The sequence below is a fragment of the Bidens hawaiensis genome, unplaced genomic scaffold, assembly GCF_021521415.1.
Source record: "Bidens hawaiensis isolate Kalapana, Puna unplaced genomic scaffold, B.hawaiensis_p1.1 tig00006634_1, whole genome shotgun sequence".
In the NCBI taxonomy this organism is placed as follows: domain Eukaryota; kingdom Viridiplantae; phylum Streptophyta; class Magnoliopsida; order Asterales; family Asteraceae; genus Bidens; species Bidens hawaiensis.
The window spans coordinates 428,473-572,651 of record NW_027491448.1 but is presented as its reverse complement, the minus strand read 5'-3'; the positions used below and the strand labels follow the sequence as shown (position 1 = coordinate 572,651).

The 144,179-nt window shown below is 37.8% G+C and overlaps 9 protein-coding genes across 10 annotated transcripts in view; 7 read left to right on the top strand and 2 right to left on the bottom strand.

Moving 5' to 3' along the window:
• Positions 1-959, top strand: part of LOC143633184 (ACT domain-containing protein ACR2-like) — a 2,918-nt gene extending 1,959 nt beyond the window's left edge. Inside the window, exons 6-7 of the mRNA XM_077101531.1 lie at positions 317-421; positions 537-959. Coding sequence (XP_076957646.1) covers positions 317-421; positions 537-878 — 447 coding nt within the window. The 3' untranslated portion in view covers positions 879-959. The remainder of the gene's footprint in view (positions 1-316; positions 422-536) is intronic.
• A 48,083-nt stretch (positions 960-49,042) lies between these two features.
• Positions 49,043-54,294, top strand: LOC143633202 (B3 domain-containing protein REM5-like). The gene is made up of 9 exons (XM_077101552.1): positions 49,043-49,109; positions 49,449-49,535; positions 49,818-49,882; positions 50,077-50,389; positions 51,020-51,150; positions 53,024-53,258; positions 53,342-53,454; positions 53,542-53,776; positions 53,921-54,294. Exons 1-9 carry the CDS (start codon positions 49,043-49,045, stop codon positions 54,073-54,075), a joined length of 1,401 nt encoding a protein of 466 aa, XP_076957667.1. The 3' UTR covers positions 54,076-54,294.
• Positions 54,295-54,622: 328 nt separating this feature from the next.
• On the top strand, positions 54,623-56,962 carry LOC143633201 (B3 domain-containing protein REM10-like). Its single transcript, XM_077101551.1, has 7 exons — positions 54,623-54,655; positions 54,776-55,010; positions 55,155-55,291; positions 55,389-55,623; positions 55,761-55,877; positions 56,525-56,607; positions 56,717-56,962. The coding sequence occupies exons 1-7, from the start codon at positions 54,623-54,625 to the stop codon at positions 56,960-56,962; spliced, it is 1,086 nt and encodes a 361-aa protein (XP_076957666.1).
• A 3,848-nt stretch (positions 56,963-60,810) lies between these two features.
• On the top strand, positions 60,811-64,069 carry LOC143633183 (hydroxyproline O-galactosyltransferase HPGT3-like). Its single transcript, XM_077101530.1, has 12 exons — positions 60,811-60,979; positions 61,961-62,024; positions 62,136-62,185; positions 62,278-62,468; positions 62,566-62,626; positions 62,712-62,784; positions 62,924-63,047; positions 63,124-63,211; positions 63,335-63,385; positions 63,472-63,543; positions 63,653-63,765; positions 63,889-64,069. Exons 1-12 carry the CDS (start codon positions 60,816-60,818, stop codon positions 63,909-63,911), a joined length of 1,074 nt encoding a protein of 357 aa, XP_076957645.1. The 5' UTR covers positions 60,811-60,815; the 3' UTR covers positions 63,912-64,069.
• A 7,938-nt stretch (positions 64,070-72,007) lies between these two features.
• Positions 72,008-77,132, top strand: LOC143633200 (ubiquitin-like domain-containing protein CIP73). The gene is made up of 15 exons (XM_077101550.1): positions 72,008-72,180; positions 72,423-72,540; positions 72,626-72,700; positions 72,933-73,051; positions 73,151-73,222; positions 73,322-73,483; positions 73,607-73,676; positions 74,245-74,396; positions 74,488-74,652; positions 74,731-74,802; positions 75,156-75,252; positions 75,346-75,690; positions 76,367-76,638; positions 76,710-76,800; positions 77,008-77,132. Exons 1-15 carry the CDS (start codon positions 72,049-72,051, stop codon positions 77,130-77,132), a joined length of 2,067 nt encoding a protein of 688 aa, XP_076957665.1. The 5' UTR covers positions 72,008-72,048.
• Positions 77,133-79,297: 2,165 nt separating this feature from the next.
• LOC143633199 (uncharacterized) lies at positions 79,298-88,980 on the top strand. Its single transcript, XM_077101549.1, has 21 exons — positions 79,298-79,414; positions 81,301-81,859; positions 81,940-82,028; positions 82,133-82,231; positions 82,488-82,652; positions 82,743-83,055; positions 83,152-83,829; positions 83,921-84,076; positions 84,173-84,245; positions 84,343-85,778; positions 85,910-86,021; positions 86,114-86,234; positions 86,316-86,399; positions 86,531-86,884; positions 86,973-87,068; positions 87,173-87,337; positions 87,422-87,607; positions 88,213-88,326; positions 88,395-88,577; positions 88,683-88,727; positions 88,841-88,980. Exons 1-21 carry the CDS (start codon positions 79,298-79,300, stop codon positions 88,973-88,975), a joined length of 5,280 nt encoding a protein of 1,759 aa, XP_076957664.1. The 3' UTR covers positions 88,976-88,980.
• A 2,603-nt stretch (positions 88,981-91,583) lies between these two features.
• LOC143633198 (uncharacterized) lies at positions 91,584-96,628 on the bottom strand. The gene is made up of 18 exons (XM_077101548.1): positions 96,620-96,628; positions 95,556-95,742; positions 94,493-94,655; positions 94,277-94,413; positions 94,085-94,188; positions 93,911-94,006; positions 93,716-93,809; positions 93,524-93,644; positions 93,258-93,451; positions 93,083-93,174; positions 92,944-92,999; positions 92,760-92,849; positions 92,546-92,645; positions 92,325-92,429; positions 92,155-92,227; positions 91,911-92,071; positions 91,779-91,821; positions 91,584-91,684 (listed from the first exon to the last, which is right to left on the bottom strand). Exons 1-18 carry the CDS (start codon positions 96,626-96,628, stop codon positions 91,626-91,628), a joined length of 1,884 nt encoding a protein of 627 aa, XP_076957663.1. The 3' UTR covers positions 91,584-91,625.
• Positions 96,629-100,097: 3,469 nt separating this feature from the next.
• LOC143633197 (uncharacterized) lies at positions 100,098-100,475 on the top strand. Its single transcript, XM_077101546.1, has one exon. It carries the CDS (start codon positions 100,098-100,100, stop codon positions 100,473-100,475), a length of 378 nt encoding a protein of 125 aa, XP_076957661.1.
• Positions 100,476-138,947: 38,472 nt separating this feature from the next.
• Positions 138,948-144,179, bottom strand: part of LOC143633181 (trafficking protein particle complex II-specific subunit 120 homolog) — a 6,546-nt gene continuing 1,314 nt past the window's right edge. Inside the window, exons 3-10 of one of the 2 annotated variants that reach the window (XM_077101528.1) lie at positions 143,928-144,122; positions 143,734-143,843; positions 143,589-143,648; positions 143,218-143,506; positions 142,324-142,607; positions 141,014-141,831; positions 139,985-140,791; positions 138,948-139,168 (exon numbers count right to left, since the gene is read on the bottom strand). In XM_077101528.1, coding sequence (XP_076957643.1) covers positions 138,948-139,168; positions 139,985-140,791; positions 141,014-141,831; positions 142,324-142,607; positions 143,218-143,506; positions 143,589-143,648; positions 143,734-143,843; positions 143,928-144,122 — 2,784 coding nt within the window. The remainder of the gene's footprint in view (positions 139,169-139,984; positions 140,792-141,013; positions 141,832-142,323; positions 142,608-143,217; positions 143,507-143,588; positions 143,649-143,733; positions 143,844-143,927; positions 144,123-144,179) is intronic. The other variant, XM_077101529.1, reaches the window with a different exon arrangement.

Here is a 144,179-nt window from a genome sequence, read left to right as displayed (position 1 = left end):
ATGTATTGTCTTTGTTATTGTGGAGTTCATATTGTCAAACTAGTTATTTAACATCAAAAATTGTTTCATTTGGTCATTTTGACAGAAAATAACTATATTACCATTAGTTATCTAGACTTATAACGCAAAATTGATAGGTTGGAAAGAAAGAAACCGAATATTCATCACATCTTGGTTTGACTTAAATTATTATTATTATTATTATTATTATTATTATTATTATTATTATTATTATTATTATTATTATTATTATTATTATTATTATTATTATTATTATTATCATCTTAATGGAACTATCTTTAAACCTTTTTAACAGGAGTATTTTGTAAGAAAGATCGATGGAGGCGCATTGAGCTCCGAGAGTGAGAAGCAGCATGCTATGAAATGCCTAGAGGCTGCAGTGGAGCGTCGTGTATGTGAGGTATTACATCATTCTTACAAACAAATAAGCGTACCCTGTAAAATCTAAGGCTTCAATAACTTTTTGCTCCCAACACTCATGGGATCTTATGTGTTATATTTACATGTTTGCGCAGGGAACCCGACTAGAACTATCTGCAAATAATCGGGTAGGATTGCTATCAGACATAACAAGGGTCCTTCGGGAGAAGGGGCTAGTAGTACTGAGAGCAGATTTAGCAACAAAAATGGACAAATGTACTGTGGATATTACATTCTACGTGAGGGACGTAGTCGGAAACAATGTGGACATGGAGTTGGTGAAATCCATGAAGAGAGAGATGGGTTTAATAGATCTAGCAGTGAAGAATGAGAAAGTTGTGAAGTCATCGCCTGCGGTGAAGCCCAGGTTCTCAATTGGAGATATCTTCAAGTCTCAGATTGAGAGGCTTTCACATAGTCTTTTGACTTACATGTAAACTACTTGGTTTAATAGGTTATAACATCAGTTAGGTCTTTATTCTAGATTTTTCTTTAGGTTTTGTAAAATTTGTACATAAATAAACAAGATTTGTGTTAGGATCTGTGCATACTCCACTTCCAATCTTTGATTGCACCAATGTCTCCCAATCATTTTTGCGTGCATATCATGAAAATTGCAGCATAATCATTCACATTGATATGTAAACTTAAAAAAACCTTCTTAAGATATAAACCCAATTCTAGTTATAAACAATTTGGCCAGCCTGAGTATCCAACTTATATGCGTAATGAGTTGTTTCTGTTATATGCGCTAAGTGAGATCAAAAGACAAGTCATTTTAATATTTCAAATCTTCTTCATAGAATTAATAATATGCTTTGTACTTCATACAATAATATGGCACTTTATTATGAATCTGATTACTGTATCAAACAATCAATAAAAGGATTGAGAAATGACCTGGCCACAGCTCTATTTCACTCACACGTGTTAAAGAAATGTTTACAATGAGATCTTGTATGGTTACTCCTGACTTCAATAAAACTTTTCTTGACAGTGTAGTTGATTAAAGACATATTGTTCATGTCTATCAGTCTCCGGGTGATTCCATGGAGCAAGACAGCAAAGTAATCCGAATTTGTTAAACTGATGTCAGGTACTCCTTGATTGGCTTATACATTTGTGCATGATTCGTTGTTTCCTGCTGCATGATTTCAAGAAGGACAGGATCAGTTATCTTCATAATTTGATCAGGTATAGCCATCTTCACAAACTCATGGAGACTGAGACCGAACATGTCGTGAGTTGGACGTTTGCCCATTAATCACGGGACTTGAACCCTCTACCTCCGAAGGAAGGAGGCGTGTGTTACACCATCAGATAGTATTGGGTCAAATGCCCTTTGGTGTCCCTCAACATATCTAGTATGAGGATTCCAAAACAGATGTCACCATATGTCCGTATGACCATATGCAACAAATGTTCACAAAACCCTTCTCTTGGTTCAAACTAGAGGAAGATCGTGTGATGATGGTGGTATGCCATGATTGGTAGGTTGATTGTTGAGAAGGAAGGGGGCTTTGGGGTTTTATTTCGATTTTTTGTTATTTTCTTAAGAATTGTAAACTGGTATTGTATTAATAAAAGTGTGTTTAATACATGAGATGAACCATTCTATTTATAGATCGTTAGAGAGGGGTCTTTAAGTAAATACTAATAACATAAGGGGCTTAGACTAATGACTATTTACAATTAACACTCCTTCTCAAGTTGGAATATAGATGTTATCATACCCAATTACTTGCTACATATAAAATCGATTTGAGCTTTCCAAAGAGGTTTAGTGAAAATATCTACAAGATGAAAATTTGTCTTGACATGAATCGGTTGAATGGATGGTGGATTTTTTTGAGTGCCTACGAACCGGTCTCTAATTAAATTACAATCAACCTCAATATGCTTCGTCCTCTCATGAAATACTTGATTCTTGGCTATATGTATTGCTAACTGACTATCACAATATAATCGCATTAACTCATCTGAAGTAACCCGGAGCTCTCTAAGAAGTCGACGAACCCACATCATTTCTGTTGTTTTTTACCTTTTCAAGATACAAGATTTCCTTCAACAAATATACAATACTCCATGGTAGACCTTCATGAAATCGGGCAATGCATTTGAGAATCCAGATGTCCAACTGTTTCCATCCTCTATAGAAACACCCACACGACGGTGACCTTGATCAAAATATAAGATCCCTAGTCTTAGTGTTGTCTTGAGATATCTCAAGGCACGAAGAGCAGCAACCCGGTGTCCCGTGTACGGTGTGGCCATGAATTGACTTAAAACACTAACAACAAAGGAAATACCCGGTCATGTGACTATTAAATAATTAAGCTTCCCAACCAATCATCTGTATCGCTCAGGATCCTTCATCTGACTCTCTTCCTCTAGAAGAAGCTTTTCCGTTGGAAGCATTGGGGTATCAACGGACTTGCAACCTAGTAAGACACACCCAGTTAACATATCAAGAACATACCTTTTTTGTGAGAGAAGTATTCCTTGTGGAGAACGAGATACTTCATGCCAAGGAAGTACCAAAGTCTACCTAAGTTGCTAATCTTAAACTAAGGGTGAAGAAACTGTTTGAGTTCAGTAATCCTGATCTCATTATCTCATGTAACGATGATGTCATCCACGTAAACCACAACAATAATTCTTCGGCCCTTCCGGTATACACAGTGATCATATGCACTACGAGCCATACAAAATTCTCCCATAGCGCTAGAAAAATGACCAAACCATGCCCTAGGAGACTGCTTAAGACCGTATAAGAAACGACGTAATTCGAGGCTTCCTCCTCAATAATGAACCTGGGTCTCCTCCATATACACCTCCTCCTCAAAAACATCATTAAGAAAGGCGTTCTTGTCATCACGTTGATGGAGCAGCCAATGATTAATGGCGGCAAGGGCAATACAAATGCGCACAGAAGGCATTCTGGCAACTAGGGAGAAAGTTTCATCATAGTCAATACCATATGCCTGAAAATAACCCTTAGCAACCAATCGGGCTTTCAAACGATATAACAAACCATCTTGGTGTAGTTTAACTATGAACACCCAATGACAACAAACAATACGTTTTCCATGAGGAAGCGTTTTAAGATCCACATATTTATGTTCTTCAGGAGGAGGTGTATATGGAGCAGCCACCCAGGTTCATTGTTGAGGAGAAGGCCTCGAAATTATGCAGGTTACGCCGTTCCTTAATGGTCTTAAGTAGTCTCCCAGGGCATGGTTTGGTGGTTTAACTTCCCCTGGTCAAACTCGGCACTACTAGAGAACGAAAAATATCACCAAATCCGAAATCTAATGGCAACACACTGATCGGAATATTAAACCAACAAACAGCGGGTTAAAAGGCGACCGAAGACTAAAACAAAGTTTTTAGAAAAGGAAGCAAGTGCATGTGGTTGCAGGAATCAGTTCCCGGCAAAGACATGAGGCGGAAGACAGAGGACAAAGAAATTAAGTAAACCACTGTGATCGGAATTTCAAGTTGATCACAATGGTGTCGTCAATGAAGTTGACGCGTCGAATAAGTCACGGGATCTGAGAGACTCCGTGGCACGTGGCGGTGATAAGGCGGCAAGTTACGGCGCGCCAAGAAGTGAGTCGGAATTTGCAGGTCACCTAATCGGAGGCCGGCGAGCACGATAGTGGTGGCATTGAGTTGTAAAAGTCTGTCAAAAAAGGATTTATTGAACAGCAGAACAGAGCTTCAAACAGTGACTGAAACAAGACTCGAACAAGTCTGGTATTGTGAGTTTGTAGCAGGAAAGCAGATTTGAACAGTAGTAGAAGTAGGGTCTGGAAAGAGATTATCTTTTGTAATAAACAGATTTGAAACAGATCTTGGAACGGAAGTTGGGACAAGAGAACAAGAAGAAATACTAGGACTAGGATTCAGGTTTGTACCGAGAGCCTTAGCTCTAATACCATGTAAATTGGTATTGTATTAATAAAAGTGTGTTTAATACATGAGATGATCCAACTAGTCTTGAAAGTTTTTTCATTACATATTATTAATAAACCTAATTAATCTTAGATTTTGTGGGTTCTCATCCTAAGGGGGGATCGTGAAACTAAAATTCGATAAGGCATAGGAATTATTACCATAAGCTAACTCGGTGAGAATTGAATGCACTTTAAATTAGCATACCACTCTGTTTTACGAAATTAAATAAAGAGTGGTGGCGCCCCTCCATGTCCAATCTTATACGAGCTTTAGTCTTAGTAATATATTTATAGGTTAAAGATGCCTAAGTGCACGATGAAAAAAAAATATGTTATGAAAGTTATAAGTATTCCAATAAGTTGGTCTGAAAAGCAAAAGAAAGAGAGAGAAAGTTATATAATGAAAAAAAAATGCCAAATAAACATTCTTAAAAATAGAAAAAGAGGCCAAATATGCGCATATCAAACAGTACTGAGAGTTTGCATGTTACCTGGGAGATGGTGACTCTAAGGATACACTATTGGGCTAGAGGTTTTTAGTCGATAAATATTTTCTTAGGGAATACATAGGACAAAGTCTAGCATGCTCGTACGGCCCAATTGACCTATCATTCATAATTCCATCTAGGTGTATATTCTTCTTACCATTAGGGGGTTCTCATCTTACAGTGATAGGTTGAACCAATCTGTTTATGCTTAAGATGAAGGTAAGTGGATCTGTAACTCTAAAGGTGTGAGACCAATAGGGTTTTTTATATTACTTGAACTTAAATGCTTAATGTGCATGGGGGCTTGATAGGCTAATGGTTAGGTTTAAGTGGACAACAATATTGTAAGGCTTCGATCCCGGTGCCCTACATTAGGTGTTGGATTTACTCCTAAACAGAGTTTTAAACATCAGAGTGAAATAAAAATTTTCGCGGAATCATAAAACAACAGCCAATATATTACAAATCATCGAACCTTGTCTTAACAGAAGTTAACTTGTCTTAAACACAATAAATAGTCTCAACATAAAACATAAAACACCACATGACTCTTTCTTCTTCCGACGCCAGTTGTCCCTTGAATATCCATGTGTCCCGTCTCAAGCAACCTGTCTCATCCTACTCACCTGCGTGCATACTAAAAGTCAGCTACGCCGAGTGAGTTCTAGTTTAACAAATTACAGGATTATTCTTACATATTTGCACTCGTAGGTACCGTTCTTACATTTGTCCTATACTTGTCCTCTTTCGTCTTACATACACATTGTTTTATTCTTTTATTTACATATATATATATTCTTACACGTTCTTTCATTTTCATACAAAGATTACTTTGCACTATTCTTACATTATTTTTACGCTTTGTTACACAGCATACAATAATTCTTACATTCTTGCATAGATATCATAAGGGCCTGCCACCCGACCTCTTGCACAAATATTATAAGGGTCTGCCACCCGATCTCTTGCACCGATATCGTAGAGTCGGCCACTCAATTCTTGCCCAGGTATTAGAAAAGTCTGCCACCCTGACTCTTACATTACCTTCTTACTTGACTCTTACAAACATATCTTATTAAACAAGCTAAACACATACAAGTTCTTACAACGTTCTTTCATTCTTGCGTTAGTTATTCAAATTCATCATATGTGTGTGTATGTATTTGTATATTTCTAGTCTTACAAGTATGCACACCGCCCCAAAAACATTTTGAAGAGAAATAGGGCTAGAACTCACCTGAAGTCGGTTCCTTTGTGAGTTTATGGTCACACTTATCCTCAGCTGCGCACTGCTAACTGTTTAACAAGTTACGAGTATCAATTATCTATTTCTACTACTTCATACATCTAGGTTAATGAAACCCTCAAGTAACTAAGGTCCGGGGGGCAGCGCCCCTGGGAGCGGGGTCTAGGGGAAGTAGCCCCTAGCTGGGGTCGAGCTACAAGGTCAGCTTGGAAAAATTTTATTTTCATTAATAAGCCTTTATCAAAATTTCATCAGAAAAAGGAGTCGGGTTAAGTTTTACAACAATTTGGATCACATGTAAAACCAATCGCATGGATACATTTCCATTGCATCGCATGGATGCAAACCAGTCGTATCGCATGGATTCAAACCAGTCGCATCGCATTGGTGCAAACCAGTCGCATCGCATGGGTGCAAACCACTCACATCGCATGTCGAATTCTAATTGCATTCCATGACCTTAAACAAATCGCATCGCATGAATTTGAGATATAATTCTTTTCCGTGCGATCAGAATACTCGTTTCCTTTAGTTTACCATTTTCCAGCCATTTTCTTCCGTGACCCTTCCTTGTGACCCGATTTAACCCTTTTTATGGGTTTTGGGTCGTAACAACTTTGTCTACTCATTTTTTATATAACTCGAGCATCACTCGTTCGTCCCATATGGTACCCATTAAGTCGTGGCACACCAAGTTTATGTTTTTCTTGCATCTTACAGCCCGTTCTACCATTATACCAAGTTTCATGGCAAACCGACCTCAAACACTTAACCTTTCTAACCGAAGCATACCTCACGTTTTCGGGTTTGGTTTGGATCTACGCTAACCCGCGGATCTGGACGTGCTTCTAGTTGTTTGATGATGTTAGGTCACGAAATCACCTTGGTTGCACTTGGATCTCGGATCCGATGAGGGGAGAAGAACTTGTGTGTGTGTTTGAGTGTGTGAAAAGAGGCAAGAGATGGAGAATGAAAATGCTAGGGTTTTAGGGAAAGTTTAGGGGTTTAAATACCCCAAGTTCATGGGCCTTAGGCCCGTTACCATCCCTTGGTCCATCTTTTATCCTAAGCCTGCTACTCAATCCTATTATTACTTGATAAAATTAAATAATGTCACACAGATAATAATAAAACATTCTTTTATTCATTATTCTGAAAAATATGGATGTTACAAATATTGAAAATTGCGGTCTTTGCTTTTATCTGAGCTTAAAATAACCTATATGTTTCTAAGACCGGATTTTCCGATCATGATTCCATTGCAAAGTGTTTTTCAAGGACGAAAAAGATTAAGTGTGGGGATGTTTAATATGGTTTAAAGTATACATATTGTTATATAAATATTTTCTGCACTTTAAAATACTTTTGAGTTAGTTTTTATTAAATACTACCCTTAATTGGCTCATATTCAGATTTTAATGGTTTTAAACTATAATGAGCTAAATAAAAGATGAATGAATGCTTATTGGTACAGATCAAATTTCAAAACCATGATTATGCATTTTAAGTGATAATTTAAATTTGTTTATCTATTATATTATAACAAATAAAGATCAAGTAACTTTAAGTTCATAAGGCTTGCTTCATGTAAAATCAATTAATAATTTGTGGAGTTACTTCTATTTGAATGAGTTAGGTAACCTATAAGTCAAATGCTTTGATTTTTGAATTATGTTGGATTTCATAATATTGTCCACATAACTAAAATCTCCTTTTTGCAGAATTCAATTAAAAAGTCTAATGGATTTGTTTAATTAAAGATCAAATTAAGTGAAAGGGCGTTAAGGCCTGTGAGAGTTGAAGGCTATGGTTTTTGGAAGCGGAAATCAATTACTACAAAAAAGGTAATTAAACCAAATGTTTTTATATATAAAGTAAAGAGATAGAGAACCCTTGATACGAAAAGAGAGAAAAAGGTTGTTCAAAACAGGAGAAAAAGGGTTTCGACAAAGAAAGTTGAAGAGGAGACCAGGCGGCCGCAAAGAGAGAAAGAGGAGTGAAGCAAGTTGTTGGTTCGATTAGAGAGCGTTTGGGTTCAACACCTACTCATCCAAACATCATTATTATTTGGTTTGAATTTATTGTTTTCGCCATGAATTCATTATTTGAACTTATTTCCTTTAGTTTGTTCTTGAGTGTACCTGTTGGCTAAACCTTTTAGACTGCCTAGGCTTATGATGAACATTTGTTGATATTGGATTATGGTTTGGAATTTGTTTGTCTTTATGGATTTATGATCACGTAGACAGTTTATTGTTATTTATTTGATGCATATGTGTGTGCTTAGGATTGTTTGATGAGTTTTATTATTTCACAGTTTCCTTGGTGATTGTTTCATATGATAGGATTCGATTAAGTCATCTACTATGTGTTTTTGACTAGCTTATGGTTGATTTGAAATAAAACCATAGGAATAATATTAATAAATCAAGTAGACTTAAGTGTTATACTAATCTAAATAGTTGTAAGGTGATAGATTATGTGATAGGTCTTGGTTGAAAAATTGCTATATTTCGTTCTCTGTAAGGAGTCCGTCTAGGTTTGGTTTATTTACCTTCTCTATCTTGTCGAGTGAATTCTTTAGGGTTCCATATATAGATGTCTCCTTGAGAATGGTCGAGGGTCCTGTTCGATTTCCCCTTAAGTGAATAATTTAAGATTCCGGTTCCATGACTTAGCATTTTCCTACTATTTGATAATTGATGTATTAGGGATTCTAGCCTAGGTGGTTGCTTGTCATTATCTGATTTAAATCTGAGTCCTAAGTTAAGTCGTGTCTAGTTTTATTAATTACTTTTAATTAGTTTAAAATTAGTATTTTAGTAAAACTCCCAAAATCATATAAATAAATAGTCGTGTAAGTTAGTTGAGTCTAATTAGCTAGTTTGTGTAATTTACAGAGTCTGTGGTTTCGATGTCCGAACTTACTAAACTGTACTATAGTCGACCAATACATTTCCTAGTTAGTAGTTTTAGTTAAGGTTAAGAGTCTAGAAGTATTACTTAGTGTCTAGACTAGCGTTTATTTAGTTAATAAATTTATAACTACTTTTAGCACATCAAGTTATAATAGGGTGAAGAGGTAGGTCCCAGCAGAGCCTAGTTGGACCCGCAAGACTCACCTTAAACAGGGACGTCTGCGCAGAAACCAACAGGATCCGCAGGACCAACCATGCTCAGAGACGTGACGTCCTTACGCGCAGTACGCAAGCTGTTCCCGCAGGAAATGCCTCCCATGGTGAAGGACTCCGCCTGTTCCCGCAGCCTCGGATACAAGCCATGAGGGAAGGCCACCCGCGCAGCAAGGCTACACGCACAAGGCACTTAGCTCTCAATCACTCAGTGTCACCTGAAGGAATGAGCGAAGCCGGGAACAATCCCGCACAAGGGCGGGAGGGGGAATACTCCCGCCCAAATAAGCCAGTCCGTACGATACAGGAAGATCTTCTGTACTGTACCTGACGAGGTATGGGAAAAAGATCTGACTAAAGATACGACAGCTTATGGACAACAGTATGGCGAGCAGCATGCTCCTACACTGTTTGTCACTGTTAGCCGCTGCCTACTCACCAACTCTTGTCATACCACGTGCGTAGCTGGCAGTTGGTGGAAAAGGAATAGTATACAGCAGGTCTGGTCACTATCAGCCGCTACCTACCCACCAACTACCAGCAGGACACGTGCGTAGGCTACTGTTGGTGGAACAGGAACACTGTTGCAGCCGGCCATACCTCCTTGGAAACCTACCTTCGGCTATAAATACCACAAATGGTATGACCATCTCATCTTATCATATCTTACTACATTATCATCATATTATACCTGATATCTGCTCTAGCAATCTCTTAATATACTTTTATATTTAAAGAGCAATCTAGTCTGATTCTCACGCCGGAGGGTGGTCACAAGGAGGAACCCCCCCCCCCCCTTCTCAGTGACGAGCTCACGGTGTCTGTTTTGCAGGTTATCAGAAGAACCATCTTCCAAGGGTCTAACCCCTCGTGGGAAACAGCTATCTAACCCCCAGGTTACCAGTAATCTGTCCGGGGTCCTGTTAGTGTTTCTTCATTGGCGCCATCCGTGCATAAAGCTAGAACTTTATTCTCCAGTTTTTTCAAACTTTCTACAAAAGATGGTTAGAGAAATTCCGGTAACCACAACCCCAGCTACTGGGATGAACGCCGGTAACACAGTTTTTACAAACACTACCCCGGTTACCCAAGCCGGGGCAAGTGAAGTAAATTTTACGAACACTACCCCAGTTACTCAGGCTGGGGCAAGTGCAGTAAATGATCGCCTACTGGGATCCACTGATACCCAGGTTGAGAAACGAAGACTCCCCCGCCAAACTCTCGATGAAGTCAAGACATGGGCGGAGGCACGACAAAAGGAATTCCAGGCTGAGTTGGACGAACGCTTGCGTTCCGTCCAACAGGCTGACGAATTCGAAGATTACTTGGATGACTCGGAGGAATCCGACTCCGACGCGAACCCTCGCCATAGGGCAAAAGGGAAGCGTAAGGAAATGGAATCCCAACCGAAAAGGCATTTTGGACAAGCCTTCAAACCAAAAAGCACAGGTGGAAGTCCACGAGACTTCTCCAAAACGTTCAGACCAAACATTGCAAATGCAGGAACGTCCAAGTTTGCAAGGGACATTGCGGAAGCAATCGCCCCAAAGAGTGCCAAACAAATGCCTAACATAGGCACATATGACGGTATATCCGATCCAGACGATCATTTGAACAGGTTCATAGCGGGGGCAACCGTCAGCAATTGGACGGAACCCACCTGGTGCTACATGTTCCAAATGACGCTTGTTGGGGCTGCTAGAGCTTGGTTTGATCGTCTACTGGTCAACCACATCTACGACTGGGCAGACTTCCAGCAGAAGTTTAGCCAACACTTCAGCCAGCAACGGAAGTATACCGAGGAGCAATGGACAATCCTCAAATGCATACGAGAAGATGAATCTCTGCCAAACTTCATCACTCGCTTCAACTCAAAGAAGCTAAGTTTGGGCAATATCAGCGAAGATCTTGTTCGCGCTGCCTTCATCCAGGGCGCGCACGACCCAGAGCTCATCCGCACCCTAACGGGTAAAGATGGCATGCCATCCACATGGGATGCCATCATGACAGCAGCAAAACGCTATGCGGAAACGGAGAAGCAACTGGGTAGAGATCTCCCACAGAGCACAAACCTCTACACTCAGAAGACGAGAGAAGACAACGTCCTCACCGCCCGACTAAATAAAAAGCGGAAGCAAGGCATTTGGCAGTCAAGGGTAAACTTTGACACATCCGGCTTGCAACATCGATTGGGCGGAAGGGATAATGCACACCCGCACCGGAACTCCAGATGGACGCCGCTCAGCAAAAGCGTCACTGAGATATTCGCCACTGAAGAGCTCCCGTGGCCAAAGCCTCCAATAATCCGACATCGTCACGATGCTGATCGGAGCAAATACTGTGACTTTCACAAGACAAAAGGCCACAACACTGAAGAATGCACAGACGTAAAAGACATGGTCGAAGCATTTGTCAGAGATGGGACGCTCGCGCACCTCGTGGCGCAATAAAGGCTGAGCAGGCGGATGCGTATAGAACCCCAGCTGGGGAAAACACGAAGCAAAATTCCGGCTTCAACATCGAGACTACATGCTGCGTAAAGAACGAGATCCCGAACCAGGTGCGTATCGGCTCGATGGCACTCCCATCCCAACATGATGGAAGGGAGCTCATTTACACAGTTTGCATGTAAATCAATTCCAATTTGTAAAGAAAAGGCCAAGAGCCACTTCTAATGGAAATGATTCTCTTTAAGAACATCGAAGCTGATGATTTTACATTTATACTTTTCTGAACACTAATATGCCGGTTTTCACCGCATAATTACGTGAAGTCATTGCGTGGGAAGGCGGTCCTACCCGCACGAACCCAATAACGTGATAAACCTTCACGCAGGTCAGTTGAAGAGGAAAAAGTTCAGCACCCAAAAATGAAAGTGCCGGTCTATCCGCACCAATCATAACGAGGAAACTGAATAATAACCTATCAACAACCGCGCGTCGAACGGTTAAACTATGCAACACTGGTGACGGCATTCACATTACGTGAAGTCGTTGCGTGGGAAGGCGGTCCTACCCGCACGAACCCAATAACGTGACAAACCTTCACGCAGGTCAGTTGAAGGGGAAGAGTTCAATTATCCCATTAAATGAAAGTGCCGGTCTATCCGCATGAATCATTAAAGGAAACTGAACACTAACCTATTGACAACCGCGCGTCGAACGGTTCAAAACAAAATTCTTAAAAGGATGAGGAAAACCTACACGCAGGTCAGATAAAGGTAAAGTTTTGCCATCCTACTAAGTGCAAGTGACGGTTCTACCCGCACAATCACGAAAGAGGAAGCAAAACTTCACACCTATTATCAACCACATTCAAAAGGTTAACTTATCCTCAAAAGGATGAGGAAAACCTACACGCAGGTCAGATAAGGGTAAAGTTTTGCCATCCTACTAAGTGCAAGTGACGGTTCTACCCGCACAATCACGAAAGAGGAAGCAAAACTTCACACCTATTATCAACCACGTTCAAAGGTTAACTTATCCTCAAAAGGATGAGGAAAACCTACACGCAGGTCAGATAAGGGTAAAGTTTTGCCATCCTACTAAGTGCAAGTGACGGTTCTACCCGCACAATCACGAAAGAGGAAGCAAAACTTCACACCTATTATCAACCACGTTCAAAGGTTAACTTATCCTCAGAAAAGATGAGGAAAACCTACACGCAGGTCAGATGAAGGTTAAAGTTTAGCTATCCTACCAAGTGCAAGTGACGGTTCTACCCGCACAATCACGAAAGAGGAAGCAAAACTTTAACCCATTTTCAACCACGTTCAACAGGTTAACTTATTCTAAACACTTGGAAAATTGCTAATTTAAACTAAATATGCAAGTCATAAGTTCATAAAGCAAGGAACCCAAAGAAGGAAATAACGATCTTATACGCAAAAAGATTAATATTTCACATGAATTATTACAAGAATGGCCGGGTAACTACCCGCCTACGAAAAGAAAATAAATACATCCGTACAAGACTATCCTAGCAATGGGAAGGGATCTTCGGATCAAGCCTCAGGGCCGCCTCCACTTGGACCCGCTCCATCAGAAGAACGGGGCGGTTCGAGGAAGGCTTTAAGGACGGCTAACCCATCATCAGCAGCAGCTACTTGGTTCACCTTCTCCACCACTGGATGCGGGAAGGCAGCATATTGATTAACTGCTTGGTCATATATGGCTTCAGTGTCAACATTGTACAAAGGGAAGTTGGAAGGCGGGAAGCCTTTCTCAACGAACCCTAGACCAAGCAGGAAGCCAGCCCGTTCCCCATCCTCGTGAGAAGCGTTGAGGGCTGCGCTCATAGCATCGTCGTAGGATGTCTCTGAGAAGACCCGATGCACAACCTACAAAGAAAATACAAGTGAAACACCTTTTCTATGTACGAAGGAAAGCGTGAAGACGTAAAGATAAAATACCTGAGGCAACGCTTCTCGAAGAAGCCATTCCTTGGCAACCAGGGCTTGGGTGCAGGCGCGTTCGGCTTCGCTTTTATTGAGGTTGGCAAGTTGCACTTCCTTTGCAGCAGCCTCTTCAACGCCCTTAAGCTTCCGCTCGGTGTGGTCAAGCACGCCCCTCTGGTCCAGGATCTCTTGGAGCTTCTTGGCATCTTCCATGGCCAAGGCATCATGAGCACGTTGGAGAGCCTCTAGTTGGGCCTTGAGCTCCTCGTTCTCCATGCGTAAAGGCTCAGCAACGGCTTCAGCCTTGGTAGCCCTCTCAGTCGCGTTCCTCGCAGTCTCCTTAGCCAGCCGAAGCTGTTCGTTAACAGCTTGGGCAGCCTTGGAGCGGGCCTCGAGTCACGTTTGAACTTCAACCTCGAGGGCCTTGAAAGCCTTCTCCTTCTCCGCAGCAGCTGCGGTCAATCGTTGGTTCTCCTCCCGAAGAGCACGCGCCTGAGATACGTCCTTGGCGCGAGCTGCTTTCAACTTGTCGTTTTCACGACAAAGCAGCTCGACGCGCGGCTGCATCCGGGCCTGGAGAACCCGAAGCTCATTGGTTAGCCTACCCTCCTGGTAGCTAGCCATGGCTTCCCCCAACGCACCATGAGGAGCAGCGTGGCGAGCCCAGTCCACGCACTCCACAGGGGTACGAAGGGTTGTTCCTCGGCGTATGTTCCATCGAGGAACATACACTTCATTGGAATCCGACACTGCAAAAAACAAAAAAGCAGTTAGGAAAAAGATGATAAAAAAATTAAAAGTGAAAAAGGGCCAAAGGAACCCTACGCACCTGTAGGGTCTATAACAGGCCGATAACCGCCGAACCCATCACCTGAACCCAAAGGAAACCCATCCAAAAGGTCAGGCAGATGGGAAGGTGGCAAGGACTGGCGAGTACTCCCATGCGTACCTGATGGGCCGGCCATCGGTGCCGGTGGCGGGGGCATGGTGGCAGCCGCCGCAGTCGCTGCCGCAGAATCCGCAGCAATCGTAACCGGCGGCTCGGTGAAGGACGCCGTAAAAATCGCACTCACGGCCGGTGGCGGCGTAAACTCGGCTGGAACAGTCGGCTCAAAATGAGCAACTGAACCAGCGGGACCAGGCGCAGGCGCCTGGGTCGACGCCTCAGGTAGGCTGACCAAGCCTACCGTCATCGGCGGAGAGGTACTACTCGGTACTTCACCCTGGAATGCGTCAACATCCACGCCTGCACAAGAAGATAAGTGTTTAAATAAATTTAGTGAAATCTACAAAAAATAATGTTTGTACTTACGGGTTTTCTTGAGCCTGAACGTACGGAGGGGCGGGGACAAGCCCGATGGGGCCGGTCTCTTGACGCCGGTCACCGTCGTCGTCATTGGTTCTCCGGAGGTAACAGTCGTAGCCTCCGGAGCAGTGGTCTTCTCACCACCGGGGTTCCCCGCCACCTCTTCACTATCTGACTCGGTGTCAGATAGAAGCACCGGATCAGCCGTGGAGGCCACCTTCTCCTTTCCCTTCCCTCCGGCAGCCTTCTTCTTCCGCACAAGGGGAGGACCATCTGCGGATTCCTCAGAAGAAGACAGGATGTAAGGATTTCCAGCAGCGGGTACAGCATTGAGGGGTTGAGGATAGAATATTGCCTTACCTGGCCGCCAGTGGCTCAGGATCTCTTGGCCCGGCGGATAGACCTCCACAAACCGATCCGCCGTTTGCTCCAGGATGGGCAACTCATTGTCGTCCAGAGCACGAGTGCCCACCCGCACGGGACCGTCAGCTTCCCGCGGGAACAGGAGCGACTCCAAGTCATTCCCCTCTGAAAGAAAAGAAACAGTTAGAAGACAAACTAATATCAGCAAGAAAGACAAGACATACCATAAGGAATAGAGTTCAAACCGTATTCGAGAAGGATGGGAAACCGAGACGCCTCCTTCCATACCCGGCTCATCCCCAGCATCACCATCCCGGACTCCGCAAACCGGAAAACCGGAGATTGGACCCGGGATATCTTTGCAAACCATTCCGCCTCCTGGTAGTTTGTGGCGTGGTGGCTCGGAATGGCTTGGCCATTTTTAAACTTCATGGCAATGGGGATGGCGCGGGCAGAGATGTAGAAGAACTCCCGCTTCCACGATCGGAGACTGCGCTCGGTCACGCAGATCCTCAAACCCTTAATACGGGTTGTCAGGGTGTACCACCCCTGGACGCACCTCCAAGTATAGACGGTCATCAGGCGGTCCACGTAGGGCTCAATACCCAGAATCCGGCACACCCACTCGAAGTGCCGGACCTTGGCAATCGCCATCGGATGCACCTCGGTCAGGTGCACACCGTGCCTCTCCAGGACACGGTACACAAACTTTGTCAATGGGAACCTAAGGTTCCCATAAACAAAGAATGCAGCATATACCCCGATCTTGCCACTGGGGGCATCGTACACAGTCTGGTGGGATTCAGGAAACTCAGGCTCAAGAGACTCAAGCATGAATTTCCTAACGATATACTGGTACTGATCGACAGGTAGAGCACACTGGCACTCGCCAGCAGTACTCCTATCGTCGGCTACAGCTTCAGCATCATGGGAAGACATTTTGCAGAAAGAAGAAAGTGATTTCGGGAAAATGCTTGCCTAAAAAGGGGAGTATTTGCCGGAAATCACTAAGAAGAAGAAGAAAGGTGAAAGTGTGGATTACAAAGAGGCCTCTCCCCCTTTATATACTAATCGCAATTAATGCGGTGAATTTAATGCGGAGGAGAGAGAAATCGAAGGTGCAATGAAACTATGACACGTGGCAAAAAGCAGGCTGGCAACAGCTGTTGACAAGACGTGTGCCAGTAATTTCGCGGCCACGCGCCCGAAAAATCGCGCCCACGCGCCGTAAAAAGCGTCTGGAATGACCATATAATGTCACGTCACCATAACTTCCTGCACGTCCTGACACAGTCAGAAGAAACTGTCGCACGACGTTTCAGAGGTTTGGACTGTTCCTATCTTTCCACCAACCTTTCGAATTTCAAAAATTCAAAATTTAAAAATATTAAAAAGTAAGCGGGAAAATACCCCCTTACCTTGGCGAACAAGTAACCGTAAGACGGATGCGGGTACAGTGTTAAGGCAAAACCCTTCACATACCTAGCACCCGCAGGGAATTGAAGCCAAGTACCTCGGCAACCAAGTAACTATAAGACGGGTGCGGGTACAGTGTAAAGGCAAAACCCTTCACATACCTAGCACCCACAGGGAATTGAAGCCAAGAAAACCTTGGCGAAAAGTAACCGTAAGACGGATGCGGGTACAGTGTTAAGGCAAAACCCTTCATATACCTAGCACCCGCAGGGAATTGAAGCCAAGAAAACCTTGGCGAACAAGTAACCGTAAGACGGATGCGGGTACAGTGTTAAGGCAAAACCCTTCACATACCTAGCACCCGCAGGGAATTGAAGCCAAGTACCTCGGCAGCCAAGTAACTATAAGACGGGTGCGGGTACAGTGTAAAGGCAAAACCCTTCACATACCTAGCACCCGCAGGGAATTGACGCCAGGAATACCTTGGAAGTAAAGTAACCGTAAGACGAGCGCAGGTACAGTGTTAAGGCAAAACCCTTCACATACCTAGCGCTCCGCTGGGAATTGAAACCAAGAAGGATCTTCTGGGCAATGCTTGCGGAAACGGAAATAACATCCCCGCATAGCGGGAACGTCGGGAACTACGTTGTTTGAAGCTCAAGGATGGAATTGGTGGTTTTAACATAATTGATCACTATGTTCAAAACTATCAAAACCTCATGGAGAATCCACACAAGTGGGACTCAACGCTCCTGACTTGCGAGGAGGTTACAGACCTGCCCGCATCATACCCAAAGACCAAGCAGGAAACTCGGGAATTTCTGCAAGTGGCAAGGACTTCCGCGGAAAGAATCCCCATGGAAAACCTTAAAAAACCCTTTTCAAAACCCTCTGCTTAAAGTCCAAAAGTTCACCTCACTTTATTAAACACTCATGAGAAGAACATTGGACTGGGGGGACTTGAAGAGGTAGGTCCCAGCAGAGCCTAGTTGGACCCGCAAGACTCACCTTAAACAGGGACGTCTGCGCAGAAACCAACAGGATCCGCAGGACCAACCATTCTCAGAGACGTGACGTCCTTACGCGCAGTACGCAAGCTGTTCCCGCAGGAAATGCCTCCCATGGTGAAGGACTCCGCCTGTTCCCGCAGCCTCGGATACAAGCCATGAGGGAAGGCCACCCGCGCAGCAAGGCTACACGCACAAGGCACTTAGCTCTCAATCACTCAGTGTCACCTGAAGGAATGAGCGAAGCCGGGAACAATCCCGCACAAGGGCGGGAGGGGGAATACTCCCGCCCAAATAAGCCAGTCCGTACGATACAGGAAGATCTTCTGTACTGTACCTGACGAGGTATGGGAAAAAGATCTGACTAAAGATACGACAGCTTATGGACAACAGTATGGCGAGCAGCATGCTCCTACACTGTTTGTCACTGTTAGCCGCTGCCTACTCACCAACTCTTGTCATACCACGTGCGTAGCTGGCAGTTGGTGGAAAAGGAATAGTATACAGCAGGTCTGGTCACTATCAGCCGCTACCTACCCACCAACTACCAGCAGGACACGTGCGTAGGCTACTGTTGGTGGAACAGGAACACTGTTGCAGCCGGCCATACCTCCTTGGAAACCTACCTTCGGCTATAAATACCACAAATGGTATGACCATCTCATCTTATCATATCTTACTACATTATCATCATATTATACCTGATATCTGCTCTAGCAATCTCTTAATATACTTTTATATTTAAAGAGCAATCTAGTCTGATTCTCACGCCGGAGGGTGGTCACAAGGAGGAACCCCCCCCCCCTTCTCAGTGACGAGCTCACGGTGTCTGTTTTGCAGGTTATCAGAAGAACCATCTTCCAAGGGTCTAACCCCTCGTGGGAAACAGCTATCTAACCCCCAGGTTACCAGTAATCTGTCCGGGGTCCTGTTAGTGTTTCTTCATTGGCGCCATCCGTGCATAAAGCTAGAACTTTATTCTCCAGTTTTTTCAAACTTTCTACAAAAGATGGTTAGAGAAATTCCGGTAACCACAACCCCAGCTACTGGGATGAACGCCGGTAACACAGTTTTTACAAACACTACCCCGGTTACCCAAGCCGGGGCAAGTGAAGTAAATTTTACGAACACTACCCCAGTTACTCAGGCTGGGGCAAGTGCAGTAAATGATCGCCTACTGGGATCCACTGATACCCAGGTTGAGAAACGAAGACTCCCCCGCCAAACTCTCGATGAAGTCAAGACATGGGCGGAGGCACGACAAAAGGAATTCCAGGCTGAGTTGGACGAACGCTTGCGTTCCGTCCAACAGGCTGACGAATTCGAAGATTACTTGGATGACTCGGAGGAATCCGACTCCGACGCGAACCCTCGCCATAGGGCAAAAGGGAAGCGTAAGGAAATGGAATCCCAACCGAAAAGGCATTTTGGACAAGCCTTCAAACCAAAAAGCACAGGTGGAAGTCCACGAGACTTCTCCAAAACGTTCAGACCAAACATTGCAAATGCAGGAACGTCCAAGTTTGCAAGGGACATTGCGGAAGCAATCGCCCCAAAGAGTGCCAAACAAATGCCTAACATAGGCACATATGACGGTATATCCGATCCAGACGATCATTTGAACAGGTTCATAGCGGGGGCAACCGTCAGCAATTGGACGGAACCCACCTGGTGCTACATGTTCCAAATGACGCTTGTTGGGGCTGCTAGAGCTTGGTTTGATCGTCTACTGGTCAACCACATCTACGACTGGGCAGACTTCCAGCAGAAGTTTAGCCAACACTTCAGCCAGCAACGGAAGTATACCGAGGAGCAATGGACAATCCTCAAATGCATACGAGAAGATGAATCTCTGCCAAACTTCATCACTCGCTTCAACTCAAAGAAGCTAAGTTTGGGCAATATCAGCGAAGATCTTGTTCGCGCTGCCTTCATCCAGGGCGCGCACGACCCAGAGCTCATCCGCACCCTAACGGGTAAAGATGGCATGCCATCCACATGGGATGCCATCATGACAGCAGCAAAACGCTATGCGGAAACGGAGAAGCAACTGGGTAGAGATCTCCCACAGAGCACAAACCTCTACACTCAGAAGACGAGAGAAGACAACGTCCTCACCGCCCGACTAAATAAAAAGCGGAAGCAAGGCATTTGGCAGTCAAGGGTAAACTTTGACACATCCGGCTTGCAACATCGATTGGGCGGAAGGGATAATGCACACCCGCACCGGAACTCCAGATGGACGCCGCTCAGCAAAAGCGTCACTGAGATATTCGCCACTGAAGAGCTCCCGTGGCCAAAGCCTCCAATAATCCGACATCGTCACGATGCTGATCGGAGCAAATACTGTGACTTTCACAAGACAAAAGGCCACAACACTGAAGAATGCACAGACGTAAAAGACATGGTCGAAGCATTTGTCAGAGATGGGACGCTCGCGCACCTCGTGGCGCAATAAAGGCTGAGCAGGCGGATGCGTATAGAACCCCAGCTGGGGAAAACACGAAGCAAAATTCCGGCTTCAACATCGAGACTACATGCTGCGTAAAGAACGAGATCCCGAACCAGGTGCGTATCGGCTCGATGGCACTCCCATCCCAACATGATGGAAGGGAGCTCATTTACACAGTTTGCATGTAAATCAATTCCAATTTGTAAAGAAAAGGCCAAGAGCCACTTCTAATGGAAATGATTCTCTTTAAGAACATCGAAGCTGATGATTTTACATTTATACTTTTCTGAACACTAATATGCCGGTTTTCACCGCATAATTACGTGAAGTCATTGCGTGGGAAGGCGGTCCTACCCGCACGAACCCAATAACGTGATAAACCTTCACGCAGGTCAGTTGAAGAGGAAAAAGTTCAGCACCCAAAAATGAAAGTGCCGGTCTATCCGCACCAATCATAACGAGGAAACTGAATAATAACCTATCAACAACCGCGCGTCGAACGGTTAAACTATGCAACACTGGTGACGGCATTCACATTACGTGAAGTCGTTGCGTGGGAAGGCGGTCCTACCCGCACGAACCCAATAACGTGACAAACCTTCACGCAGGTCAGTTGAAGGGGAAGAGTTCAATTATCCCATTAAATGAAAGTGCCGGTCTATCCGCATGAATCATTAAAGGAAACTGAACACTAACCTATTGACAACCGCGCGTCGAACGGTTCAAAACAAAATTCTTAAAAGGATGAGGAAAACCTACACGCAGGTCAGATAAAGGTAAAGTTTTGCCATCCTACTAAGTGCAAGTGACGGTTCTACCCGCACAATCACGAAAGAGGAAGCAAAACTTCACACCTATTATCAACCACATTCAAAAGGTTAACTTATCCTCAAAAGGATGAGGAAAACCTACACGCAGGTCAGATAAGGGTAAAGTTTTGCCATCCTACTAAGTGCAAGTGACGGTTCTACCCGCACAATCACGAAAGAGGAAGCAAAACTTCACACCTATTATCAACCACGTTCAAAGGTTAACTTATCCTCAAAAGGATGAGGAAAACCTACACGCAGGTCAGATAAGGGTAAAGTTTTGCCATCCTACTAAGTGCAAGTGACGGTTCTACCCGCACAATCACGAAAGAGGAAGCAAAACTTCACACCTATTATCAACCACGTTCAAAGGTTAACTTATCCTCAGAAAAGATGAGGAAAACCTACACGCAGGTCAGATGAAGGTTAAAGTTTAGCTATCCTACCAAGTGCAAGTGACGGTTCTACCCGCACAATCACGAAAGAGGAAGCAAAACTTTAACCCATTTTCAACCACGTTCAACAGGTTAACTTATTCTAAACACTTGGAAAATTGCTAATTTAAACTAAATATGCAAGTCATAAGTTCATAAAGCAAGGAACCCAAAGAAGGAAATAACGATCTTATACGCAAAAAGATTAATATTTCACATGAATTATTACAAGAATGGCCGGGTAACTACCCGCCTACGAAAAGAAAATAAATACATCCGTACAAGACTATCCTAGCAATGACCAGCTGATTGAGCAACGTTTTCCATTTACGGAAGGTCCTGGGTACGCCGAATAGCCGGTGGTGGTGAAAGAGGTGGTGAATCATAATTCAGGGTTCTTGCTTGCAATTGGTTCTTCACCCTTCTTTCGTATTCCTCCTTCAACCTCTGTTGCTCCTGCTGGTACCACTCGTTAGGAGTAAGTGTAGTTTTCCAGATCTGATTTGGTAACGAACTCGTGTTTCATCACCTTCAAATCTGGGGAATTCTCCGGTTCCATCTTCCAGAACTGAAGTTCAAGTGGTCTTGCGAGGCTCAACGTCTTCAAACCTCAGAAACTCTCCGGCTCTGTCTTCCAGAACCGGAGTCCGATTGTTCCGACGAGGTGTAACAACTTCGAACCTAGGGAACTCTCCGGCTCTGTCTTCCAGAACCGAAGTTCGGTTGTTCCGGTGAGGTTCTACCAACATGCATCCTCCTTTGAGGACTGGATCTTCGAGGGTTTCAACCCATCGGCCTTTCGCCGGAGTAACTGTCGGCAATTGTTGGCTCTAACTCATCTTTCAGATCACAAAAAACCTTTCAAAAACCGTAAATTCTAGCAGAAACCGGATGACGCCAATGAAGAAACACTAGAACGAACTGGATAGTCCGTATCTATATTTACCTCAAGTGTGAGTCTACTGATGGTACGTTGACGTTAGATTCCAGCCAATCACCTACAAAACAAAATACCGTGAGTCTCGTCACGGAAAGGACACAATGGGGGGTCTTCCCGTAACCACCCTCTAGCATGAGAATAAATCGGAGAGTACGAATACAAGTAATTGCTTAGAGTGTGTGGGGGTGAATGAATACCTCAAAGAGATGACTCGAGTATTTATAGCCAAAGGTGAAGGGAAGGTGATTGGTGGAGTTGTCACTATCAAGATATTCCTTTTCTACTTGAATGGACATGTGTAGAGCGCTTATAGGATGTGACAGCCTGACCACGTTTGGGGATAGTTATCAGGTGTCCAGGTGACATCTTTCCATTGGTCGATGTCGCTATCATTGAATATTGAGGAAATCTTCTAGAAGTAGTTTGTTAAAACTGCTCTTTCCATGTCACATGAGGACCTTGCGCGTGATGGGTACTTTGTGTGGCTCGCAGGTCCCTTCCGTGGATGCTCAATGGTAATCCGCGGGTTTTGCTGGAGACACGCGAGGCGTGTTTCCTTATCCGCGGGTAGTTTTAATATCCTACATCTATAGTTAGGTATTATAGTATGTTAAGTAGTTATAATTAGTTAAATAAGTGAATGAACGTTGGTACATCAAGCATATTCATGTGTTCCAAGGCATTGGACGTTATGGAGGCTTATAGGGTTGATTTACGAGCTTAGAATGAAGGCTTAGAAGTGTGGGAGTGGGATTGCACGCTTCATGAGGCAGAATAAAGAAAAGAAAAAGACTTGGCTGACATTTTTGTCCTTCACGCCGCAAAGGACTGGAGTTATGGTTCGCACTACGCGAAGCAGCCAGAATCTGAACCCGACTATTTTGTCCTTCATGCTACGCAAAGGGCAGGCCCATTACCCGTTCGCGCGACGCGAACTGCCTTAAAACGAAGAATATTAACCCCTAATCACTATTTAAACATATCTAAGCCCCCAATCGTCATTACCATTACTTCCGAAGGCAAAAGAGATACCGAAGATCGACTTCCGACCATCCCGAAGCTGCCAGTTCGTCTTGTGATCACATTTTCATCAGGATAAGTTGTTTTAGCGTAATGTCGATGCTCGGCTAAGTTCGTTCATTCTAGGCTAAGGTTTTGTGTAGTTTAGCTTATAACCAGATTCATTGTGCTTCATGACTAAGGATTTAATTAAATTTTATTAATTTGATCTTGTTCTATTATTACTTGATTGTTTAAACAATTTGTGTTTTCGATTATCGATTAGTGCATCACTTGTTTGGTTTTGTTCATCAACACTTAGGGTTAAGCTCTTGTGTCATTGAACTAATAATCATCGGCTATTGTTATTTAATTGGTTGTCATAAAACATAAATTGGTAATTGGGTAGATCGAGTTCAATTGTGTCAACAATCCGGTTAGGTTATTGTTTGTCATCACAATCAAACTAATAGGTCTAGTAATAACCACGCAATCAAGTCAGATGAATCTGTGATTAAGTTGAATGTCGCATTACCCGAACCTAGAGTGAACATCTTTTATTATTATTGTTTACAAAGTTACAAAGTAATCATTTAGTTTTAATAATTAATCTTTCAAAACCGCTTGGCATCGTTTGTCCGCTTTTAGTTAATTAAATTAGTTAAAAATCTACTTCCACTTTTCTTGAATCCCTGTGGAGACGACCTTACTTACCCGTACTAGTTATAGGTATTTAAGTTATAAAAATCAATTATTTGAGTAGACCACAACAGCCTACGTCAATAGATGCAGTAAAAAAAACATAAGTAATGTAAGTAAGATATACATGTTGCCCGTAAAATTTATAAAAGATGAAAAAGGGGGTATGTAAACTCACCTTGAATTTGGTGGGATGAAAGATTAAGATCTTGGTTAAGCATGTGAATGTCTTAACGTGTAAGCCCTAAATAAAAGTAATAAGGCTAGCTTTAGTTTATGTTTGACGAATACTTAACTAAGGATTATAATGTTATGATGATATGATAACTTGTACTTGAAATGGCAAAAGAAAAATGATAACATAATTGGGCAGCTTGCTGACCCGGAATAGATAAATTATAAAAAAAGTTATGAAAAAATTTCCAAAAATTATTAAAAAAAAACTTCAGTCAACTAAATCAATGTGCTAGAAACAACTTTCATTTAGAAAGTTTGGTCAGATTTGGACCCGAGATTGGCTAAAGCAACCATTCTTCAAAAAGGGTACAAAACTGTACCACTGATTTTAAAATAACGATTGTGAAGCCATACGAAAGAAAAAAAATATAAATAAATAGTTTTTAAACTTGTAACGCAATAAAGTTAATAATAGGCTTTGGCCTTGCATCTTTTCAGTTTTCTATGACCAAGTTATTGCTCAACCTTTGTTGAATAATTCTGATGTCAAATCTAGAACATTGTAAATAACTTGATGTTTTGTAATGGATTTTGATAAAGAAAAATTATGAACCACTTGTGGTATGATAAATACTATATGTTTGGTTATGTATCATCAAATTTCTTATGGTTCATGAATTAAAATAAATTAAACAAAAGAAAAACTTCAAGAATGTAAGAACTTATGAAGGTGTGACCACTGAAGATCATCTTCCAACCTTTAGTTCTTTTCTCCTCCACACCACACACCATGATGTATAGATTATGTGGGATCCTTAACATGATTATATTATTGTTTTAGAACTATTATAAACAAAAAGAAAAATAATAGAGAACAAAGAAAATATGATGAAAACGAAGAACATAAATTAAAAACCTTACTTGGAGGAATGTTTTAGGGAGAGAAGAAGAGATGAATGAGCAAAGAAAATAAGATGAAAATGAAGGGTATTTATAGTTGTGATTAGAAGGGGGTTAAGTAGGTAAGTTTTGAAGAGAAAGTTGTGTTTGGAATATGCTAGAAAGATACTTTTTTATTAATAAAAGATACCAAGTAAAATACTTAGGATAAAAATTAATTTAAGATGACCATAATTATTTATGTTACATGTTAAAATATTTATCTAGGCATACCTAGTTCAAAGTGTCAATTAACGATTACGCATGTAAAATAATGAAATGAATATAGACTCAAGTATTTGCACATATGAAAATAATGTTAATAACTTGCAATGAATAATTTATGATTCGGTAATAATAATAATAATAATATAGATGATGAATGAACTTTATTAAATTTGATCATGCGATTACGCAAAGAACAAGTTTTCGCATAAAGCTTAGAATTTGACAAATTTTAACCCCTGGACTTTGATTAAAGTATAAAATACGTAAAATAAGGTTGACGTTCAATTTAAGAAATTAAAAGAAGATCCAAAAATTTAAACGCGTCGAGTTTTAGGGTTTAAAGAATTAACGAATGTTACATTCTATTATTTACCTCCACCACTCAACCTATGTTATAACCATCACTCACTCGTTTTTTTAGTTAGATAAGATGTACCAAGCCACCGCTACATATTTTACATTAAGATGATGTAATGTTATGAACAAGAGGTGTGGTTATATAGATCACATGTTACACAATTGACCCTATATACTAATATAAATATTGGTCTAATACAAAGTATTTCAACGGATACGCACAAAACTGGAAAAACAAAAACAAAAAACAAAAAAAACAAAAACTAAAAAAAAAGCACGTGTCTACTTAACGTCACGTGAAAAATGAACATTTTTAGCCCCACTATATGCCCTTGTAAATCAATCATGAGAAGTTTAAGTTGTTTTCAATAATATTACTTTAATAGATTACAACTAATTGGTCATACCAATTAAAATATTAATCATGTAATTAATATATGCCCTTTAAAAATTAGTGTGATTTAAATTATATTAACTACCTTTTTTTACATATAGGTTACAACTAATTGGTCATACCAATTAAACTTATGGCCCATGGATAACATGGATTGAGGATAATAGAGAATAAAAAAGATGAGGGAAATTAAAGTTAGTATTTAATGTGGTTAAGACATATCATCCTTATTTTTTTTATTAGTATAGCTAGATTTCATTTGTTGAAATTGATTATGCCATTAAAAAAAATGAAACTGACGTTTATGAAAAACAAGCATCTCGAATTTATAATTTTTATGCAAAAAACCTGAATAGATCATGGTTTTAATGTTTACAAGTTTTTTTTTGAATGATTATGTTTAAAAATTAAATTAAATAATCACATTAATTGGAATTTTAAGTTAAATAGCATAATTAATAAAAACTTTATATATATATATATGAAGTGAGAAGCTTTGCATAATTCAAACTGAATTCACAAGTCTTATTGTTAAAAAATGCTTAATTCTTTAATAAAAGTAAGATAAGATATACACGGAACATAATTATATTTTAGATATTATATTGTTTTAAACTGTTATTAATGTGCAAGGCTGTCTCCGATGATTTAAATACCTCGGCAGAGTCAAAATAAAAAGGCCCGTAACCTTAACGAGTAATGAAATATATAAACTAATTTTTTAAGCAATGCTTATTGTTATAACAATAAACATAGAGAAATATATTATTAAAATCAAATACCGTAATAACTAACGATTAACCGATGATTCGTGAAGCTCTCCTAGCATTGAAAAAATAACATAGCTTGGTCATTGGTGGTTGGCTTGGTCAACCACGGAGGAGCCTGATGGTCAACGATGAACCAACAGTCGTGGTTGACTGAGTTGGTCGTTGTTCACGTGTTGTTCATCATTCGTAAAGAAGGAAGAAACCAAGAAGGAATTTCAGTCGACCGCTATTTCTTTTATTTTACGTTGGGCATTTACTTTATTTTTTTTTATTTTTTAGTTTTAGTTTGAGCCCAATAATTTAAACTTGATTAAATGAATTATGAATAAAAAAAATTTGGGCCCAATAATTATAACATGGTAAAGATCAAATTATATTTTATAAGTTTTATATTTTTAAATGTATATATAAAAAAAATTGGCCCCCAAAATTACGTGTCTCGGACGACGGTCCGACCGGCACTACCCTCCAGCTGGGCCTGTTAATGTGAGAATAATATTTTAAAATATATTGAAAATGTGATAACTCATTGGTCAAATCAATTTTCACCCATAACCTATGATAGCATGGATTAAGGAGAAGAGAGATTAGAAGATTAGGAGAGAATTTTATTCATTGATTGAATGTGATTAGGACAACTAAACATTATTATTTTTGTTTATTAGTATGGTAAGATAAGGTTGTAGTTTTAAATTCTAACATTGTATTGAAGATCGAACACACTCAATTGGTTCATTAAATTCTTACAAGTTACACGACTAATAAGGTGTGAGCGGTTCTAAAGAACATACATGATATTATTAATATCAAGTGTATTAATAACTACATTTTTTTAAACGGCAAATTTGGAACACCAACGGACCACTAAAACACACAATCATTTACATTCCACATTCAGGAGTAAACCCACGTGTATGTGAGAAAACCCTATAGCTCAACTTGAGCCCCCTATTTTTTGTTACAGGTGGGACTTGAACCCAAGACCACCCTCTATTAAATTAAAATCTTTGAGTGTCTCACCCTAACCATTTGGACTAGAGATCGTTAGCTATTAATAATTACATGATTAATATTTTATATATAGTTATACAAAAATGTTAAAAAAATAACGGTATTTCTATCTATATTTTAACTTTCACAACCACTAGTTAGGTCTAGTGACAAATGTGTATGAATTTTAACCAAATAATTATGGATTCTAGTATCACTTGAGATAAGAGGAAAAATAGATGGGAAAAATATTAGTTAGTTCAAAAAAGGAATCTATATTTGAACGTTCAATGGACACCTTTTTAAAAGAAATAAGATTATGGTAGTGTTACATCGATAATTTCTCTTTTAATATTAACTAGTGTTTCGACCCCCCGCGTTGCAGGGGGTTGTGAAACCATAGCCAAAGCTTATGTAGGTCCCGTGGCGGGTGGATCTAACAATAATCTTAGATCAACCAAGCTTAGTGCTAGCGGAAATCACACTAAGCCACCTAAGCGGTCTCGGATCTTAAGATGTTATTTCGGGTTTTAGAGAGAGAGAGAGACGAGAGAGAAAGAAAGATATGTGTGTTAGAGAATTTTGCAAAGGGTTCTTCTACTCATGGCATGCTCCCTATTTATAGAGGAGCATACATGAGATGTTTCTTTATTTCCATAATGCCCAATGGGCTTGATTACAAGTTTTTCCCTTGGGCTAATACATACAAAAAGAAATATTAAACCCCAATACATATAATTACAATACAAAAGACTAAAATAAAAAAATGGGACTAACAATCTCCCTCTAGTCTTTAGTATTGGAAACCGTCGCTGTCGTAATCCAACCAGCCGTCCTCGGGTAGTGGAAGTTCAACAACTCACTTAACAAACTTGTTGAAGGCTTCAACTATCCGATCTGTGTTCTGACGACCGATGTCCTCGATGGTTCCCAGGGGTGAATTGTAGAGCTTCTTGATATCTTCTATGTGCAGCCCCATTAGCTCGTGCTCGTTAAATACATGAATCTCATGCATATCTTTGCAGTGTATGACGGCCTCCCCTGTCGTGTTATCGAATTCCCAGCCAATGAAGTCTCGGAGGATGTTAGGAATAAAGGGATCACCATGGTAGATGATATCACAATCCTTTGGTGCCCTGTATCTCCATATTGTTCGTGGCTCTCCGGTGGCTGGGTCTATTTCCCTTGGGTTCTTGTACCGGCGACCCTTATTCAGCTCTAAATCTTTGTAGTCGACCTTCGATTGACGATGCAGATAATCTGGGATCCAACTTTCCAACGTATTCCCAACCACACCATGGCCTAGAGCTTTTCGGAGATAATTAATGTCAAGCTCTGGTAATGACTTTAGCTCGTGGTGGTTGAGATAGATCAGATCACCATTGTATCGTCTGATGGCCCAACACGCGTTCTCCTTATTATATTTCACGTAGACAATCAGCGAACCATCGTGGTAAGGGTAGATGAGCTCGCGGGCGCATGAACGACTTGACACAATATGATTCTTTCTCTTCTTCTTTGGTGGCTCCTGTGTGAAGTCGGTCGTTGGATTGGAGACGGGATCAGCAGCAGGAGTCTCTGAAACTTGAACTTGAGCTGGAGACATATCCGTATTTGGCGAGTAGTTAAGGTAGTCCTCTTCTACTGCCTCTTCCGTGCTAGCTGTAATGTATTGCTCCAAGTCCACTCCTGCTTTGATAAAATCATCTATAATACCTGCAAAATCATCAGGAAATAAATCTTTATACATGTCATTAATCTCTGTGTCATGCTGCCTGACTTTGCCAGCTGAGTCGTGAGCAGCAGGGTCTTGAATATCTTGTTAAGTGTGTGGAGGTGATTGAGTGTTAACTCCAACTCCACCTCCTACTGCCCCGGCTCCTCCATCTCCACCGTTTCCGCCTCCATCACCATCACCATCATCATCATCATTATCATCGAAGCTATCATGCACGTTGTCATCGTCATCGTCTTCACCATCATCATCATCTTCGTCATCACCATCATCACTTTCATCATCATCATCATCTTCCTTTGCACCTTCCTTTCCACCACCAATACCACTAGACTGGCCGCCCTGTTGTACTAACCGACCAACAGTCGCCTCTCCTTCAGACGCCCCAACCTGGGCTCCACACAAGGCCACACTCGGACCTGTGGTAGGCTACGAACCACCAAACTGAGAAGTCTCACCAGACCTTCTCCAACTCATAAAAACTGTATCGAGTCGATCCTCCAAACCGTGAAAGTCATCTTCATGAATACCCATAAGGTCTGAGGCCGCTTGATATTTGCTCACCAACTCTTCATTTGTCTTCAGTTGGAGCTCATTAAGACAATCATGTTCCATCACCTTTTCTTGAATCGCCTCCATCTCTGTTCATAGTGTATCAAGTGAGGCAGCTGATGCGAGTTGATTCTCTAAGTTTGTGACTCTGGAGTTTGTAGCCTCACTTTCAACATCCCACTTTCTCGTCGCATCCTCAATCTTCTTGTTTAAGACTTGTTCTGAGAGCGCTTGCAGATGGTAAGTTTCTTTCCAGTGTGTTCAACCTGTCTCCAAGTCTTGAATGATCTGCTCTCAGGTTTGCGTTTTCCGAGGCTTCTCGGTTCATCAGCACTTGAAGATTCTGGATTCGGGTGTGGAAGGTGTTGGTCAATAATCTTTGATTTTTAGTAAGTGCATCGCTTGCTTCCTTCTGCTCTTCCAACACCCTTATCCTTTCCCTCAGAGCCACCTTCTCTTTCTCATCTTCAATTGCCTTCTGTTTCATGTCTTTGATGAACTTGAGGAGCACTATTTCTCGTTCCGCCCTTTTAGCGTTCGATTCCTCCAGTGCGACGATCCTATCGAGGATAGGATCGACTTATACTGGAGGTGTGGAAGATTTCCCTCGGGCAATTGGTTTGGGCGAAATTATAGTGGATGGTAATGTGAAGGACATTATAGGTGGTGAGGTTGTTTGCAAAGGTAGGGTGATGGGTTAGGTAAGGATTGGTGAAGTAGTAGTGGTGGGTGGTGTTGGTTGTGTGACAGGTGGTGTTATGGATTGGGTTGGGGAAGTTATAACGGTTTGGCTTCATAAGCTGGTTGTTTGGATAGGTGAGCTGAAGACGGATGATGTGAATATGGAGGAGGTTATTGGTTCGGTGATTGGTTGTGTGACTGGAGTTGTGGGTTGGTGTTGAGGCGGTGAGGGTGGTATCTGGGGTAGGAAGGTAGATATTGGTTGGTCTATTTGAGTGGGTTCGGGAGAGGATTCAGGTGAGTCGTGGAGTAAGGTTTTGGTTTTCTTGGATTTGGCTTTCTTTCTGGTCTTTGGCTTCTTGTGGGTAGGAATCTGTATTTTGGTTACATCTAATTCTTTGAGGGCTTTGGCTAGGGCTTCTTTGGTGATCTTGGGTTGGTCAGATGGTTTGTCTTGTGAGGGAATCTTGACAATAAGCTTGAATGACTTCTAGGAGTCCCCAAGTTTCCTCAGATGCTTTAAGGGCGGCTGGTCTTCCTCTTCCTCCTCCAGCTCAACCATCTTGCCCTTCACAGCTTCCTTCCTTTTTAAATCATGTTTAGCCTTCGTGCGGTCCTCAGAAGGCTCTTCAGACGAGTCTGGTTCAGCCTCAACCTCTGGCTCATCACCTTCTTCACTCCCAACAGACGCCTCATCCCTAGCAGGCTCTGTTTCCTCAAACAAACCAAACTTAGGACCAGGCCTTGATCCCTCATACTGATGTCCCCTTCCTTTGGTGCTTAGTAACACACCAAAGATTGAAATCTTGATCTCATTCACATGATAGGGCTCGGGAAGTGACTTCTTGTCCTTAGCTTTCTTTGACCCCGGCGTTGGAACATCTGGGATCAAATCATCCAAAAGCAGCTGTACGAATCTCGGGTACATGAGCCAGGTAGCCTCACTTCTAATATTCCCCAACATACATAGGAATATCCTCCGAGAGTAATTGAACTTCTCTCGAGTCGTCAAAGCAAACATGATGCAGACCCAGTCAACCCTCATGCTGTCAAATCCTCCACGAATATCCGCAAAGCAATGAGTGACTATGTGGAATAGAAATCTCCAGTATGGTGGGAGATGCTTCTTCTCGAGGCTCTTCCACTCGGTGTCATATCCCATTTGAGCAACAAACGCTTCCAACTTCTTTCTGTCACCTTTCTCATATTCATTATCAGGCTCGTCAGTTATCTTCAACACCCGTCTAATGTCTACTTTAGTAATTGTTAACTCCTTCCCGGCAACCTTAGTAGTGAAGGATAGAGAATCATCAGCTATATGTGCAAAAGCCCAGAAATCCAAGACCCACTTGTAATAGATAGCTGGGTTGGCTGCGATAGCATATGCAAGGGGTCATTGCTTAAGCCCCTTGACCATAGATGTGAATACTTAATATGCTTTTACCTTCGGTAACCCGAGAGCAGAAAATAGATTGTGACCCTGAAATCAACATCATAAGATCATGAGAATCATCATTAGATAAAAGCAAAACAAGATAAGTTATATACATATGTCTTAAGTATTTACATATTGCTCAACTTAATTAATTGTATATAGTAATTAATTTTAATAAGTTGATAAGTTAATTTTAGTTTATTTATAAGTTACTTAGTCCAATATGAACAAAGATTAAGTCCAAAACAATCCAAGAGTCCAAACAGTTCAGTATCTATCAGTATTAAAGTTCTAAAAATTCTCCAAGTGTGACTTTTTCGCATAGAAAATTTCGCATGGGTCCAGTTTCACTTCGCATGTCCATGCGAAGCGAAACGCAACCTTATGCGAAAAAGTTCCACTTGTTACATTTTGATTCCTTTTTCATTCAATGGTGTCGCCTAGCTACGAATTGGGTTTCTGGAAAGATTGAACCAGAAACCCTTTGGATTGCTTGGTCAATTTAACCCCATGAACACATTAACAAACCCTACAGCTACAATGTTCACAAACAAACCTATAAACTAACAATTTAATGATGATTATCACAAATCTAAGGTCCTAATAACAGAATATGTTCATGAGAATATCACAAATCATGTGATCTATCTTAGATCTAGCCGACGGTTCATGAGAACCGCCGTCTCGATACACGAGAACCCAGAAATAAAGATGAAAGGATGAACTTAGATGTTTATGATGTTATACCGAAGGAGCATGATATAGATTCAGAGGCATAATTGATAATGAAGGGTCAGATCGTTGATGATTTGAAAGAAAGTTAGGGTTTGAAGTTTGAAAATGAGAGAGAAGAGAGAGAGTGAAAAGTAAAAGTCTTTTGTGAATAGTGAATGATATTTTATGTTTCCCATTTATATAGTGTCAGCCTATCTCGCGATAAGGTCAAAACATCGCGAGTATTCACCGAAAATACACTCTCAGTACTCGGTCTTTAAAAATATTTGCATTTTCGAACCCAAAAAACAATTACCCACCGAATCCAAGCACTCGTTTATTTTTCTGACTTTTCTTTTGTCGGTCCGTAACTTCTAAACGTTGTACTAACGATCTCTTAAACATAAGCATGAAAATAAAAGAAAAGGAAATTAAAATTAAAAATAAAAATAATAATAATAAATAAAATAAAAATTAAAAACAAAACTTAAAATATTAAACTTTACAAGTACTTAATATTTTAGAAAATAAAAACAACATAAAACAAAATAAAAGAAAATTATAAACTTTCGTTAAGTTAATAGTAATATTGAATTAATCTACATAGATCTTTTCTTTATTTAATTTACAAAGAACGATCGTGACATGGAATCATATTGGTTTGCAAAGCCCTAGATCGCGTTTCCATTTTGAAATTATTTTGACACAATTTCATCATTAACCGTAAATATTGTCCGTTTATTAAACTTGACAAATGTTTTGGTGCTAAAGTGATACATTTGAAGTTCAATTAGGCACGGTGCTTATGTGGTCCCCACTTAATCAGACATGTTACTGATTCCATCATATCTCGGGTTTACTTTGTGTTAACATATCACCTCAACTTGACTTAAACCATTCTTAGTTGATCACAGAATTCTTATTAACACACTAGACACTCTTTCTTTGTACATTTGACTCTTTGTACACTTGACTCGATCTAGAAATATTAAAATAAAGTAGAAGTTCAGGCCATAACAATCAGGTCGGATAATACCAGATTATCGCGCAGAGAAAGTCCAAGGCTTGAACAAAAGAAAGAAAATAAAACAAAGCAGAAGACTAAGGGCCTTAACAATCAGAGATTGTATGGCTACAAACGTAGAAAGTCCAAGGCTTGAGTCGAAAATAAATGAAGAAATAAAGTAGAAGTTAAAATTCCTAAGACTGACTCTCTTTCTGACTCTTTTTCTTTTGCTTTTGTGACTCTTTTCGGTTTTTTTTTCTTGCTTTTCTTTGACGCTTTACTTGACTCTTTTCTTGACTCAATAGAAATTAAAAATTGACACTTATTTCATATGACAACTGTGATCAGGTAAAGAGAGGCTTGGGTATGACATGTGTAGTTACATTTAATCCTTCATTGATATGACTTCACAGAATCATGCAACCGCTACTTAAACGTGTAGCCACTAGCAATGGCAGTAGTTTAAGTTTATATCGCCCAACACTTACTTGTTTGTCAAGCCTATCTACACATCAATAAATGACTTTGTAGCCTTTTGTTCTACTCTTTTGACTTGCTAGGATCAATACATACCAATGTACTATCACTTTCCATATGGTCGAATCAAGTTCTTAATTGAAAATTTTAAAATTTGCCGACTCCCTCTACAAAGGAGCTCCCTCTAAACGGGACAATAGTTTTAGAGTTTTCTTAATATTTTCTTAAATAGGAGTAAAGATGAAATAAATATTAGATATAAAAATTAAAATCTTTTTGTTAAGTCAAGTGACTTGATTTTTGTTTTACTAAAAGTACATTTAAAATCTTTTTGGTGAGTTAAAGTTAACTCATTTTATCCCTCTAAAATTGTGACATATTTGAAAAATATTTACTATTTTAAAACCTAAAAGATAAAATTTACTCAAAGGGAATCATGCCCAATGATTCAACGAGAAACAAAAATCGGGCACGACTAAAAGCTTTGGTAAAGAGATCTGCAAAGTTATAGTCAGAGTGGACCTTTTTTATATCGACAAGCTTACGATCAAAACAATCACGAATAAACTGTATTCAGATGTTGATGTGCCTAGTCTTTGATTGCTGGACCGGGTTTTTAACAATTGCAACGGCCGCCTCATTATCACATTTTATCGTTGTTCCATAGAAATTCAAACCGTAATCCAGCAGCTGATGCTGGATCCATATCACTTGAGAACAGCAGCTGGATGCGGCAATGTACTCGGCTTCTGCTGTGGAGGTGGACACAGTGACTTGTTTCTTGCATTGCCACGAGATCAATCGGTCTCCCAAGAATTGATAACCACCCGATGTAGATTTTCTGTCCAAGTTGCATCCCCCATAATCACTGTCGGTGTAAGCATGAAGCTCCAAGGGAGATTCTTTTTGATACCAGAGACCCAAACGTTGTCTACCCTTCAAGTATCTGAAAATATGCTTGACAGCCGTCATGTGGGATTCTCTCGGGTCAGACTGATATCTGGCACACTGACAAACAAGGAACGTAATGTCCGGTCTGCTTGCAGTGAGGTACATCAGGGAACCAATCATTGACCTGTAAAGGTGTTGATCGACTGATTTTCCCGATGGATCAGGAGCGAGAATAGGTCGCGTAGCGATTGGTGTCATGAAAGAAGCTGAGTCCTTGAAACCAAATTTCTGAACAATGTCATGAACGTACTTTTCTTGGTGTATTAAAGTCCCGTCCTTCTTTTGCTCAACTTGTAAGCCCAGGAAGAAAGTCATCTCCTCTAAGGAACTCATTTCAAATCGTTGTTGCATAACCTCAGAGAACTCCTTGCACAGATCTTCATTTGTGGACCCGAAGATGATGTCATCAACATAAACTTGTACCAGAATCAGATCACCCTTGACCTTCTTGACAAAGAGAGTTTGATCGAAGATTCCTCTCTTGTATCCATTTTTCACTAAATGATCGGCCAATGTGGCATACCATGCACGAGGTGCTTGGTGAAGACCATAAAGTGCTTTGTCAAGTCGGTAAACGTGATCAGGATGACTTGGATCTTCAAACTAGAGGTTAACTGACGTAGATCTCTTCTTTCACCTTCCCATACAAGAAAGCAGTCTTCACATCCATTTGATACACTTTGAAGTTCATGTACGAGGCGTATGCCAGAAAGATACGTATTGCTTCTAATCTGGCTACCGGTGCATAGACTTCATCGTAATCAAGACCTTCACGTTGCCAAAAGCCTTGTACAACAAGCCAGGTTTTGTGTCTAATGATCACCCCCTTGTCATCTTTCTTATTTCAGAACACCCATTTCGTTCCGATAGGCTTCTTATTTTCTGGTTTCTTCACTAGCCTCCAAACATTCAGCTTCTTGAGCTGTAACAGCTCTTCTTGCATGGCTTCAAACCAAGAGTTCTCTTTCAGTGCAACCTTGTAGTCCTTGGGTTCCACCTGTGAAATAAAACAAGCAAAAAGACATCTGTTAATGTTACCGGAAGTACTGCGTGTTTAGATGCCAGCAGACGGATCTCTGATGATGTTCTCAGTCGGATGTCGACAATGAATTGGTAGCTGTGGAATTTGGTCGACATGCTCGACTGGTGTTGCCTCAAGCTGAATGGTCAAGCTCTCTATGGGATGAAAAAAAGTGGTCGCAGGGACAGAAGCACTTGGTTGAGGATTCATTTCACCTTCTTCTTGATCGACCAAGTGTTCTGGTGCAATGGGACCTTCCCATAGGTTGTCATAAAATGGGACAACTACTGCTGGAACAGAGGTTGTGTTGGTGTTTTTAGAAGCTTCATTCACACTTGGATCAACCTGCACATTTGATGCATCGACCTCCATTGCAGGACCTTGATTTTCTTCTTCTGAGGGAGGTGTGGGAACAGATTCCACCACACTTGGTTTTGCAGGAGGTGGCTCTGCTTGTTCAACTTGAACATTTTCATTGTAATCGGCTGACATATATGAATCAGAATCTGAATCAGTCATGTCTTCAACCACTGGCATTTCTGTGGTGTCCGCAGAGGGCTGCACATTGTTTACCGGGGTTGGTTGATTAGCCACGGGTTGTACGTTGAGTATAGGTGCAGCAGCAGCTATATTGAAATCTCAAAGATCTCTCAATACAGCATGCATCAAGATAGATTGATCATCAGTAGGTTGAGCCGGTTGAGCAACAACAGGGGAAACCGTTGGCACAACGGGAGTCATATACATCCCACGAAATAGTTTGAACAATCTTTCATAATCAAACATCCAGTCAGGACCATTGTGTGCATCCGTAGGGTTCAATTCTTGCCAATAAATATTGAAAGACTCCAAGATCACTCTGGTTTTCTTGTTGTATACCCGATAAGCACATTTGTCAGTAACATAACTAACAAAATAGCACCCATCTGCTTTTTCAGCAAACTTAGAGGATATTCCAGCATTGGTTTGGAGTATGGTACATGGACATCCAAACGTTCTGAAGAAATTTACCCTTGGCTTCGTTCCATAGAAGACTTCATACGGAGTCTTGTTCAATCTTTTATTCAGAAGCACACGATTCTGGGTAAAGCAAGCTGCGTTGATGGCTTCACCCCGGAAAATTAATGGCAGTTTTGAATATGACAGCATTGTTCTAGCGGCTTCAACCAACGTGCGGTTTCTACGTTCAGCCACCCCATTTTGTTCGGGAGTGTAAGGTGCGCTGAGTTGATGAATAATTCCCTTTTTGTGACAGAATTCATTTACCACTTTATTGTAGAATTCTGTACCATTGTCACTTCTGATACACTTTACTTTCTTGTCCGTTTGATTTTCCAACACAATAAACCTGAGCACAAACTGTGATGTCTCGTCCTTGTGCCATAGCAGAAATGTCCAACTTAAACGTGAGAAATTGTTAGTAATAACCAGACAATAGGCTTTTCAACCTATTTCCATTGGTTGAATTGGACCAAAGAGGTCCATGTGTAACAGCTGGAGAGTGGAGTTTATGGAATTGACGGTCTTGAGTCGGTGAGGGAGTTTGCGCTGTTTGCATTTAGAGCAAGATAAACATTTTTCAGCACAATGGAACGATTTTACAGGTAAGCCCCTCACATGGTCACCTTTAACCAACTTATTCAAGTTCTTAAAGTTGACGTGACCCAAACGTTGATGCCATAATGATGAATCATTTTCCGAGGCCTTGGACATCAAGCAAGAGGCAGAACGCATGGATTAATTGCTTCTCATGTCCAGAATGTAGGCATCATTGTGCCTCAGAGTACGCAACATGATCCACTCTTCAGGGACTTTAAAACCTGGTTTCAATATGAGACACTCGTTTTCAGTAAATAGGGTTGAGAATTTCTTATCACAGATTTGAGACACGCTGAGCAGGTTGTGGTTGAGCTGTTCCACCAAATTGACCTCATCAAATGTCAAAGTGCCATTTGAAACCTTTCCTTGCTTTGTAATTTCTCCTCCAATGTCACCGGCAAAGGAAACATGTCCACCTTTGAATGGTTTGATGTCGAACAACAGGGACTCGTCTCCTGTCATGTGTTGGGTGCAGCCACTGTCCAAGTACCAAATACTGTTGACAGGCCGTCCTGGCTGACCCTACTCACACGAACAACCAGTTAGTGGAGGGTTTCCCGAGACGCACTTGTCTCGGGAAAATTAAACACAAAATCACCAAGTTTAATTTTATGACTTCTAAATATGTAATCTTTTGGTGAATCAGAATCTGAAGAGCAATCCCTCGAGGAACTTGAACTATTATTTCCTCGGTTTTGAAAAGGTTTTCTGGATTGTCTTCGTTTTGGTTTAGGCTTAACCACAAAATCTTCTAGGTTAGCCTTGGTAAAAACTTTTGAAGGGCTCTTGGGCTTTTCAGCTTCAGACCCCTTTGCTAACCGCTTCCTTTCTCTTTGGGTTTGCCAAAATGGTTTTCTCGGTTTGTCATTTTTCTTGGGTTTTGAATCCATTTCACTGGCTGAAGTGTAAGTTTGGCTAGACATTTTCTTAGTTTGAGCACTAAACCTAGGAAGTGTCTGACCAAACTTACTGTTGAGATCTCTTTGTTGCTTATGCCAGTTCTTGCAATGTCTTGCAAGATGAGAAGGATTTCCACAAACAAAGCAACATTTTCTCTGATTGCAATTATAGATATCTTGATCACTGAGGTATGTGGGATAGGGTGATGTAGTAAAGTTAACTTGTTTGTAACCTGTATCTGTCTGATAATGATGAACATTTGAAAAGGTTGAAGCAAAATAATTTGAATGGCTCGGTTTTTGTTGAGAATAGTAATAAGCACTATCGAACTGATCATCATGTTGAGAACTGTTATTATATTAAGTATTTTGAGAAAATGAAGTTTTATTTGGCGGTATATATTTACAGGAAGTGCTTGGTTTTTCATTTTCAAATCAGGATATCTCTTTAGTTAAGTTCTCAAAATGATGATCAGTTGATGAGCAGTTAGGACTTTTCTGTTCATCAACCTTTGCTTCGATTGTTTCATCAAAAACAGTTTCACATTCAGAATCAGATGAAGAACATTCACTTTCATTACAAACATTTGTACAATTGTCATTACTAGAAGTTTCACAAAATACAGCTTTTGATCCTGACATTAAGCTTCTTAACATTGACTCACACACTTTATTACAGACAGGATTGTTAATCGTTTTTGTTAGACCCACACAAGATTCAAAACGGGGTTCTAACTCTCCTTTTGGCTTACAACCCTGGTTAACCTTCCTACAATCACCACTTACATCACCTGCTACACAAGACACGTTGACGTTAGACTTATCAGATGATGGAATTGGGGCATTTGATGGAGAGGCAGCAGGGACAAATTTCACTGGTTTTGGTACCTTACCAATCCCATATGTCATCTCTTCATCAGGAGAAGTATTATAGCTAAAGTGAGGCAGGCTAATGTAATTGTCATTCATGGTAGAGGCACGCTGAATAATCATAACCTAGCCCCGATTTAACTTTAGTACTTCTTTGTGCACCGATAATATCATCTAATTGCTCAGATGATGCTTCAAATCTCTCAACTTGTTTTTCCTTTTCTCTTTTACCAGAAGCATCAAGTTTCAACTTTTCAATTTCATCTTTCAACTAATTAATTATATTTTTATAATAGATGACGTCTTGCTCCTTAACAAAATTTTTAAGTTTAAGATTTGCAACATCATCATGGTGAGTTTATCTTTTCAACATAAATCTTGTCGGCTTTAACATATTCAGCATTTAATTGACGAAGTTTTGCATTTTCTTTCAAAACTTCGTCCTGAAAATATCTATAATATGTCACTTTATTGATGCAAGCTTGAGTGAAAAGATTGTGATTTACCTCATCAATGGGTGATTCATCAGAACTTGCAGCTGTGGATGAGGATGCTTCAATGTTGGAGGTGAAGGCCTTGCTGTCACACCCCTGCAAACGGCGGAAACGCGGGGGCATGATGACGTCATGGATCATAGTTACTGTTTATAGTCTTTACGATAGATACTTCATCAGAATGCCTCAACATGCATGTGACTCCATATATGTTTCCAATACTTCAATTACCTGAGAATGCATGTATAAAAACGTCAACAAAAAATTGTTAGTGAGTTTCACAAGTTTATAAAATATGTGTTTCTTGGATAACGAGTCAACCAATTTCTCAGACAGTTACCATGAGCTCTATGATCAAGACCTAACAGCGTTTCTATGAGCGCCCCTCTTGATGTTCTAATGCGAAAACATCGAAGTCATCTGTTCGACAAATATCACCCACTAGACCTCCAATCTAAGTTAGTGCGACTAACCACGGGTGGGGTGTGTTTATCCCGAATAGTACTATTCACATTGGCCCATGTAACAAAATGAGACCGTGTTTCTACTCGTTTCCAAACATGTGTTTCTCCATGCATCCCCCCCCCCCCCCCAAAGTTTCAAAACAGTTTAGTTAAAAAAGGGCCATGAGACTCACCTGATTCACGAACATAAACTAGATAATTTCAAAGTCCAAGTCTCGTCCTACGAGTACCCTATAACGTGCGTGAACAATTTAGATCTAATATTTCATTTCCAAGTTTCATGACCACATTTCACCCAACTAGTTATACATGTTTCAGTAGTGAGTCAACTTAAATGTGATTAGATGACCCGTTAGTGATATGTTTCGTTTTCCCGAAACTAAATATAAGTAATGTATGCGTCAAAATGTGTCAATGAACTCTTAGGTCTTTTATGCCAACTTTATGTCTGCTTTATAAAATAATATATTTTGTTCAAGTCACGAATCATAAATGGTTGTGTAAAGTATACATATTCACTCTTATATTTAAAGAAAAATATATCGAAGGTGCATCGTATTTAAGTAAAAATAATAGTACGTATTACTTTTCAGTAAAATACTAAAACTTTGCAATACTATAAATACTTGTAAAAATCCATAATTGGTAAAAATCCATAATTTACATTTTCCCCAAGAATCCGTAAATCATCATTTTTCCAAAAATATGAACCTTTTCAATAAAAAAATAGGATCTAGCGTGTTTAAAGAATACATTTATAAACTATTAAAATCAAATGTCTTCAAGACTTTTCTATGTTGCTTTGCAATATTTATAATATCCAAATTCATACACGTTTAATATTTCAAATCCAAAAATATTCAAGTGTCCATCACCACTCAAAATTACTAACAAATATGGATTCAGGCAACATCACTAACTATTAACAAAATATATACATAATCATATTTTAATACACACATAATTTTATTAAGTGATTTCCACTAAAAACAAGTTTATATATCAAGTTTACTACATAAATGACACAAGAGCATGTAACAAGTTGGGTGTTTAAGTCCATGAATGATATATACATAAGCTTTATAAAACATATATTTAAGAGGGGTTTGACTTACAAATGCTCGGTTTAGAAAGAAAAGAGGATTAGATGTTTCTAGGCTTTCAAAGTAGCTCTAAACTTCACCAACGACTCCTAGCATCTTGTCTATAGTAGAGAGATTAACTTGTATTGTGAAAATTTATGAGTGGATGTGTTGTGTAATGAGAGACATGAGTTCCAAAGGCTTGGGTTTGGGGCTGCCCTAACCGAACCAGAAAGAGCAAATAAAGGAGTGTGGAAATTGAAGTTTTGGTGTGAGTTATTTCATATACTTCACTCCCCTTTATTGCTAAATTATAGAAGAACATGGAAATGAGTATAGCATGGCCAAAATCTTAATAATAACACTATATGATGGTGTAGATGGAGTGGAGTGTTGAACAAGTGATCAAAGAATGGTGGCTGGATTCTCGTTCAACAGGGTAGGGGAGGGAATGGTTGAGGTGTGGTTTGTCTGCTGGATTGACTTTTGTGACAAACTCAACAATCTTATTTTTGTACATGTTCTAGTACTACAATAATGCCACTTTAAATTACTATTATTATTATTATTATTATTTCTCATATTATTCAATTTAACAGTTTATTATATTATATCACAAACATTACATTTTTAAGCTAGATCATATACTTACATATATGTCACGAAATTTAATTTTATCAACTTACATATCATTTATACTATTAAATGTTTTGACATGATATTATTTTGCAATACTAATATTCATGTTGTTATTATATTTGATCATGTAAAGAACTTGTGGTGTCTTATAAAAATTTTCATTCTAGTTAAGGTGATCGACCCTAGGGGGTTAGAAAGTGATAAGTAAACTTAATTATTAATCTTGATGGTTTGCATGAGTTTTTAAAATAAACTAACAAGCGTAGTTTCAATGAAAACGAGTGAGGTTCGGGTTCGGTCGGGTGGTAGTCGAGTGTCGGGGGGATGTTCTGTGGCTTCGTAGTCCGGCTTATTTATCTATCTATACGTGTCTACATATATGTGTATATATATGTCGGTTGATTTTATGAGACATTGTTTTATAAAATGAAATATGTATCGCGAACGTAACTATTATTTTAAGTTTCGTATAGAAATATATAAACAATAATTTATATATTATATCTTTTGTTTAATACTACAGTATTAATTGTTTTTATCACCAATGCTCATTTGTGTCAAACTGGCGTGTGACCTAGTAACCCTTCAACGATTATCAATACAAGATAGGTGATGACGCAGACTTTTTGATGCATATGATAACTTAATCATTCATAATAAAGCCTAACATGAGTATTTTGATATAACAAAAGTTTTGCGTCATACGGATAATAACCTTTTTTTTACGAGGTGTCCCACTTGCCTGCCATGTTGAGAGGATTCTGTAGCTCTTGAAATTGATCATCCCCATACCAGCTTGGACCTCCGTTTGGGAGACATGGGCCTTTGTGTTTGCACTTGAATTGCCCTTGTGTGGATGATTCCCAATTCTTTGAGCTGAGCTGCTAGGCTTCTGCACCTGATGCCTCTTTCCGGCAGCTTTGCTGTTTTCCTCCTCAGTCACCTCAGTCACACGAATATCATTGGCTGGCTTTGACGGATTCGTGCATTCTCGTGAAAAGTGACCCATCTCACTGCAGTTGTAACATCGTAGCTTCGACTTGTCAAACCCGATCCTTTTGCTGTCAGAGTCCTTGAAGCTATCCTTCCCATACATCTTCATGAAGTTTGTAGCTCTTTGCACGGCCATTACCATTTGATACTTGATATCCATCTTGTCAAGATCCTTTTGATTAATATCTCTCATATCCCTAATCTCAAATTATGGTAGCAATAGATTTCCCTGCAATAATTCTTCATGACTTGACAGAAAAGCATGAACTATTGAAACATTTGAATCATTCAACAACGGGAGTGCTTCACAGTAGCTTGAAGATTTTCTAGGTTGAGGTTTTGAAGATAATGAAATTCCGTGGGCCTTCAAAGCTTGCTCAACAGCACTATCGACTGCTTTCTAAAATGAGCTAGACTCAGATGATCCAGATTGATTTCCTGTTAAGATAAAGGCAGTGGTTTGTGGATGAACACTTGAGGAATACTTTGGAGTGTTCATATGGTACACATTCGGCTGGGTTTTGCTTATGAAAGCAGTAGGAATTATTGATGCATTGCTCATCCCAGCTTGATTCAGAGAACTCAGATGATTGTTCATTCTCATCTGCTCGTCCATTTCAAATGACTTGATGGTTGAGATCAAATCAGAGTTTGTCATGGCATTCAAATTTGTGGTTCTCTTGATTGTAATTGTGTTGGTACTCCAGTTGTATGGCAGAGAGTTTATCAACTTGTGATTGACTTCAGAGTTGGTGATGTTGACACTTGCAGCTCTGACTCTAACCATTAACTTCTCAAACCTTTTCACCAAATCCAACACATTTTCACCTGGACGATGATTGAACATGTTAAATTCTTTTTTCAATAGGGCTTTCTTGTTTTCCCTAATTTCAGCATTTCCCTCCACCTTCTCAACAAGAGCATCCCACAAACCCTTGGCAGTTGTATGTTCCTGTAGGGTCTCAGTAATCTCATTCAAAAGACAGAATGTTAGAGTAAGATATGCCTTCTTATCTTGCTCCACCAAGGTCCTATCATTTTCGTCATAATTTTCAGGAGTTTTTAGTTGTTCCCCAGCTTGAGTGACAGTCATAGGAATATAAAGAACCTTGTACAAAGCATCTCATTAAGTCATAATCAGTCAATGAGATAAAATTCATAAACCTCCATTTGAAGTGGGCAAAATTATCTTCTAAAGTCATCAATTTTGGAGGTTTTTGAGGTGTTCCCACTTGGTTTTCCAACTGAAAATAACCCTTTAACAACTCAGAATCAGTGCTTGTCATGGTCTTGGCAGTCTCAAACACTTAACAACCTTCAAACAGCTCAAAAATCAACAAAGGCAACTTTTTCGCGCGAAAAAGATTCTATGCGAAGCGAAAAAGTAGTTCCAAGCGAAGCGAAAAAATTTTGATGAACAGTAAAGCGAAAAACTATGAGAAGCGAAAAAGTAAGCAAAGCGAAATTTTGAGCGAAGCGAAACACCAAACGATGCGAAAAACCTATGCGAAGCGAAACCCCAAGCGATGCGAAAAACCTATGCGAAGCGAAAAACTTTCTTGAGCGAAAAAGTTCAGTTTTCTAGAATAAATCTTTCTTGGGATCTGTTCCACCTAACTTGTTAGTACCAGGTCAAAGGTTGGTACACTGATTTTCATGCCATGAGAAGCGAAATTTTTCACTTGTTAATTTTAACACCTTTCAAACCCGTAAACACTAACTTTAACACTTTTATACCCAAAACTTTTTGGATCAAAAGCTAGTACACGGATGTCTTTCATCAAGAACACAATCTAAGTCGTTTTATGAAGTCTTTGGCCGATACTTTTTGTGGTTTCTGTGAACTTTCTTTACAAGAACACTTGTTGTCTTTTTCTCAAGATCAAAACCCAAGGTTGTGATCCAAAACCCTCAACTAGTGAGCCGAAGCTCTGATACCAATTTTAGGTCCCGTGGCGGGTGGATCTAACAATAATCTTGGATCAACCGATATTAGTGCTAACAGAAATCACACTAAGCCACCTAAGCGGTCTCGGATCTTGAGATGTTATTTCGGGTTTTAGAGAGAGAGAGACGAGAGAGAAAGAAAGATATGTGTGTTAAAAGAAGAATTTTGCAAAGGGTTCTTCTTTTCATGGCATGCTCCCTATTTATAGAGGAGCATGCATGAGATGTTTCTTTATTTCCATAATGCCCAATGGGCTTGATTACAAGTTTTTCCCTTGGGCTAATACATACAAAAAAAACTATTAAAGCCCAATACATATAATTACAATACAAAAGACTAAAATAAACAAAATGGGACTAACAGCTTATATCAAGAAATCAGCTCGAGGCTCAGATCTTCCATACTAAAATCACCTTGCAACAACAACTTCGACCAACAAACCACCAACACAATTTGGCAACCTCCGCACACTCTCATCAGCTAATTCAACACACCTTGATTGGAGAGGTAATATTTGGGTTTTGAATCCAGATGGAACGTGTATCCAGTCACCTTGAGAAGCCGACGTGGAATGAAGACCCGAGCCGTTACATACCATATTTGTCTAATACGATGTATCCGCCTTTATTGAAATGAGCATGAGGATGCTTAACTGAGCTACTATGCTTTACCTACAATGATGAAAAAAGAAAACTGAACTAAAATAAGCATGATCTTATTTAAGTAATAGCTTTTGTAATAATACAATTTATTAACAATTTATGAAATTGATGAAATCAGGCAAAGATTTTGATGGGTCAATCTAATCCAACCTTGTTCATTTTGACCTTGTACCCAACCTGTTGACCCGCCCATTTTGACAACTCTAAGGCTGAGGGGTGTGGGGGGCTCTAACGGGGGCGCAAGTGGGGGCTCCAGCCAATAATATTGTGACGTGTGGCAGAGAGAGAAACTGGATAAGATGGGTGTTGGAGCCCCCGCTGGAGCCCCTGGCCCTGGTGTGGAGGGGCGCGAGAAGGGGCTCCAGCGGATTTTTTTTTTATTTTTTAATAATTATATTCAAAAAACGTATTATTAAAAAAAACTCATAAAGTTAGGAAAAAACACACATTAAAAAAAAACATTAACATCTAAAAATAAAATAAAAATTAAAGTACTAAAAAAACATTATTCTTATTCTTCGGCTTGGTCTTCTTCGATCAACCTCTTTCGGATACGTTCCTTTTGCTTTTCCATCAGCATTTGATCGACCGGATTTAGGTTACTGAAGTCTCTTGTAAGGAAGTCCAAATCTCTCATTCGACTTTTTTCCTTTTTGTCATTAGAGACCACCTCCATGGTTTTGTTGAATTTATTGAGGGATTCAACAAGATCGACGATGTTTACGGCTCCCCCCTCAGCCGGTTTTTTCCCCTTGGCGTCCCGTCCCAATGGCCGCCTCCTCGGCGGTGAAGACGTTTCCTCCCCCGCAATGTTTAGGTCGAATCCAACGCGGCAATCCGACGCGACAGAAGTGCTATACGCTCCAGTGAAATTGTAAACCGCCAAATCATCACTGCCACTTGGTCTCATACGACCGGCGTTCCTGTTGAAAAGATTAGTAAACAAGCCGACAAATTTTCTGATTTCGGACCACCGACCCGAAATCATATCGGCGTTCCGCTCTGTACTCCCAATGAGCGAATAGAACGTCTCCCTAACCTTTGTCCAAAAGACCTTGCTCTTTTGGTAGTCGGCTGCAAAATGCATAAATAAATTTGTAAGTCATTTAACTTTTTTATTTAACTTTTTTATTAAAAATCATTTTTAAAAACGTTAAAACAATTACCGAAACGCCGATCCTCAGAAATGACTATCCAAGCCCGACACAGGGCTTCCTTCTCATCCGATGACCACGGAGTGGTTTTACGTTTCGTCCTCGGAGTCGAAGCAGAACCCGACCCGTCCGTTGCAACTTGTTTTTTCCGGTGAACGCGTCTTCTTTGTCCCGCAGCTTCACCGTGTGATTCTTGTGTCTCCGGAACAACAAAGTTAGGAGACGGTTGTATGTTGGATGGTTGAAAGCCGGATGTTTCTTGCGACCCCGAAAAAAACATCGATTGGTCTGGTGACGACCATAAATCGTCGTAACTATAACCTGAATCTAGGTTTGGGTACCAATTTCCAGCCATGTTTTTAAAAAAAGGTTTGGAAGATGGGTTGATTTTGGGTTTTTTTTGAAGTTGTGGTAATTGTTTTATGTGATTTTGGGTGTGGTATGTGATTTTGGGTTTTGTAATTGGTTTATGTTTATATATAGGAAAACAGATTTTATTTGAATAAAAATATCCAAGCCCAACGGCTCATTTCTCCTCCCAACGGCTCTTTCACGCATTCCCACGTCCCTTTACGCCTCAGCCTTCCCGCGACCTGCCTTGCGCCCGCCTTGGTTCCCGTGCTCGCGCCCCTCTCGCGCCCCTCTCGCGCCTCGGTGGTGTGGTGCTCGCGCCTGGGGGCGCGAGCGGAGGGGCTCTCGCGCCCGCGCCGAAGCCTCACACCCCTCAGCCTAACTAAGGACATAAGAAAAGTACATACCACGCCAACTGTTGATTTGGCTGCTCTAAAATGCATAGACCATTGCTGATTCATTTTACACTTAATGCAACACCATCTAAACATAGTGACGTGCAAGTTGAAAGCTTTAATATAAAAGTCAGAAAATTATCAGACTTGATGATTACCAATAGCCATAAAGAGAATTTTTTGTGGTTGGACTATCACAAAAAGCCGGTCAATATAGTCAAACATGCATTGAAACGCCACATCAGAAGTGGTTGGAGAAGCCTATATACATTCCACTTCTGAGAGAAACACAACTGAAATATGTGCAACATGAATTGGATATGAAGAACTTGAGAGCAAATAAGAAATTCTTCTTGCCATCCCAGTTGTCACTTTACGCCTTATAGATCAGTCCGTCTTTTTCCCAGTTCCTATTACTTCGTTTAGATGACAAATTGCACCGAATGTTTAATTAACATAAGCATGAATTTAACACAAATATTGCCATACCAGTTAAGCATAAGCAGGTAATCAAAAAATGTTAGTAAAATATTAGTTACAATGAAGGTAATCAACATGAGCATTTCTATCATTATTCAAACGTATAATTCGAAAAGATTCGTTTTTGTTTTAACACTCAGACACATTAATTAATATACTTATGAAATTATATATTGTGTATTGTTTTTGTTTAATTAAGGATCCACAATTTATTCAAATAATACACTAAAAAACTGAATTCGCAAATACTGATATTACATCAAACAACTTATAAGCACAACCAAAATAAATAAAATCAATACATTTAAGTGAATGTAATTCGAAACAAACTATTATTGACCAGCTACGATGACTAAAAGACATGATAACCTCACAGACTAACAACAGAAGACATGAATTTATGATGATAAAAGCCTTTAGTAACAATCGGACTACCGAACGAACCTCCCACCGACCTAGGCTGAGGTGAAATAGAAGGCAGCATTCCAATACCTACAAAATGAAACCACTTATACACAACAAAAAGTCGATGAAACAACAACGGTTGTTTGATCTTTGTGTTGAAAGTGAGAGAGAAAAACCGAATGCTTGTGGCGGTGGATTTTGATCTGATGTTTGTGAAAGCATAGAGGAACACGTGGGGCTTTGAACAACACGTGGATCTGATGTCTATGAAAGTTTTGGCTTACAAATACCAAAGCACAATGTACATACCATATAAACCAGTTTTGAAAGGAAAAGTAGCTTGGTGTGTTGAAGCAAACTTGAAAATTAATATATATAATATTATTAATAATACAGTATTAAGAGTTTTAAATATTTGTATATGTTAAAAACATTTAAAGTATTATTATTTGAAGCAATTTATACGAACTTAAATGAAATTAATTAATTGCTACTTTCAGGTTTTAACCATTCGGTTGATAGCATACTTGATTACTTCATTAAATTCTTACTTAATGATCTAGAACTTATACGTCAACTTATGACTGGTAATATATAAATTCTTAATAAATTGCACTTAACTAAATCTGTTTATTCTAAAACTTACTCTTACGCCAACATAAATTAAAATGACATGACACTTTAAAGATGGATTAAACCACTCCTCATTTGTGTTAAATTTGTTAAAAAAGACTATGAATTATGCTTTTCACAGGTTAACGATGGATTACACCTGTTTATGAAAATTTATTTATCGAAAGAACTCAATGGCCAATACAATATAAATTCATTAAGTTATAACCTCATATCATATAGCATACTTTTTGCAGCAGCCATGGCTGATCCTCCAAATCATTTCTTCAAGTTCATTCCACCAGGCGTCAACTTTAACATTGTAAGCTTTTATATGCATCAGTGCAACTAATTAATATTCTTACTTTGGTAATTGTTTAAGAGATTTGTTAACTTTCAATATTCAAGTCATCCATGGATCCATGAAAAACAAAATGTAAAGAGGAAATAATAATAATAATAATAATAATAATAATAATAATAATAATAATACTTTGTCTATATTTGAATTTACAGTCGATTCCAAAATCTTTTTTGCTGAGCTTGGACGGATGGAGATCAAAAAAAGCAATACTGAGACGAGGGTGTCACAAATGGCCAGTGGACATTACCGACGGAGGGTTTTTTGGTGACGATTGGAGGAAGTTTGTGGTGGATAACGGAGTGCAAGAGTTGGACTTTATTGTATTCAAACATCATGGAAACATGATGTTTGACTTTTTTGTGTTTGACCCATCTACATGTGAAAGACAGTATCCAAATCTACTTGACGAGGTAGAAGATTCTCTCCAGGATTCTCTCCCAGAATCTGATTCGCTTCACACACATAGTAAGCTCCATTATGTTGTACTCTCCGCTTCATAGTACTATGTTTTATGTTGATGTCTTTAGAAGTTTAGGGGTGTGTCTTACACAACACACACAACACGAAGCTAACATGAAATTTGTGGGCCGGTGTGGGTTGAGTATAAGCGGGTTCAGGTTAATTTTAGGTCGAACCCGTGAGCCTATTTACCTAAACGGTCGTGAGTGGGCCAAACCTGACGTGTTCACAGATCTATTTAACCCTTTTATTTAATTATTTGTTTTTATTTTATTGAAATATTTTTTGCAATAATTTAAACTAGTAGGGTATCCTATGTTAAAGCTTAAAACTAGAAAAGAAATTAACATGAGAATTTACAATAAAATGGCATTATATATTCTATATAAATTGTATATATTTTTTTTGATTTAAAATGTAAATAAAATATTAATATGTGAAAATTATAAATAAAAACATTTCGGATCAACAGGTAGTGTTCGGGTATAATCGTGAATATGCGTGTCATGTTCAGGTTCACATGTCTAACACGATTTTTGGGTTTGGTTCGGGGTTGTGTCGGGTTAGACCTGCCAACCCGTGTTTATAACAGCATTAGGTGACTTGGTGGTTAATTTTGTTTTAACATGTGATTAGAGAGGTCAGAGATGTTCAATAAGCGCAAGAGGACTGAGTATTCTTTTCAAAGCAAAGATGGACTTCGACTAAACGACGATCATTGTTTTACGACCATAATGACACCTTTCTCTGTCCAAACCTCACGAATTGTAAGTCAACTTAATTTTTGATTATATTAATAGCAAAAAGTTCGTTGGAAGTTATTACTAAAGTTATAGCAAAAGTTCGAAAACCTTGGTGGTTTTGGGAATACACGATGGATATAATTAAAAGAATAATTATTCTTATATATTTAGGAGTGTTGAAATTAGAACGAGGAAATAATGAACTATGACAACCGCAATGGATTTATATCTTTTGCTTTAAGTTATACAAAAAAAACAAATATCCAGTGTGCAAATTAAGTGTGGATAGCGTGTAAAGCACTAAAATAATTATTACGCTAAGTTCTAAAATAGCTAAATATATATTACCCTAGGGTAACAGATATTCCACTACTTAAAAACTTTATGGTAATAATATTGTGGATGCTCTTATACAATGATATAATTAGTTTTAGAGCCCGTGTTATACACGGGATAATTCAAATGATAAAATTATAAGTACAACAAATAATTACATAGCGTATATGAAAAAAAAAATATTACATCTATGTTTGTATCTATACAATGTGTACATAAATTGATTTTATTTATATCACAAAATTATTTTTTTAAATGAACTTAATAAAAAAATGCTTGTGCAAAAATATACTCGAGAATATTTCTTTCTATTGAAAAATTTATTCTCGGTGCCATATATGTATAATTGAAAGACTTTTGGTTATGAATCAATTTCGTAAATAAAGCTTCTCATACGATAGTATTTCTAACCACTTAGTTAAAATACAAAAGGAGCATTACCTTTATTGATATATTTATCAATTTACCACTCATTAAAGGAAAGTAGAACATTAAATTATAACAATTGATGTTTTTCAAGAGCTATGTTTTTCTAAGTTACACCATGAAAAAGATTTTGATAAGTTTCAGAGAACTTCTCGACTTTGTCATAATGACAACATAAAAAATAGCATGTTCACCTATCCAATTTTGTGAATATTTTGTTTCATTTGAGCATAGCTTTCCATGACATGCTTCCCATATAACGTTCTGATCACCATTGAAGGAAAAATTAATGTTAACATAAATATTTCAAAATTGATAAAAGTTAGAAGCATTAATAGGTATGGGGGTGGTATGTCGAAAGTGTTCGCATTCTTTTCTTACATTTTAATAGTTGAGGGAAAAATAGTCAGTTTGCCAAATCCCGAACCTTTGATTATTTTAAAAAATGCCACACTTAAAAATAAATTTGAAACCTGAATCATGTTTAAAATTTTAACTTTCATACTTTTGACATTTCAAAGTCAACACTTTGAACCCATAACAAATTTGACGATAAATCTATTTGGTATTCTCAAACTTTTAAAAATACTCAAAATTTTCATTTTTGACCCGTAACAAATTTTGACCTAAATATAGTTAATTTGTACCAAATAATCTATTTACCAACTTTTGACTCATAATATCAAATTTAAGTTCCATAAAAAAACCCGAAACAATTTTCATTTGAGAAACATGATTTGTTGTTAATTTTTAAAATTCACCAAGTATTTTGAAATATGTAGTAAAATAATATGTTAATATTTATATTTATAAAAATATATAGATATTATATAAATATAGTGTAAAAGGAAAATGAATAATTATTAATTTATTACATATATTGGGGTAAATTAGTTTTGGAGGGAAAAATTGTAAGAATTAACCAAAACATGACAAGTGTCTACATTTATTTTACTTTATTAGAATAGGTAGATTGGTGTTAAATCTGTTTGCGGCAAAATTTAGTTATACTAAATCATGATAAAGTTCTGTTTGACTGTTTCGTATGTCCTGAAAACAAAGAACAAATGTATTTTAATGGTCGAGTCAAAATTTAGTTTTGGTGAATGAGTGCATCATTATACGCATTTTGCAGACCGTTCCTATGAAATTCGCAAGATCAAACAGATTAACTACCAGAAGAATGCATACACAAGTGGTTCTAGTGGACGAAGCAAAGAGTACTTGGCCAGCAACACTCCATATCAAGACAGACCAAATTCGTATAGCAGGCTGGCGTAACCTCATAATAGCAAACGACGTAAGAGTTGGAGACAAGTGTATGTTTGAGCTCGTAAAAGCAGGAGAAGTGCCTGTTTTCAATCTCTGTAGTACGTATCTTTTTACTTGTTCACAATAGTTGCAATATACAAGTTTTATCTACCATTCCTAATCGATCGAGACATGAATTCAGATCTAGCAAAGAAGCCCACCAACAACCATATTCAAGTAAAGAAGGAGACTAGTAGCTCAACTTGTTACTATATATCTAGTCTGAAGCCATATAGCTGTGAAAAGTGGCATTTGGTAACTTCTAACACCCAAATCTTTTGGTAAATCGAAATAACTAGCTTGCATACATCATTTTATTTAACATACGGTGACTCTTTGTAGTATATCCAGGCTGAATTTTCAAGATCAAATGGTTTAAGAGCGGGGGAAATGATTCTTATAGACGACAATGGTAGATCATGGAAAGTTCAGCTCAACAAACTTGGTGAAAACAGACTTTATATTGGACGAGGGTTTAGAGATTTCGTGATTGGAAACGGATTAAGGGAAGGTGACGCGTACAAGTTTGAGCTCCTTGAGAATGAGAAGGACAAGCCTCCCGTTGTGAACTTTTCGTGTAAGCTATTATATCTTTTCTTTCTTTTCATTTTGGCTAGTTGTTTATGTTTTCGAGTTTGATTCACCTTGTGTTAGACATTCATTTTCTTGTGAACTTTTCGTGTAAGTTACACTTTTATCAATGTGAAGTTTATTCTTTTAGTTCTAGGAAAGAAGGCAATCAAGGATCATGTTCAGTTACAAGAGACTAGTTCAAAGATAAAGGTGACTGGTTCGACTTTGGTTAAGAAAGAGAATGACAAGCCTCCCGTAGTGAAAGGTGATTGGTTCAACTCTTGTGATAAAACTGACTGCTAGCGTAGCTCCAAACGAATCAAAAGTTATGCTCTTTTTAAGTTGAGACTTTCTAGCCGAATTGCCACTAGACTATTTTGCAACTAGACATGGTTAAAGGTGATTCGTTCAACTTTGGTTTTAAAAAGTCTATTAGTTCCAACGAATTAGAAGTTCAGCTTGTTTTAAGTTGAGTCTTTGTAGCCATTTTGCCACCGGACGTTGAGTATTTTCCCACTAGACATCATGAAAGGTGGTTGATTAAGGTGATTGGTTTGACTCTTGTTATGAGAAATTATGCTAGGTACCAACGAATCAAATGTTAAAGTTGCTTTAGATGAGTCTTTTTAGCCAGTTTCCCACTTAACAATTTTGTTAATTTGGATATAATTATGCAATATGGTTGTAAGGCTGCTCTAACAGGGTTATGATCTAGATCCACTCCTATGCACTGACATGTATATGCTGATTAGAGACGTTGAAGATGCTCAACAAGCGCAAAAGGACCGATTATTTGTCTCAAAGCAAACATGAACTTCAACTAGGCAACGATTGTTGTTTTTTTACCATAATGACACCTTATCATATCAAAGCCGCAAGATTGGTAAGTAGTTTAGGTTAAACAAATAATATTTTGCTTGAAATTTTAGGAAAACTTTGGTTATTTAAATAAAACTTCTGATCCGGATGTCCTGAAAACAGTAAACAAATATACTTTTTGTAGAATGTTCCTATGAAATTTGCTAGATCAAACGGATTAACTACTAGAAGGATGCTTACACATGTAATTCTAGTGGACGAAGCAAAGAGTACTTGGCCAGCAACACTCCAAATCAAGACAGACCAAATTCGTATAGCAGGCTGGCGTAACCTCATAATAGCAAACGACTTAAGAGTTGGAGACACTTGTATGTTTGAGCTCGTAAAATCCGGAGAAGTGCCTGTTTTCACTTTCTATAGTATGTATCTTTCTGATTCTTTCTATATATAGCTTTTTTCGTTCACAATAGTTGTAATATAAGTTTTATATATCTAGCTTTCCTGACCGAATGGGAGGCCATCACGAATTCTGTTTTTATGTCTATACTAACTTGATTGTCCAGAACTAGAAAAGAAGCCCACTAACAACAATATTCAAGTAAAGAAGGAAACTATTTCGGCGAAACAAATTAAGGCGACTAGCTCAACTCGTTACTTTACTTCTACTCTGAATCCATATAGCTGTGAAAGGTCGATTTTGGTAACCTTTTTAACACCCTAAATGGATCTTTTAGTAAAACGAAATAACTAGCTTGTATAGCTCAATTTATTTCTTTACATGTGGTGAGTCTTTGTAGTATCTTCCGGCTGAATTTTCAATTTCCAATGGTTTAAGAACTGGAGAAATGATTCTTAGAGACGATAAAGGTAGATCTTGGAAAGTTCAGCTCAACAAACTTGGTGAAAACCGATTTTATTTTGGATGTGGTTTTAGAGATTTCTTGGTCGCGAACGGATTACGGGAAGGTGATACGTACAAGTTTGAGATTGTTGAAAATGAGAAGGACAAGCCTCCCGTTATGAACTTTTCGTGTAAGATGTTATATATAATTTTTTCTTTGTTTAGTTGTTTGTGTCCTTTTATGTTAGAAATCTGTTTTCTGGCAGTTTTCAGGTAAAATTATTATACTTCATTACTTCTATTGACATGAAGTTATTCTATTCTTTAGATCTAGGAAAGTTGGCAGTCAAGAAACACATTCACTTACTTGAGACTAGTTCAACGATAAAGAAGCTGATAGGTCCGACTGTGGTTAAGAAGAAGGGCATGCCCCAGATCATGAAAGGTGATTGGTTCAAATCTGAGTATCTAATGTTAAAAAGGACTGCTAATGAATCAAAAGTTAAGCTCATTTTAAGTTGAGTTTTTCTAGTAAGTTTATTTGTCACCGGACATTGACTATTTGGCCCCACTAGACATCATGAAAGGTGATTGGTTCGACACTGGTTGAAAAGAGTTCAACTAGCTAGCCCCGAATAAATTAAAAGTTAAGCTCGTTTTAAGTTAAGTCTTTCTAGCCAGAGTTAAAAACTGGCTAACTATTTTGCCACTAGAGATCATGAAAGGTGATTGGTTCGTCACTTCGTCGGTTCGACCATGGTTATGAAAAGGTCTTCTAGCTTTAAAGAATCAAAATTTAAGCTTGTTTTAAGTTGAGTCTTTATAGAATGTTTGCCTCTAGACATTAACTATATTTCCACCAGACATTGTGAAAGGTGATTGGTTTGACTTTGGTTATATAGAAGTCAGCTAGCTCCTACCGAATCAAAAGTTAAGCATGTTTGGTCTATCAAGCCAGTTTACCACCAGCACTAACTATTTTGTGACTTTTTATTATAAATGTGGAATATCACACTTTTCTTAGGCCTATGATCAGCTAGATTCACTCTTATGCACTAACAAGTATATGTGACATAAATTACATTATTGCAGAGGATGTAGACTCAACTCCATCTGAAATAGAAGGCCACCCATACTACAACAGCGAAGTAAAAGCCTCCTACATGTCGATGCTGGTAATTCAATACATTTAGTAGTCGTTATAAGAAAAAAAAAGCACAATATGCAATAGACAATAGTGTTTGTGACATATATTTCTAACAACTGTGGATGGCATGTACGCAGTACTTACCTAGTAAATTTGCAAGGAAAAATGGATTATTCAACAAGGAAGAAATGATTCTCAAAGACGACAATGAAAGGTCATGGACCATGGTTATAAAGGTCTCTGGGGGATGTTGTTACATAGGACGAGGATGGAACGAATTTTGTGCTGCAAATGGCTTGAAGGAAGGGGATCTTTTCAAACTTGAGCTCGTTAGCAATGGTGAAATACCCGTCGCAAATGTTTACGTTCAAAAGGCCCATTAGTTGCATTTAACAAGGCTTGCGTTTCCTGATGGTTAAAAACATGTCGTTTTGTAACGTGTTTTGATGAAACTTTGTATTAAAGTATGTCTAGTTTTTGTAAAACCATCTTAAATGTTTAGTAAAATTGTCGACTGTTACTTCTAATTTAGAAAAATGATTTAGAATAGTTGGCAACACAACTTTTTGAAGTAAGAGAGATTTATAAGAAGATGAACTAAATATGTTTTCTGAAATATATGATGTTCATTCTAGATCGGTTAAAAGTATTTATTTTCAATGTTGTGATTAAAAATATTAGTATTTTTTGTCAAACTTTTTAAATTAACATTTGCATTCTATTTTAATTTAAAATATTAAAAAACTGATGGCAATGCTCTAAATCAAATGATCATAACACATATCAGTAAGTGTAAAACGTGGTTTACTTTTGACTATGTGATGGTAACATGACAACACTTTTTTTACCCATACAAACACATAGCCTAACAATTAGAACTTACAACAATCAAAAGAACAAACTGAACTATATATCATTAGAACAAGGAAATAAGGTATTAAAAAAATCGATTATAGTTATAATTAACAATCGAATTTAATTTCGGGCTGAAATTGATTGCTTCTAGCCAGAACTCAATAATTGAAATCGAACAACTCAAGCAGCATCCAACAAGTCGGACTTGCAAGAACTTAGAAGGCTATCAAACGCGAAGCACTTAAGCAACAACCAACAAGTCCTACTCATCTGAAACTTTGAATGTTTGATAAATGATTGATTTTGGCAACAACCATAAGCAACCAACCAAAGCAGTTAAGCAACAACCAATATTCTTGATTTCTCGGCTCTTGCAACCACAACTTACGAGTCGATGATTATTTGATTAATTGGTTGATCCATCAACTAGTGTTCTGGTTGATCCATCAACTAGTTTAGTTAAACAAGTCAACCCACTAACTCTTTTATAACTAGCTTAACCCATTTTTGCAACCCATCATCTCGATTAACACACGCTTACAGTTTATCACCCAACAACCCGCCAACCCATTTAACACATTTAAATAAATGAGTTAATCCAGTCATGCTCTTACGAGACTTTATGTGTGTTTCAAATTCTTTTTTTCCCCGAAATGGTTATAACATCTTTAAACAAATTGGTGAAATCATAGTACAATAGATAACACATGACAAGCTCACAAATTTTAAACATGACATGTGGTCGGTGTCCTATTTTGGTCCTAGTAAATTTCTTTTTCCTTTATAGAGAATACAACTTTACAAGCTGGTTTTTAATGTGTGTATTTAATAAATATTATATAGTTAATGATCAATAATTGTTAACCTAATAATTGCAAAACTGGTTCTCTAGGGCATGCGTAGTGGAGGAGTTAGAAACGACCAGTTTTTCTGCCACGTCAAGTCAGTGTCACGTACGTGGATTTTTCCAGTTTTATTCGTAGTAGTTGAAGCCATTGTAATGATTAATAGCTATAAATTATATTAATTAATGGAAAATTGAAAATAAATAAGCCCAACTTTTGTGTATTGGCCGATAATAATCCCAACTTTAAAAATCCAGCGATCCCAACTTTCAACTATTTTTGTCTCAATAGTCCTCCGTTAAAAAACACTTAACACCGTTATGTTTTTTCCCAAGTTTCAAATCGATGTTTTAGGGCTTTTGATCGGAAGAAGGATACGATTCGACTGATATAAAACTTATCTCGAAACGGTGATTCAGATGACTTGATTTTTATTAATTGGAAATTCAAACATCCGAATTGAAACATTGTGTCATCGCTTGGATAACAATTTCGAGATAAGTTTTATATCGGTCGAATCATATCGTTCTTTCGATAAAAACCCTAAAACATCGGTTTGAAACTTGGGAAAAAACATAACGGTGTTAAGTATTTTTTAACGGATGACCATTAAGACAAAAATAGTTGAAAGTTGGGACCGCTAGATTTTTAAAGTTGGGATTATTATCGGCCAATACACAAAAATTATGATTATTTATTTTTAATTTGCCGTAATTAATTAAAAGAGGTGGGGTAATATGATTGATGGAGGTTGGTTGAATTAATGGTGGGAACCATTTCTTTCGCGCCCAAACGTTGTACCCACAATAGCGCACAAACCAATTTTCAGATGTAAACGTCCCTCCATGGTGGTGATGGGAACGTTTTTTGTTTGAAAGAAAAGAAGCCCCATTACGGATACCCTTACAAAACTCGCATTATGAAACTTTAATGTAGTAAAACGAACCGATACCATTAGAGTTCCCGCAGACTGGATTTGAATCCTTTCGATTTTCCGGCAAGATAGACATTATAGAGTTTGTTCATGAATCAAGTTCAAGGTGTGGCAACGTACAGGGTCACTAACTAATTATATATGTGTGTGTGTGTGTGTGTGTGTGTGTGGAGAGATAATTTGAGAACCTTGTTGAGTTTTAAGAACTTTCAGAACCTTATTCTTAACCACACATTTAATTAAATAAGTGAGATTATGTGGTTGAGATTAAATCTGATTAAAAAATTAAATATGCGAGAGAATAAAGATGTACAGTGATTACACTAATTTAAACGTTCGTTAAACCTATATAAAAAGTCGATTCGATGCGTAAAAAATGTTGTAATTTTTCTACGTACATATAACCTATGTATATTACATATATGTAAAAAAATTCAAAAAAAAATGTTACGTTAAGCTTTTCGAGTTCTTAAAACTCAAAGTGGTCTTATTGAGTTTTGCTTCCCTTTCCCTGGCTACCACTCTGGATAGCCAATTCTTTTAAAGCATCCCTCCATCTCTTCCACAGTGATCACAATGTTCCCTGTTATTCCACCTTGCTATCTTCTTGTTTTCACTTTTAGGTTTTTTTTTTGGATGATAGTAGGTTGCGGTAATGAAAGACTGGATAGTCTGGTCGATCAGATGTAAGGATTTATGGCCTGCTCTGATATCATTTCAATTTTGGTTTCAAGAAGAAGCAGATTGTAATGTTTCATTCATTCCACATTAAATCAAATAAAAAAGGAATAAAAAAGGCTAAGCCATAAAACACTCCTCGTTTATCACTCCTCTAATTATGAAAATGATATTAATAGCTGGTGTTTGGGATTCCTTATTTTCCCCTCCTTATGACTTATGAAGGTTTAATAAGTCATTTTTATGTTTATAAAGTGTTTGAAAACACATAAGGATTTTTACCTTTCTTCTTATCAACAAGACTAAAAAAGGGGTTTTCAATAAATTGGGATTTGGTAACTTATCAACTTATAGGTTTGGAATATCTATTACACCCTTCCATTCCACCAAACTCTCTTTAACCATTACACCCTTACATTAATAAGCTAAACCAAACACTTTTTTAAAAACAACTTATTAACTTATTGGCTTATAAGTTAACCCAAATACTTTTTTAGAGACTCCTTCTTAGAAAGTCATAAGTCATTTTCAAATTATCACAGAAAGACCTTTTCAACTTAAATAAGGAATCCCAAACGCACCTTGGACAAACAAAAAAAAAAGATCCTATAATTACGAGAATATCCTTTAATTGGCCCCCCTCAATTTTTATAATTTGTTTGTTTTAGTTCCGTTACAACAAGAAACATAACCGGAACCAACAGAATTTATGTCGATTTACCGTATCAACACTTAGGTTTAACATCGTTCGGGTTTCACCTTCATGCTCCGGCGCAACACTTAGGATGAAACGCTAGTTAAGCTATATAAGTATAGGTCTCGAAGTTGGGTATACTTGAACGTCAGGTGGTCAGTCCTCTGTCCCCTTCATATACATACCCACTGATTTGATCTTCTTGATTAACAAGATCACATCCAACAAAAATGGAGAACAACTCTCCGTACTACAAGGAGGGGTTGCCACTATCAACAGCCACAATATCTAAATCTGATAAGCAACGATCCAGATCATCTTCATCAAGATCTTCCATACCTTCAGTCTTTCTTGCTTTCTTCTCTTGTGTTGCCTGGCTTTACATCGCCGGCAGGTATACATCATTCAACTGTTAACCCTTTCTTTCATTTTTCATTATTGAATTTTAGGGCTTTTATTTCAAATCATCATTTTACTAGTAATCTAATTTTAGGGTTTTTATTGCTAATTATTTTAAGCATATAGAGTTTAACAAGACTGTAAATTTTAGGTCATTTATTTGAAATGATCATCATACTAGTATTCCAATATTAGGGTTTTTTATTTGGTGATCTTGCAATCATGGGTGGCTAAAAGATCACCATTTTGATAATGGGGTATAATTAGGGGTGTCTACGAGCTGAGCTACTTGAGATTGGATAAAAAGCTTGAAAAGAACCGAGCCTTATCGAGCCCGAGCTAGAGTCTAGGATGGGAAGATTGTTTAAGCTCATTGAGTCTTAATGAGCCTTGTGTAGTTTTTTAAGTTTTAACTCTTTTGGACTTCTATGTATTAATTTCACTCTACACAACCAAGCTCGAACCGAACATTGGCTCGTTTAAGGTGCTGCACGCTGTACACGAGCTCGAGCCGAGCTTTGGCTCGTTTAAGTTTTCCCAAATTATTTAATAATAATAATAATAACTGTATATAAATTAATTAATTAATAATAAACGAGCAGAGCCCGATCCGAGCTCAAGATTGAAAAAGCGACTCATGAGCCGAACTCGAGCTCTCATAAGTCAAAGCGAGCTGACCCTCTTTTGCACCCTAGGGGTATTAACAGTTTCCTCTAAATGCTTGAAAGTTCAATTTTTTTGACGAAATTACAATTTCCCTTTTACTTATAATATTAATATTTCAAATTTTTTCTACCCTTGTGGTTGCTGATAAATTTTGTAACCATGGATTAATTGCATCAATTATGTGAAATGAGGATTTGTGCCTGGAGGAGTTCTTTTAGGGTAATTATGGGCTTAAGTTATCACGTACTTTATTGAAAGTTATCATGTTATTATGAGCCTAAATGACTTGATAATATTTTGTGTTTACTAGATTATGGCAAGATGCCGAGAACCGAACGTTGCTGGCTAATTTGCTTATGCAGAATTCCGCAGAGGTTTGCTTTAAATCTATAATTGTCAAATTTTTTAGATGTTATATAAACAACAGCTAAGTAGTTGTGTATTTTTAACTTAAAAACTTTTTTTTTTGTTGTGTTTTATGGCAGAGACCAAAGGTTCTTACAGTTGAAGACAAACTCGTGGTCTTAGGATGCAAGTAATTTCTTTTTCTTTTTGTTTTTTTTTTTACATTTTTAGAGTTACCTGCTGATATTCTAATCCTGTTTTGTTTAAATGTTTGTTATTCAGAGATTTAGAGAGGAAAATTGTTGAAGCAGAAATGGAAATAACACTAGCAAAAAGTCAAGGCTTTCTTAAGGATAGGTTAAAACAACCTGGTATTTCTTCCAATAAAAGACTGCTTGCAGTAATTGGTGTTTATACTGGATTCGGCAGTCGGTTGAATAGAAATGTTTTCAGGGGATCTTGGATGCCAAAAGGTTAGTTGATGATTGAAAAATGTTTTAATCTTTTCTTAATATTAATATAGACTGAAGAGTAAAATGCTAAATGCTAATTTATTTGAGTTTTTTACAGGTGATTCTTTGAAAAAGCTTGAAGAAAGAGGCATAGTCATACGCTTTGTAATTGGACGGAGGTTATCTGCTCGTTTATTTATTTATTTTTGTTTTACGTTATTATTTGATTTTGAGTCAAAACCTAACTAAGCTTTGAAATTACAGTCCTAATCGTGGTGACAGCTTGGACCGCAACATTGATGAGGAAAATCGTACAACAAAAGATTTCTTGATTCTTGTAAGTTAAGAGTATGAGGTTTATCTTCAAGATGGTCATATACTCATATAAAACTTAGTTTTGTCGAATTACCCAAATACCATTTTTATCCTTATATATACTTATTTATGCTTGCTAAAATTGCATGTATGATTCTTAGGATGGTCATGAAGAAGCTGATGAAGAATCGCCGAAGAAAGCAAAGTTCTTTTTCAGCAGTGCAGTTCAAAATTGGGATGCGGAGTTTTATGTGAAAGTGGATAACAATATTGCCCTTGATCTTGGTAAGAATATTATCATTTGTTTTTGTATTAAACATTAGAATTTTGTTTTATTTATTAATCCTGTTCATCTTTTTAGAGGGGTTAATTGAACTTCTTGAAACCCGCCGTGGTCAAGATAGTGTTTATATTGGATGCATGAAATCAGGAGAAGTAGTTTCTGAAGAGTAAGTAGTCTTTTTACCAACCTTAAAAACTTTTCATTTCATTTATATGTGTGTATGTGTGTGTGTGTGTCCTGCACACGTTTGAAGATTTGTATCCTGAGTTTTTATTATGTCGATTGTCAGGAGAAAGCCGTGGTATGAACCAGATTGGTGGAAGTTCGGTGATGAGAAATCGTAAGTATTTGACCTTGTGGGTTGACTTTTACCTGTATAAAAGTGAAGATGGGACCCACAAACAATAAGATGTTGACTTTGTGCAGGTATTTTCGACATGCAACTGGATCACTTATTATTCTATCAAAGAATTTTGCTCAGTACATAAACATAAACAGGTAAGTTGTATTATTATGTCTCTTCATTGTTTGTGTTAAGACTTTTCTTCTACAAACTTCTGTTTCCGGTCAATGAGTAAAAGACTAATATGCCCTTAATCTGTTGTAGTGCATCTCTTAAGAGTTATGCTCATGAAGATACATCCATTGGTTCATGGATGATGGGCATACAAGCAACTTATATAGATGAAAGTCGTGTGTGCTGCAGCAGCTCACGACAAGGTAAATTTGCTTCTATGTTGACACTGTGGTCATTGCAAATTTGTTAATAATATTAGTTTTGTTGCACAAACTTGAAGGGTGTGTTTAGATGCTTAACTAACATTCAAACAATTTTGTTTCCAGATAAGGTGTGTTCATTGGCTTAATTGGACTCGAGAGGTTTTGTTACCGGTTCTAACAAAGCTATAGCCCCGGAGAGTTTACAGTTAGCTCGTTTCACTCGTTAACTATATTTGTGTGTAAAGTTTAGTGACTATTTGTAGTTGGTAAATTGAGTGTAACAGTTCAAATTTTGGATTTTATATTTGTGTTTATGCTGGCCCGTTTCATTACGATGGGCGTGCGTGGGTTGTGGTATTATCTCATCCTTATAGCAAGTTATGGTAATTTGGATTTGGCTTAAACTGTGGTTAAGTTTGGATTGTTTTAGTATCAGTTTCTTCAAGAGTTTGTGCAAGTAGAAGGGCTAATTGCTTATGTTAAATGGAGGACTAAAGTTGCAAAAGTGACCAAAAAGGAAAATGAAAGTTGGATATATTTTAAGGACTAGGTTAGGTACCCGTATAAAATACGGATTAAAATAAAAAAAATTATTTAAATAATAATACAATGTAAAATATAAAAACATGTTCAACATATAAAAAAACATAATATATGGTTGAATAAATTATACAATACACAATATGAAAATAAAAAGTTGAAATTTCGTAAATCTCTAAATATTTTTTTTGTATAAAATATTTGTAATTTAATTTGTAACTTTATCCTTCATATTAAAATTAGTAGTTTCATTTTGTTTTTGGTTTCAACTCTAGATAATGAAACACATAGCTGGCCTTGTGAAAACATGGTTTCTAAAAAACAAACAATCTAAAGCGATTGATCTTAACTTTTATTAATCTTCATTATAAAACAAACATAAAGTGAAAATTTCTTTCTTTGAAATTAATTATTTTATCTAAATCAAAGTAAAAATCCGTTACTTATAAAAACTTAATATTAATAGCTAATACAATCTATACTATATAAAACTAAATAATAAATTTATGTTGGCATTAAATTTTTAAATCAGGAAATAATTATTAAAAAAAGAAAATAACAGACTAAGAAAAAAAATTAAATATAAAACTACTAATAAGAAAAATATATATATATATTTAATATGAGAGAAACCTGAGAAAATTTTGTAATGATCACTCGTGTGTAATGACATATATCATTAAGACCCGTGCGGAACACAAGTTGGAATAAATCAATTTATTTAAATAATAACAAAATATGAAGTACAAAAAATAAATCAATTTTTTTATACTATATTTGTAATTTTAACCTCCATATCAAAATTAGTAGTTTCGTTTTTTTTTTTACTTCAAATTTAGATAATTAAACACATAAATTACCGTGCATTAAAACAGGTTGCCTCAAAATTAAATCAACCATCTAAAGCGATTGATCGTAGCTTTTATTAATCTTCATTGCAAAACAAACATAAAGTGAAAATTTCTTTCTTTGAAATTTGAAATTAATTATTTTATCTAAATCAACGTGAAAATCGCTACTTATAAAAGTTTAATGTTAATAACTTATACAACATATTTATATAAAATTAAATAATATATTTATGTGTTTATTAAATTTTTTAAATAAAAAAAAGTAACTATTAAAATGAGAAAATAATTGATTAAAAAGAAATAAAAGTTATATATAAAACTATTAATAAGAAAGAGAAATACATTTAATAAGAGAGAGAGGTGGAAAAATTTTGTAAGACACTATTTGTGTGATACCATGTGGCATTGAAAAACTTTTATTTATTAAAGACAGAAATGCAATTTTTGTTCTTTAAACATTGTCAGTTTATGGATCATGTCCTTTAAAAACTTTACTTTCATTCCTTGTCCTTTAAATGACAAAGTAACTTGAGTTTTGTCCTTTAACTTAACGGTCATCCAAAAAACCCGTTAAGTCCAAGCTTGAGAGGGTAAAACGGTAATTCCAACCCTTTGTTAATAATAATTAATAAAAAATTTAATATATATTATTTCACTTCTCTCTGTCACACACACACAGTTGCATATCTTCCACATCCACACCCCCACCTTCTTCTCCGGCCAACCCTCGTCGGCGCACAACATCGAACATGTGCACAGACTCTCTGCTCTACTTTGTATGCTCTGTCTTTTTACTCCAACCTTAAACCTAACCCTTACCTTCCTCCTCCTGATATTGTTCAGGGACAAATCAGAGCATCCACAACTCTCACCATACAGCCACCACCATCTATCTCGTTCGTCACCAATCACCATCACCTAACTCGCCGCTACCACCATCATCCCCAAAAACTAGTAGCATAACCAAATTTTGCCACCGCCGGTCACCGTCACCATCCCCTAAAAATCGGACTCTGCTGCCGCAGTCCACCACCACCGCCACTCTGGGCATGTTCCTTGGTCTATGAGCAGCAAGAAACGAACAAACTGGTCAATTATCATAGATATTGTTGCAAATTGGGTGGATTTCTTGAGTATGTTAACCAACACGAAGATGATTCCCATAGTGCGAATTGGGTGGATTCCATGTGGTGGTCAGAAAAACGAGATTTTAGTGCACCATTAGATGCCCGAAAAACAAGATGATTTTTATTCAAAAAGGTTCTTAATTTGATGATTTTATGTCAAGCATTTTGGGGTTCATCAATGGGAACTTATGGTCGCCGGTGGTTAAGAATCCATGGAAAAAAGATCGATCTGGGCCTTGGTGTGTGGCTAAAGTTGAGTGAGAGAGAGAGAGAGAGAGATTTGGGTCTAATAACATGTACTAAAAAGTTATTTAAAAGTAAAGGGGTGCAATTACGATTTCACCCTCACATGCTTGGCACATGTAAGGACTTAACGGGTTTTTTGGATGACCGTTAAGTTAAAGGACAAAAATCAAGTTACTTTGTCATTTAAAGGACAATGAATGAAAGTAAAGTTTTTAAAGGACATGATCCATAAATTGACAATGTTTAAAGGATAAAAATTGTATTTTTGTCTTTATTAAATAGTATAGATATGGTTAAAAGGGTGCAAAAATAAGAAACAAAGAGTTATAAAAAAGGGGAAAGTGAATACGGTGCTACCAGACGCCTAACCTTATATGCCAAACCAATCAAAACGATTTGATTAAAAACTAAAGTTTATTTCACTTTAGAAAATCTCCAAACAACTGAGTAAAGGAAAAAACCCTAAAACTGAAAAAGAAAACACCACGTTGCTCCGTGCACATCACCAATTCCTTCATTGTTCTTCATCGTCACTTGCTTATAAGCTTAATTCTCAAATTTAATCCAATTAATTATATGTTTTATTGCAAAACGAATTTCATTTATATTGCAACTCCACGTGGATGCATAATTTCATTGCATTCTGCCATAAATCTCCAAGCAGTCATAATCACAGTTGGGACTCTGTATATTGAAAGAAGTGCAATTACTCCTAGGAGGATGTAAGGGATTTTTTTTTTAATCAAAACGTGGAGAGAGATGAACAGTAAAACCATATTAACGAATGATTGCCTCAAGAACAGATTAAGATCAATTAATCACTTTTTAATCAAAGCATGGATAGGTTATCAGCAGGTGACGATGAAGAAGGATAAATGAGTCAGTTTTAAGGGGTTTTTTTTTCCATTACTCAGTTGTTTGGAGATTTTCTAAAGTGAAATAAACTTTTGTTTTTAATCAAATTGGACCTTGGACATTTGAAATTAAGAATGCATTGCATCCAGAACTATGTATGCAAAGTGGTATAATGAATTTGATATAAGTATATATACAAAATATTGATGATTGTTTACCTTCCCTAAACATCTGTGACTTACAACTAGCTCTTCTTTTTTCATTTTTTTTTTCACATAAGCAATTAATACGTATAAATGTATTTAAAACATGTATATACTTTGAAAATACTTTTGCATTTAGTTAGTATCTCTCTCCTTAAGTTTTCTCTTACATATTATCAACCTTTACACCATATTCTCTTACTATACTAACCTCTTTTTCAAATCATATAGGGATGTATCATATCGATAATAATACCAAAAATACTGATACTAACTCTAAACAAGACTGGGTACCGAATATCGTACCAAATTTGTTGATACGGTGCATGTATTGGTATTTTGATACGGTACTTGTTTTTTTGTTTCTCCTAATCTCCATTGATTTTGATACCAATACCAAATCAGATAAATCAATACAGGTACTAGTACGATACGATAACCAAATAGGCAATAAGCGATATCAAAATACTGAATACCGAATTTGAGAAAAGTGGGTACCGAATACTGTACCATATGTATCAATTACCAAAAAAAAGTCTCATCTCTAATGCATATGGAAAATAATTACATAGCAAAACAACTGTGTATATCAATTTATAATTTACATATACAAAATAATAATTACATTGTGTATATAAATCAATTAAAAAATAATAGATGATAAAAAAGACGAACTTGAGTTACAAATTTTCATACAAGTCGAACTAACATTTAGATATAAAGCTTGGAATAAATCCAATTCCAACTCTATCAAATTAAATGGGGCAAACTCAAACTTCGACTCCTTTTCACTAATAAAAATGATAGATTTTCTTTTGGAAGGCTAAATCCGATTTCAATAAAACAAATGAATAGCAAGAAGTTAATACAAATACCATTAGTACAGGACTACAGGACATCTCAAACAAATGATACAACTTAAACTTACATCAATCTTTCCATTTCATATTTTTTATTTTTTTGTTCCATACTTAACCTTTATGAAGCTTGATTTTTTTTCTCCTAAATAATGTTTTCGATGAACGGCTTCTTTCTATTCCATATACACCAACATGATCATTGGCAGACCTACGCTAAAGATGTAGAGGTCAGGTGCCCCCATGCGAATTTTTTTAAAGGTATATATATGTTAAAATTCTGTCGATTTTTTTAAAGATATATGTATCATTGGCAAACCTACACCGAAGGTGTAATATCCCACCAATTTATGCTTTTTCCATTTTTGACTTGTTGAATACTCTCCGAATGACATAGCTTAACAAAATGAAAAAAAAAAAAGTGATACTCCATACAGTAATTCTAATATCATGTAACATAAGGACTATCCACCAATTGCATGTAAAACATGATATTAGAATTATGCATTGACCGACACTTTTTTTTATTACTACTTCGCTAAACTATGTTATTCGGTGGATGGTCAATAAGTCAAAAATGGAAGAAGCATAAATCAGCGGTATATTACACGTTAATAGAAAAGTATAGCAAAACGAAAAAAGAAAAAAAATATTATTTCCGATTATACGATATATAAAAGGAAAACGTTTTGCTACACTAGAATAACGTGTTTTCTATATTAGTCCTTGATTTTCTTAAAAGTTTGTTTTGGCCCGTAATATGTTTTTCTAGCCTTTCACTTTTTGCCCTCTATATATTTTTGTATTTTGACCATAAAGTTTGTAGTGGTTCAGTTGTAGCCCCTAAGTATTATATTTTTGTTTATTCAATTTACATAAAAAGTAATTCTCATATGACAATTAGCTTCTAAACTTTGGGAAGCATAAAGTAAAGCTAAATATTAATAAGATGTGAATTGGTTAAGGACACAAGGGTCCCCCAAGTTTTATATTTTTGTGTTATCCAAATTATACAAAGGTAATCAATCATCAACTTTTGTGTGCATACAAGTTTATACATTGTGCATAGCAATTTCTTTTTTCAATCTTATTCATTTTTTTTTATTTTCATATTTATTTTTAACCTTCTACTTTTCATATTTACGTTTAATCTCTAGACTTCTCATCTTTTATAAGTTTGTTACAAAACATTTTTCACTTCTAACCTCAACTTCCACTTCCAACTTTCGTTACCATTACTTTCATCTTTCACAAATTTGTCGTTTAGCGTTTCAGCCTATATTACGCGAGTTAAGACGCTACAATGGTTGTGTGTGGTTCAACGTTTTTACGTATTTTTTCCTGTTCAACGTTTCAGTCATAAGTTAACTTAGTTATTCTTTTCTATATTTTCTATATTTATCTCAAGTAAAACTAATAAATGTGTAGATTGAGATGTGTTAAATCGGTGTTTTAAAAACCGGTTTGTACTGGCCGGTTGGATCGGTAATACCGGGTTTCGCATATCAGACTTGTATTTTGAACTCAATATTTTAGGCGATTTGCTAGAACATCCAACCGACGGTTCTTTTCTAAAATATTGGTTTAAATCGGCAAGCTGGCTCTAATCCCAAGCGATTTTTGATATTTTCCGGCTCATGTTTTCTACAAGTTACTTTTTAACCTAGTAATTAACATCAAAACGGATAAACTTTTTGATTATATTTTATTGTGTAACCCAAATACTTTTGGTAACTTTTGAGTTAAAGTTACATTTATATAAGGCTGTCACTTTTACTCGAAACCCGAAACCCAACCCGGGAAAATCTGTACCCGAACTAACCTGACCCGAGAAACCCGACCGCGAGAAAAGGCTAACCCGAACCCGAACCGAAGTAATTCGGGTTGGTTCTTGGGTCCGAATTTATGTTTCGGGTCAACCCGAATAAACTTCTAGTTTTAAAACCATAATATTTTTAGGTATTATATGCTAAGCCTTAGCCACTGACGTTATCAAAATTTAGTCCAAATCGACTATTCTCATTCCGCCTATTATGGATAGATTGTTTATTATTTATTAATGTTTTAATTTATGACTAAAAACAACCATAATCCAACACCTTATCCCTAATCACAGCATATTGAAGACGATTATGTCGGTCTTGTTTATTATGGTTGAACTTGTTAAATTTTACTCTTTCTAGGATGTTTTAACGGTTTATTTTGTTTTTTTGTTGGTTTATTTGCATTACGAGTAAAGAAGAATATGTTACATTTAAATTTTACAACATAGTTTTTTTTCATAGGATACTCGAAACCCGATTAACCCAACCCGAACCTGAAGAAACCGTGAGAGATTTGGGTTGGGTTTCAGGTCTAGATTTAAAACCCAAAGAACCCGACAAAAGAAAAACTATAACCCAAAGAACTAACCCGAAGAACACCCCTACATTTATATGCTGTTACAAGATAAACTATTAACCCAATTAAACCTCCATTTACCATTAGATTGTTGTGCCCGGTCACGGGAGCTTGGGTGGACAACTCTAGAAAGATATTAATAAATTTTCATGTATAGAAATGGAATATGATAGAATACAAATTATTATTTTTGGTTTTAATACGAAGCAAGTGGTATTTATTTCTTCCAACATTATCAATCAAGCCCTCTAGTTTGAGTTCAAATACACACAGAGATCGCTACAATCCGTCCGTCAGTCAGTCGTGGTGGGCGGTGCTCTGTGTTACTGTAAGCAAACAAACATCAGGTACCGATGCATCGACCGTTCGATTAATCGATGTGTGCTGTGACTTGTAATTGATGCCATGTTTTCTGTTTTAACGTTTTCTAGGGTTTTAGAATTCCAAGACCTAATTGATTGCATGAGTGGCCAGTTTGAAACCCTACGTCGTTTGATTTTAATCTGATTTTTCAACTTTTTTTTTTTAATTTGATTTGAGTAATTAGGTTATTGAGTCAAGTTAGGATTTTTGTGCATCTGCACGTGTAATGAGTGGCGTTGATTGGTTGTTTAGTGGATTTTTGATGCCTGGCTAATAAAATGTTTGGTAGCAGATTATTAAGTTTTTTATTTGATTTGAGCAATTAGGTAATTTCAGTGCAGTTAGGGTTCTTGGGCATCTGTACTTGTAGTGAGCGCGTTTATTGGTTGTTTAAAGGGTTTTTGATGCCTGATTAATAAAATGTTAGGTAGCAGATTATCAAGTTTTCTATTTGATTTGAGCAATTAGGCTATTTCAGTGAAGTTAGTGTTTTTGTGCATCTGCACGTGTAATGAGTGCCGTTGATTAATTGTATAATGGATTTTTGATACCTGATTAAGGAAATGTTAGGTGGCAGATTATCAGTGGTGTTATGCATGTACATTGAGTATGCATTAGTCAATTCTTTTACCTGCAGCTTGTATTTATTGCCTGATTGATTTGATTGCTAACGAATTTGTCAGATGATTCTCGAGTTTTGATGAATTGATGTCCATTTGTGATTTTTTATTCCATGCATGACATGCTTTACATTTGGTTTTTTCACAAATCATAATTATACTTGGTGATTTGAATCATTGACCTTTAACTTATTACAGGCTTTAAGCAGAGAATTGAGACAATGGCAAGTAATCATGGTGGCAAGGGTGTTATGGATGCTAGGAGCAGTGATGGTAACAGTTCTGAAACCACTGTTGAAATAAAGATAAAGACTTTGGATTCTCAGACATACACTATGCGAGTAGATAAATGTGTAAACACTGTTTTTCTTTCCTTGACATTTTGTTATTTTACGTTTCCATCTGTATTCCTTTATGCAGTTGAATCTTTAGTTCAAAGCTATTTATACATGTTAGTAAGAAATCATTTTGTTCATTCATGAATCATTTGTGTAATGTTTTCTCCTAGAAACCAAAAAATGGTTATCTGGCTTATCTCTAGTATATGCCCTATTCAATATTACTCTATATTACTTAAATCTGTATATCTTTATAGGTACCTGTTCCTGCGCTGAAGGAACAAATTGCTTCTGTTACTGGTGTATTATCTGACCAGCAGCGGTTGATATGCCGTGGCAAAGTTCTAAAGGATGACCAGCTTCTTTCAGCTTATCGTATCCTTCTAGTTTTTTTTCTAAAAAAAAGTGTAATTACTAAAAAATCTTGACAATGAAGCTCCTTAACGAGTATGAACTGTAGATGTGGAAGATGGACACACACTGCACTTGGTTGCTCGACAGTCGATTAATCCATCAAGTGTTCCAGATCTTACAGGTTTCATGAGTTTCCACAATATTAAGGAACAACCTTCTTTTGTTACTGAATCTTAATCACAAATCTGCATAAATTTATATATGATAGTACAATGTAAACCTTCATTTTAATGTTAAATAGGTTTTGGCCATAGAATTTTCGTTAAAAGAGGCTTCTTTTATTTTTATTGTAATTCTGTGTGGGGCCTTCTTTTAGAGTCCCTTTTTGACCCCAATGCATTATGCATTTGCAGAAGGTGATCCAGCCTCAAGTGCCAGACAGACCATGGGTAGCCAACATGGGCCCAGTGTAGTGGTTGGAACGTTCAATATATCTGAACAAGGTGATGGGAGTCTTCCAGATTTTAGTCGGGTAAGATCATGAAAGTTATAAAATTGTTAAAATAACAAAAGCCAATCGTGAAAAGTATAAACTAAATCATTTGGTTTATGATGCCTTTATATTTGGTAGATTGTATCTGCTGTTCTTGGTTCCTTTGGAATAGCAAATGCTGGAAGCAGTGGTGAAGCAGTAGATTTGCAAGTAAGCTGGTCACTGGTCTATAATCTATTTAATTCAATAATTTTGTTTTTGTTTCTGTTATATTGAAACAAGGTTTTACCTTATATTTTTATTCAACAGCAACACATTTCTGAAAGGCTTTCACGAATACCCAGTCTAAACCAAATAAGAAATCCCAGTGGTCAACAACCTGAAGATGCTTCTGGAAGAAGTCAATCCAGTTTTCAAAATGCTGCATTTACGGTCCCAACTGATGTTTCTATGGAATCTCTTCAGCTTCCTGTAAGTTCAATGTTGATTATGACCAAATTTTGAACATGTGAAGTAAAAGATTTCAAGTTGTAGTCATTCAGACACCATTGGTTACTTTTTTCTGATTAAGACTCTGTAATTTATCCATGACAGGTTATTCCCGATTCTCTGGTAACCTTATCCCAGTATTTAAGGCGTTTGAGGCAAGAATTTAACGAAAATTGTCAGTTCTTATTCTTGGAACACTTTAAACACCTTTAATTTCTTATCATAGTTATCAAATGCGCTAAGCGCACTTAAGGCGCATAGGCCTCGCCTGGGGCCTAGGCGCAAAGCGCAAAAAAAGCGAGGGCCTAAGGAAAACAAGCGCACTTAAATAAAAAATTAAAAATATATGTTGTATATGAAAACTAATACTATTCTTCAAATAAAATATACAGAAGCTATTATATAACATTTAATATCATCTAATTAGTACCAAAAGTTCTAATATAGTCAAGATTCAAATGTAATTCCAAAACTTGAATAACAAAATGTATCAATACAATGCCTTTGACATCTCCTAGATCTAAGTTTTAATAGCACTCCTTGTGTTTCTTTTGCTCGGGTTTTATATTCTCATGATCTTGGCATAGACGATGCCGAAGCGCTCGCCTATGAACTAGAAGCGCATTTATTGAGCCTTGCCTGAAAAATGGGCCTAGGCGCAGGAAGCGAGGGCTTTTAATAACTGTTTCTTATTTTAGTTACAATATCAATTTGATATCAATTTGATATTTGATGTTTGACAGTTAGAATCCAGGGCAACAGTGGGGGAGGAGACCCATCTGCTGCACCAAATTCAGCCGCCGGTCAGGGCGGATTACCAACACCGGCCGCCCTGAGTGAAGTGACTCAGTCTACAAGACAGTTACTTGTTGAACAAGCTGGAGAATGCTTAATGGTATGCACTAAACATAGCAAAGAATCTTTAACAGCAACATGGTATATTTTTTTTGTCACTATTTTCAAGTTTTGTTTTTCTTTTTCTGTAGCAATTGACCAGACAATTAGGGGACCAAACAAATGTAACCGATCCTGTAGCACGGTTAAGGGTGCAGTCAAATGCTTTGAGATCAGGTGCACTTTTGCAAAATTTGGGTGCTTTTTTGCTGGAGCTTGGTCGCACAACCATGACACTTCGTATGGGACAGACACCGGTGTGTTATAAAGTTCTTTTGTTTTTCTTTAATTTCTTGATTTTTTTTATCTGACATGTAAAAGTTTTGTCCTTTCAGACTGATGCTGTGGTTAATGCTGGGCCTGCTGTTTTTATATCAACATCTGGTCCAAATCCTATTATGGTTCAGGTAATGTAATATTGTAACTGACGAGGTGGAAATGCTGACCTGATTGATTTGGGTTCTGCTGTTCTCGAACCTGTGAAATAGACCATATTCTGTATTCTTGTTCAGCTGTTTGGCAAAAAAAGTGCTTTACATGAATAAGTTGTAAATTCACAGTTTAACAGAAAAGTCTTTTTTCGTATGATGAATTAACTTTACGAAAAGGACCTTTTTAGTGAGTTTTAAAAGCCTAGGCATTTAATCAAACAAAAATAAACTTACCGGACCCATATATAAGTTTTAGAATCATAAGGTGTCTTCAGCAATTTCCTCTTTCTATAATTATAGTATGCCTTAACGTCTTAACCATGGTGCAGCCTCTACCTTTTCAACCTGGGACAAGTTTTGGAACTACAACTGCGGGGACCGGCACTGGTTTGCGTCCAAGGAATATTGATATCCGGATACGTACTGGTAATAAACAATAACTAGTTATTCTGATTTATAATTTTAAATAAATTACATTATAAATTACTAAATTACTTTTCGTTTTTACAATGTGTACAGGCTCAGTGTTGGCGCCAGTTGTTACTCAAAGAGAATCAAGTGGCGGTGAGCGGTCAGCAGCTGCTGATGGTGGTGGTGGTGATAGTGGAGGTTCAAATAGTCAAGCTGCACCTAGAAATCAGTCTCAGCCCACGGGTGGTTCTGAAGTTCGTGTGGGTCCAATTAGGATATCTACACTGCCACCTGGACTTGCATCTTCTGAGTCATCTATAGGTTCTATGAGTGTGCTGTATCCAGTGGTAGCAAGAAGTGACATTAATGGACAGGTGTCAAATGGAAGTCAACCTCATAATGGTGAAAATAGGCCAAGTCCTACAGCTCAGCAGCAACCATCTCAAGTTCCTGGTAAAACAAGAGTGTTTTTTTTTACCTTTTTATCATAGCAAAATGCATAACATAGAAATGAATTTTACACATTTTTCCAACTTAAGCAAGTGACTTTATGTTAGACATAAATAGGATTCAACTTTTAGTTTACTGCCGGTTTTTGCTACCATCTCATTTCAGTTGATTATGTGGATCCTATGCCAGGTGTCATATCGGACACCATTTAAACATATTTTAAATTAATAACTAAAAATATCCCCTGGTATATGCATAGATGCTAAATCGTCAGTTTTCGAAATGTTAGCAAGAAGTGACCTGTTTTACCAGTTGAATGGGTCATTTATTGCTATAATCGTTACCGAGATGCAATTTGGCTACCACATCAGATGTCACCCAGGGAAAAAATGATATCTTTTTGCCAATATGTTGAAAAATAGTTATTATGTCACATATCATGAATTTGGTTTTCTAAATAGGTTATAAAAGTATAAGCTGGTGTCTGTTTTGTGTTTAATTTAAGGTTGGTTGCTAAACATGGGTAACGTTTAAAGTTCGCTTCTATTTCATGCAACTTACTCTTTTTCTATTGGTATAGTATAATGTAGCAATGACATTGACTTTTACAAGAAGTCATAAATTAAAGATCTCACATGACAGTTCAAAGTCAAACATGAAGTCTTTCTATCTGATGCAGGTACAACTCATGGCCAAACCTTTTCTACCGAAATTCCAAGTGAACTTGATCAACTGCTGAGAAATTTATTTCCCGTGGAGCAAAATCATGCCAACAACTTTATCTTTCAGGGAACAAGTGTTGAAACGGCTCCCACACCTGTTGATTCTCAAGAAACGCCAGCCGCTACTGAAGAAGGAACCTTTTTGTCAAATTTGCTTCACCAGATTATGCCTATTGTGACTCAGCACCTCAATGATGGGGAAAATGGAGCTGCCCAATCCTCATCAAATGTAAGTCTAATGTTTTTCTAACTTTATTCTTTAGATGTAACTGCTTTATTTAATCTTTTATATACATGTAGGTCCAAGAAAACCAAGATCCAGGTGCATCTTCACGCAGGCCCGATAGTCCATCTCCCCGGTCCAAACGGCAAAAGGTACTTTTTAATCATGGTTTAAGTGAAACCGTGATTTTGTATTGATAAAAATAGTAATTACAATAGCCCATTAATACGCTCAGATTATGATAGATATTTAATAGTATAAAGAGCAGAAACCTACAATTAATACGCTCTAATTATGATAGATATTTAATACTTAGTCTAATAGTTTACATTTACATAAACATCAAATTTCAACTTTTTTCTACTTATGATGCAGACAGAGTAAGCTATTGCAAGATCAAGTTGAAGCCTCAAAGGAACAGAAGGTGGGTTTTTGCAACAGATATCAAAATCCCTATGGCTGGTTTGACTCTGGACCAAATTTCAGTTGACCCGGCATAATCGATGATAACCCAAGTTCAATACATATAATCTTTTGGGTTTCGTTTTCTAAATCCGTATATTGGGTAATCTCTTTTGTGTTTTGAGTAAACTGCATAGCAAAACATTTGTTTTTTTTTTTGGTATTTAATATAAATATGCCCATTGGGGTAGACTTGTAAGAAGCTGGGAGCAATTGGAGCATCTGTGTTTAAGTATTTTGGAATGGGTTACTATTTATTTTGTGGTCTGGTATGCTTTATAAGTGTCCATTGAATATAGTCATATACCTCAGATTCTATTATTTGATGATGTAATGATGCAATATAAAAAAAGAAAAGAAAAGAAAAGAAAAGATAAACCAATTATTTGGCCACATCATCATCATGTGTGGGAGCCGTTTCAACTTAACATCATGTCATTCTCATTCTATGATTGGTTTGATGTTACATTATGCCTAGCTTATATTATATGCTTTCTTTAACTTTTGGATTTTGTGTTAGTGGTATATATTGTGGGTTAGTGATTTCTTTTCCAATTATGCTATGTTTTTGGTTTAGCTAAATGTGTAAAAGTAGTGGTGTAACTGCTTCACTTGTGGGTAGTTTTTAAAGCTTGGCTTTTAGACTTTTTTATTGATTATTATGTAAGTATATATTTTGGTATTCTAGATAAAAATTGTATAAACAATAGACTTGTTTAAGTTTTCGAGCTCTTAGTGAGTCGAATTTGAGTAGCTTACAAGCGCCTAGACTTGTTTATGTATCTAAGCTAAAACAGTCGGTTTGATACCATAAACCTTAAGAATGGAGTTAGTTAGTTTTGACATTGGCACATTGCTACATAACATTTGAATGGTATTGATGACACTAGATCATACTATTAGAAAATAAAAAGTAATTAAAAGTACTTAGTACAATAACCATTACATAAAAGCTTTATATGACTTTTAAAGTGTTATTTTTGGGTGCAATCACTCAGAAGAATCGTAAGAATCGTGATAGGGGTAACATAGGTGATCATGTGGGCAAATTTAAATGGGAATTGGGTTTCACTAAAAGTAACTGTTTTGAGCGATGAATGTTCTAAATGGGATTCTACGAACACAGAGAGAGAGAGAGAGAGAGAGAGAGAGAGAGAGAGAGAGGTGAATATATCTTTTGTCATTTACCCATTTTGTGAGGCGAATGATGAAGAGATTGATCACATCTAGATATTATTTCTTGGCTTCCATATTGAACTTGTTTTGTTTTTGGAGTTGTCTTTTACCTCATAGTTGTTCAAATCAATCATGGTGATCAAATGTTTATTTGAAGTTTAAAAGATGCATCACGTTTAGAGAACCTTGATATATTCCATAATATCTGGTTGACATGGATAGCGACAAACACACTAACCTTTAGATCGTGTGGATCATGACATGTTCTCCATAATAAACTGCTTTACTATGATTATATACAAAACACGAGTAAGTTTAGTAGCTTGTCTTAGAGAGAAGAAAGTGGGTGCGTGATGCTCACTTCGAGATGAAATTTCATCTTTGTACCAAATGAAGGAGAATGGTGTTCCCGCGCTCCTGATGGGAATCTATCTTTTTTTTTTTAACGTTTTTTCTTTCACCCCGATCGAGTTGGCTATACCGATCATCCAGAGCCTCTATTTCTACTCATAGTTAGATTGATGCAATTCTTTGGCTTTTAGTTATATTTCATTATTTTGTTTTGACTTTGTTATGTTAACAACTTAACATGTTACACGTTTCTTTTTAACATCATTGTCACGGTTCTGCAACATTATAATTTATAACAATGAAAGCCATAAATATGAAAAGTTATATTTGGTAAAAAAATAAATCCAAAATACAATCCCAATTAACCAATAACATGCAACTCCATGAAGTCCACCTGTTCCCCATCTATACAATCAACGGACACAAACAATCAGATACGAAATCAACGGTGGAGTATTCTACGGTCTACGTGAGCGGCTGTAGGCAATCCTTTTCTCTTCCAACAACCAACCAAGTACCACCTGCACCTGTCACTTCCCCCTTTTCAATATTGTTCACTCACACTCGCCATTGCTGCTACTGTGTGAAGAACTCAACTCAAAGCAAAGCATATGTAATGTAACAACTTATTCATTCATGCCTTTCGTGTTCGATGATTTGAGCAACCTCCTCTGCTATGGATAATAATAATAATATTAATATTAATAATCAACGGCAGATGAGCAAATGCGGTGCCACGTGGCAGTCATCCACGGAGCCGGCTCAAGTTCAGTTGCCGGATGCTTCTAGTTCGGTAATCTGCGTTACTGTTATACTGTGTGTGTGTGTTCGTTTGTAGCGATTATGTGTGTGTTTGATGTTAGGTTTAATGATGAAAATTGAATGAATGTGCTATGCTCGTTATTGATTGTTTATAGTAGCATCCGGTGTAGGTTTTCGCGGTTTTGTTTTTGATTTGCCCTAATTTTAGTTAGGTTTTGGTAGAGTGAATATGTATGTGTAGCTAGGGCTGTAGATGAACCGAACCTAACCGAACAATGCCTTGTTCATGTTCGTCTGTTAAGGTAATGGTTAACGGACACCTAACCGAATGAAATGTCTTGCTCGTGAATGGCTCACGGACACAAATGAACACAAACAATGCTTTATTTGATTTGGCTACTCGAGAATGGTCAGGGTGAACGGTCCGGTCCGGCTACCAAGTTTGTGTCGGTGTTTGTATGCGACATTAAATTGGTATGTGGATATTATATTTTACGCTGTAGACAATGTATTTGTTTTTACATGAATGTAATATTAGATTGGGGCACATCTAAATATTTAGCTACTCTGAATATTCATGCAATCATGCCTTCATATTCACTTATGTATGCGCTTGTGTGTGTGTCTCTGTGTCTGTGTATGTGGGTCTCTGTGTTTGTGTGTAAGCTGTTAGGTTTAATGATGCAAATTGAACGTGCTATTCTCGTTCTTGATTGTTTAGAGTAGTATCCAGTATAGGTTTTCACGATTTTTGTTTTCGATTTGCCATAAATTTTGTTAGGTTTTGCTGAAGCGAATATGTGTAGTTTAAAACGTGCACTAGAGTTGTGTAATTTGTAGATTATCTTCACAAAAGCCTGGTGACATTGTAAATATTTAATAAGGTGAAATGACTCGGTTAAACTTGTTTATACAGTTCCTGTATCTTCTATAATAGAACTTTTAGGGCATAAAATTGTATGTGACAATTGCATGTGGAGCTTGTATTCTATACTGTAGACAATGTATATACTTTTACATGAATGTACTATTAGATTGGGACGCATCTAAACATATAGCTTATGTGGACATTCATGCTTTATGCTTTCAGTTTCCCAATTTCCCCTAAATTTTGTTAGTTACCGACTTACTGCTAGTGCTAAAGCGAATAAGTGTATCTTAAAAGTGTGCACCGGATTCTGGAATATATTGATTATCTTCACAGATGCCTGGTGACATTGCAAATATTTTATACGGTGAAACAACAAGGTTCTACTTGGGCATAAAATTGTATGTGGCATTTGTATATGGAGATTATATCCTTTACTGTAGACAATGTATGTACTTTTACATGAATGCACTATTAGTTTGGGACACATCTAAACATATAGCTTCTGCGAACATTCATGGAATCATGATTCGTGCCTTCATTTTCCCAATTTCCCCTAAATTATGTTAGTTACTGACAATGCGAATATGTGTAGCTTAAAACGGCCATCGGATTTCTGGAATTTATTGATTATCCTCACAATTTCCCGGTGAAATTGTAAATATTTACACTGTGAAATAACAAGTTATGTGCATGTTTTATAGATGGAGGGAATGTGTCTCTATAATAGAAATTTTGGGCATAAATTTGTGTGTGACGCTGACAATTTGGCCTCTGGAGTTTATATCCTATAAACAATCCATGTGTTTTTACGTGAATGTAATATTGGATTGGGACACATCTTAAAATATAGCTGGTGTGAATATTCATGCAGTCATGCCTTAATATTTCCTTATGCATGTATGTATATGTTTCATCATTAATCGAATTATCTGTAATTTTTCGGAACTTGTTTTTGTAAAAAGTAAGTTTTGCCAACATGTTTGAGAATTGAGATAGATTTGGTTATGTTTTGCCATACAAGTTTGATAACTTTGTATTTGTTGTAGATGATCAACTCAGGTCGTTACGGTTATCCACATATTGTGCAAGAAGCATCTTCATCAACCCGAAAACTGATGGCTGATCCCTTGTTTCAAACTGCAAATTTCAATTTATACAACTCAAGTCTGTCAGTAATGGGAGCTCCATTTTTTACTCTGCTTTCTGGACCACCATCTTTCTCACAATATGAGTCCCAACAAGTATTGAGCTCAAAGCCATCCAATCCATCCAGTAATGTTCATGTCTACAAAAATAACTGTATGATGGCTCCTACAGGGCGTGAATCTTTATTCTGTTCCCCCAAGTTATCATCACAAAACATTGATAACAGCTACCTGAACTCCAAAACTGATATCCATCCACTTGCTCCAGTCAAGTCTTTACCAAGTGATGGTGGAAAATCTGCTTCTTTACATGAACAATCAAATGGTTTCACTTCTCAGAAAAATGCACCAGTCTCTGGTCCAATGCCATCTCAGCATGGGAAGCTTCACAGCCCACCCCTTCATCATCAGTTATCTCTTCTCCCAAGTGTTTTGCCACGTGTGTTTTGTCTGTATGCAAGTGAGTTTTTACACCATTTTGGTTGCAACTTACAAGCTTTGATGATAAGCTCTAATTTTGGGTATTTTATATCTTTGAAGGTGGTGATCTCTTTCTCACCAATACTGGACTCCTTGGAGTTGTTTGCTCATGCCATGGTTTGCGCATGTCAATCTCTAAGTTTTCAGAGGTAGTTTTGAATACGTGTTATTTGGATTGATCAGTGATTCTTATGAAAATGATTTATGTAAATAAAAACTTTCACGGTTTATTCTTATTGCTAATTGCATGCAGCATTCAGGTTTGCAAGATGTTAACCCTGGAGATGTGGTGCATATGGATAGTGGTGAGACCATAGCTAAGTGGCGAGAAGTCTATTTTTCTAAGTTAGGGGTAAGTTTATATATTTTCATTGTCATATACTTATGAGTTATTAGGCAAGAAATGTAGAAGAAGTGCAGCATTTGTATTAGTTTTCACCTTTGTGTTTCTTATTTTCACCATGAATAGCATGCTCCAGTATGTGGCGTTTTGGCTCTCTTTTTTTCTGAAAATTGTATTTTTCTTTTGGCATGAAAATTGTATTTCTTATTGGCATGTTATTGAAGCACCAAGAACACTGGTTGGTGATGTTTTTATCATGCTTTAGATTAGGATACCTGAAGATCAATGCGGATGGAACTGGCCTGAAGGATACTCTGCAGCAGCTGATGTGGCAAAAAGTAACAAGAGGGTACCCAACGAGACAAAAATTGCTGATCTGCCCAATTCTGTTGGTCCGTCTAGACCATATGCGTCTTCCAGACAGCCATTGGTATTTTCAAGTCACCATCGTTTGAATCAGAATTTTGCTCATGCCCTTGATAAAAGTAAATTACCAAATGACTTCACTGAAACATCTCAGAGCAGTGCACATGGTGTGCCAGTTAACAAGACTACCGAGCAGCACGTGTCTCGTTTATCAATTTCGAAGTTGGCCGTTGACACGGTTAATGCTTTTAAATCTGTTCCAACATACTCTGATAAAATCAACAATTACAGGGATGGTGATATAATGGAAAAAACTAAGGTTTCCTCAAATATTGAGTTGAGACTTGGACAGCCGTCTCAGCAGAATCAAACACCCGGGATATCGAAAGTACCATGTTTCGGTACTCGTGTTAGCAGAGTTGATCATCCACTGGAATTAATTTCTTCACAGCAGCGGATTTATAATGGTGAGTTTCTGCTATGTTTCTTTGTATTTATTTATTTTATATCAACTTATATGAACTAAGAATTCCTTTTTTTTCCTTTGTTTTTTTCTAAATAAGATATACCAGGCCTTAACAGAATTACAGAGGAAAGCAAGCAAGTTGTTAACTGTGCTGCTCAAGCAGCTAAATCCGGTTCAACAGAAGGACAAGACCGGTTAGGATTTTCTAGTCTTGGGTTTGGAGCGTATAGCACAAGAACCACTTTGCAACCAGAACAACGGAAAGGTGATGTAGTCGCTGGTTCAGTTAATTCCATGCTATTTTCACACTTCGATAATCCTAAAGATATGTCTAAGCAACAATATGTAGAATCTCAAATTTCCAAGCTTGGTTTTAATGATATGGAAAATTACAAGCTTATGGACAAAGGGAAAGGGGTAGAGCATGTTGACCGTGGTTTTCCTGTTCCAGTTACATCTCAACATGTGTCTCCTAGACCACCTTTGACATCAAAAGCTCCATCACCGGTGTTTTCATCTATGATTATGAACTCTTCTCCTAACATGACCTCATCAATGTCAAAAGTAGAGGGTAGCAGAGTCATGAATTCACGTACACACTCATCAAATGTTTCATCTTTATGTGAACTTGGAAGGGACCAAAATGTATCAAACAACCCTTTGAATGGAAACTTGTGGAGTTCAATAAAAATTCCAGAATTTGTAAGCAAACCTGTTCACTCTGGAACTACTTCTTGGATTGCTAACGTTGCAGAAAAATCAGCTGTAATTTCTGGTAAATGTTTATCTTATTCACTGAAGATTACTGATTTTAGTTCATTTTCTCTACCCTTCTAGATTTAATAAAATAATGAAAATAAATTCAGGCAACCCCTTAAATGGAAATTTATGGAGTTCAATAAAAATGCCATCAAAACCAACTGCAAGTACATATATTATCCCAGAAGTTGCAACAAAACCTGTTCATTCTGGAACTACATCTTGGACTGCTAATGGTGTGGAGAAACCAGCTGTAATTTCTGGTAAATAGTTACTCTAATCACTAAAGATTGCTGATTTTTTAGTTCATTTTCTCTACCTACCTGAATCTAATAAAAATAATGAAATATATTTTGCAGTATCACAAGAAACCTCATTTCAAATAGGAAAAAGCAGAGTGCTGAGCAACCAAACTGGTCCTCCACTGCCAAGGTGACTAAAAATTACTACAAAATAATCAAGAAATAGTAACTCACTGCACTACTTTCTTTTTGTAATCATTGTTTTGACTTTACATGTTAAAATTTAGGATTGGTATACCTGGCTCATCATCTGGAAATGGAAACTGCTTTCAAGGTACATGTGCATATGTTCCAGAAACATGCAGGTGTCTGGTACAAAAAAAGCATATGATTGAAAAATCAAATTTTGATGGAAAAGAATTTCTTAGTGCTTTTGGAGAACCATCAAAAATCAGAGCTCCTACATTATCTCCTAATTTGCAAAAAGGTTGCACTTTGCATGATGGAGCTATTTCTTTAGGTAAAATCAGAGAGACAATAAAGCCAAGTCTTAAAAAAGTCAAATTTAATGCTTTTCAATGGAAAGATGTTCCTACCAAAATGACGGGCAAGTGCCAAGCGCCATGCAGAGATGAAACTGCTAAGGTTTTAGAGGATAGAGTTGATGTCATTGACCAAACTTCTGATGTAGTTGCCAAAAGCGTTGACCAACCTGTTCAGAATGTTGACTGCATGAAAGAGCAGGTTATGTCTAATATATCATCTAAATGTTCGGCTCCTGCTTTGACCCAAGCTTCAGTCAAAATCAGCAATGGAGATTCATGCACTGACGATGCACAAAACACTGATTGTGCCAAAAATTGGTCTTCTGATGATTGTAGCAACACTGGATTTGATGGGTTTTCTCGGAAAACCAATTCCGAAAACGAAACACGGTCAAAATTAGTTCCAGATCGGTCAAACCGTAGTCTTGTTGATGAGCTAAGGGTTATAGACTCTCTAAGATTAAAGAAGGTACAGAATCAAGTCCCTATGCATGAAAATAGTGCTTCAATGAATACATTAGAGAAAGAATTTGGACCGAGAAAAAGAAAAGGAGAAACAAAATTCAAAATTCTTGGAAAATCATTCCCTGACTCCCGTACTTCTTCAATATCTTCTGGGCAGTCTTCTCAGTCTCTTGAAGAAGTACATAGACTTGATAAACATAAAAAGGAACTTCCATGTAGGACCCAAAAAAGGGGTTATGAACATGATGATATTCTTGAAATTCCAGAATCATCACGTGCAAAGAAGCTAAGGATTGATTTGGATTTTTCGAAAACAAAAAGTGTTTGTAAACAAGAGTTATCTTGTAAAAGATTCACTAGGCCAGTAGTATGTGGAAAGTATGGTATTATCTCAAATGGTGATACATCTAAACCAGCAAAGATATTTTCTCTTAAAAATATTATTAAAACTTCGAAAAGATGCTCTCCTGTCACAGATGAATTTGTGAAGAAATCACCAGTAAAAACATTAAAGAAATCTATCATCAGAGAAGGAGATCGAAGGACAGATAGAATTTCTAGTTTTAAAGAGGATATGTGCTACATTGGAAAAGAATCTGAAGTATACAGTCATGATGATACAACGGAATCTTCAGATAGTGATTTTGGCACCAAAAAAAGGCGAAAAAGTAAGAAGATTCGCAAACGTAGCCTTTATGAATTAAGTACAGAAGGTATATCATTTCTAACTAATATAGGACACTAATGTTTAACTTCATTTTTCTTAAAATACTTTTCGGGTCTGTTACAGAGGTATACCTTTGGTCCATACATAACCTTATTCTTTTGCTCCTATGATCATCAGAAAAAGGTTCTGGTTTTGTTACAATTCCAAAGAACATAGCTTCCGCATCTCAAGATAACTTGAAGAATGATGGAAATAGTAATAATCTCTGTGGAGTAGAAAACGTATTCAGGTAATTAGTTATATTTGGATTTGAATTATCTGTACATTGATTACTTTTGTCTAAAAAAAACTGTATGATAAGATCAATGGCCTATGGTTTAGATCCCCTAAAGAGTTGACATGCAAGTCAACTCCAGATGTGGATATATTCTGCAATGTTTGTGGAAGCGTAAACAATGATGCTTTAAATTGCTTGTTGGAGTGCAACCGATGCTTGATTAAGGTATGCCCTTCAGTATTTGTATACTTTGATTAAAGTACCACCTGTGTAGATTATGAGAAACTTTTATATGGTATTATGCAGGTGCATCAGGCTTGTTATGGAATTTCAAAAGTTCCCAAAAACGGTTGGTATTGTAGACCATGCAGAGAAAATGCTACAAATATGGTAAGAATTCGTTCAATTAGAAATTGATGGCCAATTCATGTCTAATTGATTGTGTGTGCACGAACGTGCATGCTAAACATTCTGCAAGTTTAACTTATGAAACATATTAATTGTGGTTTATTGGCATTCAGGCATGTGTTCTATGTGGTTATGAAGGCGGGGTCATGACTCGGGCTCTTCATAGTAACAGTATTGTGAGAAGCCTTTTGAATGCATGGAATTTTGTTGCAGAATCACAGGAGTCTCAAAATATTATGTGTAAACATATAAGGGCATCTTCAGTGTGTGATCCTATGGTCAAGAATTCATCTTACCCTGCGAATGACAAAGTGGTAATAAATAGTGTTACATCAGGAACTTTTGATCCTACTGTGAAACAGTGGGTACATATGGTTTGTGGACTTTGGACACCTGGCACACGATGTCCAAATGTAGACACCATGAGTGCTTTTGATGTGTCTGGTGCTTGCTTTCCCAAAGAAAATGTGGGTAGACCTTAACTGAATTTAACTAATTTAATTTTTCATGGATCCAAATTATACTAAATGTTAATAGATTTTATTAAACTTGCAGGTTTGTTCAATGTGTAAACGTCCTGGTGGTTGTTGCATAAGATGCAGAGTTAAAAATTGCGCAATTCACTTCCATCCCTGGTGTGCACATGAAAAGGTCTTAATCTCCTGCCCATTTGACCCGTTAGAGACAAAATATAGACTGAGTTGACTGTTGACTCACTTAAGTAAATGTCAATATGATTGTTGGTTTGGAAATAGGGTTTACTGCAAAGTGAGGTTGAAGGAGCTGACAATGACATGGTTGGCTTTTATGGAAGATGTGAGCTTCATGCAACCGAAGATCATTGTTGGAACCGTAAGACCAACTCTCAGAGCATACAAATTGTGTGTCTTCCTGAAATAGAAACATGTGCTCGAACAGAGGTCTGTCTACTGCTAATAATACTAGTAATAATGGTTATATATTGTAACCAGTGTTTTTTTATATCTTTTTTTTTGGTGGATTAGGGTTATAAGGGACGGAAACGAGAAGGGTTTAGGCATGACAGCCAACAAAGCGCTAGTGGTGGTGATGGATGCATGGTTCAGCAAGAGCAAGTGGATGCTTGGAATTATATAAACCGACAACTTTTATCTAAAAAACGGCTTCATAAAATGCCACAACCGGTTCAAGATGTAGAATCTGATTTTCGGGTATGTTAGATTACGTTATTACCCCATTGAGATAGGCCTGTAAACGAACCAGACGGAACACGTTTGTGTTTGTTTGTTTAACTTTTAAACGAACAGGGTTTTTATGTCTGTGTTTGTTCGTTAAGAAAATGAGCGTGTTCGTTTATGTTCGTTTGTTAATAGCATAAATGAAAGGTTCACAAACATAGATGAACGAACATAACTGAACATATGTGAACAAACATAACCGAGATATAACCAATTAAAAGTAAAGGTGACAACACTAAAAAGTTATTAAAAGTAGACTAAATTGTAACGGGCCTAAAATTTTTAAATGGATATTAATGAACATAGACGAATGAACTTAAAACTAAAGTACATAAATGAATGTAAACGGACCGACAAATATAAATGAATGTAATCAAATGAACATAAACGAACATTCACGAACATAAATGAATGAACGAGATGTGTTCATGTTTGTTCGTTTAACAAAATAAACAAAAGCTTTTGTTCATGTTCATTCGCTTGTTAGATAAGCGAACATAAACAAACTACCCGTCGAACGGTTCACGAACTTCTGCCCGTAGGTACTTTGGAAAATCTCATCTTATGTGTATTTGCAGAAAGAATATGCTCGGTATAAACAGTCAAAAGGCTGGAAGCATTTGGTTGTATACAGATCAGGAATCCATGCTCTTGGTCTGTATACATCATTTTTCATTTCACAGAGTGCAATGGTATAGTCATTAATCAATAAATTAAATACTTACAAAAATGATATCAATTAACATTATTTGAGCAACAGGTTGTAGAGTATGTTGGTGAAATTGTGGGGCTGCGTGTTGCTGATAGAAGAGAAAGTGAGTATCAATCTGGAAAGCAATTGCAATATAAAAGTGCATGTTACTTTTTCAGAATCGATAAAGAACATATAATCGATGCAACTCGTAAAGGCGGAATTGCTCGGTTTGTAAACCATTCATGCCAGGTAAAACCATCTCACTCATTCAAATTATTATAATTTTGTTAATATTCAGTTTAATAAATGCTTTGTTTACTAACTGATAACTTATTACCATATCTTCATATCTAGCCAAATTGTGTTGCTAAAGTGGTGACGGTGCGGGGTGAAAAGAAGGTAACTTTTTAACATTCCAAATTTAAATAATTCAAATCCAAATATATTGTAATGTGGTTTTATATTACTTTATTGAAAAAAAAAAATTTTGACTGTGTAAAAATGAAATGCAGGTTGTGTTCTTTGCTGAAAGGGACATATATCCAGGAGAAGAGATAACATATGATTACCATTTTAACAATGAAGATGAAGGTAAAAAAATATTGTGTTCTTGCAATTCTAGTAATTGCAGGCGTTATCTCAATTAATAATTATAATATTGGCGGTTCCATTTTCACATTCTTCTTTTGTTGTTTTAGCAACTTTTGAGGAAACTTTTAAGGAAAGAAACCAAAATCTCTTTTTGAATGTATATATATCCATGCCTGCATTGTTATTTCCCTATTTTTGGGATTAGTTTTCTGTGGAATGAATATGCTAGTAATCTAGGTGGTGTTCACTGTTCAGATTTCGATTCGCATTCGAAACATTCGAAATTCGATTCGAATTCGATTATTAAGATTCGAATTCGGTTTTAAAAAATTCGAATTCGATTCGAGTATATTAATTGAATACGAATTTATGATTTATTATTCGATTCGAAATTCGAATTCAAATTATGTACATATATGTATATACTAGATTTTATCTCCCGTATTACGGTGGTTATTTTACATTATTTGTTTTCATATTTATATTTGGATTGTGGGAAACCTTCATTTACAAATAAATGGCTTGAGAGAATGGTTATTTTACATTTTTTGTTTTTTAATATTTATTTTTTGGATTTTAATTTTCTTTATTATAAGAAAGTTAATAATATACTTAGGTTTGATAATAAAAGGATTTCATAAATAAATGATACTATAACTCATTTAAAAGCTATCTGAATTTGATGACCCATGACCCTCTTTTTTTTTTACTATAAAAAAATTATAAATAATATATTTTTATTTTTAAATTGGATCTTAAATTTTATTTTCATATCAAATAATTGGTAAGATTAATTTTTAATTCAATGAGATGTTATAACCCGTTTAAAAGCTATCTGGTTTTTGTAAGACCCATACCCATGAATTTGGGTTAAATCAATAAGAGACCTTCATTTAAAAATCAAGCAATCTGGTCGCTTTCATAAAAGGAGGTAGCGACCACATCGCGACAAATAGTATTTTAGGGTATATATATATATATAGGCAAAGTATAGAATGAAAACCCACTTGAGTTGTGAAAACCCGCGAAAACTATATGTGACATCGTTTTTTTTTGTTACATGTAATATATGTTGTAACATTTAATACAAAATATCGAAACATTAAAAAAAATTTGTTTTGCTATTTTTTAACATTTTTTTACTAATTTTTTTATATATTTTTAGGAGAGAGAAAGTTATATTTACGTTAACATTTTTTATTAACTTTAATTGTGAACCACAAGATTTAATCTTTATTTAAAAACATGTGGTTAAGAATGAGTTTCTAGAGTTTTCACAACTCAAGTGGGTTTTTATTTTAACCTAACCCTATATATATATATATATATATATATATATATATAATTATTATTTTTTATTTGTGTCAAATCCATAAATAATAGATGTCCATTATAAATTAATTAAATCCAATAGGCTATATTATTGTTTTTTAGTCTATATTAATATGAGTGTTATTTTCTTCTTTTGAATATTTTGAATTTTAGATTATTTGTATTTGAGTTTTGAATTTATTATCACGTGGTATTGTAGATATTTTAAAATTTTATATGCTTGTTTTGCAATTATGCTTATGGTTTTTGAATTTTTGACATAGGTAAACTTGAGTTAGATCGTATTTATATTAGAATTAAAATCAAACTTATTCAAAGTCGATTCGAATTCGAGTTTCAAATACGAATTCGAATCGAATTTCGAATTGGGCATATAATACGAATCGAATAGTTCAACTTTTAAAAGAATACGAATCGAATACGAATATTGGCAAAAAAAAAACAATTATTCGGATTATTCGATTCAATTTAACTTGAAAATTCGTTATTCGATTCGATGAACACCCCTAAATCTAGGTCTAGGAGAATAAAAATATTTTGAATTATATAGAAAGTATAAAGAGAGTAAAAAGTTGCACAAACTTAAAACAATTTGTATAATATAGACTATAAACAAAGTTAAAATTTAATTAACTTATATAAAATTAAACTGATCTAGAAGATAAAGGATGACACTTTGGCAACCTATGTTAGAGGGGACGGAGTGGGGGTCGAGAAAAGCCGAGAGAAATCCAGGTTATTTTTTCACGCAAATTGGGGAATTTTCCTGTTGTCTCCCGTTCATTTTCACACTTTTTTGATCCCCTCTTTTAACTCTTCATCTCCTTTATTTAAGGATTGTTACAAACTTAAATAATGACTATTTTTTGAGTCTTTGGGATTTAATAATCCAAGTCAATTATGATTTTATATTATATGAAGGTAAAATAAGCAATCCAGTTTGATTATTGCGGCCGACCACCTTGAGTGGTTCATCATTTTAACAGGCTAGTTAGTTTCACCTAGCTACTAATGTTATTGATGATGAGTTTTAATCCTAAGCTATTTTCATGTACGTTTTCCACATTATAAAGTATAAAGTATGAGGTACATTTAAACCAAGTTAGCTAAGTGTCAAGGTATTTTAACTTCTTAGTTGTCTTCCTTAGGCAGAAAACCTAAACTTTAGAATTCGCTTTAGTCCCCAAAAACGGTTAAAACGCCCCTTAAATTTATCTTTGTAAAATTTTAAAATCTGTGAGCCTAAAGATTTTCTTTTATCCAAACAAAGAATACATCTTATATCAAAATCTGTAATGAAGGTCTGCAATAACACAACACCCATCTTCAAAGTAACACACCAAATGTGTGAACTCTACAAATATATTTTATTGACTACCTCCCTTCAACTGCTGCTTTAATACGAGGATACCGATCAGCCCACCTCGAGTATCCTACACAACCAACCAAAAACAAATAACTAACTTCAAATTGTTCACTTAAAAATGTTTATTACACTCGCAGCTCAGTAATAATGATTTCACATACCTGAGATGACTATTTGATGAAGATCCGCCTCAGACTCCGCATGCTGAAAGATTAAATTAGAAAATCATTTGCCAGCTAATTCTTACCATAATATCATTCATTATTCATGATGTAAGAAACATTTAAACTTACTTTACCAAACGTAGCCAAACTTCGCTTCATGAGGCGACATAAACCGATAAAATTATTACTAAAATGTGGATCGCTTTGAAGAACGGTTTCCGATGTGGAATCTAATATCAAACTGCATATGCTTGAAGCCATCATGGTACAAGACCAGTCAACTGCATCATCTGATCAATCACAAATTAATCAACATTAAAATCACAAAATAAAAAGAAATAAAAAACACTATAAATATAATAATAACTAATACCTGCCCATGATGACATTGCACCCAATAGTCTGATAAAACAAGAATCATCCAAGGGTACCTGAATCTGCTCTTTCTGATAGGATAAAAAGTTAAAAACAAAACATAATAACCAACAAAAATAGCATTTAAAATGATAACTTGGTATATTGCCTTGCTGGAAATTAACATACCTTTAAAAGAAGATTTAAAATCGTATCACAGGCCAAGAAAATCGGACCGCTATCCTCCATTGTACCCGTATCTTCCGAAAGCATCTTAATTAGGCATTCTACAACCTTCAAGTTCAATCAATATTTAATTTTGGACGAATCAGTAACAATCATATGTTATATTTCATCATGTGATTTTAAAAACATCTTATATTTACAATTATGCATTTAAAATAACTTACTGCTTTATATGCACCGGAAGAGACAATAAGCCGACATCCATTAACCTCCATTGTTATTTGGCATACCATTGGAAGCAAGAAGCAAACTGAAGAAAAGGGGCTGAATTGCCAAATCACATTTATGAAATAAATTTAAATTCAAATTACTTCAAAATTGAATAAACAAGATAACTAATTAAATATAAATAAATAATAGAGATAGATATAGACAAACCTCTGTTCATCTTCACCTTGAACCAAAACCATGTACCCCAAAAGCTCCATAACTTTGTCATTGCATGCAGACGGGGTCTCAGCAAGGTAACTGCAAAAAATATATATATTTTTTTAAAAGAAACTATGTAAAATAGTGATATAATTATACACTAAAATATATACAATATTGATACGAGGATTACCTTCCAACTATCCTTACTGAAGCCAGAAAATCATTCCCTTTATACTGTCCATGATCCTGCAAAGAAGTTACAATTATTCATGTATAAATGGTACACGACCTTGAATATGTGAAATAATATTAATATTTTGGTTTAACACCTTGGCATCTCGAAGATACTCTAGGATCACACCGATTGTCTCGTTAAGCCCATTGATGATCTTCATGAACATTTTCTCACTAATGATATTACCTGTAAATAATAAAAGAAATCACATTTTTAATATTAACTAATATATATGCTACAAATTTAGGCTATTTGAAGCAAACGCATACCTTCATCTTCAGCAAAACTTGAAATCAATTTAATTATCTTTTCCACCAATGAAAATGCAATGGCAAGATTTCTTTGCTTTAAGATAACAGTTTCAGCATCTAATGCTTCTTTAGACTCGTATCTTAAATATGCCAACTCATTAAGAAGAACCGCAATTTCCACCCTAGAGGTTTCTAGAACAAGCAATGTACACCTGGCAAAACAATAAAACCGGGTAAAGAAAAGCACTTGCTGACCTGGAACCAAAATAACACGACCCACATACCTGTCAGCTGGAATAGAATCTTGAATATCAGATAAGTTTGCTAGCTCAACGAGCCACCGTTCACCAGCAATACGCATAACAGACTCAGCCAACATAAGAGCTTCCAGCCGTTGATTTGGTGCTGAATATAAATTTCATAGATTAATAATATTATAAAAGATTAATCAAGCATACAATAAACTTAAAACTTACCAACACGGTTCTGCAAAACGGCAACAACACCTACACGCACATAACTTGTCCAACTTTTATTGATCATTGTACCAAGAGCTTCATGCGCAGGTGCCTAACAAAGTACCTTTTTAGGTTACATCTTCTGCAAGTGATGATATGAAATAATGAAACCAATATAATATTTTTAATAACTTTAGTATAAAATATACATACTGCATATAGTGAATGTAGGATCATTGATAGAAGATGAAGTGTCTCAAATTTCAAAGCATTGTGAGACAAAGCAAACTGTTTTGCTAGCACTGTAACCTGCAACAAGAAGACATGAATATTTCAATAATTTTAAAAACTACGATATTACGAAAATACAATAATTTATAAGCTTACCACTGATGATAATTCTAAACAATACTCTTTTATAATTGTGTCGAGGGAAAGTTGGCTTATGGTCAACTGAAGGAGTTTAATCGCTAGTTCCATTGTATGGGAACCTAAACAAGTTTCAAATATATTATATTCAGACCTTGAAATTAAAATTGAAAACTTTGGCAATAATTTAAATGAAAAATAGCTAAGTACCATCTGGTAAATTTGGCATCTGAGAGGCTAAAACATTCATTCCACCAGACTTGAAGAAGATTTGAACTCCGTTACTGTGGGCTGTTAACACCAAATATAAGAACTCAAAGCATTCTTCCACAAGTGGCGGTCCTAATCTGAAGATTCAGAAAAATATATAATTTCATAAAAAAAGAATATTGTTAAGTGAGGTGAGATATAATTATAAATGCTTACTGTTTAGAAAGAACTTCCAGTATGAGTGGAATCTTGTTGGCCATATCATCAGAAGAAGCAATACTAGAAACCCGACAGAATGCAGCCAAAATAGATACGGATAACTGTAAGTATGCATCCTGGTTATTTTGACTATTCTCACTTGTGCTTCCTTTACCCATACCTACCAAAAACACAAACAAAAATTATAAATAAATAAAATAAAATAAATCAAAGAGTTATTTGTTCAATTTGTTTAAATGCTTGTCACTCTACACACCCAACAATTGAACAAATTAAAATGAATATGTCAGAACTAACAAATAAACTCCAAAACATTCAGAACTGAATCATATGTGAGGAAGTGTTTGGATGCAATCAAATTCGTATAATCACGTGTAGTAGAACGCATGACAGTTTCCAAATTAGGGGTGCAAATGGGCCAAGCTGCTCATGAGCGACTCGATATCGGCTTGTTGAAAGCTTGAATCAAGCCAAGCTTAAACAAGCTCAATCTTAAAAATAAGCTTGTTTGATCAACAAGCCCATGCCCGAGCTTCACATGTTGAGCCTAAACGAGCCTATTATTTATTTATGCTATAATATACATGTTTATAACAATAATAATAATAATAATAATAATAATTATTATATATAAAATTATGATTAAAATAAGTAAATAACATGTATTATGAGGTATAAATATTAGTAAAACAACTAGCAAATAGTTTGAAAATTTATCCACGAGTGGAGCCTTAGAACTCCAAATTACCCTAAAAATAGCAAATTCAGCTCATTGTTATATCAACTGAAGAATTAATACTATACTCACAAACCCATCCATCAATGCGCAGCAACTTATTCACTAAATTTCAAAACCTAGGGCTATTTATTCATCTTAATTTCAAAAGCAAGTGCTCATGTTCGTTTAAAGTTAAATAAACGAACACAAACACGCCCTTGCGCAGCCCGTTTACTGGCCTAATTGCAAACTATAACTCTTAAATTTCAAAACTTTAGGGCTAATTTCTCTAAACACAGCAGCAAATAACCGTAATTAGAAGAGGTTAACTCTATCGATTACCGGTTCGGAGGAGGCGGTCAAGGAAGGTGTTGCCGAGGGCATTATAAACCCTAAGAATGGAGTGAAAATCATCGTTTTTGCAGAACTTGGTGGCGAGAAGGAGACCCGCGAGGCGTTGCTCGTCTCGGTCGCCTTTCAGTAGCCTTAAACAGTCTTCAATTGACGGAACGTGTTGTTGTTGTTGATCCTGATAAAACAAACAAACAAACAATTGTCAAATAATAATGTAATGAGTGGAGATTTGAATGTTTTACTAACCATGAGTGTTTGTTTATGAGGAGGAGCAGAGGGTTTATGGTGTGAGAGGTAGAAGACACTTCTAGCAACGTCTTTGGTATGTGTGCATATATAGGGGTACCCGAGTGTGTTTCGGTTCGGTTTGGGTAGGTTTTGGCTAAAACAAGTCTAAAACATAATTTTGTGTTTCTGTTTGTGTTTGAGTTTGGGTTTGGGTAGGGGTGCAAACAAGCTGATTTTGCGTTTGACTAGGCTCGAACTCAGCTTGTTTAACTTACAAGGAGATCAAGCTTTATTTTTAAAACTCGAGTTCAGCTCGTGAGTAAATTTTCAGTACTTGGCTTGTTTACTATTTGTTATATTTTTTATATATTTATAATTATTTTTACATATATTTTTTGCCATTATAATTTTGTGTATAGAATAATTAATATTATTTAGTTATTTTTTAATATCAATTATATATATTAATTATTAATTGTTAATATGTATTAATATGTGTGTGTATATATATATAACAGAATCGTTTGGGCTCATGAGCTGGCTCGAGCTCGCTAAGAGAAGCTCGGGTTCGGGCTCGTTTATTAAACGAGCTTACATTTAGGCTCCGGCTCGATCGAGCTTTTTCACAAACCGATCTCAAGTAGCTCGCGAACAGCTCGGCTCATTTGCACCTGTAGTTTTGGGTTTTTGGGTTTTGCTATTTGAGTTTGGAAAATTTTGGTTGAAAACTATAAAGGCCTAAATTATTTTGGGTCGGTTTTGGCTAAAATAAGTCAAGAACCGAAGCTTTAGGTTTTCAATTTTTGAAAACTACGTGGTATTACCCGGCACATTGCGCCAGGACAAATTGGTAAAACCCATGTGGTGACAAAAACCAAGCATTGTTGGTCCCGAGTATTGAGGTGGTAAGTCAAAACAAATTCGGTCGGTTTTCATCACGTTCATTACGGTACCATAACTAAAACAAAAAAACTACAAAAATAAAATTGGCATTCTGTTAGTGTTGTTCGTTACACTCGTCATGAAACCGGAACTAAAACAAAACCCTATGAGTCTACATGAATTCGGTCGGTCTCTATCATATTTGTTTTGGTACCAGAACTAAAAAATCAAAAATGAAATTGCCACTCAGTCAGCTTTTTTACGTTCCTTACGATACCAGAACTAAAACAAAAAGGAAATGTCACAGACCAATAAGGTGCCGCAAAGTAACCTAAAGGAAGCTTTGCGGCACCAAATTTTTCTTATATACTTATTATTAGTAATAGTAATTGTCTAGTTTCGTTTTTCTTTTCAGCTTTCAGTTTTAAATCTTTCTAAAAAATTACCTAAAAACTACTAAAAAAAAATCCTAAAACTAACTTTTCTTCATTTCTTGATTATAATCATCAACGACATTTTGAACACAAAGGTTTCAACAACTCGGGAGTAAACCATAACCCATAAGAATTATGTAATATGCTTTTTTTCATATGTGTAATTAATGTATTTACATAAGCCCTGAGACTGGGTGGCTTTTGTGGAATGAATGAGATAATACCATAAGTTTTATATATACGAAAAAGAGACGACAAAGAGATTCAATACGTTTCAAAGAAAGGTTCTGGAAACAGAGGCTAAAAAATCTTTGCAAAAAGTTGCCTAGTGTTATGGTTTGAACAAATTTTCCGAAATAACTGATGAAGAGTTCAATACAAACTTCTTTGGGCACCACGTTAAATAACAATGCCATTTTCTCTATTTCTCTCTGTAACCCATCGTCATTATCTCCATTTCAAATTCTTCAAAACTCACAATGGAAACCGAGACCAAGATAGCAAATTGATTTGAACACCAACGATGCTATTATGAATCTAATCTTGGATGTGCCATTTCTTTAAAGACATTTTTGGCCGAATGTTGCAAGATTTCTTCTTTCTAACAATTATATGAGAAGCAAAATGGTACAACTGATGGTAGAGAAAATCGACATACATGATTACAGCTGCTTTTGTTGGTAACCTATCTTACGAGTAAAATATATCAAGGTAACATAATACACACAAATGATGAAACTAAGACAAGAAAATGTGTGTAAATGAGAGTAATCACATTCCAAAATCACGTTAAATAGAAAATTTTTGATTTTATAGCCGTCAGATAACAACTATATGAACATTATGTTTTTAATTTTCGAATCTATCACTGTTTTCAATTAAAATTGATAAATAGACAGTAACGGCTATATTCATAGATTTTTTTCATTTTTTTAGCAGGGCTTTGATTTTTATTTTGAAAGTTTCTCTCAACAAAAGATAACAATTTTATAAGCCAATAACCAATTGTCAAAAATAGCTGTAGCTTTTATAAAAAAAATTGCCATATAAGGTTTGAGTGTTTTCGTTAAGCAGACGTCCATTTGTGAAATTCCAAATTTCTGGTCACGATTTGACTGTTAAAAAAAACGATTATTTGTCACTTATGTTTCTCTTTAAAGTGAACTTTACCCAACCGAGCTTTACGTAATTCAATTTTGTGTGTGATACACCCAAAATTCATGAATTTAGTCGGCCAAGTGTAAAAAAAAACCCTCTTAATAAAAACTAATCAAATAAATTTAACAAACTAGGGGTCTGGTTGATTGCAAGCAATGGAACGAAGGAGGAATAAAATGTAAGAAGGAATGGAATGAGCAAATGAATTAAATGGATTATTATCATTCATTTCTCTTGTTTGGTTAACCTATGAAATGAAATGAATTACTACTTTTTGTTATTTGGTAAAAAAAAACGCATGAATGAAATAGAAATACTAAAAATATTTCTATCTCAAAATAAAGAAATCAGCAAAATAAATTTGCAATGACGACGGTGGTGGTGGTGGTGCCAGCGATGGTGATGGTAGAGCGGTGATGACGGTGGTGGTGTTGGTGATCAAGTGGTTGTGACAATTGTAATAGTGATGGTGGTGGCGACGCTAGTGGTGGTGGAGGTGGTGGCTGTCAGGTGGTTGCGACAATTGTAGTAGTGACGGTGCCGGTGCCGATGGAGCAAGTGACGATGGTGGTGTGGTGGTGGTGGCGGCAACGTTGGTGGTTAGGTAGTGGAGGCGATGCTGGGGGCCGAGGCGGTGACGGTGGCGATCAGGTGGTAGCGATGTTGGTAGCGGTGATGGTGTCGGTGGTGGTGGTTGTCAGGTGGTGGTTGCGAGAGTAGGGTGAAAGATGAATAAAATGAAAAAGGGGGGGGGGGGGGTTGGGAACAATGTTTTCATAACCGGATCGAACAGTGAACCAATTACCCGTTTCACCAGTTCAATTGGTTGAACCGGTCCGACCGGCCGAACAACTTACGTCTAAAAAATGGCGGTTAGGGCTAAAAATAAGTTTTTTCAAAAAAACTATTTTTATAGTAAAACCGGTTCAACCGGTCTGATTTTTTGTCGGACCAGACTGACAGGTTCGGACCGACCGTTCTCTAGGAACTGAGCGAACTGTATAGAACCGGACCGGTCAATAGACCGAATCCCGTCCGTACCGCTCCAACCGGCCGAACCGGTCCGGTCTCAACAACGTTGATTGGGAAGGAATGGTTTTGATAGAATATGATTCCATATGTAATGGTTGATTCTATTTCATTGACCAACCAAACACTAATTTTTTCGTTCCCTCGTAATGACTCCTTTCATTCTTTCGTCATTTTTGTATACCAAGGCTATAAAAATAAAGAAATTGTTACCAATTACAACCAATCTTGTAAGATACGCTTTGCAACTTATACATTTGAAACATATATTCAAATTCACTACAAAATCCAAATAAGGTTATATGTATAATGTACCATAAATTTATGCTAAAAGCCATTTCCATTTCAGTCTCTCTAAAACTTCTTTACATCTGTCATTTTCTCTATTTCAAAATAACAATGACATAAATCAAGATGAAATCTACAATATTAATTCGTTCTTCGAATTAGAAGAAATGAAGAACAACGACCAGCACCCAAATTAACAAGAAAACATTTGGTAAATCGCTCGAAACCATCTATTGATGACACCATTCGACTCGCTACCTTTGACCAAAAATTCACGAGATCGCTTGTAATAGATATAATATAGTTGCATTATCTTATATTATTTACCAATATACTAAGAGATATTGTTTCCTATTGTAATCCTTTATTATATTCACAGAATGAATGAGAATGGGAGACAAGGTGGTTTATTCCTTCCTTCATAAACCGCCTCCTTCCCTACAGCCACCCTATCCAATCTCCATGGATTCACCCCTCCAACATCAAGAATTTCATCCCCATAACCCTAGAGATGGAATCTGAACTCTTCAAAATACACTGCAAAGCATTTATGGTCTTCCCTAGACAAGCATCTTCCTCATCAAGCACCCTTCCCAACGATGACAATGCTCCTCCAAAACAAACTGTTGATTCATGGGAACGGTTAGATTCCATAGTCCAATGGATCTATGGAACGATATCTAATGACTTGCTAAATACCATACTGAAAAAGGATACCACCGCCTGGGAAACCCTAACCAACATCTTTCAAGACAACCAGATCACACGGGCTCTACACCTACAAAATAAACTTCTTGACAACTTCCCGAATGCCTTTGCATATTGTCAAGAAATCAAGGTACTATTAGACCAACTTGCTAATGTCGGGAAACCGCTCGACGACTCATAGTTGGTGATGCAACTTATAACAGGTCTTAATGAACAATATGGTCCGTTTGCCTCGATCCTCCAACACACAAAGTCTCTCCCTGACTTTTACAACGCTCGGTCACAATTCCTCTTTGAAGAATCCCGCAAAAATACTACTGCCATGGCGGCCTCCACTATTGTTGGAACCGCCTTACATGCCGAAACCACCAAAACGCCACCTCAAAACCCAACACACGATTACCCAACCTTCCACTCGTCAGATTCATATAGAGGTCGGGGTCGTTCCCGCGGGCGTGGTCGTGGCCGCGGAGGTTGGGGTCGAGGAGGGAGAGGGAGTTCTTACAATAATCAATGGCAAAGTCAACATAACTGGTCCAATAATCCAAATTCTGGTAACTATTCTCAACCACCTTGGCAACAAAACTACCAATCATCATCGGCTCCATGGCATGCAAATTGGCAGACCCCTCCATGCCCCTATCCAACTTCCCCTAGTCAACAACCCAACCCAAGTAATGGCATTCTTGGACCTAGGCCCAATCAAGCCCAAGCCCACTACATGGCTTACACTCCCACCAACATTGAGCAGGCGTTATACACGATGTCTCTTAATCCTCAGGACCAACGTTGGGCAATGGACACCGGAGCTACTACTCATATGACCAACAACCCGGGTAATTTTCAATCCTTTTTTAATAATAGCATTTCAAAAAATATTATAGTTGGTGATGGCACGACCATCCCGGTTCATGGACTTGGAAACCAAACCCTCCCACCACTATTCCCACCTCTTAAACTTAATAATGTCCTTTATGCACCTAAACTAATAAAAAATCTAATTTCGGTTCGTCGCCTTACAATCGATAATTGGATATCCATTGAATTTGATCCTTTTGGTTTTCTTGTGAAGGATTACAAGACCCGGGTTCCTATCCTCCGGTGCAACAGCAGCGGTGATCTCTATCACCTTCTCCCGTCCATGCTATCCGGCCTCAACAATCACACCACGTTTGCAGCTGTTTCTCAAGATCTTTGGCATAGTCGCCTCGGTCATCCGGGACAAGCTTTACTGAATAAATTAAAACACTCTAGTTCTGTTTCCTATGTTAAGAATAATACAAACTTTGCCAGTCTTGTGTTTTTGGGAAGAGTGTTAGACTACCATTTATGGATTCTTATTCTAGTACTTTTTTACCTTTTGATATCATCCATAGTGATCTATGGACTTCTCCTATCATTAGTAGAGCCGGACACTGTTATTATATATTGTTTTTAGATGATTATTCTAATTTTTTGTGGACTTACCCATTATCTCACAAATCCCAAGTATTTACCGTATTTTCTAAATTTTACAAGCAAATGGAAACTCAATTCGAACGCAAAATCAAGTCCCTTCAATGTGACAACGGCACCGAATATATTAATAACACGTTTAAACAATTTTGTGCCCAAAATGTCATGCTCTTCCGCCTATCATGCCCACACACATCATCTCAAAACGGCAAGGCCGAACGTAAAATCCGGTCCATTAATAACATCATTCGTACCCTCCTTGCTCACGCTTCCTTAACCCCAAATATGTGGCACCATGCCCTTGAAATGGCGACATATATTATCAAAATTTTACCTAGTAAAGTCCACAAATTTCAAACCCCAACCCGCCGTCTTTACAACCGATCACCCTCTTATCATCATTTACGTGTATTTGGTTGCCTTTGTTACCCTCTCCTCCCCTCTACCACTATACACAAACTTGCACATCGCTCTACCCCTTGTGTATTCCTTGGTTATCCACAAAATCACCGAGGATACAAATGTCTTAACCTTCATACGAACCAAATTATCATATCCCGGCATGTCGTCTTTGACGAAACAATATTTCCCTTCACCTCAACATCCCCACCAAAAATATCCTATGGCTTTCTAGATACATCCCTTAATCCACATTTTTGGCACCATATACATCCCCATCCCGATCTTAATTCCCAACCCACTACAACACCTTCTAATTCACCCTTAGACCAAATAAACTCCCATCCAATTCACCTACCACTCCACTCACAAAACAACTCCCCTCCCAACCCAATTCCCCACCCACACCACTAACAACTCAACACTATTCCTCACCACACTCGGCCCCACCACCACACTCACAACCTATATTTTCTACACCTACAAATAATTCATCCATTCCCACACCACATGCTACTATGAACATTCCCTCCCATTCTCCAACACCCATACAACCTACACCACCGGTTAGCACCATGCGCACACGAGCCATGGATGGCATATCCAAAACAAAGAAACTATTTAATCTACACACAACCACTATAGTACCTACTCCAAAAAATCCTATTCATGTCCTGTCCACACCGGAATGGTCTAACGCCATGGCCAATGAATTTAATGCCCTTATTAAAAATGGACTTGGGAAATAGTCCCGAGACATCCTACCATGAATGTCATACGCAGTATGTGGTTATTTAAGCATAAATATAAATCAGATGGTACTTTGAAACGGTATAAAGCTTGTTTAGTTTGTGATGGTCGGTTACAGCAAGTCGGGGTGGATTGTGGTGAAACATTTAGTCCGGTTGTCAAACCGGCAACAATAAGGGTTGTTCTCTCTTTAGCCCTTTAACAGTCATGGCCAGTACACCAGTTGGATGTCACTAATGCTTTCTTGCATGGAAAACTAAATGAAACAGTCTATATGTATCAACCCATGGGGTTTCGTGACAAAACCTATCCAGGTTATGTTTGTCGTCTTAAGAAGTCGTTATATAGGCTAAAGCAAGTTCCTCATGCTTGGTACCAATGGTTCACAGATTACGTTCTCACACTGGGGTTCACTCAAAGTAAATGTGATGCTTCGCTATTTACTCTATATCACCATCAACATACCGCGCATCTTCTGCTTTATGTTGATGACATTTTACTGATCACGTCTACCGACAGTTTACGGGCGCATTTAATGACTGGTCTTGCGAAAGAATTTGCTATGAAAGATCTAGGACCACTTAACTACCTTTTGGGAGTCAATGTCTCACGGACTCGGGATACCATGTTTTTTGTCCCAGCATGCTTACGCCATGGATATTATAAAGCAGGCTGGTATGCAATCTTGCAAACCCGTTGCTACTCCGGTAGACACGAACCCCAAACTCGACATCAATGCCAATTCCCCATTTGAGGATCCCACTCTTTATAAAAGCCTTGCCGGGGCACTACAATATTTGACATTCACTAGACCCGATATCACCTACGCGGTACAACAGATATGCATGCACATGCATGCTCCTTGCTCCGATCATTGGGATGCCTTGAAAAGAATTATTCGGTATATCAAGGGAACACCGTCTTATGGTCTTATTCTTAGTAAAGGTACCGAACTTTCCCTTCGTGCTTATACGGACGCTGATTGGGCAGGGTGTTTGGACACCCGTCGGTCCACATCGGGATATTGCGTTTATTTTGGGAATAATTTAATCTCCTGGTCCTCGAAACGCCAGCCAACCATCTCTCGCTCTAGTGCTGAAGTAGAATATCGCGGGGTTGCTAATGTTGTCACTGAAATTTGTTGGCTACGAAATCTTCTTTTGGAACTCCGGTGTCCTTTAACTCGGGCCACTCTCATTTATTGTGACAATGTTAGTGCAATATATTTATCGGGTAACCCGGTCCAACATCAACGAATGAAACATATTGAGCTCGACATTCACTTTGTTCATGAACAAGTTCAGCGAGGCCGAGTTTGAATTCTCCACATGCCCACCAGATACCAAATTGCAGACATCTTCACAAAAGGACTCCCGCGAGCATTATTTGAAGAATTTCGGTCCAGTCTCAGCATTTGTTCGCCTCCCGCTTCGACTGCGGGGGTGTAATAGAGATAATATAGTTACATAATATAATTGTACATATCTTATATTATTTACCAATATACTAGGAGATATTGTTTCCTAGGTTACAAACATTGTAATCCTTTATATTCACAGAATGAATGAGAATGGGAGACAACATGGTTTATTCCTTCTTTCAGCTTAAGAGTTTGAATTTGTGTTATAAATTAAACTAATACGTTAGTCGAGCAAGAATTAGGGAAATGACTTCAAATCAAAATTGTATTTGGACCTTATAATAATAATAATAATAATAATAATAATAATAATAATAATAATAATAATAATAATAATAATAATAATACGTACTACAATAGTCTAGAACAACCAACTTATGTGCAACCATGTCTCTATTAAAGTGATCCATAAGCTTATGTGCTTAGATGAGTAGGTCTAATGTGCAGAACATGATTCAAAATGAGGTTTATAGCTAATATATTGTCACAATAGATTAAAATAGCACATTTTTGTGATAGACACAAATCTTCACCATATTGCATCGTAAAAACTAATAAAAGTAACATTAACAAACTCATGTTATAAATACAAAAGAATTTGTTACAAGCGTTCTTATAAGATATGCGTCGTAACTTAATACATTTTGAAACGTATTCAAATTTACTAAAAAAACCAACTATGTTAGTATGTATATCACCCTATATGAAATGTACCGTATCTTTTCTACTAAAAGCTATTACTTCTCTAAACCTTCTTTTGATTGTCATTTTCTCCGTAGTTCACCAACAAGCAATGATGGAAATGAAAATGAATTTGACAATATTAATCTGTCCAACTTCATGTTTGGACAAGAAAAAGAATGAACAAAGATTGGTACTTTCAGTACCCAAATAAACCAAAACGTGTTTTGTGATTTGCCATTTCTTTAAAGACTTTTTTGGCCAAAATGTTGCGAGATTTCTCCTTCCAAATAAATGTATTAGGAGCAAAATTGTAGAAGTTGGAATAGAGATAATCAACATACATGATCCTGCCTTATTGATAACCTATCTCAATCGTAAAATGATGAAACAATGGTAACGCAATACACACTAACGATGAAACTAAGACAAGAAGATGCGTGTAAATGAGAGTAATCACTTGTCAAAGTTAAATAGACTTTTGATTTTATAGCCGTTAGGTAACGGCTATATTTGTAGAATATTTCAATTTAATTACAAATGAGACCAGTGTTATTCAAAATGATATATTAGTTGACCGTTGGTTTAATATGAACGTTATGTTTTCAAATTTCAAATCGACCAATGTTTTCAATTAAAATTAATAAGTAGGTGGTAACGGCTATATTATTTTAATTTTCTTGTAGTAATCTGATTGTTTTTGTAGGAAAAAATATGCAATAATCGATTATCAATTAATATATTTAGTATATACATTTATAATAGTTATTATTATTTACATTTAAGATAAAAGTAACTAAATTACATATTATGCTATTGTTGGGACCAGGATATTTGATCCTCGAAAATCAAGTATCGTTGGCAACTGTTAGCAGGACTAAGAATCCTCAGTGGTTCAAGGATCCTTAACGGTCAATTTGAGTTATATTCTAATCTATTTTTTGCAGATAAAACACGTGCTTACTGGAATTCCTACTTTTACGGAGAGCATATTTTACCAGGTCCATCCAGCTCGTCCATGTTCGTGAACGGTCATGAAGAAAAAGTAAATAAACGTGGCCGGATTTGTAGGAATTAGTTAGTATACGTTATTATTTTTGTATTTATGTACTAAACCTTGGTTGATCAACACACAACTCTCAAGCACACTTAGAACTCTTAGCAAAAACACTCTGTAATCACGATCAACCTTGATTCCATCTCTTGTAATTCTTTTGAGTTTAATATACTTGGTAGTGATACTTTTCACTACCCGAGGTTTTTATGCCGGCGGGATACTAGTTACCAAGGGCTTTTCCTCGTATAAATCTCGTTGTCCAATCTTTACAATTACTACTTTGATTATTTTGTTTATACAAGCACCAATCCTCACATACGAATTTGGTTACGTGATCCTTAGACTGATTTTTGACCAAAACAGTTTGGCGCCTACCGTGGGGCCTCTGGTGCTTTAATCACAAAAAATCCTTATCTTTATTCAATCCTTTATTATCACTTACTCAATGGCCTCCCTGGGAAAAGCTATTCCCACAACTGCTGCTTCGAGTGTCCCGGATCCAGTGACTTTGCCACCGCTGCCTGGCTCTACAAAGCCACAAAAGCCAGTAACTGTTGCTCAGAAGAAGGAGGCTGTTGTTTTCTCCGAATCAAAATCCACTACTGTCTCCCAAACGGTAACTGCTAACAATGATGTCTCTGTTTTGTGTTCACAGATGAAGAGCTATATGGAGCAGCAGAACAAGACTAATAAGAGGATCCTCTACGAGATCGAGGAAATCAGGAGGACCAAGAAGGCCGCTAAAAACACAAGCCCCATTATGCCGAGGATGCTTGATTTCAGCACCCCAGATTTCCCGAACCAAAGGTGCCCAGTATCCACTTATCCTTAGCAAGGATCCTCGGACCTCTCCTAGAAAAAATTCTCTAACCAATATTCGCAAGGATCCTCTATCCTTCAACAAGGATCATTGGGTCAACCTTTAAGATCCTTCAATCATCATTTGCAAGGATCCTCAGCATTCCAACCTGAACCCTTAGGATTTCGTCAAGGATCCTCCAACGTTCAAGGATCCTCAGTCTTTCAACCAGGATCCTTGGGTTTCCAAACAGAATCCATCATCCATCGGCGTCCAGAATCCTACTATCCTTATGGAGAAGAACCTCTGAAGGAACCCCGGTCCAGGCCATTGGAGGTCCATGAAGGCGACTTCATACCCATGCAAACCGCTGCTCCTACTGGACCAACTGTTGATGCTGAAACAGTGTGCCCCGGACGCAGCTATGGAACTAGATCTTTTGATCACACGAGAGGTAACATTTATGATAATTTATCTTTTGGCGCTAATCATGCTGGTATGCAGGACACTGGGATTAACCAAACCATAGCCCGTGAGTTACAAAAGCTTAAGTACATGATATCGAGTGTGCCTGGAGTCATCAAACTTATTCCCGAAGTACCAGTAGGAAGCCACAACATATCCAGGTTTGCTCCTCCAATTTGTGATGCCGAGATACCAAAGCGCTTTACTGCCCCTAGTATGAAGTTATATGATGGGTCCACGGATCCTGAGGAACATGTAGCCTTATATCGCGAAAGAATGGAAATCACGATTCCAGAAAGGTTGAAGGAAGCTTGCTTGTGTAAGGGCTTTGGCTCAACCCTCACTGGATCCGCCCTTAAATGGTTGCTAAGTCTTCCTCCTTACTCTATTACTTCCTTTTCCCATCTAATTAATCTGTTTAATAGTCAATTTTCATGCAGTAGATCCTTTGAAAAATTGACTAGTGATTTATATAAAGTTGTCCAACCTCATGGGGAACCTCTTAGGCAGTTCCTTACAAGGTTTGGAAGAAATGCTTTGGAAATTCCAAATTTGGATGTCCCGACAGCTGTTGACGCATTCAAAATGGGGTTACAAAAGGACTCTCCATTTTATCAAGATCTTGTGATGACCCCTTGCAGGAATTTAGATGAAGTGCGAAATAGAGCTTTAAGATTCATCAGGTTGGAAGAGGATCAAAGAATACAATATCAACTAAGCACTCCGGTGAAAAAGGAGTCTCAAGACAAAAAACAAGGATCCTACTTTAGGAACAACAACTCTAAGCCATACAACAAACCGAATGGCCAAAAGATCAACGCTGTAGAAAAGGAGGAGGACGACGAAGATTGTCTAAGAATATCTGATTATTGCTTCTCCGTAGACATGCGAGGAGTGATGCTTGCTGTTAGAAACTTGGGTGACAAAGCAAGATGGCCAAGGAAAAATGAGAAGGCACCACCCCCCAAAGACAAATCGAAATGGTGTGCCTTTCATGAAGACTTCGGCCATATAACAGAGGATTGCATAGCCTTGAGAAAGGAAATAAGCTACTCCTTAGCAAGGGTTATCTCAAGGAGTTGTTCGGAAGAAAAAAGCCCGGGAACCAGGATCCTGATCCAGTTCTGAAAAACGCTGCTCCACCTCCCCCTAACGCTCAAGTTATCAACATGATCTTTGGAGGATCCGACATTTGTGGAACATCATACTCATCTGCAAAGAAGTACGCCAAAGAATGCAAATTGGAGAATGGCGAAAGGCTGATCATGACTTCTACAACAACCGAGCAAAGAATTATCTCCTTCAATGAGGATGATCGAATCAACGTTCAGGATCCTCACCACGACGGTTTAGTCATTACTTTATTTATTTCTAACCATTATGTACGCAAGATACTCATTGATGGAGGAAGTTCAGTTAATATCATCCAACTAGAAGTACTTAGAAGGATGAATATCCCAGAGTCGGAAATTGTCCCACGATCTTCGGTTCTTGTGGGATTCAGTGGAGAAACAAAGAACACATTAGGGGACATCAAATTACCCATATATATAGAGGGAGTAAATTCTGTTAAAAAAATTTGTGTTATAGATTCCTTGTCTTGTTACAATGTTATTCTTGGCAGGCCATGGATACACGAAATGAAGGCGGTTCCCTCTACCTACCACCAGTGTGTAAAACTCCCTACCCCGTGAGGGATAGCAAAGATCGAGAGCGACCAGCAAGATGCTAAAGACTGCTAAACTTCTTCAATGAAGCCTACAAAAAAGCTGAGAGAAGCATAGCAATTACAGAAAGCGAGAAGAAATGTCATGGAGACTAGGGAACAAGACTCTAAGGAAGTTGTCTTGCATCCAGAGGATCCTGACAGCAAAGTCTTAATAGGTGTTGAAATACAAGAATCCATTGAAAAGGATCTAGTATCCTTCTTACACCAAAGAAAGTCGACCTTCGCATGGAAGCACGAAGATATGACAGGTATTTTAAAGATGTAATAACCCAAAACTTGGAATTGATCCTTCTTTCAGGCCTATTCACCAAAAGAGAAGGAAATTTGCTCCTGAAAGAAACGCGATCATCCAAGAAGAGGTACAGAAACTACTAAAGGCAGGTATGATTAGAGAAGTAAAATATCCAAAATGGTTAGCCAATGTGGTTGTAGTTCAAAAGAAAAACGGAAAGTGGAGGGTATGTGTCGATTTTATTGACTTAAATAAGGCATGTCCCAAGGATCCTTTCCCTCTTCCCCACATTAACTCCATGGTGGATGCTACCGCAGGACACGAAATGTTGACCTTTATGGATGCTTCTTCGGGATTTCAACAAATCCAGATGGAACCATCTGATCAAGATGATACAACATTTATAACCCCTACAAGAATATATTGTTATATTGCTATGCCGTTTGGTCTTAGAAATGCAGGTGCTACATATCAAAGACTAGTCAACATGATGTTCAAGGAACAATTGGGAGACACCATGGAAGTCTACATCCACGACATGGTGGTAAAGTCAAAGAAGGCGGAGAATCACCTTAAGGATTTGGAAGTAGCTTTTGACATCCTTGACAAATACAACATGAAGCTAAATCCTACTAAATGTGTATTTGGTGTCAAAGCCAGAAAGTTCCTGGGGTATTTGGTAACCAAAAGGGGGATAGAAGCAAGTCCAGAACAAATCCAAGCCATCTTGAACCTCAAATCTCCAACAAATGTCAAAGAGGTACAAAGACTAACAGGAAGAGTGGCAGCACTAAACAGGTTCATATCAAAATCTTCAGAAAGATGTAAAGATTTTTATGACATCCTGAGGAAAAACAAGAAATTCGAGTGGACGGAGAAACATGAAGCTGCTCTCACCGCTCTGAAGGATTACTTATCCTCGGCCCTGGCTTTGATGAAGCCTGTGAATGGAGAACCGTTGATCCTTTATCTAGCCGTTTCCCTAACTGCCTTAAGTGCAGTCTTGGTAAAGGGTCACGAAGGTAACCAACATCCTGTTTATTATGTGAGTAAAAGTCTCCTCGATGCCGAATCCAGGTACTCTCATTTGGAAAAACTTATTCTTACTCTAATCATGGCTTCAACTAAGTTAAGACATTATTTTGAAACTCATACTATTGTTGTAAAAACTAATTACCCCATAAAAAATGTCCTTAGAAAACCAGAAATGTCAGGTAGAATGGCCAAATGGGCTGTAAAATTGAGTGCATATGATATTGAATATGAGCTTAGAAATGCAATTAAGTCGTAGGCACTAGCGGATTTTGTGGCTGATTTCAGTAGCGATTTAGAAGAACAAGCCAATCTTGAAGTTCAACAGCTCGAAGAAACCAAGGATCCTTGGACACTCTTCACTGATGGAGCCTCAAATATCAAAGGAACAGGATTGGGAATACTACTGAAATCGCCACAGGGGGACATAATACCCCATTCCATAGCTTGTGAATTCCAGGCCACTAACAACGAGGCAGAATATGAGGCACTGATGCTAGACTGTCGCTATCTAATCAAAAAACAATTAATTCAGTGTCCTAATCACCTAAGAAAGCTAGGGTAAGTAGGGTGTCGAACCACGAGGAGTATGTGGTCAGTGTGCAGTGAAAATGATTCCTAACATTATGAAGTGATTCAATTAACGAAATGCTGATCACACTAGCAAACAGTTTGGTTTTAATACTCATTAAACAAGTAAACAACTTCCGAACAATTAACAAAGACAAGTCACACCCGGGAATTCAAGCAAGTAAGCAAACAACTATCTCATGAAACTTAACAGATTAACAATCGATGATCACACAGACCGACTAACTAGATAAACCTTAGGCATCCACACTCGCTAACACACGACACTAGTTATCAAACGGTCCCTGCCAGTGTGACTCAACTAAGGGTAAATGTATGCTTCATCATATTCAACTAGTCAAAACAATCCTATAAGCAATTATCATAGCAACTGTTAGGGCTCGGATTTTCAGTATCCTAAGCAAACGATATGTTCAGGATAACTCCAGGATATAGTATCCTCCGAAGATACAGGTATCCTTAATATATTATTGTGCTAACGATTCCACCACCTTTCTTTGATGTTTACCAGGTCATACAACGTTCCCATGTGCTCCTAATGACTCGGACTACTCGCCAACAACCTCAAAGAACGTGCTCAACAAGGTCAAACGGCTGATAAGGAAAGAGTCTATTATCTCCGGAATTATAGGGATTACTTCAAATAACACATGCTCAAAAAGGAAATGTGGAATCAAACAGCTAATTGGAAGGAGTCAATTATCTTCGGAATTTTAGGAATGTTTGTTAGCCAATTATTTGTATAAATAGAGCAGCTATCTCTGGATCAAAACACACACTTTACACAACTCTCACACTCTAGCAATAGTATCACATGTAACACGATCCGAAAGAGAAAGAGCTCCACCACTTGTAACCTTTTTCGATTATTAATAAACTGGTGGTGATACTTTTCACCACCCGGGGTTTTTTCTTGTTATCCTCAGGATAACGGGTTTTTTTCATGCAACAAATCTCTGTGTTCCAGCACTTTTACGTTCATTTCATGCAAGCACCGAGTACTATTTACTAAGTTGGTTACAAAATCACCTTTGTCAATTTTTGACCAAAACAATTTGGCACCCACCATGGGGCAATCGGTGCTTTAATCCATCAAAACCGTTTGTTCCACTCTCAATTAATTTCATCCCTTTATTATGGCCTCACAACCAAAAACTAGATCCATTCTTGTTCCGGTCACCACTGCTTCAAATGTTAACCCCGGTCCTCCGTCGGTCCCAAAGAAGAGCGCTCAACCCAAAGGAGAACTTCCACCGTACCCAGGAACCTCTATATGGGTAGATCCGGTTATTTCTAACAATGATATTTTTTCTTTGATGAAACAAGTCAAAACTTACATGGAGCAGCAAGTGAAGACCAACTCAAGGCTATTTAAGGAGATTGAAGGGATCAAGAAAAAACCAGGGCAGGAGACTACTCCAATCATGCCCTGGGCTTTTGATTTTAGCTCTCCAAGATCATCTATCCTTCAGAATCCCGGATCCTTGGGGACACAATCAACAAGGATTCCGTCTCAGCAGCAGTCAGGATACTGGGGAACCTACCCTTCGGTATCCTCGGAATTATCCAGACCTACGAGGCCAGACTCCATAAACATGCAGCCTCGTTCGACCATGCCAGCCGGCATATTCTCGTCAGGGTCTCCTATGGTATCCTCTGAAGTGCATATTGGAGATGACATCCCTATGCAGACGTCACCTTATCCTGAGGATACTCTCTATGGAGGAACTAGCCGTCAAGGCTCAAGATACCAAAGACCTAACTACAACCTCGATAACAGTTTACTTAATGCTAATTTATACACTAACCGTGGATCTGTGCAGGGTAAGGGGATATTCCCCGAGATAGCCAGGGAATTGCAGAAAATGAAGGATATGATTTCCAATATCCTTGGGATAATCCGTCCCATAGCTGAAGTTCCGGTAGGCAGTCACATATTATCCAGGTTCACATGGCCTATATGCGACTTGGAGATCCCCAAGAAGTTCCAGACTCCCAGCATGAAGTTGTACGATGGCACTACGGATCCTGAGGAACACGTAGCTTAGTATAGAGAAAGGATGGAAATCAACCCTATCCCTATTGACATCAAAGAAGCTTGCCTATGCAAGGGGTTCGGTTCAACACTAACGGGACCGACTCTCAAATGGTTATTGAGTATTCCTTCCAACACTATTACTTCATTTGCTCATTTGATTAACTTGTTCAATAATCAATTTTCTTGTAGTAGATCTTTTGAGAAAATGACAAGTGATTTATATAGAATTATTCAATATGATAATGAATCCCTAAGGGATTACATAACTAGATTTAGCAGGGTAGCTTTGGATATCCCCAACCTTGATATGGCCGCTGCTGTTGAAGCTCTCAAGATGGGGTTAAAGAAGGATTCATCCTTCTATGATGATCTTGTCATGACTCCATGTAGGAATCTTGATGAAGTCAGAAACAGGGCATTAAGATACATTCGGCTAGAGGATGACAAGAAGGCTCATGTAAGTTTGGTTATCCCGAAGTACGAGTCTACCAACAGGAAGTCGGACTCTCCACAGAAGTTCTCTAGACCAAAGCCTAATTGAAGAATTAGACACTATTGATGAGCTCAGAGATGTAGCTAAGATCATAATGGCAGCATATCAACAAAGAATAGCCAAGTCCTACAACAAGAACATTCGAATCCGAAGATTCCAAGTAGGGGACATGGTATTAAGAGAGGCATTCCAGAATACCACTAACCCAGCAAATGGGAAGTTAGCTCCAAAGTGGGAAGGTCCTTACTTGATTGATTCAGAAGCAGGCAAAGGGCCTACATGTTAATCACTATGGAGGGAGTCCCTATACCAAGAGCTTGGAATGCTATCCATCTCAAGGCACATTTTTGTTAATATCCTTAACTGTTATCCCAATGATATGTTATCTTCACAACAGTCAGAGGCTGATCACCTCACACACGAATAAGATATCTTGGATATCTTCTAAGGTTTAAAGATTTTCACCTTTCCAACGAACGCCTGGAGCGCACGAATAAGATATCTTGCATATCTTCTAAGGTTTAAAGGTTTTCACCTTTCCAACGAACGCCTGGAGCGCACGAATAAGATATCTTGCATATCTTCTAAGGTTTAAAGGTTTTCACCTTTCCAACGAACACCTGGAGCGAACGCCTGGAGCGCACGAATAAGATATCTTGGATATCTTCTAAGGTTTAAAGGTTTTCACTTTTCCAACAAACGCCTGGAGCGCACGATGATTCGGATATAGTTCGAGGCAGGCGGACCAGACCAGCTGATAATCCGTTTGTTGTTGGCTATATACCGAATCCTTAAGATAAGTGGCAGACGTGTCACACATACGGTTTATAACATTTTCATTTTGTATAAGGTTTATAAAATTTTCATGCTATCTCAAGTTTTGGCATTTACATGCCCGTACGTTTGGGACTTTCCCCAGTATTATCTCAAGCTTAGACATTTTCATGTCTCCCAAGTCAAGGCCTAGTCGCCAGTGAAAAGGCTTTATCTCCAGTACAAAGGCCTTGTCGCCAGTAAATGGGCTTTATCGCCAGGATTATCTAACTTTGTTTTGACAGATCGAAGATCGGACAAATCGCTAAATGTAGATATATTACAAAGTTGTTTTTGACTTAGCAAAATTTCAGAAACATGATACTTCAAAAGGCTCAACAATTGGGGACATCATATGTAAGCTAACTATACTTATAAATGATCTCCATGAAGGTACTCTTTACACTTAGTTCTATCACTCAATTTAAATTTCAAGGTATGATCTTTTGGTTTGATTGTGATAACTCACACAAGGCATAAGGATATATTATCCTTAAGATGTTTTATGATAAGTCTTAAAGATATATTTTCTGGAGATATAATCCTTAAAATATTTATTCTGAAATATAATAAGTTTAAGAAATATGTTTTCTGGGTACATTATCCTTAAAATGTTCTGTTTCAAAAACTTAAGTCTCAAAAATATTTCTGGGACGCATTATGAATAAAACGTATCAACATGAGTTATTTAAAATATCATACAATTAAAACACAATGTAAAAGCCAAAAGATTATGTCATTACTAACGGAATTGCAGGAAATTAAGAACAATGCCCAGGCTTCGTTCTCAACAAACAGGAAGACTCTTCCACATTCTCTCTGCTCAGCTCCGCCACGATCTTCTCTCAAGCTGCCACATCCCAAACAAGAGTCTCCAACCCAGCAGCCTTAGCCTCCTGAGCCTGGACTTGATGACGGAAAGCTTGAGTTTTTTACTCATGGTTATTGAAGTGAAGAGCAAAGAAAGAAAGAAATTTACCTGGATAATGATAGGCTTATCCATTCCATCTGCGGAATTCGAGATTCAAAAAATCAACATCTATAAACCTCCTTTTACAGCCGTTAATTTTGGGGACAATTGTTAGGGCTCGGATTTTCAGTATCCTAAGCAAACGATATGTTCAGGATAACTCCAGGATATAGTGTTGGTGCATTTTGTGACCGTCGCTATGCAATTCTGACCAGCGGAACGCCACATGCGAAGTTAGCACAACTTCGCCATAGGCGAAGTTATAACAACTTCGCCGTAGGCGAAGTTGTAACAACTTCTGCCATAGGCGAAGTTAGAACAACTTCGCCATAGGCGAAGTTTTAACAACTTCGCCTAACAACTTCGCCTACTGAAGCCCAGGCCCGAGAATGTTTTATATATATATACATGTGTCTTGTTTAGGTTTAGTAATCTAGAAATTAGTGTGTGTTTTGAGCAGTTTGTTTGTTTAGAGAAAGTAAGAGACAAGGAGAGTCGTGTGAGACGACCCGAGGTAGAGCTCACCTCGGGTCAGTCGTGTTTTCTGTTTGGTTACGGTATGTAACGTGTTTTGATTATTATATAAGAATCTGCAGATTTGATTATCCCGTTCTTGTATTTGTTCGTGTACGTGTTTGTGTTCTTCATCTTTACACCAATAAACGAGTCTAGGAGGATTCCGCACTCCTAGACCTCGTGCGGATCTCGTATCGATCGGCGACGCCCCGGGGGGACCTACATGTGGTATCAGAGCCTTAGGCTCTTATGCTATGGTTCGAGATCTGCGTTTTGGTGTTTCTGGCACGTTTCTGTGCGTTTCTGGCCGAACAGCGCCGTAGGCGAAGTTATTGTTCATCAGGCGAAGTTGCCGTCACTGTTCGTAGGGTTTAGGCGAAGATATAAGGTTAAGCGAAGTTATCCACAACTTCGCCTACCTCACATGTTCGCTTATCAGCCAGGCGAAGTTATGGACAGGCGAAGTTAAGGAGGAGCGATGTTAACTTTAGGCGAAGTTAACGAGTTTAAAAAAAAAAAAAAGAGTATTTTGGTGTTTTCGTCTGTATGGCCAGGTGTACACGATTATTGTGAGACCGGAGATGTTGTTCCGTCAACGAGTGAAACTTGTTATCTCTGGGTCTTACGTGTGAACAAATACGTGTCAACTCTGGATATGGAGTTGAGTTTGTGAATGGGATATTGATTGAAACTGGATATTGACACATATTTGGGTGTTTGTGAGCAATGAAATTGTTGTTGTTCGAGGTTGACCAATTGAAGAAAGTCAAATTGAACTGAAGGTTTTTGTCATTACTGGATGGCGGTCAGAGCATATTATTTATGTTATTTTCAAGGCGTTCGAGAATTGGATCCTGAAACGTGATGCTTATTTATTAGAGTGAAAATTCTGGAACAAGTTGGATTTAATCGGGAACTAAAGTGTTTATGTTCTTGATTGTTATCCCTGGTGATTGAAGATGCTTCGGATTAATTAATGGTCATGTGTTAGATTCTGTCAAGGTGGTTTTGTGATGAAATTGATCACTTGATGTTGAGTAGTTGAAGATTAAACCTTATCGTATGCCGACGAGTTGGTGAAGTTGTGGAGGAAGCCCAACTTCACGTGTTGGTGAAGTCAGATGGACTCACGTGATTGATTGAGATGATCTATTGGCACGAGGATGCATGCATTTCAAAGACCTCAATCGTTATAGTCGGAGAAGCTTACACTGAAAGGGAGATCTGATATGGAAGACGCTGGGTGATTGGTAGATTTGTGAAGCTACATGACAGTTTCAGACACGGCTGGTTGAAGGGCAAACAGAAGATCATCAGTTAAGAGGGAGTCTGTTGGTGCATGTTTTTGTAACAGATGATCTTTTGTGTTTGTTAGAATTGAGAGCAACGGTCAAAGGGGAGACTGTTGGTGCATTTTGTGACCGTCGCTATGCAATTCTGACCAGCGGAACGCCACATGCGAAGTTAGCACAACTTCGCCATAGGCGAAGTTATAACAACTTCGCCGTAGGCGAAGTTGCAACAACTTCTGCCATAGGCGAAGTTGTAACAACTTCTGCCATAGGCGAAGTTAGAACAACTTCGCCATAGGCGAAGTTTTAACAACTTCGCCTACTGAAGCCCAGGCCCAAGAATGTTTTATATATATATACGTGTGTCTTGTTTAGGTTTAGTAATCTAGAAATTAGTGTGTGTTTTGAGCAGTTTGTTTGTTTAGAGAGAGTAAGAGACAAGGAGAGTCGTGTGAGACGACCCGAGGTAGAGCTCACCTCGGGTCAGTCGTGTTTTCTGTTTGGTTACGGTACGTAACGTGTTTTGATTATTATATAAGAATCTGCAGATTTGATTATCCCGTTCTTGTATTTGTTCTTGTATTTGTTCGTGTACGTGTTTGTGTTCTTCATCTTTACACCAATAAATGAGTCTAGGAGGATTCCGCACTCCTAGACCTCGTGCGGATCTCGTATCGATCGGCGACGCCCCGGGGGGACCTACATATAGTATCCTCCGAAGATACATGTATCCTTAATATATTATTGTGCTAACGATTCCACCGCCTTTCTTTGATGTTTATCAGGTCATACAACGTTCCCATGTGCTCCTAATGACTCGGACTACTCGCCAACAACCTCAAAGAACGTGCTCAACAAGGTCAAACGGCTGATAAGAAAAGAGTCTATTATCTCCGAAATTATAGGGATTACTTCAAATAACACATGCTCAAAAAGGAAACGTGGAATCAAACGGCTAATTGGAAAGAGTCAATTATCTCCGGAATTTTATGAATGTTTGTTAGCCAATTATTTGTATAAATAGAGCAGCTATCTCTGGATCAAAACACACACTTTACACAACTCTCACACTCTAGCAATAGTATCACTTGTAACACGATCCGAATGAGAAAGAGCTCCACCACTTGTAACCTTTTTCGATTATTAATAAACTGGTGGTGATAGTTTTCACCACCCGGGGTTTTTTTCTTGTTATCCTCAGGATAACGGGTTTTTTTCATGCAACAAATCTCTGTGTTCCAGCACTTTTACGTTCATTTCAATCAAGAACCGATTCCCATTTACTAATTTGGTTACAAAATCACCTTTGTCAATTTTTGACCAAAACAGCAACTGGCACAATAATCGTTCTGATCGAAATAAACCTAAACTTATTGAGTGCACAATAATACTAGACATCAATACTCATAAATTAATCAAAGATAGTTACAATTAATTCGTTCTTAATACATGAGAAAAACTGAAAGATACAATACTCTACATCCTGGGCATGACTCGAAAGATCTAGCCGCGTCTCGGCATCTCTCGGGCTTCGGTTATGATGTGGTAGAACATGTATGATGCCTTGAGATGATTGGAAGTGATGGTGGCCCTCTTTACTGCTCTGAAAATCGACTGGAAAGTGAATAATGGCGTCTAGGGTCGTCAAAACGAAATAAAACATCAAACCCTAACTTTCCCGACTATGGGGACCATTGCGTAGCGCGATGGCCATATGACCATTCCATCACGCGAAGCAATGGAAGATAACCTCATATTGGATTCCTCTCGTCGAGAAACCCGAAATTCATATATTATGGGTCCCGTAACTCATCTTCTAGCCCAGGATATGCTCGTTTTACTTCCTGGTCGCTTTTTGTGAACCCATCTTGTTCAGTTTTAGCATCGGCTTTAGGTTCATCATTCAAACTCTTATCGAATCCTTCTAACACTTCCTAAGACTTCAAGTTATGCTCCGCTCATCCCAAGATATCATTCCATGCTCGTACAAGTCTCCAATTTAGCATCTTTAACGATCAATGACCTGAAATACAAAAGCACGTATGAAGTACCAAAGTTCTAACAATATACTAAACCAAACTACATAATTAACGCACTAATATATATACAAAATACCCGAACATCACATCCCACACTTATCTTTTGCTTGCCCTCAAGCAAAACTCTAAAGCAAACATCAACCTCCATCATAGGTATATCAATTATCACCATTAATACTAGCAAGGTTTAAGGTCATACCCGGTTTTCCAGACTGACATTTTCTAGATTGACAACCCACAAATAAAGTTAATGCTACAATAAAACTCTATAATCGCCCAGACAAGTGTACTCTGTTTTTGGTTAAGGCATACATGTTCATACCCCTCACACTAGCAACACTCTACTCGGTTTAATATCTGGACTAGCAAAAGATGTGCTAGTATATATCTCTGCCCTCAAAATACCTAATATGAGTTAAAATTTAATACGCTTGCAGGTCAGTCTTATCTCCACCCATTAACCGCCGGTTGCATAAAGACTCGGACTAAGGTTTTGCTGAGGCTTAGGTTTGGGTGCGGATTAGGCTTATTTAGTGACTCAAGTGGATGAAACCCAGTTAAACAAACCAATATACAGACTCACGAATACAAACGAACTAATTACACTATCAACGGCTATTTACATACTCAACAAACTAAACAGATAACTTCTTTTTGTCTTTTCGCTGATTTTTCAATTTTTTTAGACATCAATAACTGATAATTACAACTCAGAACTCTACACTTTACAACTCGTCTGACTAAATACAACTCGATATATGTACGACTTGATAACGAACTGGATTTCATCACACGGGTAAAAATAACATAAAGGCCAAGGCTGAAATGGTGTGTAATGTTCAGTTTAACAAACGAAAACGGAATATGGTCCAAACGGGCTCCTAGGGGATAATGTCGGGTAAGGAATTTATTTAGTGAGGGAAATATGTACGGAATGGGTTTTCTAAAGTCCTAATCTCCATACAGGTGGTGGTATTAAGATCTCGAAAATCATGTGACAAGCAAGTTCTAATTCTGTAAAACATACCGGTTTCCTCAATAAATGACAAGACATGTTTTATATCTATTATATAATATGTGTATTAAGTATAGGGGCTAATCTCACAATATGTCTGGAAATATAGGCTGCCGATATGAAACATGTATACCCATCCCCTTGACTCGTTATCCCGGCCTAAACGATTCCATTTTCAACTTCTCATTTTAAAAACATTTGCCATTTTAAAACAATTAACGAACATTTGAGGGACGAGGTTGAAATTGAATGTTTAACAATTTAAAAATCGAGCTCTAATGTGATAGTTCTAACCCAAAAATCTATAATTATACTCTCAACACGTAAACTAAAATAACAAAATAGATTATGAAACTGAAATCACCTAATATGGCTGATAAGGCAATACCAAAAAAATGGCTCGCAAACCCTGGTGAAAACTCGTCTTCTCCAAAGACTAAAACTGTATATGCAAAATCTCAAAACGTGTTGAATCAAGCTTCTCACTATGTGTAAGACATAGGTCTTTTAAGAGTTTTGCAAAAAATGAAGTATTAGTTTATTTTATTAAAAATTATTACCGAGGCCGAATTAGTTAAGTTTCATAATAAATTTTGTTAAATGAGTTAAAATGTTAAAAGACCTAACTCACTTTCGTAGGAATCATGGTTGCATTTAGCGTATGCAACAAGCCCTTTAAACCCCCCGATAGCCCGGGTGGACGAGTGAGGTCTCATGAGGGTTTATAGTGAACTACACCCACAAAGTCCCAATACAACAAAATATACACGTACCTGGATTAACACAGCAAAAAAAGAACATGAAAGCACTTTAGGTAGCTTAACTGAAACCTCATTTTCTGACATAACTTTACCGCACACATCAAAATCCCAACTTTTTCCTTGCAGTATCCCCACACTTAGCTTTTGCTATGATGGTACGGTTGAAATACAATTAGTAATATAAAAAAATGCAAACTAAAAATATACAAAATGTACAATTACCACCCTTTTGAAAATTTTATGACATTCAAGGTAGGCGGCTGGCCCGTTTCCATGCAGCCTTCTCGTTTCATAAAAGCTCATCCTCAAGAGGTTGCTCCCAACCTTTTAACACACCAGAATCCGGCCCAAACATTTCCAACCTCCATTCTAAATCACATTCAGGTGGTTTCTTTACCTCTTTCCTTTTCATCTTTTTTCCCTTTCTTGTTGCTACTTCCTTATCATCTCTAACTCCATGCAATATCTCATTCCGTCCTTTCACCTTCATGCTACCATTCAACTCATTCCTGTCATTCACAGCACAATCCTCTCTCGTTTGATCCTTGTTTACATATACACACTTGTCAACAAGAGGGTTAGTAGCGTTTTCAAATAGTAACAACCGCTTATCACGGTTCCCACATTTAATTCCTAAAACTCCCGTAGCACAATCAATTACCGCATGTGTTGTGGCCAGGAATGGCCTACCTAGTATGCCTTCAGATTGTTTAATATTCCCTTTCGCATAATCAAGTACAAGGAAGTCAACTGGGTAGCTAAATTCATCCACCTGAACCATTACATTAGTAACCATGCCCCGAGGGAGTGTATGAGTTTGATCCGCCAACACCAAAGTGGTGTTTACACTCTCTAACGGGCCGAACTCATACTGATCATATACACTGCCAGGCATGATACTAACGCATGCTCCGAGATCTAGAAGTGCCCGATCAGTTTTAAACTCCCCAATTTGAATTGATAACAATGGCTCTCATGGGTCTTGGAGTTTACTCGAGGTGGTATTATCCTCCACCTCCTCATCTCCTGTGTTGGTAAATTTGCTATTTAAAGATTTTTTACAATTGAAATTTTCACAGAAAGACAATTCATCTGTTTTTAATTTCAATTCATTTTGGAAAACCATTTCATTTTGACCAACACATTCGTTCTCATCACTAACATCATTCACCACCGCCTCAACAAACTGCGGTGGTGAATCAACTTCAACACAGGTAATTTCAAAATGAGGTGCAAGACTTACCGCGTTGATGTGCACACTATTACCTTTCTTAGAGCTTGAACTGGCATGTTGCAGGTTCACTGTAGTATCGCTCGGTAGCTGACCCGCGTTCTTCTGAAATCTCACCATGTCTGTTGCGAGCTAACCAATCTGCTTTGACATTGCCTCTGAAGACTTATCCCTTAACTCGAACTGTCTCTGCGTTTCCTTTTGATTATCTGACACAAGCTTCAACAACGCATCGAGTTTTGAATGGACTGACTTGTCTGAATTTCCTGCACTACCCTTCTGCTGGTCCTGATTTTGATTACCCGACAAACAGTTACCCCGATAACCATCTCTGTTATATCCCCGACTGTTACTCTGACCATTCGAACCACCCTGTCGGTAGCTGTTCTGCTGTCGGTTCTGATTGGACCCCTGAAAGTTCGGGTTCGATTGGTTCGACGCATTCCCGTATTTGAAATTCGGGTGATTCCTTAGGCCCAGGTGATAAGTGTTCGAATTGAACCCTTGGCCCTTGGACTCCCCGTACGCGTAACTGACTTCCTCATCATCGTATACTCGTTATCATCAACCCCGGGGCAACTTCAACCTTATGCCCTAACTCGCCACAATCTGAACAAACCGGGAATTTCACCCCGACTTTACCAACCTCCTTCTTTTTCTCTTTCCGATAACCCGCGAGTTCCCGTTCCAACTCTGCAATTATGTCTGACACGCTCGAGGCTGATTTAACTGTTCGGGTGACCCCGACTTTTCGTCTTCGTTCAGCTGCTGCTTCTGACTTGGAATCCTCACACATAAACTCAAGGAAATCCCAATCATCCTCTTCTGGTTGGTTCAACAACATCCCATTACATGACGATTTCAAATACTTTCTGTCCTCGTAAGTCAACCCGTCAACAAAACACTTCACTAACTCCCATAACTCCATCTGGTGGTGTAGGCATTTCCTGATCATCTCCTTATGATGAATAAATGCCTCATAAAATAACTCACCCGGTGACTGTGAAAAATGTCGAATCTCCATCCGGGCTTCGTTAGTCTTCGACTGCGAATAATACTCGTTAAGGAAAACCTGCTGCATCTCGGCCAGCTCTCAATACTGTGCATCGGTAGCGAGTTGAACTAGTGTTTTGCCTTGTCTTTTAATGAAAACTGGAACAACCGCAACCGAACCTCATCCTGATCATAAGTACCATCACCAATAGACCCGCAAATAGCTGAAAAATCTGACAAGTGTGAATACGGGTCTTCTGATCCCAGTCCATGAAAATGGGGAACTATGTTGATGTAGGACGGACGGGATTTAAATGTCGGCAGTCCCTGAACACGCACCTGTGGGATAATCGGTGATGCACCATCTGAAATAGCTGGTATGAACCAACTGTTAACATCCTGAACCGGAGGCCTGTAATTCCTTTGTCTGGCCCTCGGTTCCTCAAAACCTCCCCGATTAACCTGAATCGGCTGTCTCTGTTCCTCCCGATATCTTCCTATACCACCTCGATAGAGATTCCTGTTCCTCCACCTGTTACCTCTCACCCTAACCGGTTCCTCAACATCTTCAACACGCAAACCCGCATTTTCATTTCTCGGCCCAAATTCCTCTTTATCTCCCTCTTCTTCGTCTTCAGTGTGAATACTGACCTGGTCAAAATCTTGATAATCGGCTGTCGGTGACGAGGGGTATTGTTCGGGGCTGATGGCCCGGGTCTGTCATGGTTTTGGTTTCGATTTCTAGATTGTCGGGTTGAATTTTGGGCTTGTTGGTTGGTGTTTATTGGTGGTGGTAGGTCATTGTTTGGTGGATTCGGTTCGGGTTGGAAGACATTAATTTCGGGTGGTGGGTCTTGGTTTGGTTTTGGTTCTGGTTCTGACCTTCCATATCCAGCTGTCTGATCTGAGCTCGGTTCTGCCGAGCTAAACGTTCAATCTCTGGCTCGTAAATCAGTGGGGATCGTCTCCCTGAATGGCGGGTGTGCATAAACCTATTACCTGCACAAATAACACACCCCACGTAAAATGGGAAAATAAAACTAAACTAAAATTAAAAACAAAAGCTAATTTAAACTAAATTAAACTAAGAAATCAATTAACACAAAAACACCCACTTTACACAACTCTGGATCAAAACACACACTTTACTCACACTCTAGCAATAGTATCACTTGTAATACGATCCGAAAGAGAAAGAGCTCCACCACTTGTAACCTTTTTCGATTATTAATAAACTGGTGGTGATAGTTACCACTCGGGGTTTTTTTCTTGTTATCCTCAGGATAACAGGTTTTTTCCTCGCAACAAATCTCTGTGTTCCAGCACTTTTACGTTCATTTCAAGTAAGCACCGAGTCCCATTTACTAATTTGGTTACAAATCACCTTTGTTAATTTTTGACCAAAACAGCAACTGGCACAATAATCGTTCTGATCGAAATAAACCTAAACTGATTGAGTGCACAATAATACTAGACATCAATACTCATAAATTAATCAAAGATAGTTACAATCAATACGTTCTTAATACATGAGAAAAACTGAAAGATACAATACTTTACATCCCGGGCATGACTCGAAGGATCTAACCGCGTCTCGGCATCTCTCGGGCTTCGGTTATGATGTGGTAGAACATGTATGATGCCTTGAGAAAAACTGAAAGATACAATACTTTACAAAAGCACGTATGAAGTACCAAAGTTCTAACAATATACTAAACCAAACTACATAATTAACACACTAATATATATACAAAATACCCGAACATTAGGCACTTATCGCAGGTATACAACTAGCCAAAGGTATGAGAATCAGGTATCTTCAAATTTTCGTAGATTCATTATTAATTGCTAATCACTTTAATGGCTCATATGTAGTCAAAGGTGAGAAACTAATTAAATATTTAGATATAGTAAAGGATCTTGCAGGATCCTTCGATTATTTTACAATTACGCAAGTACCAAGATAAGAAAATGCTTGGGCCGATTCCTTAGCAAACCTAGCTTCAGCTTTGAGGCTCCCGGAGAACATAAAAATCCTTATCATCCACGTCCTATCCTCTGCAATTGAGGAATGCCAAGCAATGGAAATAGATGGGAGTCAACATACGGATCCTAAGGATCATTCTCTTGATCACTCATCCTGGATCCTTCCGATAATGAAGTATATTCAAGATGGAGAAATCCCAAAAAAAGAGAATCCCAAAGCCTTTAAGGCCAAGGTATCACAATATACTATTATACATAATATGCTATATAAGAAATCCCTTGCAGATCCGAGATCCAAGAAGTGCTAAAGGATTTCCATGAAGGAAATTGTGGCAACCATACAGGGGGTAGAGCATTATTCTCCAAGATTCTAAGAACCGGATACTTCTAGCCTATTATGAAAAAGGATGCTATGGAATACTCCAGGAAGTGTGATGCTTGTCAGAGGCACGACAACATTCTACATCAACCGGCAGAACCCCCATATCCTATCGTTTCTTCGTGGCCATTCATGAAATAGGGAATGGATATAGTGGGTAAGCTCCCTGCAGCTCCAGGTGGAAGAGTCTTCATGTTAGCAATGACAGACTATTTCTCTAAATGGATCTAAGCTGAGGCTTTCCCTCAAGTTAGGGAAAAGGAAGTTATATCCTTTATCAAGCGTAACATTATAACCAGATTTGGAATTCCTTCTGAAATTATTTGTGATAATGGTTCCCAATTTATTGGGAAAAGAACTACTAACTTTTGTGACAGTTGGGGAATCAAGATGATCACTTCGACACCAGTCCATCCAAAAGCGAATGGCTAAGCAGAATCATGTAACAAGATCATCATCAACAATCTGAAGAAAAAGCTTGGAGCAAAGAAAGGCAAATGGGCTGAAGAACTACCCTATGTGCTTTGGGCAAATAGGACTACTCCAAAGAATGCCACAGGACAGACGCCGTTCTCTCTAGTCTTTGGAGCTGAGGCAGTGATCCCTACAGAAATGGTGTATCCAACAGCCAGGACGAACATCCTTGATCCTCAGAGAAATGACGAGAATCTTCTCCAAGATCTAGATACTGTGGAAGAACTTAGAGATCAAGCAAGATTCAGAATGGCCGCCTATCAACAAAAGATGGCTGGTGCATACGACAAGAATATCATAATAAGAAGATTTAAAGTTGGAGATTTAGTTCTTCGAAAGGCGTTCCAGAATACAACTAATCCCGCTGACGGGAAGTTAGCACCGAAATGGGAGTGCCCTTATTTGATTGAAGCTGAAGCTGGAAAGGGGGCATATCTTTTGATGAATATGGAAGGAGACACGCTCCCGAGGGCTTGGAATGCGATTCATCTTAAAAAGTATTTTTGTTGATCAGGATCCTGGATCCTAATCATTTACCTCAGTCCATTACTTGGTAAAATTTTACTTTATGTTTATATATGTTATGTTAGATTCTTGTTTTGTCAAACATGTCAAGTTGTAGAACTGCCGAGCTATAGGGCCTTCAAGTGGAAAAAACGAGTTGGCCAACTCTCTCCTAAGTTTAATCGGCCTTGTCGCCAGGTTTATAAGGTTTTCACCTTACCTCCCGAATTAGGGTTTCTACACCCTCGCCTGGAGCGCACGATTATCCGGGTATGATTGGAGGCTGTGGGACCAGTGCACTATACGTGGCTGACAATTTCATGGCTAAAAATCATATCTTGGATCCTACGAATTAAATGGTAGACATACCATATACACAAGTTAAGGTCAACGCCGGGTTAGGCTCGTCACCGTGTAAATTTGGGCCAACGCCAAGGATCGGCTCGTCGCTCGTATTTATTGGGCTTGTCCCTACGTTTAATCATGAGGATTACCACTACCATTTTCCATACAAACCATTGACAAAAACCATAGAAACTTAATAAAAAATGGGCTCCGGCCTTGTCTTCATATCCATCATCACCCATTGCGCCAGCTACTCCTTAGCCACATCACCACCACCTTCACCAGCCTCCTTGACCTCCAACACATCATCCTTAACCCCGCTCGTCCCAGTATCCTCGATCCTCTTCTCAGTCCCTGCATCCTCGCTCTCTTCACCAAATCCAGCCAATGCCTTCTCCCACATAGCCACATTCCAAGTGGACCTATCGAAGTTAGGATCCTCAGCCTCTGTAGCCATCTTGATCCTAGCTGTGAGCACCTCCTTGCTAGCCCACACCTTGGCCTGCTCGGTGACCTCAACCACTTGCTCCTGAGCTTGGATGTCAGCAAGAGCCAGCTTATCCTCCAGGGTGCCCTTCTTAGTATGAAGTTCCATGATCAGCTTATCCTTTAGAGATATCCCGACCTGATACTTGGCCAGTTCTCTCTCGGTGTTGGCCACGTTCTCATCATACAGAACCTTGAAGCTGGCCACGGCCTATAGAAAGAAAGCAAAATAATAAGATAGTCAAACCATCTATATGTGTGGACAAAGGATCCTTACCTTCGAGAGCTGATCGAACACATCCTGGGCACTGTGGACTTCCACGTCAGGGTCCCTTTTTCTCTTTATGCTAACCTTGGAACGAGTAGTCATGGTCTTCGGAGGCGCCAGGTTGGAGCTTTTCATCGGCTTTTTCTTAGAAGAACGAGATGAGATGAGGCTGTCGACATCTTCCAGTTGGAATTGACCTAGCAAATTCTTGGAAGGCTTGGATGACGACTTCTGTGCGCCTGCAAAAAAAAAAGTTCTTTATAATTTATTATTCCTTATTTACTAAATTTATGATCAAGGGATAAATTCTAACTTACTGGACATCGTTTCTGAAGAACTTGTAGTTTCCTCGTTCGAATCGCTTACTTCTTCAACAACAGTCTTGAAAGTCCTATCAAAAGGATCTAGAGACAGGAACACCTTCGCCTTTTTAACACCATCTGGATCAGCAGCAAGATCTGAGAAGTTGGATACTGCACAAGAAACAACAAGCCTGCAGTCAGTCAATAATAAAACAAGTATCAACTATCCTCTGGATCCACTATCCTACCCTTCAGGATCGAGCGAGATGGTAATGAATTCTCTTTTGGGATACTGTCTCTTAAAACGAAAAAGAACTGGTTCTTCCAACTTTGGTCGTTGTGAGTGATCTTGTTGATCGGTAGAGGCTGAAAGGGTTTACTTTTGAAGAGAAATTTGCTAGAACCATGAGTTACGAAGCTATACAAGTAAGAAAGGGCTGGAAGATTGAAATCAAGATCTTGCTCTATAATCAGTCTCTCAAGGGTATGCAAAGTCCTCCACGTCATCGGCATGGCTTGGATATAGCTGAGACCGGTGAAGGAAAAGAAGGTAGTTGTAAAGTCGCGAAACGGATACGAAAAGCCGAGAAGGAATGGGAGTGCCAGAAAACAAACCCAAACAGAAGAAACACAATTGCTCCTTAATCGGGAGTGATACGCTCTAAACACTGTTCCTTCAGGGAAACATTTGGAGATTCTTTGGATTTCTTCATTGGTGAATTTGCAAATCGGAAACTGGATCTTTAAGAAGATGTTGCGTCTGGAGTTCAGGAACAATATCCTTAGGGCTCGAACTAAAGGAAGCTTTCTGGTTTCTTCTAGGCATTGTGATAGAAGGATGAGAAAGATAAAGGAGATAATGGAAAAAGAAAGAAGGATACCTGATGGTTATGCCGGAATTACGCTTATAATCCGATGAAGAAGGAAGATATAAAGGTTTGAGTCTATTAAGTAGATGCAATTATTTGGTGGCAGGCGACGGTCACATCCATTCTTAATCGACGGTTACGGTGCACTCTTCAAGAGATAAACATGACAGTTGTTCCCCATTCACACCTATCATGTTTGGGGGCAATTGTTGGGACCAGGATCTTTGATCCTCGAAAATCAAGTATCGTTGGCAACTGTTAGCAGGACTAAGGATCCTCAGTGGTTTAAGGATCCTTAACTGTCAATTTGAGTTATATTCTAATCTATTTTTTGCAGATAAAACATATGCTTACTGAAATTCCTACTTTTACGGAGAGCATATTTTACCAGGTCCATCCAGCTCGTCCATGTCCGTGAACGGTCATGAAGAAAAAGTAAATAAACGTAGCCGGATTTGTAGGAATTAGTTAGTATACGTTATTATTTTTGTATTTATGTACTGAACCTTGGCTGATCAACACACAACTATCAAGCACACTTAGAACTCTTAGCAAAAACACTTTGTAATCACGATCAGCCTTGATTCCATCTCTCGTAATTCTTTTGAGTTTAATATACTTGGTAGTGATAGTTTTCATTACCCGAGGTTTTTATGCCGGCGGGATACTACTTACCAAGGGCTTTCCCTCGTATAAATCTCGTTGTCCAATCTTTACAATTACTACTTTGATTATTTTGTTTATACAAGTACCAATCCTCACATACGAATTTGGTTACGTGATCCTTAGACTGATTTTTGACCAAAACAGCTATATACAAAAACTAATATTAATTAAAACATATATAAAAGATAATTATTGATATATTTAAACAACTGATAAATAATAAACGAGTTAGTTCCTAGCCAAGCTTGAAAAGTTACTCACGAGCTCGAGCTTTCGTAAATATAAACGAGCCAAACTCGAGCCTAGACGAGCTCAGCCTCGGATCCACTCGTTTACACCCCTATTTGATTTAATATTTTCATTTTTGGGTCATACTTCATACATCACGGATCGTGGTTCCCACTTAAATGTGTGAAGCCAAACAATGCGACCCACAAAGTTTTTATTTCACGTGATCATGTAAGTTGCTGTGTTCTTAATGTCATCATATATAGTAGCACGAGAAAAAAAGGTCAACATGATCAAAGTTACACAACAAAGTTTAAAACTTTTTTATTGATGGTAATAAACTCTAGTTTTTCACAGTCGACATGGTCAAAGTTACACATCAAGCTTCTTATATTGAAAGCTTGGTATCTGATCGATCTAAGTGACTTTTGTTGGCATTTCTGATATTGTTTTATCAATTAAAGACGTTTTACGTTTATTATGTTGTGTTCTTGACTTGATTTTAATTATTTTGACAGAAGTACATCATACTACTACAAGATCACAAACCCGACGCCAAACAAATTAGCTTCTAAAAACATACTGTTCATAGTATACAAACATAAAGTCAACCACAACAATTTAACTTGGTGCAGTATCTATTTTCAACTTATTTAGAAACTAAGACCATATATTATAGAACAACTAGTCAGATCAAGGAAAAGTTAAAATTATAAGTTAAACAGTTTCTTGGCGGCCATTGCATTGAAACAGTTAAGGTGCCATATATTCATCGTTGTTTCTGAAGCGGAGTTAGTCACATAAACCTGCTCATTGCGTTCAGCAAGAGCACTTTCCACAAGAATATGGGAGCTGGTCCTCTCTTCCGTGCCTCCTTCTTTCTTCAACAGATAGTTTGATCCTCTATGTAAGGCCCCGAACCCGGTAGCCCTACTTTAGCGTCGGATTTACTCATAAACACAGTTCTTACAAATCAGAGTTCATTAAAACTTTCGCGGAATATAAAAACTTTCATGAAACGTTACAGCAATCCAAAACTTGCCTTAATTAAACATTCTTGTCTTTCAAAATAAACGTCAATTACATTAAAACATCTTGAGTCTTCAGATGCCAGTCTCCTATTCGCCCACCATGTGCCCGCTCAAGCTAGCTGTCTCATTCTACTCACCTGCGTGCATACTAAAAGTCAGCTACGCTGAGTGAGTTCTAGTTAATCAAGCAACTTATCATACAACCACTACATGCATCATATACGTATCCGAAGACACGTAGTCCACTATCTAACCTGCTTACCTTACCACTTAGCCTCTTATTTACACCTACCACCTTGCCACTTTGCCACTTTAATAACGTATAACGTTATGCCACTTTGCCACTTTAATAACGTATAACGTTATGCCACTTTGCCACTTTAATGACGTAGTCACGTATAGGCTTACCCTACCACGTACTATCGTCATGCCACTAACACTTTTACTACATTCTTGCCACTTCTAACACGCTCTACCTCTACTTGTCTACAACACGTTTCGTATCATTTACATAATAAGCAAGTCACATCATAGCATTCATACACACTAATAACCACTTGGCAATCACTATCCTTGGCGATGCGTGCAATATCCGAAGATCGTTCACGCACCAACAAGTATTATATAATAGCTACCTCGTATAACATCTATAGCATACACTTACCACTTAAGGTAAGTGTATTCACACTTCACATCGAGTATGCACACAGCCCCGAAAACATAACAAGGAAATGGGGCTAGAAACTCACCTGAATCCTGTTACGCTCTCCGTTAATAGTTATTCCCTTCTTGAGCTGTGCACGGCTAACGTAAATGAGTCGAACTACGAGCACGAGCTGGTCTTGTTGCTTTGGTTCGTCACGACGATCTAGCACCAACAAGCTCGGGTCCTCGCCTTTGGATCTTGGTTCGGGTTGTGCGTGTTTTGGGTGTGTGTAGAGATTAGGATGGATAAATGGATGGAATGGAAAGGATTGGGGTTTAAGGGGGTATTTATACTCCTTCAAGCCGATGGACCGAAGGCCCATATTTCCTTTTGGTCCATATCCAATCCCATCTAATTATCCTACTAAGTCTTCATATTATGCTGTTCCACTAACTCGTTTATTTCACCCGACAAAATAATATATTAAATATTACTTTAGAAATTTCGGGATGTTACAAGTCTTCCCTCCTTAAAGAGGTTTCGTCCCCGAAAACTAGCTTATTTCTTTAAAAGGAAAACTTCTTATATTTACACACTTTATTGAACCGCCTTTGCTTTCTGGGTTATCCTTCTTACTCCTGACTTGTAGTCATCGAGCGGTGATCATGTGTTTTAGCTATTAAGGTAGCTTGTCCATGAGGCCCTAAATGTGCCAAGTCTCATCTCACCTTCCCGAGGAACCTTGTTTTATATAATAACGCTAACTCCTAAGGCGACGCTTTACCCTCACACAACTATTTATCATAACCAACACGCATTCAAGATAAATTCATAGGTCGTTCATATAAAATCACAAGAAGTCACAAGTACTTCATAACATAAAAGGAAATCATTCAAGCTTGCTAAACAAACATAGGTTCAACTGTAACATAAAACACTCTTTAACTACTAAACATAAAACAACTGTGACATGCCACTTATTCTCCTGCAACCTCCTCAGCAGCTAATAGACCATCCTTTCACGCGTCTCCTCTTCCTTCCCCCACTGCCACGGCTTTTCCACACTCCCTAGCTATGTGACCGGACTTACCACACTTGTAACACTTCTGGTCCTCGGTGCATTCACGGGAGATGTGCCCCTTCCTCCCACATCGGTAGCACTGATTTGGACCAGCCTTGCATTCCCCAAGTGCATCTTCCCGCACACCTTACGTGCTTCCTTTCCTGCCATCTTCTGTGTCTTTCTCCCTGCACGCTCCATGACATCCCCAGCTCTTTTAGTTCCTTTCCCTTCTTCCTCATCTTCCACTTCCACATCATCCGCCGCCAGATCAACATAGACCATCTCCGCCAACTCGACCGCAGACTCAAAGGTAACAGGTTTGTTGGCCCTGACTAACATGCGGACCTTCTGGGGAAGTCCTCTAACGTAGCACTTGATCCGTTTCGCCTCGATGTTCACCATGTCAGGAACCAGCCTAGACATGCGGTTGAATTTAGTGGTGTACTCACGATGTGTCATCTTGTCCGCCTTCAGATTTAGAAATTTCATCTCGGCCCTCTCAACCTCAGCATCAGCACAGAACCTTTTCATCACTAACTCCTTAAGGTCATCCCACCTCATGGCCTTAATCTACTCTCGGGTCTTCCTTTGTTCGACAGTTTCCCACCAGTACATGGTCTCATCTTCAAATGACTGAGTGGCATAACCCATTGCTTGGTCGGGACGGCATTCGCTAATTCGGATTTTTTTGTCCGTTGTGGTTATCCACTGGAGAGTAGCGATTGCGTCTCCCAAACCAGTCAGCTTCGGCGGGTCGCATCCTTTGAAGGACTTGTAGTTACACCCACCTCGACCTCTCTTTCCATCACCAACCTCGACAGATCCAGCTTCACTCGAGTCACCCTTCCCTCCCTCACCATCCTTCCTACCATTCTCTCCTGATCCTTCAGCAATTCTTCCAGCAGATCCTTCGGGATTCCCAGTCTTCATGGCAGTTGCCACAGCTTGGGCAATGGCAGCTAGAATAGCAGGGTCAAGTTGATGTCCTTCGTTGTTGCTCGAGTTTCCTCCAGCTGCGCCTCCTTCGTCTCCAGTGTTGGAAGCTTCTTCTACCGAGGGTTGCCGGACAAGACGAGGCCTGCCACGACGTCCAGTGCGACCTCCAGTTCCAACAATTTCTCCAGCTCCAGCCATTAGTATTCTAAAAGAGGAAAACACAAACGTCATCACTCTAGGAATTATTTAGCACATGATTTGTAAAGTAAGTAGTTAATGACGTTGATCAAGTGTAATTAACTATTTGCGTTACTCCTCAGGTTCTACATACTTCCCTTCATGATTTCACTTGTGCTTGTTTATACTCTTAAACAGTTAATCAGTTAAGATCAATTAATCCTATCCCTAACCTGCACTCATTCTTCATTTAGCAAATAAGCCAACATTAACATACACCATTTACCATACACTTTACCTTTACTGAGCTTGCTTGAGTGACACATGGCTATCTTGAACTGGCATCTTCTTTCTTTCTCATTTTAAATCTCATTCTCTGTTCGAGTCTAAGCATGTAGGATGCTTAAATCTCTCGAACTCATGCTCTGATACCAACTTGTAAGGCCCCGAACCCGGTAGCCCTACTTTAGCGTCGGATTTACTCATAAACACAGTTCTTACAAATCAGAGTTCATTAAAACTTTCGCGGAATATAAAAACTTTCATGAAACGTTACAGCAATCCAAAACTTGCCTTAATTAAACATTCTTGTCTTTCAAAATAAACGTCAATTACATTAAAACATCTTGAGTCTTCGGATGCCAGTCTCCTATTCGCCCACCATGTGCCCGCTCAAGCTAGCTGTCTCATTCTACTCACCTGCGTGCATACTAAAAGTCAGCTACGCTGAGTGAGTTCTAGTTAATCAAGCAACTTATTATACAACCACTACATGCATCATATACGTATCCGAAGACACGTAGTCCACTATCTAACCTGCTTACCTTACCACTTAGCCTTTTATTTACACCTACCACCTTGCCACCTTGCCACTTTAATAACGTATAACGTTATGCCACTTTGCCACTTTAATAACGTATAACGTTATGCCACTTTGCCACTTTAATGACGTAGTCACGTATAGGCTTACCCTACCACGTACTATCGTCATGCCACTAACACTTTTACTACATTCTTGCCACTTCTAACACGCTCTACCTCTACTTGTCTACAACACGCTTCGTATCATTTACATAATAAGCAAGTCACATCATAGCATTCATACACACTAATAACCACTTGGCAATCACTATCCTTGGCGATGCGTGCAATATCCGAAGATCGTTCACGCACCAACAAGTATTATATAATAGCTACCTCGTATAACATCTATATCATACACTTACCACTTAAGGTAAGTGTATTCACACTTCACATCGAGTATGCACACAGCCCCGAAAACATAACAAGGAAATGGGGCTAGAAACTCACCTGAATCCTGTTACGCTCTCCGTTAATAGTTATTCCCTTCTTGAGCTGTGCACGGCTAACGTAAATGAGTCGAACTACGAGCACGAGCTGGTCTTGTTGCTTTGGTTCGTCACGACGATCTAGCACCAACAAGCTCGGGTCCTCGCCTTTGGATCTTGGTTCGGGTCGTGCGTGTTTTGGGTGTGTGTAGAGATTAGGATGGATAAATGGATGGAATGGAAAGGATTGGGGTTTAAGGGGGTATTTATACTCCCTCAAGCCCATGGACCGAAGGCCCATATTTCCTTTTGGTCCATATCCAATCCCATCTAATTATCCTACTAAGTATTCATATTATGCTGTTCCACTAACTCGTTTATTTCACCCGACAAAATAATATATTAAATATTACTTTAGAAATTTCGGGATGTTACACTCTAGTAAGACCTTCATTATCAAAACCAAACTTTTGATCCATATAAGCATCACTATCTGTAATGCGAAGGACCGAGACACAACCATGGAAATCTAAGATTTTCCATTTCTTTAAAGACTTTTTTGGCCAAATGTTGCAAGATTTCTTTTTCCAAACAAATGTATAAGGAGAAAAATTGTAAAACTCGAAATAGAGATAATCAACATACATGATCACCACTACTTTGTTGGTAATCTCAAGCGTAAAATGAAGAAACGTAATACTCCCTAATGATGAAACTATGACAAGAAGACGTGTGTAAATGAGAGTAATCACTTACCAAAATCACCTTAAATAGAGAACTTCTGATTTTATAGCCATTACCTAATGGCTATATCTGTAGAATTTTTAAATTTAATTACAAATAAGGTCACTATTATTTAAAATGATATATTAGTTGACCGTTGGTTTAATATGAACGCTATGTTTTCAATTTTCAAATCAATCGATGCTTTTAATTAAAATTAATAAGTAGGTGGTAATAGCTATATTTATTTCAATTGTGTTAGTAGTTGTTTGATAGTTAAAAGTTTCTCTCAACACAAGACAACACTTTTGTACGCTCATTGTTGTAACTTTTATTAAAAATGATTTGAGTGTTATGTAAAAGAAAGTATCCGTTGGTGAAGTTCCATTTTTCTTGCAGTAATCTAATTGTTTTTTTAGGAAAAAAAATGCAATAATCGATTTTCAGTTAATATGTTTAGTATATACATTTATAATAGTTATTTTTATTTACATTTATGATAAAAGAAACTAAATTATATATTATGCTATATATAAAAACTTATATTAATTAAAACATATATAAAATATAATGATTAATATATATAAATAACTGAAACGAGCCGGGTCCTAACCAAGCTTGAAAAGTTACTTACGAGCTGAGCTTTAGCTCGAGCTTTCTTAAATTAAACTAGCCAAGCTCGAATCTAGACGAGCTCGGGCTCGGCTCCACTCGTTTACAACCTATTTGATATAATATTTTCATTTGTGGGTCATACTTCTTACATCACGGATCATGGTTCCCACTTAAATGTTCGAAGACAAACAATGGGACCCACAAAGTTTTTATCTCAGATGATCATGTAAGTTGGTGTGTTCTTAATGTAATTGAAGAGACGCGGATCGACTCACTGGTAGACGATCTACTTTCCTCGGGTGTGATTATACTATTTCACCGATGGTTTTCTTGGATCTGTGTTCTTCCACCTACAAAATGAACAGCACCGTCAACTTACCCCTCAGAAAGGGACAGAGGGGTCCTCTTTGGGGTAACCCTCCGGTGTGAGAATAAGTATTTGTGGGAGAAGATAATAATATCCGAGTAAGGAAATCTGGAGAGTATTGCTTAATAGCTGAATACTCTGTAATTTGCTGTGATTGTGTGTGTTACTGACTGTAACTGTCTGTGAGTGAATGTAATTGAATATGATTGAATGTGATTGAATGTCTCTCCTTGTGGAGTTGATGCTGTATTTATAGTGCTAGGGTTTCCACTGATTGGGCTCAGCCTTGTTGGCCTCCTCCAATTGCTCTGCGCCACGTGTCCTCTGGGACACCTGGTGCTTTCTCATTGGTTATAATCACGTGGTAGCACATGTGTTATGCTGAGTTGTCCACCTTTCATTTGGCAGCTGTCAACATCAGCATATTCTTATTCCTTAAAAAGATACCTTCTGGAAGGTTGTCTGACGTGCACAATCAAGGTTGCCCTAATCCTGATTTGGATAAGGACGAGGTTGATTATGTGCATGTGTGATATGCGCCTATCCTGAGGATGCGCGAGGTCTTCTCTTTATTCTCACGCGCAGATGTTTCATGCACAGATGTGATATGCACAAGCATGTGATATGCGCCACGCGCGGATGCGCCACGCGCAGATGTGATGTGCGTGAGCATATGTGATGCATGAGCATATGTGATGCCTGAGCATGTGATGCATGAGCATATGTGATATGCGTGAGCATATGTGATATGCGCCATGTGCATAGGTTTTGGCTTTGTGCCTTCATAATATCTTGATTTCAAGTCTCTTGTCTGTATCTTGTGGGTTGACCCGCCTCGCTCGGTGTTGAGGTGGGTACATACCTCTTCAGTAATCATATATAATATAGTAGCACGGGAAAAAAGTTCAACATAGTCAAAGTTACACATCGAAATTTAGAACTTTTTTTTATTGAAGGAAATAAACTCTAGTTTTTCAAAGTCAACATGGTCAAAGTTGCACATCAAGTTTCTTATAGTTCACCAACTTGGTATCAGATGTAAGTGACTTTTGTTTCCATTTGTGATATTGTTTTATCAATTAAAGACACTTTACGTTTATTATGTTTTGTTTTTGAATTGATTTTAACTATTTTGGCAGAATTACATCACACTCATACTACTACAAAATCACAAACCCGGCGCCAAACAAATTAGCTTCTAAAAAACATGTTGTTCATAGTATATAAACGTAAAGTCTACCACAAAAATTTTACATGGTGCAATATCTATTTTCACCTTATTTTAGGAGCTAAAGCCATATATTATAAAACAACTAATCATATCCAGGTAAAGTTAAAAATGATAAGTTAAGCAGTTTCCGAAGCGGAGTTAGTCACATAAACCTGCTCATTGCATTCAGCAAGAGCACTTTCCGCAAGAATATGGGAACCGATCCTCTCTTCCACACCTCCTTTTCTCTTCAACAGATAGTTGGATCCTCTGCGAAGGACGGAGACGCAGCCGTGGAAATCTTGGATTTGCCATTTCTTTAAAGACTTTTTTGGCCAAATGTTGCAATACTTCTTCTTCCAAATAACTGTGCCAGGAGCAAAATGGTTAAACTCAGAATAGAGATAATCAACATACATGGTCACCACTGCTTTGTTGGTATCTCAAGCGTAAAAGGAAGAAATGTAATACACACTAATGATGAAACTATGACAATAAGATGTGTGTAAATGAGAGTAATATCTTACCAAAATCACCTTAAACAGAGAACTTTTGATTTTATAGCCGTTACCTAACGACTATATCTGTAGAATTTTTAAATTTAATTACAAATGAGATCACTGTTATTTAAAATGATATATTAGTTGACCGTTGGTTTAATATGCACGTTATGTTTTCAATTTTCAAATCGATCAATGTTTTTAATTAAAATTAATAAGTAGGTGGTAATGGCTATATTTATTTTAATTCTTTTAGTAGTTGTTTGATTTTATTTAAAAGTTTCTCTTAGCAAAAGAGAACACTTTTACACGCTCTTTGTTGAAACTTTTATTGAAAATAGTTTTTTTAATAGCAATAATTTTTCTTAGCAGTGATTTGAGTGTTATGTAAAAGAAAGCTAGATATAAACCACATGGACAAAAAAACATAATGTTAACTCCTTTAATAAGGTTATTATTTATCGGCTATTATTATGAATACATCACTCCCTCTTATTATACGGGCCATATAAGGCTATATAGCCCATGTAACTTATCAATCATGTAAAGTTATAGGATTTAATCGATCCTACACCATAAAGTTGTCACAATCATAATACATTATTTGAACAAAGAGGTTCTAAAATTGAAACACTTCCAGGTCCAAAACAATTGCAGGATCTAAATAAAAGCTTCTAATGTATGAAATAGCCCAAAGAATTTTCTTTTTATTATTCCACCTTGTTGCACTGTGGCAAGCTAATCGAAACAGTTGTTGATTAAGATAATATCGCAACCAAAGGTTGAGATATGAATGTAGTTATGGAAGTATTAAGACTTTAGACAATGCCCTGTACTCGAACATGATAAGGCGGGCCCCTACAGAAAACGGGCTCATCAGGAGAAGTAGAATGAGCCCGGGCCCGCAGAACGTTATTGGGGTCATCTATCATTGCAGCAGCTAACAATGTGTATTCGCCCGGTACCAAAAAATAAAGAGAAAATGGATGTTTGATTTCTTTGAGAGGAGGAATCTCCACCTTTACACCATTTAAAGTACCTGTGGCAATAAACCACTATTGTGTTAAACAAGGGATATCATAACCAAACTGTTTTCTTTGTTTAATATATATAAAACTACGAATGTAAACGAGCCAAGCCGCTCACGAGTTACTCGAGATCGGCTTGCTAAAAGCTCGAATCGAAAAAACCTTTAACGAGCTCGAGCCTGAGCCTGAGCCTGAAAGTAAGATTGTTTAATGAATGAGACAGCTTGAGCTTCATTTATCAACCTCAAGCTGCCTCGTGAGCCAATTAGTGATATAGTTTTTATTTAGCATATATTTTTGTAATACTTATTATTATTTATAAAACTATGATAAAGTCAACTAAATAATATATACTATGTTACATACAAAAATTATTACTAAAATACAAATAAAAGATAGCTGTAATGTACTTTTTTTAATTAGTTGATAAATAATAAACGAACCGAGTTCGAGCCAAGCTTGAAAAACTACGGAAGCTTTAGAGATAGAGCTGACACGAGCCGAGCTCTAGCTCGAGCTTTCGTAAGTTAGACGATCCAAGCTTGAGTCTAGAGGAGTTCGGGCTAGCTTAATATTTTCATTTCTGGGTCATGCTTACATTTATAGGTCCCGCTTAATATGCGAAGACAAGTGATGGGACCCACAAAGTTTTTATTTCGGGTGATCATGTAAGTTGGCGTGTTCTAACATGCCGATATGCCATATTAGTAGCATGTGAAAAAAGTCAACATGGCCAAAGTTGCTAACACGTCAGCTGCCGGGTCATCATCTCATTTTGACCCGGTAGCGCGTTAACAAAACCATAAATCTGAGATTAGTCTTATTACCTGCCCATAAAACTGTAGGATTGTTGCCTTCAATGCAGTTCTCACCTGTCACATCTCTACATGTAACACTAAGACTCATTTTAATTGACTCCTTAGTATTATTCCTAACCTTAACTTCCATAGCAGTCATATAATTCGCCAACACATAACCTTTAGCCGAATCTTCAAAGTCAACTTCTTTAGCAAGCCTAAAACAAAAAGTCAATGGGTCGGGTAACAAAACTTCCATTACTGATGATTGAAGGGCTGCTTGTGTAGCATCTTTAATATGCAACTCTCCCGAGCTGTTTCGGCCCGATTGCCACCTCACTTTAATTTTTGATATCATATCCTTAACTAAAGTATTAAGTTCAGATTTGGAACTTGCATGTGAATTATTATTATTAATTAACACTGAACCGTCAAGAACGGGTAGTTTGAAATGCTCCAATGGTATGAGAACCCGAGAAGTGTAATCTCTGTCTATTCTTGTTTTAGGGTAAGTGAATTCTGAATAATTTTCATTATTTGTATTTTCCAGCTGGACCGAGACACTGACCTCAAACACCACATCAGACGGGTTATGTAACTCGAGTTCAAGAAAGCGTAGGCCCCACCGTCCTCCAAACGGGTCGGTTTTAACCAATATGTCTGTTTTTTGATGTAAAATGTTTTCAGAAATTTGAGCAGGGATTTCCATCTTTATCAAACGGGCTTTCATGAACGACAGCCCTTGCTGAACGCATATGTTTAGGGGAGTGACTAGGCGGCGACCAGGCGGCAATGTGGCGCCATCTGGCGGAAGCTCTCCTTGGTTTCGATTAGGCCCTGACAAAAAGAAAAGCTCAACATGGTCAAAGTTACACATCAAAGTTTGAAACTTTATTATTGAAGGTAAATAAGTTAAAATTTTCAGTGTCAACATGGTCAAAATATTTGTGAATAACTAATGGTCAAAAAGTCAACATGATCAAAAAGTCAACATGGTCAAAAAATCTGACCAAAAGAAGTCAAAATTTACGAAAATAGAAATGATAATCAGTTAACAACCTGCATAATAAACTAACAACATGGGGCTGCTTCCATCTGACCCAATCTCCCATGCTTTCACAGTCACAGGAATAATAACCTCAGCGCCCGGTTTTAACGGTAATGCAGATTTCAAATTTTCATAACCAACAGAAATAACAGAATGCTGATTCTTCCCAGATAACAAAATATGTGTTTGCTCAACTGGAACTGTACCCGCATTAGCCAAGTTAATATACAGCTTCCGAATCTCACCTTCGTATAACATAATCGAACTATCACCACCAACAACATGTGAAACCAACAATGGCATTTGAGGTATGATAATAATATTAGGAACGGTTATATTTTTCAGCTTTACCGACCCACTAGACCGAAACGGGTCACAAATAATGAGCCCTTGAGCCGCCCCGAGGACTAAATTGTCAACATCTTTGAAAAGATGTTCGGTTGTTACACCAAAACAATGAACAATGCATCCGGTTATACTTACCGGGCCTTCTTTAGTTGGTACACCTGATAAACTAAGTACTTTGGAAGTGTTGGAAGTTAAGGTCATGGTAACGGGAAACGCGTCGAAGTTTCCAGAATGTACCGAGAGGTAAATACTGTTGACTATTAAGTCAAACCCGCACGGGTTTGCTAATTCAACTAACACTTGAACGGGCTCACCGATGACCCATATTAGGCTGTGTTTAGTGGTGGAGGTTGAATCTTTTTTGGTAAATGGTGTGTAGATAAACGGGCCTGAGGGGACCGCTCCGGCCCACCAATCTTCTCGTTTTGGGTTTCGTTTAATAATGTCGGCTTGTGATGAATGGAGCGGAAATGAATGTAACCTGACAAATCAGGAATGATATTTAGTCTGCAATTTGTAACATTAAGTTGTAAAATGAATTGTAAGGGTCTTCATGGGTCAGTTTTGTTAAGTCAGTTTTACAAGTTGATTCGGTTCGGTTATGAGTCAAGTTAACTCTGAACTAGAACTGGTCATACAATGTTTGGCCTGACTAAAATAGCCCAAAACAATGTATTCCAGCTTGAAAGTTTGGGCTTGAATTTTTTAACCACTTAATAAACTGTCGAACCGTTGGGCTTGAAAGTTTGGGCTTGAATTTAGACAGTTGGGCTTGAATAATTTGAGCTTTACCATTTGATATTTGAAAAATTTTACCATAACCGACCAGCTAATTCGCTTTCCAAAGCAAATCAAAACCGACCCATTAGTTTCTGGTTAGGTTCGGTTATGTCTGTTCAGTTAATTTGGTTATGGGTCGGTGCATACAGTTTGCTGCATTAAATAGTTAAAATAAATGATGTAATTTGTGTACCTTATGAAAGGTAAAGCGGGATCAGGGCAATGAGTACCCGAAGGAAGTCGGTCAGCAGAATTAACAAGGGCAGTTACAAGTCCATTTTGGGCAGGAGGTGTAATTAAAGGATAATAAGATCTTACCAAACGGGCAGCAGCACTCCATGCTGCAAGTGGATCACCCGCCCGAACAGCAGATAAGAGTATTTCTTTTAAAACAATCATCTGCAATGTGCTCCATTGGGACTCAAATAAAGATACCACCATTTGTTGACGCATCTTCCCGTTATCAGTAACAATTTCCTTGCATAATTTACATAATTTATATTAAATATTATGCAAGATTCTGAATTTATGCAGGGCGGGTAACATGTCTAAACGCATACTTTTTGTACAGGTCGAAATGTGTTGGGTTGACCCGATATGATAACATTCTTTTTGTACAAAAGTATCGATTCAGTAAAAATATTTAATACCAAATATGTTTTAAAGCTATCTTATTTTGATAATAATCCAAAGTTTTTCAATAAAATGATTTACAAGGTGTCAAAAGAAGTAGTCTTTGTATGGGTTGGGTGGGTTGAACCAAAATAATTTTTATCTGCAAAATTCTTGACTTTTTATAAATACTTGGTGCGTCTACTGTCAAAAACTGTATTTTCTTTTTAATAGTATAGTTTTTTGTACAAAAAAAATGATTTACAAGGTCTTATGGATTAAATACGCTTTGGATGACTTTTGACACATTTGACCGGTTTTCTTTGTATACTTTTTATTAACCATTTGACCCATTCAAATAATACATAACCCGTATCAACCAATGCATAAGTAAATGAGTCGAAAATGTCACCAATGCTAGGATATCCCAAATATATTGAAACTAATACAAACAGTGTAATAAGTTATAACTCACAGTGGAAACATTGTGTAAAGGAGTGGTAGCTCGACTTTGAACACGATAAGCTTTTGTAGTGATTGCCAATACTTGTAAGGCACTAGAAGCAGCTAAATTATTTTGGTGTTGCAGATATAGTTTTGCCACCTGTCGGGAGAAAAACGCAGCTTTTCTATGGTAACCAAGATTTCCAAATAACCGAGCTATTTCAACATATAATATCAGTCTGTCATTTGGATCAATCAAAGATTTTGCTCCATCTGAGGCATTGGTCAACAACTCAACAACCTCCTTAACCATTTCCGGTCTGCCCAACACATAAATATGTCAAGAAAAATAACTTATCTCGTGCGCGGATATAATTCAAAGAACTCTTTTGAATTATGTACCTGCAGATAAATCTTGCCAGTTTCAAAGTAGCTTCAAGTTCAAAACTAAGAGATGAAACCCTGCAATTAAATTGACAATTTTTTAAATGTTTACAGTATTTTCTTTAAAGTTAGTCTTTTCTTTTTTAAATATTACAAGAAGTACCTCTGATCACTTTCTTGCATGATCGACTTGCGATAATGCATGATGACACCGTTGTATCGATACTTCACCTCTTCCACTAAACCGGGATCTTTCTGTCCTATTTTACCCATCTTCCAAAACCACATTTTACAAAAGAATAATTATAAGTTTTTATGTATACCAATTATACATTATAAAATGTATCATAAACTTACCAAAAAAGCACAAACACCGCCTTCTAACGCACCAGCATACCAGAAATAATCCCCAATCATTCTAGAAAGTTCTAAAGCAGTACAATAATGGTTATGAGCATCAAGTGGTGAACCGGCAAGTAGACAATAATCCCCTATAGCTTTCTGGGCCCGTGCGTTTCTCCTTTTTTTCGCTTTAATTGCATGGAAAAATTGCTGATAGAAAAAAATCGTTAACTTTCTGTTATGAAACGCGCCCTTGATTACTAAAAC

What these genes read in the sequence shown, in the direction of transcription:
- LOC143633202 (XM_077101552.1), top strand. Translation starts at nt 49,043, where the DNA reads ATGAAACCACTTATACACAACAAAAAGTCGATGAAACAACAACGGTTG. An exon ending in GCCTGTTTTCAATCTCTGTA is followed by an intron (nt 53,259 to 53,341) that starts GTACGTATCTTT and finishes ACATGAATTCAG; the next exon opens with ATCTAGCAAAGAAGCCCACC. An exon ending in GCTGTGAAAAGTGGCATTTG is followed by an intron (nt 53,455 to 53,541) that starts GTAACTTCTAAC and finishes GACTCTTTGTAG; the next exon opens with TATATCCAGGCTGAATTTTC.
- LOC143633201 (XM_077101551.1), top strand. Translation starts at nt 54,623, where the DNA reads ATGACACCTTATCATATCAAAGCCGCAAGATTG. An exon ending in GCTGTGAAAGGTCGATTTTG is followed by an intron (nt 55,292 to 55,388) that starts GTAACCTTTTTA and finishes GAGTCTTTGTAG; the next exon opens with TATCTTCCGGCTGAATTTTC. An exon ending in TCCCGTTATGAACTTTTCGT is followed by an intron (nt 55,624 to 55,760) that starts GTAAGATGTTAT and finishes TCTATTCTTTAG; the next exon opens with ATCTAGGAAAGTTGGCAGTC.
- LOC143633183 (XM_077101530.1), top strand. Translation starts at nt 60,816, where the DNA reads ATGGAGAACAACTCTCCGTACTACAAGGAGGGGTTGCCACTATCAACA. An exon ending in CAAAAGATTTCTTGATTCTT is followed by an intron (nt 62,785 to 62,923) that starts GTAAGTTAAGAG and finishes TATGATTCTTAG; the next exon opens with GATGGTCATGAAGAAGCTGA. An exon ending in CTGCAGCAGCTCACGACAAG is followed by an intron (nt 63,766 to 63,888) that starts GTAAATTTGCTT and finishes TTTTGTTTCCAG; the next exon opens with ATAAGGTGTGTTCATTGGCT.
- LOC143633197 (XM_077101546.1), top strand. Translation starts at nt 100,098, where the DNA reads ATGGAATCTGAACTCTTCAAAATACACTGCAAAGCATTTATGGTCTTC.
- LOC143633199 (XM_077101549.1), top strand. Translation starts at nt 79,298, where the DNA reads ATGGATAATAATAATAATATTAATATTAATAATCAACGGCAGATGAGC. An exon ending in TTATGAATTAAGTACAGAAG is followed by an intron (nt 85,779 to 85,909) that starts GTATATCATTTC and finishes TATGATCATCAG; the next exon opens with AAAAAGGTTCTGGTTTTGTT. An exon ending in ATGTAGAATCTGATTTTCGG is followed by an intron (nt 87,608 to 88,212) that starts GTATGTTAGATT and finishes GTGTATTTGCAG; the next exon opens with AAAGAATATGCTCGGTATAA.
- LOC143633198 (XM_077101548.1), bottom strand. An exon ending in TGACCGCCTCCTCCGAACCG is followed by an intron (nt 94,656 to 95,555) that starts GTAATCGATAGA and finishes TGTTTTTGGTAG; the next exon opens with GTATGGGTAAAGGAAGCACA. An exon ending in CGTTTTGCAGAACCGTGTTG is followed by an intron (nt 93,645 to 93,715) that starts GTAAGTTTTAAG and finishes ATTTATATTCAG; the next exon opens with CACCAAATCAACGGCTGGAA.
- LOC143633200 (XM_077101550.1), top strand. Translation starts at nt 72,049, where the DNA reads ATGGCAAGTAATCATGGTGGCAAGGGTGTTATGGATGCTAGGAGCAGT. An exon ending in GTCTTCCAGATTTTAGTCGG is followed by an intron (nt 73,052 to 73,150) that starts GTAAGATCATGA and finishes TATATTTGGTAG; the next exon opens with ATTGTATCTGCTGTTCTTGG. An exon ending in CAAATCCTATTATGGTTCAG is followed by an intron (nt 74,803 to 75,155) that starts GTAATGTAATAT and finishes ACCATGGTGCAG; the next exon opens with CCTCTACCTTTTCAACCTGG.